General features: G+C 38.5%; 1 protein-coding gene across 2 annotated transcripts; it reads left to right on the top strand.

The window, feature by feature from the left end:
- The first annotated feature begins 14,753 nt into the window (after positions 1-14,753).
- Positions 14,754-98,235, top strand: CDC42SE2 (CDC42 small effector 2). 2 transcript variants are annotated; one of them, XM_083884356.1, is made up of 7 exons: positions 14,754-14,836; positions 15,735-15,799; positions 29,610-29,674; positions 64,876-65,199; positions 90,080-90,181; positions 94,590-94,707; positions 95,130-98,235. In XM_083884356.1, exons 4-6 carry the CDS (start codon positions 65,146-65,148, stop codon positions 94,686-94,688), a joined length of 255 nt encoding a protein of 84 aa, XP_083740482.1. In that variant the 5' UTR covers positions 14,754-14,836; positions 15,735-15,799; positions 29,610-29,674; positions 64,876-65,145; the 3' UTR covers positions 94,689-94,707; positions 95,130-98,235. The 2 variants fall into 2 exon arrangements, with proteins under 2 accessions (XP_083740482.1, XP_083740483.1); XM_083884357.1 differs by lacking the exon at positions 14,754-14,836 and adding an exon at positions 15,589-15,608.
- Positions 98,236-110,259: the final 12,024 nt, after the last annotated feature.

Below are 110,259 nucleotides of genomic sequence, written 5' to 3'. Positions count from 1 at the left end.
CTGCTGGGCTACCTGCCTTCCCTTCAGCACAGGCACATTGAATGCAGGCAGAACAAACCCAGAGCACGGTGACAGGCAGCGTCGGACACGAGTGGCTTAGCACTCTCAGACTTGTTAAATGAATGAGACACCTTGTCTGTATGAAGTTTGACATGGATGTGTGAAGGGCCATGGCCTTAGCAATGTAATTCTTATTGCAATTACATTTTCAGGGAAAAATTAAAAGGGAAAGCTTAATTCCTACAAAAAATCTCCTGAGACCCAAATATAAGCAACATGCTACACCATCTTTCTGAGTTTGTTTGCAGGCCTGAATCACAGAGGATTGCTTGCATTGCATTTTGTCTGTTCACCACAACATATTGTTTCAAGGAAGTTAGGGAATTTGTTTTTTATTCTTGTTCTCTGGTTAACAGATATGAGGACCCTTTGCATCATCAAAGAATGGATGTTCATTCAGTCTAACCCAGTCAAAATCACAAGCCAAGGAGATTATTCTCTTGCTGAAGAGGATACTGAGGGAAGGGCCTTTCTTCCATGGGTACTTTCATTCCTCCCTTCCAGTAGCTTTTTCTTTCATTTCTGCATTGCTGCAAGAGGTTTATAACTGTTGGCAATTGCAAACCCACTTCACCAAAGACAGCATAGTGAAGTGACAACTAGGAAAGATATGTAGGAGAAGGAGCAGCTAAGAACGCAGCTTTCTATAGCACTTGCTGCCAGCCTGAGGAGACATTACAGAGCTATTCTCAACATTTTCTGCAGTAGTTATTTTATCTGGGATAATAGAAGCACAAAATGAGAAAAAGTCATCTTACAGAATTGGCAGCCTTGCAGTATTGGCATATTGTGACTATATAAAGACAGCAATCACTGAAGTTGCTTCAGTTGTTTCTCTCCAGATAGCAGCATTGGCAATGACTCAAAAATACAATATGACCTGCAGCAGAACCACTGATACAAAAGGGAATAAACAACAACAATGGGGATGTTTTTAATCAACCACCTGGTCTGTTTCAGACAGTTTTAAAAGGTTATTTTTATGATTACTTTGTATTTATACACTGTTATTTGCAAATGTGCTCCTGCTAGTACATACTACTCACTCAGTTTGAAAGGCATTTCTCCATTTTTTTATATCCTCACAGGAGTATGGAGCTGTTGAAGCCTCATGGAAATGGCTCTTTCTCTCTGTCACCATACATGTATGCACGTGGATTTGATCTAAATATTTATTAATTCTCTGTAGGGAATATAAATACAACAATTAAGCAGTCCTTTTATGGCCAGGGTCTGGCAGTCTGACATTTCTGAGCAATAGTGAAGTGAAATATTCTATGCATAGCTGTTCAATTTACATCTTTTATTGTACATCAGTGAATTCAGGTGGCCTAAGTCAGTTTTTAGGGCACTCTACTGTCTTTTGAGATCTCTGTGTCATAATAGGTTTGTCTGAAACTTGAACAAGTATATATAAAGAAGTTTTCTTTTTGTACTGACAAATGAGGATCCAGCACTAGATGTTTTTTTAAAACATTTTCTGGAATTGAATCTGTCCTGTTCCTGGGTTATAAATTTCCATGTTTGATGCAGAGGTAGTTTTGGAAAGGAGGGAGGAATTTTATAGCTTCAAGAGGAGGGTTTAGGGTTTTGTGTTTGTGTGTGTTTGTATTCTTATTAAGTCTCATTTGAGACAAGTGGTATTAGGAAAGTTGTAAAGGAAGACCAGAGAACATTTAGTTATTCTGTTCCTGTGCCAGATTGTCCAGGCATAATAAACAGAATACAACCCCATGTCTTGAACTTGATACTTTAAAAGTCCCTCATTCTCTTTTTCGCCCAAGGTAGAGAACTTAAAGTTCCTTTAAAGTTCCTTTAAAGTAGCTTTAAAGTTCCTTAAAAGCTACCAAAGCCTAACCCAGTTCCCACTGAAGTAAATGGGAATTGTTAAATTGATTTCACTGGGAACAGAAATAGGCCTTTACGATACATCCTTCCATTACTATTTATTTCCTTTTATTTCATCATATTATGTCATTATAAGTACATCTGCATTCTTGAGGAAGTGGCATAGGAGATAAAGAATTTCATTTCCCAGGAAAGCTCACATTACTTTCCAAATTTAAAATGAGTTGGGGGAAAAAAACTTGGAGGAGCCCTCCAAATCTGTCCTGTAACCCAAATTAGTTAGTACGTTGTTTTTGTTTAAACACCCATTAACGTATGTCTAGATATTAAACTTGATTTGCCCCTACAAATATCTTATCTTGCAGTACCAGTCTGTAAACTTTTGCTAGAGGTTAGAAATTTTTTTTTGTCAAAAAATCCCAGCCTTTTCTGAGTGGTGTGAATCTGCTGGTGTAACATTACACAGAAAGCTCTGGCAACTACGTGGAACAGGTTTGAGCAGCATTGGTTGCCAGCAACATATTTTTGCTGTTGTTGCCACTTGTTTTCTGCATTACGGAAGTTGCTCTAGCACTGGCAGCAGGTTAAAAAATACCTTTAAACAAAATCTAAGTGCCTGAGAGGATTTAAATAGTTTTTAGGCATGATCCCACTTTGCATGAGTGAATTGAGCTATTTTTCAACAAGACTGTGGTTTAAACAGAGATCTGGCTATTAGTACTTGAAGTGCCATGGGGACAGGGCCCCAAAATCGAACCATAATACATAACCACATGCTGACAAAACTGTGAACACTGAGGGCAAGAGTTATGAAGCAGAACATCATTCCCAGCTTTACTCTCACAACTCCCTTGCTTTTGGTATTCTACACATCCTCTTCCACCCAATAAAGCCCATAACAGCCTGTGTGATACTATTTGATGTTTTGAATTCCTCATTCCTGGACAAGGCAATGTAGTGTTTTAACAACGAGGATGGTTGAACAGCTGGTTCTCGTTTTTCCCCACAGGTAGGCTGCAATACCCTGGCTGAAGCAAGTGGTGGTTAACCTGTTTCCAAGTTTGTATTTGGACCTGCAGGGCTAGAGAAACAGAAACCAAAAGGGAAGGAATCAGGTGATGAAGACAAAGCACCAGAATACACACTGACTTTCCAGAATTACACATCCTTATATCCTCCAGGACACAGTCCTATTTAGATATCATTGCCATGTACGGCTCAGCTGTGGGCTGTTTGAGGAAAAGACCTTTTACAGTTTCAGTCAGGTATTCAGCACAGAAATCCTTGGAATGTTTTCCTGCATATATAAATGAGTGGGATATTTTATATAGTTGTTCCCTGCTGCCGTCCTTCACATTTTCACTATAATTCTTCTTTATTTTGTCTAGTTTTGGTTTTGGTTTCTTATGTGCACTGTAATCAGTCTCTTTGTCTGAGGTTTAAACTGGAAACACAATTCCTGAAGAATTTGCTTGGACTGTTTTTGGGAGGTTAAAAAAAGTATCATTTGTACTATTTAGCAAAGGGTAGACTGTTAAACTGCTGAACCTGGTCTGGCAGAATACCTAACTGGTATTCATATACACTAGTGCTATGTTTAAAAAATGAACCATACAGGATTGAATATCTGAAATCTACTCAGACACAATGAAAATTCTATTGCTTTTTAATACAAGATGTTCCTGAAGTTGTTGTAAATTTCAGTGGGAGTTCAATATCTGGAGCACCACCCAGATCAAATTTGGAACATGAATTACATTTACTATCCATTTAAAGTATAAATTATTTTTAAGTTTGTTCACCCAGTCTTATCATGCAATGCCTGTTTTTCCTTTGCAGTTACTCAGAGTCCACCAAGCTCCACTCAAATTGCTAATTAACAGGAGCTGAATGCTTCTATTTAAAGGGGAAAATCAGGTGCGCATTCCTTCACTTTTTTTTTTCCACAGAAACTGAATTGCATGAGGTAGTGTGGTTGTTTCATTACTTTCACCTCAAATATTTTCTTTAAACAGTTCCAGAACAAGATGGAGGTAAGAATTCTGTGAGACAAGTTGTGAAGTCTGAATGTTGCAAGATTTCTCTGAGTGAATGGAAGGGCAGATGTTTCTCAGCACTGCAATCACCTCCGCTGTGCTACTGTTGATGTGCCACAGAAAAAGGGAGATTCCAGGAATACTTGCAATACAACAGAGAGCAGTACATGTCAGTTAAAACAACTTTTGTGCCATTCAAAGTGTTTGTTATCATAATAAAACACATTTAAAGTATTGTCTCACTGCATGAATACCTGATACAAATACCAGTGCAGTAGGAAGGAAGCTTTGGTCATCTCCCTCTCATTACACCAGTACCAATCTACTGCACTGCACCTGTTGTTGGCTGCCAGGTAGAACTTTGAAGGCACAGCAGCAAACTGCTTTCACTGAATGCTCATACTTCTGAAACCCATTTCTTCCGACACTTCTCAGGAAAGCATAATTGATTATCTTCTAGTTTGCAATGAACCAATTAATTCAAACAACAGAACTTCCATAAGGCATTAAATCCTCTTAGTTTAGATATATTTTTGTATTTTCTTTAGTTTTTCAAAATAGTAAGATTGTACTTAATTCAGGTTAAATATGATGCTGTGATATGTTAGACAGAAATGATGCTACTGAGAGCTCAGCAGTTACATCTGAGAAAAGCTTCCCACCTTTTGCATGGTTTTCTGACAAAAGGAAATAAATTAACTATCTAGTAAAGGGAAAGAAAACCATTGATTAAATGATGTCTTCTCAACTTTGTACCATAGGGGAGAAAAGGCAGTCACTCAAAACACAGACGAAATAGAATTTAACAGAATATTTGGATTCCAGTGTGATTAGATAGCAGATTCTATTGCCACTATATATTGTTAAAGGCATAAAGCTGGAAAAAATGTATTCTGGCTGCCTGTGGTAGGTGTGATTTTCATCATGTCATTTGAGTGATTTGGTACACCCACTTTCTAGGCCAATTCTCCCAAATGCATAAATGTGAAAATAAGAGGTTTCTCTACAGCTATTTTTCTCTTACTCTATTTGCTCTTTTTCTCAGTTTTATGGTAGAGTTTTTCTTCTTCCTTTTTTTTTTTTTTTTTGTGTCTGCTTAAGTTAGGCTCCTCTTACCTTACTTCAAATTGTACATGCTGTGACTATCTGGGCGTTTATCATAAAAAGATAAAGTCACAGATTTGTAGACTCTGCAAGCTTGAGCAAAAGAGGTAGCCCAAAAGATAACAGAAATACTGTCCAGGAGACAGAAACCAACAGAATCTTGTTTTCCTTTACTAGACTGTGGAGAAATTACACAGTAGGGACTTTTTGAGTGTCTCCTCCACACTAAATACTTTAGTCATCTGACTTTTTACCACACACCGGGGAATCAATCACAGGATAGAAAGTCTAAGAAACTAGAATATATGGATTACAGAATTCATGGAACTTCATACTGTTCTCTTACTGATAGTCCATCTTAGTCGTGTTTCAACCTATATGCATACTTTTGTCTTCTTTTGTAGTTTGCACAGGCTGAGATATCTCTTGGCACAGACTGAGATATCTCTTCCCTTGGCAAATCTGAGACTAGCATTCAGAATGGATACTAATGTCCATTTCAACTTCAGGAAAATGTTCTCCTACACCATTGTGGCAGGGGAGAAATGAGCCACTGAATAAATGAATCAATATGATTCCAACAGAAGCCCATTTATTGTTTATATTAAACCATAGTTATAGATTCTAGCACTACTGTCCACATGTGCAGGTGTCTCTCGACTAACTAAGCCACTTGTCCATCAGGCAGGCACACATCCCTCAGGACACCTAATTGGTTAAGTAGCCATCCTCACGTTGTGTGTCCTCTCTCTAACTTTTGCATTTTCTGTAGACAGTTTCTCAGGCTCTTTGTCCTTGTTTTAGACCTGTTGTTGTTCCAGTAGCCTTGATGAATTCCTGAGAACTCTGAAAAACAAGACTGCACAGGTGTCTTCTTATCTACAAACAGTTTGGCTGGTACAGGGAATGGCCTAAGTTACTCAGACATATTGTCACACATTGTCAATGTTATTTGCTATCAGTGGGCTTGTTTGGTTCAGGAATGAAAAGGCAGGTGTTTGGGTGCAGGCCTATGCAGACATCCATGCCCTGTTGTGGCAAATTCTGTCTGTCTGGCAGTGCAGCTGGACGTGCAAAACTGCACCTTGCCCAAGAATGAATCAGTGAGGCTGATGGCAAGATGATAAAAAACCTCTGTAACCTCACACACACATTTTCTGGGGTGTGAATAATAGCTGAATTCAATTTCTGAGTTGACTTCTTATATATTCTGGCTTGACCTGAGAGTTTTGCAGAAGACTTCCAACTCTGCTAGCAGTTAGTGGGATTCTTTTATAGGAAAAGCTCAGTATTGTTTTCCAAGCACATCAGCTAGATCTGCTATGAGCCCCACATCTTCAGGCCAGTACTGTGGACATGAAATAAACACCTGTACTCATCACTGTCTGAAATCCCAGATGCAAGTTCAAAGTATATGCTCCAGGCTTACAGTCACTATTCAGATGCTGAGGACGGTTGTTTTCTTCTCATGAATACGAATATCCTTTTAAAAATAAATATTGGCAATCTGTGGTGGCCTGGGACTGAAAACAACTCCAAATTAATCTAGCAGGTTGTCAAGAGATCAAAAATACCAAGAGTATGAGCTGATGCAACTTACTGCCAGTTACATAAACCAGGAAGGCATCCTAATGGAGTGATTGATTGGACAGCAAACACTACTACAAGAGGCTTTTAGAGTTAACCCATCATTTTGGTTACCTTTCCATTAGCTGAGTAAGATTCTATTCACTTGCCTAACATCAAATAATTAAATTTAACTAGCTACAGTAAATACTGTAGGAGAAGAAAAACAAAATCAAAGGAAAAAAATACACTGTATTTCATAAGGTAGAACTGAACATGAAAGACCTGGTATAAAGAAAAAGTACCTAAGCTCACACAGCCCTCTGTTAAGACTTGAAGTTTTTTACAAGGTGAAAAAACTGGCCTCACTGAAGACAGTGGTATGTCTTCCACTAAGTCATTCAAGTTTTAAGGTCGGGATCAGACTGAGCTACTTCCCTGTGTTTAAGAACCAGGGAATATTTAATGGATTTGACAGAATGCACCTTACAAGCACAAAATACCCCTGACACTGGATACACCATCCTATTTTATTTTTTACAAGTCAGAAATAGAATTATTCTGAATGTACAGGGATTGCTGGTTTTCTTTTGATGTTCCCTTTGTTTTGGTGTTGGGGAAAAATGAGTTTAAACAGCCTGAAGTAAGAAAAAACGGTGGAGGTCTACATTGTTATTATACAAAGGCTTACCAACTTGCCATTAATCCTCAGTTACACTGGGTTGGTTTATTGCAGAGACAGGTAGTTTAATAGCAGTTAGAAGATGAGTACACCTGGTCTGCAGTTCAGTACAGGGTTGATGCAGTTGCATTGAAAAAAACCAAATGAATATAAACCTTTACTGGAAAAGGCAATTTAAAAGGAAAAAAAAATGTAGCAGGAAAGAACTAAATCCATGTCAGCTTTCAAAAAGTGCTGGCTGGATGCTAAAACGTCAGAGGACCTTTCCCCAGACAAATAAAAGTTTCCCTGGAAAATACTTGAACCTAGCTAGCAGCACTAATGAGATAAGTCTGTAAAGCTTGTAAAGCTCTCTGTGCCATTAGGAAGGCCCTAGGAATATTAACAGCAACAGGAAGAAAAATAGATGTCACAAAGGATACCAGAGTGTTTCCTCCCATTCCCAGACCATCCTACCTGTTTTCATAGTAGCATGTTGCAAAGCTATAAAATGTAAAGCCTGCTTTTTACTGTGCCTAATGGAATGCCCCTGATCTCTGCTTAACCCAGCAAAACTGCAATTTTCATAAAACAGGAAATTAAAGTTAATCCCTAGAGCTTCAGAAATAATAATGATTTTTAAAAGTGTGGAGTTATTTATCATTTGTATCATAATTGCAAGTAGAGAAGCCAAATTTCAAGTTGCAATGTGCAAACATAGCACAAACATCACAGAAATATGCAACCTAAACAAACCAGACAGCCAGAGGCTGCGAGAGGAAACAAAGATGTATGCTAAGTAATTAAAAACTTCCAAAGCCAGAATAAAAACCAAAGAAGTTACAGAAAATACAATAGAAACCTAATTACCATGAGGGTTCTTGCAAGTGTAGAAAATGCTATTGTTTGTGGAGTTTCATTTCTGTCAGAAAAAAAAAAAATGAATTGAAGGTTTGGAGATACTCAATTCCAGGCTCACAATGAAGCAACTATATCACTGCAGCTACTTAGCAAAGTTCCCTTCTGATAGAAAAAGTACTATTATCTGAGAAAATCCCATTGGATTTCCATTTGGTGAGTTTCTTTTGTTTAAGGATCTTCGTTTTATTATGCAGAAAACTCAGAGCCACTTTGCCAAGTTCAGGTCTTTACATGCCGAATGAGAAGTTACTGAGTCAAGAGGACATACATTCTTTTCCATTCTCCTCACAATATTTTGGTGAGTGGTAAATCTGCCTGACACCACTTGGTGAAAGAGCACCTCATCTTGTGTTTCAGGTCTCTGGATCTAATTCAGAAGAAGACATACAGTACCTATGAAGCCTTAAGGGAGCATCCATGGCATATCAGTTTCCACATGAGTAGTTATCAAGCCACATACAGATTAAGAGTTTGTTGGGACTTCACAGCTCATTTAAACAGAGGTTGAACAAAAGTCTGCCAGAATTCTTAACATAAACCAACTGCATACCTAATATTTGATGTATATTGCCACATATAGAGCAGAATTTTTAATTTTAGTATCACCATGACTACTGATCACTCACTGCAACTATTTATAAATTTTTAAATTGCTTGAAACTAGTTTATGTGCTTTTTGTAGTTTTCCTTAAGTATGACTGAGTCTCCTTTCTCATTCCGTACTGTAAAAATTAGCTATCATCCAGTTTTGCCAGTTCTTCTCATACAGCATCTTATCAGCTAGGCTTTTCTCTGAGTTCAACAGCTCCCTGGTGCTAAATGTGCAGTGAAGGTGTGAAGGTGCAAGTAAGGTGTCCCTCATCAACTGCACATTGCTTGCAAGATCTACAGTGGACTGCTAAATACTCAAAGCCTTCCTTAACACCCTTCTTCAAATATAATTGTTGTGTATTTGATGAATCCCCCTCATTGGTCTTTTTTCCTATGCCTTTGCCAAACTGCAGAAACTTAGATGACTTTTTTATACGAGCAGGGCAAGTGGGTTTGAACTCTGTGTTACTGGAAAGAAGCTAACATCTACAACAGCCAAGGCTGTCCTAAGAAAGAGAGAACACCTAAGAGATAACTGGCTTACTGCCTTTGCAGTGCTCAAAGACTTAATCCAACCCCTCATCTCAGAAGAGATGAAGAAATGGAGTGAGTATGCCTTGAACCAAATTGTACCCTGGTTTGGGAGCAGGAAGTCTGTAAATACTTTGTTTTAATACATGAAAGTCAATTAACTGCACTCAAGTCCTATGTCCAGCTAAAGAGATTCAGATTTTATCAGCTGCCAGAAACCTGAGAGAGACCTAGAATTTCCCATTTTCTGTCTCAGACACAAGCCACTCACTGAGGCCAGTGTAAAGAGTTAATTACAAAAATATCAAAATGGAATGCAAACGACAAGTTAAAACAATCTAGATGTACAATCATTCAAGGATCAGATTTTTAAAAACTTAGATACAGCAAGCTGTTTGTCATAGATGACCGCTTTGCAGCAAGTGCAACAAAAGAAAATTTCTTCATTTATAAATTAAGCCCATTCACTGGGCAGAGCTCCCCTTAAAACTGGCAGCTGTGATTGGAGTCTCCTTCTGCATTGGCCAAAAACAGACCCATGCAACCAACTGAGCAATCAGGGCATAACACAGTGCCTCTTGTTAGCTGAGCCACATTAACAGACCCTATTTCTGTTTCCTTGCCTCTGGCAGCTGCAAAAGAATCTAGGTTTGCCTAGGCTGCTATCATGAATCAGAATCACCAATCACTTGGCTTGGAAAAGACCTCCAACATCATGGAGTCCAACCTTTGATTGATCAACACCTTGTCAACTAGACCATGGCACTGAGTGCCATTCCCAGTGTTTTCCTGAACATCTTCAGGGATGGTGACTCTACTACCTCACTGAATACATTTCAATGTTTAACAACTCTTTCCATGAAAAAATGCATTATGAAGGTGTGAGGGTAGACAGTTGCCACAGGTGAGAAATACAGGCAAGGTCAGCTAATGCTACTCAGTGAGTAGCTGTCCTCACCAGTTTTAACTGCTGGTACACACCTTGACTGACATGTATATAGCTACACCAGAAATGAATCCTGCTGTGTTCATGAGTGTTATACCCACACACTATTATTTAGTCACAGCTAGTGTGCATTTTATTGCTCATTCGAAAAAAACAGACAACACATTTTTAAAGTTATATGTGGGGATTCACGAGAGTAAGACAGACTTAATTAGCATATCTAGTCTGGTGACTAGGATGCCCTGGAAAGAACAAACAGAACTTTGAGCTCATGAGAAGATGGGGTTAGAAATCTGCTCAAGAGAAGAAGATTCAATCAACCCCCTACATGGATATGTTGAAAAATGTATGAGTTGTTTGTATGATCTTTTAACCTAATTATTGTAGTAGAAATTATTAACCTCACTGAAACGGTATATAAGTTCTTGGAAAACCTGAGTAAAATCGGATTCTAATCATGGTCGGTCTCCCCGTCTCTCCTTCAATGGCCGATAGTTATAAGCTGATTTTTCCTTTTAAAACCAATCTCTTCTTTTTTCACAGACATCATCAATCCCAGTAATGTTAGATTTTTGTATCTGTTTTGTTTGGTATATTAACTAGCAAACATTCTGGACCACAGAGTGGGAAGAATGTAATTTACCATGAAAAGTTCATATAAATGTTGAGTTATTTCTGCCTGACCATTTCTTTCAGGTTTTGGCATGAGGCCCTGAGGACAGCAGGAGAGGAAGACATTTCTGAAAGATTAAGTTCTTGCCTATCTTTGGATATAGGAGAAGTAATTAGTAAAAGTAGTCAGTAATATGGGCAAGACTGTCACTGAAGAAAGAAATCAGGAGAATTGTCAGTATTTAATCAGAAGGACATGAGAGAGATACTTGGAAAGTGGTAAAGGCACCACAACTGCACTTTTGATGAACTAACTATAATAAAGCAGAATAAAAACTGTTGGTCAGAGCATGTTTGTCCAACACAGTTCAATCTTCTGAAGGCTTGACCTCATTTGCAAGCACGGCTGGCTCTATACGCAGTTTGTTCTCACACGCAACATGATTAGTATTTTGTTAGTAACGATGGCAGCTGAAAACGTACCATTGCTGCCAGAAGAAGTCTGGCACATGACTGTCCTTTGACAAGCATTTGGCATATGCTTTCACAATGCAGAATCTTCTGGCTCTGCTGCTAGACCTGGTTTGAAAGGGTTGGCTTCTTACAAGTTCATGCTGTTGGCTACACAATGTCACTTTGGGCACACCAGTGTCTGTTGAGACACATGACAGCGGAGAGGCCTGAAACTCTGAAGTGGTACCAGAAGCATTTAGCACAGATGACTGTGGATGTGCTTGACATATCTTTGTTCCTTGAGAGGAATTGCTTGGGGAACAGTTGAAACTGTTATCACAGTGCTTGATGAAAATCACAACTCTTTAGAATATAATAGTAGTACTAATGTGGACAGCCCGTCAAGATACCATTACTGTGCTAGCAGTTTTGGCCAAAGATTTTTATGTTTCTGCAGTTCACTTGCTCCTGCATGAAATATAACTGGAAGTTCTTACATCACATACCTTAAATGTACAATATTGAAACAACACATTGTATAGTGCTCCCCTTATTGGTTCATATGCTTATGAAACCAGACATTTTTTGCTGATGTTTTATGTGCAAATATGCTTACTCTCAACATTTCCATGTAAGTACTAATTGTTTTCTGCGCAAATTCAACAAAATTTATTTTAGCGTGTCTTCTTCAATATCGCTTTGCTACTTCTCACAATAGTTTTTCATGAGTGGAGTCCTGAGAAAGAGAACTTGAGAAAGAAAATGAACTTGTGGTTTTAAACTAACTGGATCCATACCAAAATTCTGGATTAGGTTTCTGGTTTTACCATATACTATATATACATGACCTGAGGCAAGGTATACTGTCTCTTTATGCTTCAATTTCTCATTTTGAAAGCAGGGATAATAACAGTTTCTTTACGTAACAGGATTCTTATAAAGTAAAGTCCATGAAGAGTAATGATAATCTTCAGCAGAATGGAAGTAACAGTTGCAGCTGTTCTTTGCAGGTATAAAATAAGGCCAAGTGCCATGTCCTGCACTTGAGTCTCAGCAAACCCATCCAACACTACAGGCTGGGAGAGAGAGGTGCTCAGCAAAAAGGGACTTGGGGGTGCTTGTTGAGACCCACCTCAGTGTGAGCCACTGTGTGCCCAGGTGGCCAAGAAGGCCAATGGCATCTGGGCCTGAACCAAGAACAGTGAGGCCAGCAGGACAAGGGGAGTGATCATCCTCCTGTACTTTGCATTGCTGAGGCTGCACCTCAAGTCAGGTTCCAGACCACTCACTTTAAAAAGGACAATAAAGTGCTGGAAGAAAGTCCAAAAAAGCTCGTAAAAGGACTAGAAAACATGTCTTATTGCTGAGGTAGCTGCGTTTGTTTAGCCATAAGAAGAGGAGGGGAGAACTCTTTGCTCTCTACAACTCCCTGAAAGGAGGTTGCAGTGAGGTGGGGGTTGGTCTCTGTTGCTCTGATTAGGAAAGGCAGTAGAAAAGGACACACAGACTCTCAGGCTTGTTAGCAAGTGACAGCAATCTTTACTCTTTGAAATCTTCTTTTATAGACAATTCCAATGGAATAAAACTTCATTGAACAGCAAACTAACACATCACTATCATTGGACAGTTCGGAACAACAGCCCTCAATCATTCTTGCAAGTAAACAACAGGGAAACAAACAACACCTGCAAAGGTTGTTTTACTTTCTCCAAGGACTGTTTGAATTCCTCATTACAATTTCTCAAGCCACAGTATCTCAGGCCAGTATGAGAAATCAGTGTGACTTAGTTTCCCACAGACACTGTTCTGCTGCCTGATTTCTCGCATTCAGCATCCAGAGCTCTCTTCCACTGTGCCTGCAGTGAAAGGACCTGAGGAAACGACCTTCAGCTGAGACAGAAGAATCAGGTTAGATATTAGAATTATTTTTTTTTCCTATTAGAGCATGTTAGGCATTGGGATAGATTGCCCTGGGAGGTAGTGGAGTTACCATCTCTGAAGGTGATTAAGAGGAATCTGGATTTGGTGCTGGGTGATGTGGGTTAGTGGTTTAAGGGTTACAGTGGTAGTGCTGGTTGATGGTTGGACTTGGCAATCTTAAGAGGTGTCTCCCAACCCTGATGATTCTAGGGTTCTAAATAAGGGTGTTCATAATCTAAACACACACAGCAGAAACACCATCTGCAGGGCACTGAGCTGAAATTCGTTTTCAGTGACTGGAAGATCAGTGTCAGGGCATGGCTGATGGAGGCGCTCCTCACACTATGTTCTTCTGAAGGCAATTTAGACACAAGTATATTGCTGGGCACAAAACCCTTTCAGAAAAATATCCAAAATTGTAACAACACAGTCTGGAGAAATAATAAACCATAAACATGTTGGCAGTCAAAAAAAAAAAATTATATTGCCACATTCTTTACTTTAACTCATGCCACTGAATCAAGGATGACGTGCAAAACCAGAAAAAGTGCAGGGGAGAGATGGCAACCTAAGACCGCCTTGTGAAGAACCATGGCTTGACAGCAATACGATGTCACTGGGTATGGCTTCCAGCCACAGTTCTACACCCAGCAAGGAGTACCTGATCTTGCATGCTCATCGTGTTTCATATTTGAGTCATGCTTGCCACCTTCAGCATTTTTTCCTTATTTTTTACTTTCAAAAGGCATCTGTTGGAATGGAGCAGAGATAGCTTTCCGAGGGTCGCAGTGGTACCACACCTATTTTGAATCAGTAAACCAGCTACAGGTGTGGAGCGCCCACCATGACTCACCACCTCTCAGTCAGCAACTGAAGTGACTGCCGGAGGAACGAGTGATGTGGGACGCTGAAATTTTACCGACACGCACAGAGCGGGCTTGCTGCTGTCAGGAGCTGGGGGTCAGGAGAAAAATCCCCTTCTCATTTTCTTGTCTGACCAAAGCACAAGAGCTTTCGTGACCTGCTTTCCGCTGCTCCTCACGGCGGTGGCGATGGCAGCACACTCTGTCCGGGGAGCGGCGGGAGCGGGGCGGTCACCGGGGCGGGCAGGGAGCGGCGGGAGCGGGGCGGGGCGGGCAGGAAGCGCGGCGGCGCGGGCGGAGGTTGGACGGGCGGGGGCGGCGCAGGAGGAGCGGGCGGCACGGCGATAGCGCTGACGGGCAGCGGCAGCCGCTCTTTGTCCCCTCCCCTCCCCGGCGCGCCCAGCCCAGCCCAGCCCAGCCCAGCCGGCAGCGCGGAGCGGAGCGGGCCGGCCTGGGGATTCCCTCCCCGCGCCGCCCAGGTCGCCATCTTCACCCCGAGCTCGCCTCCGCCGCTGCCGGCCGGGCGCCCGGGGAGCCGCCGGGAGCCTGTGCCCGCCGCCTGTGCCCGCTGCCTGTGACCGGCCGGCGGCAGCGGCCTCCTCCGCGGATCTCGGCTGCGTCCTCCTCCGCCCCCGGCGCGGCGGGGAGGGGGCGCGGGGCAGGGGGAGACGGAGGTGCCGGGGGGCGGCGGGCACACAAAGGAGCGGGCGCCGCCGTGGGCACGGTGAGTGGCGGGGCAGAGCTGAGCGGATCGCCGCTCCCGGCACCCTCCCGGTACCTGCCGGCGGGCTGGGCTGGGCTGCGGCCGCTGCCTTCCCCGGGGGCTCCTCCCGGCAGCGATTGGGGGGTTATGGTTATGGGGGGGGTTCTGCAGCACCGCCGGTGTTCCCCGCACCGCCAGCCCCACCAGCGGGCAGCCAGGGCCGGGCCGAGCGCGGTGCCGGGGCGGCGGGGCCGGGGCGGGGCGGGGCGATGCGATGCGGTGCGGGGGAGACTCCGGCCTCGGGAGCGGCAGTGCCGCGGGGGATGCTCGGCCGGAATCGCGCCTGACGCTCGGACAAAGAGGAGCGAGCAACAAATTTCGTGGTGGGCTATTAAAAAAAAAAAAAATAATGAAGAGGGGTTTGGGTTTCCTAGGTTTTGGGGTTTTTTTGATCTTTTGGAGGTTTATGAGGCTTTTAGAGGGTGGGTTGGGGGTTTTTTTGGGTTCTTCTCTAACGCCGTGCACCCCCGCCCCATGGCCCGGGCGGGCAGGTGCGGCGGGGCCGGGCTCGGCACAGGGAGGGCGTGGTGCCGCGGCGGGAGGGAATGCCGAGCCGGGAATGCCGAGCCGGGAATGCCGCGACGCCTCCGGGCCGCCCTCCCACCGTGTCCCCGAGCGCCGTGCGGAGGGAGCCCCGCGGGAAGGGTGTACGGCCCTCCCGGCAGGGGAAGGGGGAGAAGGAAGGCGCTGGGGTGCAGCAGCAGTGACTGTCGTGCTCGTCCAGCTCAGAGAGGTAAATCAGAGCTGAACAGCGGCTGTGTGAGATGCGGCGCTGGTGTGCGGGGTGAGCGCGTGGTGTTCGGGCAGGCGCTCCGTGTGCTGACCCTGAATTGTGACCAGAATTGTCACTCTTCCCCAGGAGAACGTTCCAGGAGAACGTGAGGCCCTGTGACGTTTAACTGTGAAGCTGATATGCATTAAACTGTAAGTTATCCGGTTTTGCTTCTAAACTTGGCTTGATGAACGGAGTGATTATTTCGTGTCTGTGAGACAAAAACTTGAAGAGTAATTTTTGTGAGACCCTAGCCAGACTTTTCCCATGCCCGTCGCATATATATGTCTCTCCTAGACTGCAATAACTGGTAAAAAAATAGAAAAGTAAAGAAAATCTGGGAGAAAGTGATGCCTTAAGTGCTTGTTTTAGGTATGGTTATGGTGCTGGGTCTTACTTAATCCTCCAGGGCTGACAGTCAGCCTTTTAGACTTAAATCAGTGTATAGGAAATACCTGTAAGTGTAATACTAGTGTGTTTCCCTGTATTTGACAAAAATAGCTGAGATTAGATGTTGCTTTTTCCTCACTCATAAGGCATGTTTAGTCAAGTATTCTACTTAGGTGATCTGATTAATAACAGCTCCTTGAAGGCGTAGATAAATTTCTGGGTTGTTTTTTATGGTGTTAAAATATAGATGCATTTTTGAAAGATGTAATCAAATACTAAATTTCTACTGTAATAATGGGATTTTTTTTGAAGGGTGAAGGGGGTTGTTGTAGATGAAACTGCATAAAGTGGTCAAGCAAATAACTACAACCATTAATGAAATAAGTAGCAGATAAGCAATGGGATAGTTCACTGTACAAATTTAATATAAACATAAACTTCATTGTATGTTAATAGCTACATCACTGCTCTTTTAAATTTGGGTTCTCCTGTTAGCTTGAGTAAGAAGCTGGAACCTGGATGTAGCTGTCCGGGCATCTAAAGTGATTTTGCTAACAAGTATGAGTTATTCAATGATCAAGACACTTCTTGGTGAAGTTTCCCTGTATATAGGCCAGAGTTGTGTAGCCTACAAATTACGTCACTCAGTCCATATAATGTTATGTGGCATTTGTGCAACAGAGAAACAAAGAACTCTGAAACTGTCGTTACATATAGCTTGCCCAGAAATATTACAGTTAAATTATCTTTTATTCAAAGGCTGTTTTTGCCAAAAGGTAATTGTCAATTTATTTGTGGTGTTGTATAACTGCACAAAATAAATTTCTTTTGAAACCTGCTAGTAATTCTGACTCTGTGAGTGTTTTGGAAGTTCTGTGGTGGCTTACTGTGCAGTGTGCTGGTCTGTAGGAATTCTTAAGGACATGGTGACTGATCTCAGTTGGGAAAAGACACTTAGAAATATTTCAAATATCCCATCATATAAAAAAAAAGAAGAGTTGATTTAGAAACAGGAAAAGGAGATGAGAAATTGAGTGTATATTCCAGATTTCTTTCCGTATATTTTACTGTCCTTTTTTAACCTGTGTATCAGAGCTTTCATTGCAGTGATAAAATATTAACTCTAAAATGGTTTCAAAGAATCAGATTGTATGCCATGGAGTTGTTACAGTAAACAAGAAGGATTAAATATCACATTTCATCTCTTTCCCCAGCAGTAAGTTGCTTTTCTAGGAGTAATGGTTGTTGGTGGTGAAACAGCACTAATTAACTGTTGTTGCTGTAATTGATCGTCCACTACGTAAGGAGTCCATGTAACACCCATTAACTGAAGAAGCTTGCACAAACCCTTAAGATACTTGTACCAGACCTTTTGACCCTGAGGTGGGATGTGAAGGGGCTTCTTTTTTTGCCTCTTGAGTTTCTCCTCGCTAGAATCACAGTGCACTATTAACAAAATACTTTATCCTTTACACTGCTGACAAGGAGAACATATTCTGTGATATATCTTTGAGGTGGCAGTTTCTTGAAATTCAGGATTTTTTTTTCAAACTAATAGGGATAGCACTGAGATACTTGCTTTGCTTAATGTGATTTATAGACCTACCTTTTAGGCATAAAGCATAACGTGAAATTAAATGACTCAATAATGGAAAAAAAGAAACCTGGTGTTGAAGTACTCTCTGGAGATACTGCTCTTGTGGAATTTTTGTTGTTGTTGTTGTTGTTGTTGTTGTTGTTGTTGTTGTTGTTGTTGTTGTTGTTACTTTCATTTTCAGTGAACTTAGCTTGACAAATTAAATGTAAACTTAGCATACCATACTACTAAGGAAAATCTTGTGCCAGTTGATTTTGCATACTCTGACATGTTTAGTTTTAGCTCTGGACAGGAACCCACTGGGCTCTGGTCAGTGTCAGTGAGTGCTTGGATAGAATTCAAATATGACTAATTTTCACTTTTGAGTGATATATTTCTCCTAGTCACATTAGTTCTCATCAACTCAGTTGCAGCTCTTGATTACACTTGACAGCCTGAGTCCAGGTAGTGAGTAGAAGTTTATCATATAATTAATTATTGCAATATATGTTTTTCCTGGGTACGATTCTAGCAAACATTATGGACTGTTACCTTACGTAAACATATGTAAACACTTATCTTTGGTCGCCTTACCCCTGGGTGTGTGTTTCACATTTTGTGTCTCTGTGTACGTGTAGATAGAGAAGTGGATGAAGGCTAGTGTGGCCCTTGTTCCTCATGCCATATTCATTATAATGTGTTTGTCACTACTATATCTGTGTAATACTAGTTATCTTGAGTCTCTGAGTTTTAATGCTGGCTTTGTATTGTATAGTGAATGTAAGAGTTTTAAAGGAACTTAGGGTGTTGTGAAAGTGTTAGTCACTGTTTTCGTACTTTTAAAGTGAGAGAATTGCTTTCTTATATATTCTGAAGTGCTGTAGACAATTGACTGCTGAAACATGAATGCATGTTTCAAACCAATTTTATCAATGCTCAAAGTGTACTTAACAGGGTTAGCATGAAGGAATTATTTTAATATTATAGCTGCTGTATTACTTTTGTGTAAAAAAAAGTGTTTATATGTATATATGTGTATATGATGACTGCACAAATAAATTATTTTCTTTTTTTGAATAGGCTAGGTGTAGATGTGCTAGAAAAGCAGGCAAATGTATTCCTTTCTGTAACAAAGCCACAGAGGAAAATAAAGGAGAGAGGGGGAGGAGGAAGAGGGCTGCTCTAAAGGATGCTGGTCTTGAGATGGGTGTATTGGATTAATTTTTCTTTAAAGAACATCGGTTGATGTGAAGTTGATTTTGTGTATTCACAGTAACCTAAGGTTTCGTGTTATTTTGATGAAGCAAGGCTGTCTTGCATGATGAGTGTCTCATTTTATTGTATGACTAGCAATGAGAAGAAATGATAACAAATTCAAGGAGGAAGCAACCTGAAGCAATTGAATGTGGGTAAGAGAGCAATCAAACAGCTGCACTGAGTATGTTTAAGTGGGGGTTTCGCATAACGGACAGATTGGAAGGGAAGTTTAGCAGCGAGAAAGCTGCCTATTAGTAGCAAAGAGAATGTAGAAAATTAGGCTGGTGAGTGTTCTAGGAGAGGTCTTGGCTCAATGCCCATTGCATAGATGGGTAACTCTGCCTGAGGACTCCTTTGGTCTTTCTCATACTGAATGTTTCGTGTGTGCTTAAAAGTGAATGTGTGAGATGAAACTGCCAGACCTAGGGTAGTTGTAAGAGAAACAATAGTTTGTTGACTGCTTCACCTCAACTCCAAGGGGAAGAGGAGCTCTCTTATCCATGTAGAAGGCAAAGTTAAGGGAGTGCAGACCTACTTCAAACCAGTCGTACATATTCTTTGTCAGTATCACATTAACAGAAAGGCTTAGGGAGGAGGTGTAAGGAGGAAGACGTCAAGTGTCAAATGCAATTGTCAGCAGGTTTTGCAGGCATCTTTCCAGATGCCATAACTGAGCTATATTAACTCCTCTTTTAATTTATTTAGTTTTCTGTCCAGTCAGATTTCCAATATTTGTTGCGAGGTGTCAGGAGAGCTGCTTGTGTGACTTAGGGCTGTCCTGCTCAGAGCTAGGAGCTGGGCTTCATTATCCTTGGGGGTCCCTTCCAACTCAGCATATTCTGTGATACCTTCCATCTGCATGTGCAGTAGTGCACAAGTGGGGCACGGGAGAAGGCAGTCTGCTGATCATTGCACTCCCTGAAGGGCTAGGAACTGCTATACAGCTGGCTTCTGTGTTACTGCTAAACTATATTCAACAAACAACTAAGATGGGTCTATGTAATTTGTGTTCAATGGTTTACTTATTTGGCTCATGTTCAAAGTAGAGATCGTATTATAGGCTCACATCTAGTAATGTCGAAGGTCTACTGAGTTGCAGTTACCTGAGCCCTTGATCTGATACCATAGTTACTAGAAAACAGTTACCTCAGTTCTTCACTGGACAGAGTTGAATCCTTTCCCCACCATACATAAGTTGTAACAGAAGTGTGCTGGCCTGTGATGAGGTTTGATTGCACTAGTGCCTCTGTGTTGGAAAGAGGTGCTGGAGGAGAAATAGCAGTTGATCTTTATAGAAAAGGAGAAACTTTGAACTAAGCAGTAAGGGGCTTGTAGTGCTGGGAGAGCATTGCACATGGAGATGACATCTCTAATCTAATAATTTTTCACAGCTAAACAGTTGGAGTGCTTTGAGTTGTGCTTCAGGCAAGCAGGGTTAAAATATTGTAAGTATCTCTATCCATTTAGGCTGAAAGACAGAGCTATTTGTTTTATCGAAGTATAAATAGTACAAGGGCAAAACTGTGCATGAACCAAGTAACTGATTACAGACTGCATCATGGTTCACTGGGTATTTTACTATCTTGTACTTTTTTACTAATCGCTGTACAACTCAACCTGTTTCCTTCTCACTGTACGTGCCTTGAACTTTATCAGTTATTACAAAGAATTCAAAAATGTTTCCTTAGGAAAACTTTGTTTTCACAGAATAGAAAGCATGTTGCCATCAAAGCCTCCCCAGTTAAAATCCCAGCTGTCCCCGCAGAATGAGCTTTGTGAATTCTGTCTCAAATTTAGTACTTTTTCTGTCTTAAAGTTTTGGCTTGTCTTTGTATGGACTTGCTGTACTTTCTCCATGCTTCATTTTTGGAGTGGGACCTTTAATCATCTGTTTTGTACTCACTCACTGAATTTGGAGACCAACTGTTAAATCTCATGCAAAAATAGGACTTTTCTAATTTGCAGCTGGCTTCCTTGTCACAACAGTCACACTGCTTAGTACTGAAATATTACATGCAAGAAGTGTCTTGTTACATTTATTGGTTGCTTTTATCTTACAGCTGATATTCAATAAATCCTCTGCTGTCTGATAACATCTCTTTTAATTGGCCCCATATGATGAAGCTATTAGCATCAAACACCAATTGCTAGAGGAATTCCACCTACTCCTTTAAAGCTTCCTGAGAACAATTTTTCACTTGAGCTCAACTACCTATTTCTTCTCTTAACCCTTCAAGTGAATGGTGTCTTGCCCTCATATATTTGCACTCAAATTCTTTTCTAGTAAGCTGAGTTTTATAAAGTTTGTTCTGGCTTGATATAGTTAAAAACCCCCTAAAATTGATGTAAGAATGTAGTTTCAAGTTAAATAGTCCTGTTCACTTGAACTGTATAAACAGGTTTTGAGATACAGTAGAAGCTGTTTCCTCCAGCCAGAATTACAGGTAAGTATTTCAGAAATGGGAATTTACCCATTTTGTTTGATGTAGACATATTCAAGAGGTCAGTGTATGGTGGACTGGAAGAAAGGCTTAAAATGTGTATTTTAAGTAACATCTAATTTTTAAGGGGAGGAAGAAGGGAGCAGGGAACAGTCTTCATCAATTGTGTTATTTTTAGTATTTCATGCACTGCTTGGTCATCTGATTTTTTTTTGTTTTGTTTTGTTTTATCCTCAAGCATATAGGAGGAATAATTTGCAGAGGCAATAGAGAGCTAAGAACTAATTCCGTTATTTTACTTCTTTTTGGTTGGTTGGTTTTGTCCTATCAAAAATTCACCTTGCACGAATGTTTAGCTGATGTGCTCACAGTGGGAGCATGTCACTGGTGCAGCCAGGGTTTGCTATGTAATCAAGTCTTTATCTCAGTGTTGAAATAGGGACTTTTTTAAAAACATACATCTAGGTGTGTTCAGCTCTGCTATTTCTTATAATTGTACCTTGTTTTCTTCTAAGCTTTCTTGAAATGGCAAAGCCTTGTGATACTCTTCAAAAATCTTAGCTCAACTTGAAACTGTATTGAGGTGAATTTGAAGGGGCAGTATGTAAGTACAGCCAGTTTCACTCTGTAGTAAAATGTGTGGACCATCCTCTAGGGACTACTGAATTCAAGCTTCCTTTTTCTGTAGGAGAACGTCTAAATTCCTGCACTAGTGCCTTTACTTTCCGTGAATGATTGCTAAGTGGCACTTTCACTTAGCACAGGCCTTTCCTGGGAAGTCAGCAGGAATAGTGACCTCTTTTCAGCTCTAAGCATTGCAGGTCAAACCCTGTCTGTGGTTAAATTAGTGGTAAAGCTTTCATGGATCGTGTAAATTCATTTCAATTTAAACTCTGCAAAGCAAGTTAGCTGCATCTCTGCAAGAATGCATTTGCAAGGGTGATACTGGCCATCAACCAGCTGTTACCAGTTATGGTGGAGTCTTATTCCTTATATTTCTTCAGTAGAATTGCAGATAGCTGTATTCAAAAGTATTTACAAACCAAAGCATTGTCAGTTTAATTATAGAAAAATACAGATACTAGAGGTTGTGGTGGATTTTGTTTTTAACATTTTTATTATTTGGTTGGGCCACAGTTGTCACCTTCACTTCCAGTCCTTTGACCTCTGTGTTGTCAGAATATGTATGTATTCACAGTAAGATGACCTTTATTTCTTAAGATTTTTTAAATTATTATTTAGTTTACTTGAAAATTGTAATAGATAAAAGGAAACTGCATCAAGAGTGATCCTGCTTGGGAGAATCTCACAGCAGGCTCAGACCTGTGATAGTGCAAACAAGTGGGCATTTTACTGAAATAGTATGTAAATTAAGAATTCCATTAAAGAAAATATGTTGTTTTGAAAGTGACACTTCCACAGCTCAGATAGGGACTCCAATATTGACAGAGGTAATGGATGGTTCTAGATTATGCTTTTTATACTGTATATATGCTATCTCTTTTTTCAAATTCTTAAACTTTGTTCTTTTTCTTTCAAGGACAGAAAGTGTGATCTGAAAGCTTTGTTGCTTTGTTTCTACTGGTTGAGATCATATTCAGATATATTTGTCAGTGTTCTTCTCTTACAGACATTTTTATCATACTATTTGTGACTTAGTGTCTTTTAAAATGTAACTTGTGTTTGCATGTATTCAAAGATGCTGAGGGCATTTCAAATGCTGTACTTTTCTGAAGTCCCAGGCAGGAAATTTTGCAAATCACCATGGTAATGTGCATGTGGGAGGAAGGCTAGTTGGAATCTGCATTAACAGAATATGTTAATATTACATATGCTCTGTGGCACTAGCACTGCTTGTTCTTTGACATGCGTGTTCTTTGCTTAATTAAAAACAAAGTAATATGACGAATTAAAGCCCCTATTGTCTGATTTTTAATCTTTTGTGTGTGTGTGTTTCTGAAACAAACCTACTGAAATAATCAGATGTGGGTAATTGTGGAATCATCTTTCTGTTCAGAAAATGGCATATGATAATCTTGTAAGCTAAGAAAAAATCTCCACAATTTGTTTGTTCCCTCTCTGAGAACTTACAGATAGACTTAAAAGTCATTGTGTTACAGCTAGAGATATCTACCAATAGCAGTTACTACTAATAGTGCATGTCCTGGTGATTTCTGCCAAAATGTGCATGTTTAAGGTGCTTAATGTTTTAGGTAAGCATATTTGGATTCTTTTGTACTTGCAATTGTTTTCTCAGACACAGAATTACGTCTGAAGTATCATCGATGCTAGTTTAGTTTTGTGTGTTTGTGGGTTTTTGGTTTTTTTTGATAAAGAAGAACTATGTTCTGTTCAGAAACTGTTTCTTAATTGCCCTTAGTGCTGACGATGGATAAACTTATAAATGCCTGTGAGTTTGTAGGAAGAGTTGATGAGAGAAAAATTAAAGCTGACTTTTCTTGTCTCTTTATTACTGCAGTCTAAATAAACTTGGAATATTGGAGACTTGGACAAAGAATGATTTCTTTCTCCACTACTGTATTGATTGTCTAAAATCTCAAAGTAGGGCAACAGTGAAGACTGCGAAGGATGTAGAGGAGAAGTCATACGAGGAGTGGCTGAGGTCACTCAGTTTGCTGAGCCTGGAGGAAACTGAGGAGAGACAGAGACCTCATTGCAGGCTACAACTTCCTTGTGTGGGGAAGAGGAGCAGCAGGCATTGATCTCTCTGATGACCAGTGACAGGACCCAAGGGAATGGTACAAAGCTGCTGTGCTAGGAGAGGCTTAAGTTGGATATTAGGAAAAGTTTTTTACCCAGAATGTGATTGGTTCCTGGAAAAGGCTCCCTTAGGAAGTGGGCACAACACCAAGCCTGATGGAATCCAGAAGTGTTTGGATAGTGCTCTTGGGCACATGGTGTGACTCTTGGGGCTGTCCTGTGCAGGCCCACGAGTGGGATGATGATCCTTGTGGTTCCCTTTCAGTGCGGCGTATTTTATGATTCTGTAAAATTTTAATTACTTGCAGTAACTTACTAGCTTAAGAATACTGACCCACTGCTATTGAGAATTATAGGCATTGATACGGGTTCAAAATGCTGACTAAGTCATTATGACTTTTGTTAGATGGCCTGAGAGAGTGGGCTTCTTAACCTTTTCATTGCGTAAATAAACCTTATAGCAAAACAACCAAGAAGGATGGGAAGTTGAAATGCTCTTGCTGCATCAGAGTTCACATGAGTCAGGATGTTCACCAGAGCTGCCTTTGCCACCAGCAGAGCAGAGTTATTAGCCTGGCGTGATGTGAACATTCAGACTGTCCAGAACTTGGGAGGTCATCTGGAGATCTCAGCCATCTGTGCCTGTATTCACATTACTTGGTGCATTTTGTTTTTACAATGCTATCCACTTGTTGTATGCAATCTGTCACAGTAATAACGCTTATTACTGTGATATTTTCCTTTCAAAATGCCAGGCCTCCTTTTGAGAGTGCAAGTGTGGGAAGTGATGACTTTGACAGTATTTGCCTTAGGAAAACAAGATGTTTTTTCAAGGCTATTTTTGCGAGGGCTGAACATCACTGTGCACGCAGTGTAGTCATTTGTATATCTAGTGATTTGCTAGGTCCTCTTTTTGCTTTTTTGAGGAGGAAGATACTTACCATCCGCTCGGCTATCTCTAGTTCTTTAAAAGACAAAACTTCAGCATCAGTAGGGCTTCAGATGGTGAACTGTTGTAGTTTTGGGTGGGAATTTTTTCATTCCATCATTCTCTTGACCTGTGTACTTCTGTTACATAAAGGATCTGTAGTAGCACACAGGTTGATTGTCACCTGGGTGATTTAAAACAGACAGCTAAGGGATTCTTCATATTAGATTTTGAACAAAAATTTTAAGTAAACTACATCCTTTATCTGATGAATCAGTGGAGTTATTCATGTCAGGTTTTTAAAGTCTGTATTGGCAAGTGTGAAAACAGTACCTCATCTGAAAAGCATGCTACTAAATGCACCTTCCTTGTACTCCTTAGAAAAAACGAAAAGCCTTTATGGTAGTAAAATAATCTGAGAAAGAAATATTGGTACACAGATACTTTTTCTTTCACTTTAGAAAAGTTTAGCCTCTCAAACTTCGTAACACGCACTGAGTTTCGCCACGCTCAAAATTCAGTGTGTCTAAGTTAAATACAAGGTTTCACCCTTTAAGTAGCTGTATTTCTGCACTTTCTGCTTCTGATCCCAAGGTATGTTTCAGTCTTCTCCTTAGAGTATTCATACAGTGTTATGTGTTCATCTTCTGAAGCAGACATGTGTGTCTCTGGTGAGCCAAGGAATTTCATTAGAAAGAGAAGAAATAGGAAAGCCTGAAGCCAGCACAGATAAACATGACCTTGACACCAGTGTTCTGGGTGGCTGACTCCTAGTAGTTTCTGGGAGAATTATTTGCCTTTTTTTTCTGCCTTGGAGGGATTTCTGGAGTCAAGATAAATGCAAACATTATAAAGCATTGAGATGTCTTGGTGTTGCTATCTTCTAAGGATCTCTTGAGAATAGTGTTTGAAATGAGGAAAAGGCATTCAGAGGTAAGTTGAAGTAGGCTACTGTCCCAAGTCCTTCTGTAGGCTAAGTTGGTGAATAGAAGTATCTTTCTCCTAAAGAAACTGTGTCTTTCTCCTAAAGACATATCTTAAGTGTAAGTTCCATCTCTAGTTCATCCTCTAGGGAACTCTTAATTTTGAAATTTATATCCCTCTGATAGGAGTGAGAGAACCTAAAACAAACCTTCACAATTTTTTCAACTTATCTTTAAAGGTATATAACTTAGAGCTCTTTTGGTGCCAAATACGAGCACCTCTGAGCTCACTGGCATTTCACTGACTCCATTCATTATGGTTCTGTGTAATTATTGCAGTGTCAGTTACAAGCTTCATAGTGAAATAATAAAATATAGTCTATGGGGTGTCTAATTTTCTGTATGTATGTGACTTTGCCTTTGGCTAGAATAGAAGGAGATTTGTAAATCTGTGTGTATATAAGGTATATGTCTACGGAGATAAAAGTGACTTAGGTGCAAGATTAATCATTGGTACTTTTTCCATTTTGGTTTTTAAGAGCTTCAAAAGGATGATGAAGTTCTAATGAAGACAGTGAAATCCAATGCGAACTTTAGATTTTTATATTCTAATGGATAAAACAGTGAAATTGCTGAGGTTCACTGGTTTTATTTCTTCCAATGGACAGAACTGAATGTTTGCAGGCTATTTAACTGTTCATGTATTGTAAATTCCTGGGCTTTTTGCTTAGAAAAATTTTTCTTTATGGTATGAATACATTTTTAAAGTTTACACTGTACATGTGTAGTGTTTTCAAGTTCTGTATCCAATTTCAACCTGTTTTGTGTAATTAGAAAACATCCTAGAAAATGTTACGGAGCTGCACTCATGATTTTACTCTCTGAATTTGATACTTAGGAATAATAGTATTATTTTTCTCAATTCTTTGGTGCTTTTATAGCTGTTTCGCTAAAATAAACTTCTTTGGCATTGAGATTCTCTAAGATAATGTGTCTCTTTTTAATAGGAGTACTGTACTAATAGAAATGTTTCACTTTTCTAAGGGAACCCGTGTCTCATTTACCCTATGGATTTGGTTTTTGTCATCTTTGTTTTCACACACAGGTTTTATAGTGAACTCCTCATAGAAGGCTAATGTGACTTGCAAGCTGGGATGGGCTAAGTAAAATAAGAAATCATCTGAGCAGATAATATCAGGATGACAATGAAATCACCTGTTAATGTGGCAACATTAGTGATTTCTTGTAACTGGTTAAATCAGTAATGTAATTATTATTTAGAAACGTAGGCTTGAAAACAAAGCTTCAGACAAGCATACAGCTTCAAATTCTCACACAAATGATACCACTTAGGTAAATGCTTGTTATAGCTGGCTTTTTAAATGAATGTGATGTGGACAAGTCTGCAGTAAGCTGTTCAGAGTTCATAGAAAGTTGGCACAGCTTGATTAGTAGTGTGCCTTGGCAGTACCTGCAAACAACTACTTTTTCCGCTCCGCTGTCATTTAATAGCCTTGCAAGCCAAAAGTCTACCATTTATAGAAATTATTTTTTAAATTAAATTGTCCATTAGGTTTAGTCCACAGGCTTCATACATCTGGGTTTCTAAATATCTGTGGCACGATGACTTTAAACCACTGGTCCAGATCATCTCATTTATGACTGCCTTTTTAAGATGTTATTGTACAAGGATGGCTTTCCTTATTCTGTCCTGCTGGTCATTCAGCATCACCATAGATTTGTAATGCTGAAGTTTAGGAAAGTCATGAAGTCTATTTTTCTTTAAGGAGAGGGATGGAGGAAGACATTTGGCTTAGAGATTGTAAATATACATATAATCCAATATATTCTTATGTTTACTGTTACCTCATTTGTATAAATGTTATTACATATTTAAATTGTTTATACAGAATTGGTCTCTACATGCTTGGAATGTTATGTGTGCTAATGCATTCTTTTTGCTAATTTCTCATAATGCAGTTTTCTCTCAGTGAAAATAAGACTCTTTCTCCACTTTGCTTTGTTGCGTTGCGTTCCAGTGAAGAGGTCTATGTTTAACTGCAGCTAAATTAGTTGTTTCTCCTATCTATGTATCAGATATTGTCCACAAAGTTTTTAACTAAAAGATCGTTAACTTTCAGTGACAGTTCTGTTATAAAATTGACATCTGCTCTAAAAAAACATGCTTGCCTTTCTGACTTTAAGGATTTTATTTGCTTTCATACCTCTTTGCATTAAATATTATGCAGACAGGTGTACCCCTTTTCCTTCACAACATTTTTCTTTTCATTTACCATTTTTCTGCATTTATAGTCTGTTTTACCTGCTCTCGTCTGCCTTAGCCCTTTTTTCTAGTTCATATTTTTTCTGACAGTCTTTTCTTAAAACCATGTAAAGATAAAAACCCATTTATTTTACTTTTAAAATCTGTCTTATGTCAGTCTGAGGAGAAAGAGAAGACTTGGTTGCCTAGTTTGTGAGCAAGGAAGGGCTCAGATATGAGAAAAAAGCCCCCAGTAAAAGTCAGCAAGCAAATGCCTCGCCATATAACGTGAAGGTTAAAACATTGGAGATCTCAAGTGTACTAAGGAGGTGGAACTTTTTGTCTGGGTTTTTTTTTTTTTTTTTTTTTTTTACTCTTTTTTGGTTTATTTTGGTTATTTTAATAAATCTGCAAAATATTGCCCTGACATAGGTCATGTACAAAATTTCATTTGCTACCACATTTACCTTATTTTTATATGCACATTTGAAGTGTGAACTAGATTGATTGGTATTTTCGGCTTTCCTCAAGTCTTATGTCTGTTTTGAAACCCAGTTCTGATATATCAATGCTGTCATGTCATGACTGTCATTGCAGGTGGAGGCTCTATGAATACCAGGGTGTTCTGGTTTGTTGAATTTTTTTGAATAGAAGTTTAACAACACTAAATATTCTGCTGCTACTTCGTGTAGCAGTGATTCTTCTTGTCAGTCAGAGCCAGCTCTTATGAATGTGTTTCTGTTATTGCCTGCAGTACTTGTAATCCATCCTTCCTTTTACTGAGAACTGCTGCACTCTGTAACAGGTGTCAGGGACGTGATTCAATAACAAACTTGTTCGCTAAACCTCACACACTTAATAGTATTTAACTGCCAAGTTACACATTTTTATTGGGAGCTAGTACAAAACATTATTCCCTGAACTTTAAATCTGATCACTAAGAAAGATTACTCAGCTAATCTTGCAAAAATAGTGTTGGAATATACATACAATTCCCACACACCACAGCTAATATAAAAGTCTGACCCTAGCAAAGGAAGTAGCCAAAACCAACTAGGTACTGCTTTTGTACCCATCTTCCTTATTTAGTTCATTTAACTCATGTCAAATGCATGTAGATATATATAAATTATTTGTATATTTTAAACAGTGTGTAAACATTCTGGGATATAAGAATTAAGAGGGCCTGAGAGTGAACACGTGAGTGAGAGTTCCTTTCAGCGCTGCTGTAAACAAGGTAGTCTGTAATCCCTGAAGTCATTTGGAAGTGGAAGTAGCTCAATCACTCTGACATTTGTGGTGCTTCCTAAAGGAGAAGCCTTGGAGGAACACCTGACTCTCCCTCTTGGTAATTTTTTTTTTTCCCCTGGAACCATGAAGTTACATTGCTCTTTACTGTGAATAGTTTGGATTAGGTAACAGATAGTAATTTAATGCTATTTCTGTTTCTCCTTACTCTCTAGTTTTGGGGATATCTTCACTGAATAACTTGCTGCTTAAAGAAAGTAACAGAAGTTGGGAAATTCAGGTAAGCAATACTTTCAGTTTCTTTTTCACTTTAAATGTTGATGCAAATATGAATGACAGATCTATAAATATTCATTGTGGTACCAAAACCATCGAAGTATGATAGAGATTTTAACCTTACTAAGATTGAATGTGGTTTCAGGGCACCTTTTGTAAACTTTAAGCATCTCCTGATAAGCCCCTGATAAGAAGTTCAACAGACTTACGATATTCAAGTGTTCTTTGTACTCATAATAAAAATACATTAATGTTCATATCTAATATAATAGGAGGTCCAGGTATTTTTTATTGCTCAATAAATTTAACAAACTATTTTTGACAGCGTTGTCTTGTTGCCCCAATAGACTCTGATATTCATGGTATGTGCAGTCACATACACTTCAATTTCTTTTCTCAATTTTCTTATCAATGAAAATTTTTGATGGATTTGCTAATTACATCTGTTTCACATTTCACTTCCTTTGTTTCAACTAAGGCCTCTAAATAGATCTCCAACACCTAATTCTTATATAAGATGACAAAATTCTTTTGCTGTTCTTTGTGTAATAACTTCCATGGCTTTAGTAATTTATTTTGCAACTGCATATAATACCGTGTTGTTTGTCTTGGTTTGGTCTAATTTTAAGGATCCATCCAACTTTAATTCACTACTTTCTAGTTTTTCCTTCAAGTACATGTGTTTTCGTGCAGTGTTAAGTAATGTGTAGGAATGCCCAGTGGTTTTAATTACCTAAATTTACCTCCACCAAAATTCCCAGATAGATCTATTCCTATTTGACTTCAGTCATTGATTGTAGCACATTTATGTAGGGTTAGTTGCTGTGGATGACATGAATATTACATGAATACCAGTGGAACAGTTAAACTCTGAAACTATTGCTGATTTCTTATGAGCTCAGTTCTACACAGCAGTTTTAATTTTAGAAGCTTGTAGTTCTCCTTTAGTATTTTTATTTACTGTTTTCATATTTTACTTTCTAAAGATCCAAATAAACTTTGTGGAAAAGGATTCTGTTGGATATCAGTACCTTAGGAAATGTACATAAAAATCTCTTACACACTTTCCTCAGAAGGAGATGTAACTTGTGGAACACATTGCAAAAATTCTTCATATAGTGTTTTGCAGGCTTCCTTGTCAATTTCTTTTTCAGGAACTAAGTATCTTTCTATTTTACCTAACTCTCTGCTTCCGATCACCATTCAGGTGCTATGTAAATTCAAGCAGCAGTAAAAAATGATGCTTTACCCCAAAAATACTCAAAGTACGTTGAATCTTGTTTAAATACTGGCAAAATTATATTTTACATTTTAAAATATTGGTTAGTGTTACACTTTCTGTTTTATTCTTTCTATCTCCTTTCCCCCATGCGCCTTTGACAACTCTGGAGTGTTTTCGATATGACTCATGATATCAGACATGTTTGGGCTTATCCTTCATGTTGTGCACTTCCTCTCCATTATCACCTGATCTTTTGAGCTCTCATTTCACTATTATTTGTAAAATGTGTCTGCCAGAGAGTCTGGGGAAGAAAGTTTGCACAAGAATTTACCTTGGAGAAGCATGTGATAGAAAGGCGATTGTATTATTAGCATGAGAAACTGAAATGTAGATGGCATCCCATGCTGGGAGCAGGAGCTGCACTCTGTTGCTGACCCTGCAGCTCCTCCCCTAGCTTGCTGCTTCCTGCTGGAACTCCAGGGTTTTCCCAGGTGTTTCATATGCCCACCATGTGAAAAAATGTTTTATTGCAGAATGAGAATGGGCTGTGCAGATGGGGAATCTCCTTCCTTCCGACTCTGTCAGGAAAGGGAGGAGAGAGAGAAATAGTAGCCCAGTCATAGTAAGTAGCCTTAACCCTAAGGTAATTTTTAGTTTTAAGAACTGCCAACCCCATAAAAATTCACAACCAGAAAAATCATGTCCAGTGAGTGTGGATGGAAAGGGGAAGAAGGAAGGCAGGGGTTGGGTAGCATGTGTAGGTGTGATGAAAGCAGGTAAAAGGTGATGATGATGTCTATTTGAGGAGAGAGTCTCAAATAGACATCATCTTAGCCTCTGAGTCTTAAGACTCGGAGGAAAAGAAGAGCAGTATTTAAAACCAGAGGGAAGTAAAGGATGTACTGCGAGCAAGGGCTGTACTGTCAGCTGCAGCAGAAGGGCACAGGGATGGATGACAATCGGTGCAGGAAGGCAAGAGGGGAAGAAACAACTTCTGGAGCAGTGGTTCAGTGAGTGGTGATCCCCACTGGAGCAGGAGCAGACAGGAAGCAAAGAGAACTCCACAGTTGAAAAATGTGTATTTCATTCTTGTGCCAGAAACAAGTGAAGTGTGATGGATGTTTCCAACCTGTTGGCAGGCCTTTCTCTACGAGCTCCAGGAGTGCCTGCAGGAATCTTCAATCATAGATCAGGAAGTACAGCCTTCCTGACTTGCCTTACTGGCAGCTATGAAGTTGGTGACAGTAAAATCTCCATAAACACCTTATGATGTGGACTACTCCAGATTAAAAAAAAAAAAGGCCTTAGATCCTAGTATTTTTCTTCATTTATCTTAAGTTTTTGTGGTTCAGGAATTGAAAGACTATAAGATAGTGATGGACGGTGCTCTAGTGCCATTTCCTGCTGCCTCTTTTCCTAGAACCCTGCAACTTTTCCTTTCACTTCCTCACTGCAGTTGTGTGGGTGGACTTGCATCTTTGTTCACATGCCAGGGTTTTTTGTCGCATGACTCTGACCATGTGCTTTGTGGATGTACTTCCAGTCATATAAAGTAGAAGCATTTAGGCTTGTGGCTCTTCTTCATAGTTAGTATATTCCTCATCTGGCCTCGTGGTACTCTTAAATATCCACTTGCCAACTGTTTAGAGAAAACTTTTTAAAAACAAAAAAAAAAACCCCAAAAAATCAAAACAAAAAAAGACAAACCCAAAAATATGTTTTTCTCAATTTTTCCATTCTCATATTGGTAATTCACCAAAATTCTAAAATACTGGGGTGAGGGAAAAGATGGAAAAAAAACTTCTCTCTTGTAAGGATAGTGTCAAAACTGTAAATTATTTAAGTTTGGCAAGGAAGCCTTCATGTCTGGCACTAAAAGCTGGTGCAATGTTCCTGCATTACTCTTTGCATCCAGAAGTCATACCCTAAAAATGTTGGTGGACTGTTCATATGTTGTGTGCACATCTTAGTGCCACCATAGAAAAACCACACATCTTCAAGGTCTCAATTATTTCTTTTATGTTTCCTTGCTTTTCTAGCATTTATTTTCAAATTTGATTCATGGGCTGGCTTTTCTCTGCAAGATTTTAGTTTCTTGCACAAGGAAATGTTTAGACTTCATCCACCACACTTTCATTAATTCTCTATGATTCTAATTTTCAGTTAAATAATTGGTTCATTAATTTGAAGCAATGCCATAAAGAGAAATTTTAGTTTGTTTATGTAATTGAAATTTAATTCAGTGGTTTTTACTTTAAGGGCAAAGGAAAAAAACTCGCCTAAGACATAAGATATTGTATTTCAGCATTTTGTTTCATGAAGGACTTTTGTTTTTCAGTGCAGCTTAACTACTTTTAACTTCTGAGCTTGTATCATCATATTAATCCTGTAGAATAACTAAAGTAACACAGGTAGAAAACTTTCCTTCTATTACTCCGTTTCAGATGCCCATTTGTGCAACACATTTCATTACTGCTGACTCTTGTACCATCTGTATTTCTATCTGACTGTCCTCCACTTCCTTCATTGTTAAAATTGGGTCAAATCACTGGGGTGCACTATGAATTATGTGGCTGATCCAGCGTCTCACGTAAGTGTTCAGAAATAGTTTAGTTTATTTCCCTGAAACATTTTATTTGCATTTCAAGGCAGAACAACACAGCTGATCCAGCTGAACTATATTAATGTGAATGTCCACAGTCCTTTTGTTCTCATTTTTCACATTATGTGGAACATGAAGCACAAATTCTCCGAAGCTTTGTGGCATTGGAAGCCATAAAACAGATCAAAGCTAGGAATTAAAGTCTGTTAATAAGAGAATTGCAGTCATGGAAGCCAAATGTCATTATACCTGTCCGTATGAAGAGAATAGTAAACAAAAAGTAGGACAGAAAAGAGTGTTTGGAATACTGGCTGATGTCTAAATTATACGCTTAAACTGGCTTATCTCCCTCTGTGCTGTAATGGGGAAGTAAAGGAAAGCACAAGATGCACAAAGGAATTATGCTGGGAAATATGCCTGCATGATGTCCAGTTTCTGTAATTTGAAATTCTGAATATACACTTGAGAGGTCTTTCATTTTTGGAGTTTTATAATTAGACTTCTAATTTGCTAAAGACTCTACTTTATATTACAGATTGAGTATTTCTCTTGTATAAGACTTTTTTTTTTTCCTTTCTGGAAGTCATATGTTATAATCTTTTTCTTAAATTGGCTAATCTTATGTGGGAAATAAGACTTTCTGAAAAACCTGTTTCCTGCCCTCTTACACTGTACTTTGCAACCATTTTTTTTTAAATATGTGATTTTATACTGGAAAAAAATCTGCCATTTTGTAGTTATGACACAAAGCCAAGAAGCATAAGAGTATAATTCTGGCTTTTTCCACCTTGAATAGCGACATCTCCACAGAAAATGCCCTAAAGTCCATTCAATACTTAATGTTTGAGATAATGTCCTCTCTGCAGAGAGAATGCCAAGGACAAAAGTCATGGGTGTGTACTTGAACATCGACATCCTGTTTCCTGGGAGAGCCTGGGCTGAGTGTTAATAGTCCTTGCTATGCTTAGTGCTTACTGTTTTTCTTCTGTACATCAGATTTGTATGTGCTATGCTGTCCATTCTCTAGAGCTGTCAGACAATGCATTGGATGTTAACACAGTCAGATTAGACTGCTGTAGGAATGAAATAATTAAGGACTCCTGCAGCACGAAGTTACTTGAAATACTGAAAACCTAGTAAGTTAGGTAGCTCAGAGGCAGAGAAAAGCTCCTGTGAAATCTAAGAGCTGGCTGAAAGTGAACACAAGCGGGAAGATGTATTTGTTCTGTTAACATATCTAAATGTTCTTGAATTGTGGGTGGAGCTTCTAATCATGCAGCTGTCCATTTTCGTGAAAGGGAAGAAAAAGATCCTATTCTGTCCCATATGAATGATCTAGTACAAAGAAGGAAAGAACAAGACTGTTCAAGTCTTGTACTAATGGCAGAATTTAATTTTTAAATCTATCTTTGCCACACAGAATAGTCTTGGAGGTTGTCTTTCGAGAGAGCAGTTGGTACAGCACACTGAAGGGTGTTGAATGGATTATAGTCTAGCTTTGTTAGCATTATGTGCAGGTTACTGCATACTCATTTATTAGGAAAAGCACTTTAAAGTGCTTTTTTTAAAGTGCCTGTGTCCCTTGAAGGAGTGATGTGTTCCAATATGCACTTGTTCAGAGTTTTGGCACATAGATTCAGAATACTGTCTTGAAAAATGTTTTGCTTTGGATGTGCAGATTTTACAGACTTCTTGCTTCCTTTTTGTTATTTCACAGAGACCTAGTTTGCATGTCTGCTTATATCTAGAATTGTTTGACTGGGCTGTTTGGGTACTGCCTTATGTCCAGGAGACACTGATCCAGTTTCTTGGAATATGCTTAATTCAAGTCATATTATGCTTATCACGAGACACCACTTAGTTATGTAATTAAAAAAAAAAGTAGTGAAGCCGTATCTTGCTGCTCCTGCCCCCTTTAGCATGAATTAGTAGCTATAGATTCTTCAAGAATCCAATTTCTTCTTTTGACCAAGGCAATTCAAAAGAAATGTGTCTTGTCTCTCAGTCTTTCTCTTCATTGAAATGTATATCAGTCTTTAATCCTTCTAGTCTTTCTTCATTCCCAGTTATTAATCCTACCAGGAATGTTTTCTGTTACTGAGCAAATTGGGGAGGAAGGGTAAGTAGGCCAGTATTTCCATTATTCCTGTTGCATAATAGATCTGCCTCTCTCTGACTGTATTATGCATGACTGACCTTCCGTTTGGGGCTGGTTTATTAGACTTCATTTCAAGTATTTGTCAACAGTTACACTGTCAGTCATGTTGGACCTTAAGTATGAGTCGCTTTCAGAGGCTGAACTGCATTTGAACATCCTGGGCACATTCACTTGTTGGTGCACAGTTGGAAGACCTGTAAGAGTGGATGGCCTCAAGCTGTAACTTCTTTAAATCCCTTTGACAGGCAGAAGGGGAATGCTGCTTTTGAATTTTCTCAGGCAGGAAAGTAGTGGGGAGTTTCAGCAGTAGCTTCAGTGGGTTTTTGTTTGCTTTTTTAGTTAATATGAGTGAAGTAAAAAATGAGAATAGTAAGGCTACCCTAGCTCCCTTTTTAAGAGTAGTGTATTCAAGTTAGTGCTAGAATTGTGGGAAAGATGCTTTTACTATGGTAAGGAGGAAGCGTGAAATGTCTCCTCTTAAAGAAGACTACACAGGTGATAGTTACTTGCTATAGCATATACGTATATGTATAAAAAACCTTAGGCAGAAGAGGGGTGGGAGGCACAGAGAAGCATTGTAATTAATTAATTAATTCCTGGGAGGCAGGAGCGCCAGAGGAATAATTTGATTTGTAAAGCAGCAAGCTAAATCTGTAATTGAGTAGCACCTGCATCTCAAAAAATCTCTCAGGCGTTGAGTGGAAACTGCTGGATACTTGGCACTTCTGACAGTCTAGCAACCTGACTTTCTGAGTTTTGAGATGTTTCTAATATAAGGGCTCTAACTTGAGAAACCACAAGAGATTGCTGTATTGAATGTTTTCTGCCTTGTAACGGACTGTGATTTAACAAGTAAATGAAAAGCCACACAGTGACATGAATCTCTGGTCCCCACTGATTTTAAAGTGCAGATCCCCAGACTAGTTTGTATATAGGTGTTAGTACTTGATTTGCTATAATGAAAACAAATCCTTGGAAGTCTGCTGAAATTTCTCATTGTTAACCAAATTGCTGTGAAAGAGAAACACTACTCATTGTAAAAAAATTATTTACCTTCAGATAACCCTGTCTAAAGAATGATTTTGCCTACAGATGCTCTCTCATAAATACAATGGTTCCTTTGTTTCTGTACCCTGTTTTTTTGCTCTCCATCTAGCTCCTCCCTATCTCCTGCGACTATCTTTGCCTGTGAATAGATACATTTCAGCAAAGCTTTTTAATGTAATAGATTATCTGTTGTGCTTTTACTTCCCATTCTTAGATTTTTTGTTTAAAACCAAACAAATCTTCCACCCAGTTATTTTATATCATATGCAAACTTCAGACCTGATTCATAAGTGTAGTTTCTCTGCTATGCTCTGCCTTACTTCTCCTCTTCATCTCTTTCCCCCATTAGAACACCAGCCTTTCCTGTTACCTCCACTATAGCACTAACCCTTCTTGTTACCTTTCTGCTTCTTCCTTTCTGCTGCTTGTATCTCAGAACAGCTGTAGTGGTTGGTTCCACTGTGGTGATTCTGTTAGTTTGATCCAGAATTTGAAGGCTGATGGGGATGGTGTTACAGAGAGTGGTGGTGAATGGTGCTGCATCCAGCTGGGGGCCAGTCACCAGTGGCGTTCCTCAGGGCTCTGTGCTGGGACCAGCTCTGTTCAATATTTTCGTTGATGACATGGATGAGGGTATTGACTCTTTCATTAGTAAATTTGCAGATGACACAAAGCTGGGAGCATGTGTTGACCACCTGGAAGATAGGAGGGCTCTGCAGAGAGATCTGGAACAGTTGGGTTGATGGGCAGAGTCCAACAAAATGAAGTTTAATGAATCCACGTGTCGAGTCCTGCACTTTGGCCACAATAACCCCCTGCAGCGTTATAAGCTGGGGACTGTGTGGCTGCCCAGGAGGAAAGGGATGTGGGGGTTCTGGTCAGCAGCTGAACATGAGCCAGCAGTGTGCCCAGGTGGCCAGGAGGGCCAATGGCATCCTGGCCTGTATCAGGAATGGTGTGGCCAGCAGGAGCAGGGAGGTCATTCTTCCCCTGTACTCGGCACTGGTGAGGCCACACCTCAAGTGCTGAGTCCAGTCTGGGCCCTCAGTTTAGGAAGGACCTTGAGATGCTTGAACGTGTCCAGAGAAGGGCAACAAAGCTGGTGAAGGGATTGGAAAACAAGCCATATGAAGAATGACTGAGGGAGCTGGGGTTGTTTAGCCTGGAGAAAAGGAGACTCAGAGGTGACCTTATCATTCTGCAACTTCCTGAAGGGTAGTTGTAGACAACTGGGGGTTGGTCTCTTTCTCCAGGCAGCAACTGACAGAAGGAGAGGACACAATCTTAAGCTGCGTCAAGGGAAATACAGGTTGGATATTAGGAAGAAGTTTTTCACAGAAAGAGTGATTAAATACTGGAATAGTTTGCCCAGGGAGGTGGTGGAGCCACCATCCCTGGATGTGTTTAAAAGGAAACTGGATGTGGCACTTGATACCATGACCTAGTTGAGGTGTTAAGACTCGATGATCTTGAAGGTCTCTTCCAACCTACATATTCTGTGATTCTGAAGTCCTTTTTGGTGGGTGCTACAGGAGAAAGACTGTAACTATTTGTTTTTAAAGCCCAGGAAAGAGTTGATAGCTCTTCAAATACTAACTGTAGAGCCATTTATGGGAAGGGGAGTTGGTATGTGTTGTAAAAGACAGAATGGTTTGAGCTAGAAGGGGTCTTTAAGTTAGTATTGGAGACTCACGGATATTCTTTGTTAACCTGTATATTTGTCCTGTATATTGGTTTGCTGTGACTAGTAACCCCTTGTAAATAGACATCTAATTCCCCAGTGTAAAGTTTTGTAGCAGAATCTCTGTTGTATGTCCCAAAACAAACTGTTACAGAAGCATGTGCTTTTTCCAGTGTCTAGAGGTTGATATACTTTCATTTCCCTATGTGTTTAGAGAAGTCACGTAGCATTTACTCACCGGAAGCTTTACAGTAGAGTAGCACTGCAGCTATTGCTAATTTGGTAGTTCAAGTTGAGCTCCAGTGTGGAAGTGGTTTTTTTGTTTGTTTCACTGCCTTTTTTTTTTTTTTTTTCAAATAGCTGAGAATTCTCTAGAAGCAAAATTCACATATATCCAGAAATAATAGCTTGTTTTGCAGAAGCTTTTGATGTTCTGAGGGTGTGTTTAATAACACAGTTAAGTCCATCACTTGACAAATTAAGAGCAATAACTTCTCAGAAAAGCTTCTAAAAGACTGTGCTCTTAGTATTGGTACACTTAAAGAATATTTAATTTTTCATAAACTGCATTTTCAATAATACAGTAAAATAGGATATTAATCAAAAAGTGAAAAAATGTATTTTAGACTATTGTTTTCAGAGTTTTTGCAAAAATCCTAAGCACTGTGCCTTTTTCCTTTAAAATAACAGTACTGTATTAGTCAAAGTTGATGACCACTATGCACTGACTGTTACTACTGGTGTTACCAGCCCTGTCTAAAGTTTGCAGCTCTCTGGGATATCAGTATATTACGAAATGAGTTAAATTAGCTTTCTTTTTTGAGAGTGATAGGTTTGTGCACATCTCACTAGAGCAGTTGAAATGCTTGAGATATCTGTCTAGCTATATAAAAATATACACACCTGCTGGTTATTTTCAGACTCAATAATGTATTAGTGACATAAAAAGAAGATTCACTCTCTTTTGACAGGTGTCAGCATTATTCACTACATTGCATGTTCAAGAAGTGCACTTATTTCAGTATCACTGTGTGTTATTCTACTGTTCCTCTCTTATCCCTTTTTATTTTTCTAGCTGCTTCTGCCTTGTGGGCTGCCTAATGTAAAATACATGTGTTGTTTTTGGTGGTTTTGTTGGTTTTTTTTCTTGGACTCGAGCTGAGGTATGTCTTTAACATAGAAATTGAAGTTCTTTCTACAGTTGTTCTGTCATCCCAGTTACAGAGCTATGCAACAGGAGGGGGAGAAAGAGATATGAGATAGGCTAGGTGAAATAACAGATGGAAGTAAATACTGAAAAATACATAGTATTACAAGTAAACAGTGGTACCTGTACCCTGTTTCTTGATCTTAATTTGGTCCCGCTTTAAATATTTATGATATATTCACATGATGGAAAAAAGCCCACAATTGTAGGTTAAGGAAAAAAGAAACCTTTTGTTGTACTAGAAGTATTTCACTCAGAGTCCTTGAATATCATCAGTTGTATTCTTTGGGATTAGGTGCTTTACATGGAACTGAGACAGTTAATTGTAAATATGCTGGGTTTTTTTAAATGTGAACTTTTATTTCATTAAAGGAAGTTAGGTTTGCTCAACTCTGCTTTCTTTGTGCCCTTCAGAAATAATCATGAGGCTCTAAGACGTCGGTAAAACTACCAAGGGGAAACACGAGAGGGAAGATCTAGCCTGTTTCTCAGAAAGTTACCATGGACTAGACTGGGCAGTCCTTTGTTAACGCAGAGTTAAAACAGCATGCTTCTGCCTATGGCCCTTTCAGTCCCAAGTCACTATTGTCAGATCATGGCACAAGTACTACTAGCCTTTTGGTTTTGGAGTGTATCTGGAAGGCATCATCCCCTGGCTGTTCAGGAGTGCGCAGCCTTGCCAGCGTGGTCTGGTAATCTCACAGGCAGGAAACAATGTAATTCATATTGCCTTCTATGGAGACTTGGTTTCTTCAGAGCTGGCACAGATCCTAGATGCTTCCTCCACTGTCCACTGTTGTAAGCAAACAGACCTTCAGGTACAGGACTACTGATTTGATGACATTAAGGGAAAAGCTAGTCTGGCCTTTAGTAAAGGCATAGATAAACTGTGATTTCCTTTCCACCTTCTGCTGTGTGATTGTCTGAGACTCTGTGTGGGAATGCTGTTGTACTCTATTTAAGCCCTGCTGTTAATGTAGAACTGATAATCACTTAATTAAAGTGTATGTGTGAGATGTACATGAAATAAATATTCTTTTTCCATTGTAAACTTCTTACCGGTACATAGCCACAAAAACTTGTTTTATGAATTACTGTGTGTTGATACTCAGGGTTCTCATGAAGCGTTAATGTCTTTCTCTTCTCTAACAATTTTCTACTTTTCAGCAGTGAATTTTTGCCCTGAGAATGAGAAATCCAAAATGAAAGCAATTAATTTTAATTGTTTTCTTTCTTCTGACACCAGAAATGCTAAATAACTTCTTTATTTATTCTGGCATTTACAAGCAAGAAGATTCCAAAACCTGTCCAAGAAATAATTAATTCTTAAATATTTCTGATTTTATTTATTTAGCTACATTTTCTGAATGGAAACACTGTCTATAGCCCTCTCCTTCACAAGTGTACAGAATGAATCTAGCTCTTAATGCCAATAAAGATTTAAATTAAACCATGGGAAGGTTCTTCAGTGTGAATGCAGTGAACAGTGCTTTAGACTACAGCACAGTATGCTGATTTGGTCATTGAGTCCTTTTCTATTTTCTGTCTTCAGTCTGTATGCCCCAGAGAAGGCCACATCTCATAAACAGAGCTCTTTCTGGAAGACTGGGTTTATTAGACTGTTGTCGCTAATTTTAAAAAGAGAGGTCTCGTTTCAGTAGTTCTTAAGTTGAACTGCAGTGTGAGCTCCCCATCGAGTCATGAGTGAAGACTGGATCATAAATAAGCAGCTTCTGCAGTGCATCCCTGGAGGGGAGCAGGCTGGTGATGACAGGTCGCTGAGCCAGGGCACTTGCCTTCTGCTGCTCCTCATGCCCGTGGTCACGTCTGGCGAGGGCTGGCCTGCCTGCTTTCTGCCGGGGAGAGAGGGGGGCGTGCTCTTATCTGGCGGCTGGGAGGAGCAGATAATGAAACCCTTTGTGCCCCTCTCTAGAGACATGTGCTTCAACAGCAGTGAGCTGTGCAGCTGCAACCCTAGCAACACAGGCTTAGGGAAAAGAATGAGGGCAGCTTCCCAGCACAGGATGGCTGGGGGGTTAAGGATGAGCAAATTGAATGGGTAACATAGTATTTAGGTGAACCTGTGTGCCTGTTATTCTTCCTAGGGATATATATATTTTTTTGTTTTGATTTTGATCCTTAGGCTGAAATATATCCATGTATCTTTTAGTACATGGATAAATCAATGACTTAAGACTTGCCAGTGTCTTTGTTCCTTTTGAGAGTGTTGATAGTGCATTTTCTGAAGAATTCATAGTGTTGCTTGGTACGGTGCTGGCAGTTCATTGTCACTGGTTAAAGAGCACGAAAGAAGTCAGTTTGAGCTGATTTTTGTAATGTAAGTGCAGAAAATCCTTTAAGATGCAATGGTTTAGGAAAGGAATTTATTTTTTAAAGTGTACTAATTTAAAAGGTTCTTTGCATTGATGCTTCTAAAGTGGTTATGCTTATTGTGACAGATGTTTTCTAGAGAAACCGATGTTAAATATTTTATTTTTAAGGTGCAGCAGTCTGATCTCTTTCCATGGGAAGTTCCGTGAATGAGTGGATGATAACTCCACTGATGAGAATACGATAGGCTTCAATAATTACTTAGCTGTGGATAGGGATTCACAAGCCACAGTTTGGGCTGCATGTCTGGGAGAGAGAGGGGGCGTTTGTTCAAGGGAGAGACTGAATAATGAATACCTTAAACCAAATGATCTGTGTCTGAGTGGCAGACAAAGAGGGCTTTGGGGCAGTGACTGATTATTCCGTGTGAAAGGACCACAACCATATCTGGCCTGCGTGCTGGATCTTGCATGTGAGCCATCACTCCTTTCTTCAGAGAAAAAGGGGAAATCAAATCCAGTTAGGAAGCAAGTGCATCTTGCCAGTGAAAGTGCTGTCACTGACTGCACGATGCTCATCTAGTTACTGTAACGAGGAAATTTTGGCTATTTTAGTTCTCCAGTCTTCTGTTCTCCAGTTTTAGTTTTCCAGTCTTTTGACAAATGCAATAGACATTTGATAACAACTTATGTACGGATCTATCTTTGTTCTCCCTTACACTTGCATACACCCTCGATGCAGTCTGTAATATTTGTTCTACAAGCTTATGGTAAGTCACAGCCCAGAGCAAATGGAGCAGCCGATGTGGTTATTCCTGGATGTTTTCTGCTGACCTGAGGCAGCTGCAAGTCCAGGACCACATTCACTGTCACTGGCTGTGCTACACAGGCACTATTGTCCTGCACAGGAGCTGGGTGAAAAGCTATCATCATGTTAAACTGTTCAAGCAAGATTTAATGAAGCTTGATGGTAGAATGAATGAGCTTCTAATTTCTTCGGCTTCCCTTTTTTCTGCTTCTCAACCTGAGCACTGAAGGTGAAAGCTAAGGAGAACATGTTCCTTATATTTAGGTATTTTTATTTACTTGCTGTGAAGTGCAAAGGGAAAGGTCAAGTGTTAAAATATTTGGAGACATCTTGATACTCAAATTGTAGAATTCTCTGTATTTTTTTTTTTTTGTGAGGGGTAAGAAAAATGAGGGAAATATTTTGGGTTGGGAGAGAATTTGAGACTGTACTTAAAAACTTAATTTAGTAATTACATCTTATGCTCTTTTCAGAAGTTGCCAAGGAAATCAAAGCTACAGATTTAAAGTTTGACACCATCTTTAACAGTCCTTTTCCTTTATTTGAGAAGGAAAAACATGTTCAAGGGCAATTTTTATCGACATGCATACTCCTTACACCTTACGCTTTCAGATAAAAACTGTTATCCCACCCAACAAAGGAATTGGTGTGTGGTTTGTGGGTTTTTGTTTCCAAATATACAGAGCAAATCTTTGTCAGCAGATACAAGTGAAATGTCTCCCACCCCACCCACATACAGAGAAGAAAAAATGAACAGTTGTGTGACATTGAGGGAGATAGGACCTTGTTCAAAACAGAGAAACTTTTTATGGTAAATTGAATTGTCACCATGCAGCTTTTAGTCAAAGTAGTTGCTTCTTTGATTTGAGTTTATTTACTGAAAATTACACATGCAGATTTGATTGCACCTTCCAGCAAAACTAATAACTTAGCAACAGATCTTTCACTGGGAAGGATTATACAAATGAAATACTGTTATGTTAGTAAGTAACTCCAAACAAACAAAACCAGACAGAATTAAGACAAGTGTGAAGGCAGGAAACAGCTTTCTTTTTTTCTGTCATGGAGAGGCTTCCACTGAATTTTACAGCTTAACTTATCGTGATAATGGAGTTTCACAGCAGTTCTGTAGTGTACAGACAGAGTTCTAAAGCAAATTGCAGTTTGTGAATGTCAATATGAGGATATTTACCAGTTGTAAACATCAATCGTATATTTCAAAGATATTACAATGTCTTTTTCAAAAGTGTCTGCAAAGCTTCTTAGGAGTTCAAGGCAACTGGAGATAGGGGAAAGTGTCTCCATAGAACTAAAGAAAATAGTGCATCTTCTCTCAAAGTCAAAAAATCTCTCATTGTACCTCTTTTATAAAAGGCAGTATTCTAGTTTGGGCTTTTTTTTGTCTTTTCAAAACTTGTCTAATGCCTGTTTTGTGGTCATTTGCCACAGTAGTTATTGAGAAAAAATGAAGCTGTTGTACTAGGCAGTGGTTTCTATCTCTACATTGCTGCGGTGAGGGCATAGGACAAGTTCTCCTGTGTTAAATGAGACCACGTCTGTGTTTTGAAGGGGAAGTGTGTGCTGACCATGGCAGTAACAGTACAAGTAATGGATTTGTATATTAGGAAATTCTTATGGTATGACTTGTTTATCCATAACACTTGGAGCCAGGATGGTGCTTCCGAATATTTACCTTGTGGTTCTAAGGAACTAGGTAAGCGCCAAGAGAAATAACTGATTAATTAAGTTTACCTGTCAGAAGAGTAGAATAAGATACCAGATGGTGAAAGTAGTGTATAAGGTTCTGGAAAAATGTTTATTCTCTAGGCATAAACTTTAAAGCATCAGATTTTGAAGTCCATCAGGAGCTAAGCCTTGTAATTTACTGTGCTGTCTGTGGCTGGTTTGGGTCTTGAAGAAACCTGGCAGTCCTTCCTGGTACAAAGAGCTGCAATAGTCATCCCTGCCATTTTCCTTATGACTTTGTCATGTATGTTACAAAAAACTGTGTGTTGTGTTGGCTATCTGAAAAATCTGTAATTTATCTTTGGTGAAGGAACTTGTACTTCCCTGTTTCAAGTGGGTAGATGGTTTTGAATTATGTGAGAAACACTTGAGTCTTCATGCTTATATTTATTGAGATTCTTACTCTGTGTGGAAGCAGCATTCTTTTCATAGTGAGGCAGCACAAGTATTATACTTCACACTTGTTATTCAGGACTTTTCAAGTTATCAGCAGAAGTACTCCATGCCTTGTGATTGTTTTGGCATGAGAAATACTGTGGCAAAGTGTTGTTTATTTTTTAGGCTTCACTTCGGGTTTCTGCCTAGGTCAGAAGGTTGGGAACTAGAGGGAGGTATGTTATGTGTGCATTTCATTTGCCTTCCTTACCTGTTGGCAAGCAGGTAGCTAACTAAAATAATGCAAGAGAGATTGCTTAGATACAGTGTGCCTGTATGTATCACAGTTGCTGATACTGTTTTCAAGTATGTTTTCTTACAAATAATCTCATTCCTTCCCTTTCCTCCCTACCAAACAAATTCTCCAGATCTAGGTCTTTGTACTTGGAAGTGTTCATTCAGCGTGGATAAGCAAATATTGACAGGTAACATGATGGCCAAATTGAAATCCCCACAATGGGGAAAAGAATGTAACTTAATTGATTTGCCATCTTACAGCAATAAGATTTCATTTCATGCTGATAACATCTGCTGTAAGTAGATACTATTTTGACCAGTACAGAATTTAATATTTAGTGGATCATTTCTCCTTGTCATGTGTGTTCAGTGGAGGAGAGAAGTACAGATACTCTTGAGAAGGAAGAGAAAGCAAGAAGTAAGTAAGAGAAATGTCTGAAGACTGTGCTGGGCTAGTGTAGAGACCTCGACAACACAGAGCAGAAGCAGAAAGCAAAAGCACAGGTTCCTCTATTAACAGAAGCTGTAGGAACATAAAAGGACTCTGTAGCAAGAAGAACCTAGTTCTCTTTCAAAGGCCGTTTTTCACCGTCACTGCATAAAGAAGTGAACACAGCATGAAGAGGCTACTTGGCTTGTTCTTTCTATTTTGTTTTCCAACTTATTGCTCCTACCCCTACTGTCCCCAGGATTTAACATGCCTGCTTCATAGTGCAGAACAGGAAGAACAGAGACAGCACAAAAGGAAAAGCACCAGAGACTGAGAATTGTGTAGCTTGACACACCTTGAGAGTGATTGTTTTTTTGTTTGAAATAGCAGCAGAAAGATAAAAGTTGTGCAGAATTCTAACATCAGTTTCAGCCTTAACAGCAGCATACTAGTTTAAGTATCTTGAGGAATATGCCTAGTAGTTTGGACTTCACTTTTCCCAAGTTCTGTGTCCTCTGTCACTCTAGTATCTTAATTTCTTTGAGATTTGAGCTGTACCAGTTCAATCATCCTACAGAAGCCAGATACATAGACAAGAACAACAGAATAGTTACTAATTTTTTTAAAACTCAAAACATATGGAATGCATCCATGGCAAAAATGTCAAGGTAAATTGTGAAATAGGGCAAATTACTACAAATCTTTAGTTTATTTGTTTTAAAAGAAAACCATGTGTTGTATGTCTTTGCTTGGAATGTCATTCATAATGAAAATAATAGTAAAAGGCTAGTGATGCACTAGTTCCCCAACATGCATACTTTCCAGACTTTCCAGTTGCTTATTTGTACTTCTTCCTGTATCTTGCCTTTTTACAAGTGAGCAGGTAGAGAAAATGTTCTTTGAGAAAGATGGGGGAAACATTAAGGGAACACGGGGCAGGATGAGAAAGTGCTCGTGAACTGTAAGGAAATGAAGGGGCATATTTTTCAGACTTAGATGGCTTAATAATCAGAATAACTTTCTAAGGGCACTAATGGATGCTGCATCATTTGTTTTCTTCAAATGGCATTTAAAAAATAAATTATACAATGGACTAGAGGTTCAAGATCTTAAATGATTACTTTAATACCTCTTTGTATAAAGTGTTTGTTAATGGTGTTCTGGAGGCCTTTTCAGATGGGAAGCACACCTGTCCATTTATCACTGTTTCTGTTTGTAACTAGAAATTCCAAAGGAGGCTACCTTTAATTAATCTAGCATTTATCTACACAGTGAAGTTGCAAACTTCAGGGAGGGTTTTTCTGCTTCTTAGTTTACAAAATAAAAGAAAAGCCCCAAACAAACAAAAGAAGACTGAAAGTTCAGTCAGGATAAATACAAAGCAGTACAAACATATTAATGGCCACTAATCAACCAATGACTTAACTATGCATTTATTTGTTGTTTTAAAATATACTTTCAACTTAATAATACTTGGGAAAGAGCAATTATGCAAAGAAATGCAGTTCTAGCAAATATATCCATCAGAAAACAGGATGTTACTAGTTTTTTTGTACTAACTTCAGTAGGTCAGCATTAGCAACTGAGGTTTCTTTCCAAACTGTGTTTTGTTTTTTTAACCTGTTTTTCTTCTGCAAGTTGTCTCACTTACAAGGTTTTTGACTCTTATTTGTTATCTCAAGCTATAAGTATAAAGTCTGTATCTTGAGAAAAAAAATGAGGCATTTAAAAATCTTTTTATGTCATATGAGAATTCTTTCAAAATAGAATACAAAATTCTAGTGACTTGCACAAACCCTTGTGTTAATAGAGAGAAATGAAATGTTATCTGTTGCCATTATAGCCCTTTAGTATAGCCCTTATAGTATTGTTGCCTATTAGTGGCAAAGACAACAAATCTGCTTTCACGTTTTGCTTGGTGTGTACCTGGCAAATGAATGTTGATAACTCCTAACAACTGTGTGTGTGTTTTATTAGTGTTACCTAAAGACCAGACTCGCTGTATCCATTAGGGGTTTGTTACGTGGTACAGTGAGTTTTGTCAGAGACCTGCTGAGGATACTGCAGAGTTTTTATAAATACACAAGATTGCCATAAGCAGAATGACACTCCTAAGAGTACATAAAACTTGGCAAGTATATACTCTTCACTCACCGTGTGGATACTGTAATTTTGCCTTTCTGGTAGAGAAGTTGTTTACTTGCACACTGCAGTCACTGCAGTATATTCACATTATATATCCTGACTTCAGTCAGTCTTTCCACTTAAAGAAGGATTAAACCTGGTCTTCTCTTAAAATTATGTTGAGGAGCAACATGTGTTGCTACCAGACATGCAGAGGACCACTTGTTATGTTTGTTCTGAGCAGTAAAACTGTGTAGCTGAAACAATCACCTTTAAAAATAATACGGTTTTGTCATGAAATTATCTGCATATGTCTTTATAATTGTATTGCTAGAATGCAATGAAAACAGATACCAAGGCAGATGTGTAGAGTTCCTTTTAAATCCATCACAGATTAAAGTAATCAGCACGGCATATTCAGTGTGGTTTTTTCAAGGCATACTATCCAATGAACTGCAGAGTTCTGTGAGCAGAGTACAGAAAAACTTTTGCTGAGGCTTCTGTTGCTTTCTAAGAAAAGATAACATGTTTTACTTTTGTTATGTCTGTTCATAAAATTGTAAAAGATTAACATACAGAATTTCAAAAACTAGTAGATATTTACTAGTGTGTTGAAAGGGTCTCTGTCTTTAGCATCTGTGAGCAGTTTCAATGCCCCACCTCTGTGAGAAGATGCACACTGCAATCCTTAAAATGGTGGAAATGTGTGTACTTAGAACAAAGTTGACTGTGAATGTCCTTGACTGTCTTAAAATACAGTTGTTGCATGCCTTAGTTTCCCACAGGTATAAAGAGGAAGAGGTGAGGAGACTTCATGAAAGCCTATACCTGCCATGAGCCTCCTGTTTATTTGTTTGGTTGGTTTTAGCAGTTAAACTAATTCCTGTTAAATACTAGAAATTATGGGGCTTTTTTTACAGTAACTACCAGCCTTTGCTGTGACAATCCGATCTCAAAATTGACATCACAAATGTCAATGCTTCAAAGATCAAAGAAGTCACTAGATCTAAGATGATGAATCATGCCTGTGTTAGAATGCTGGGAATATATACAGTTCAGGGAAAAAAAAAAACTATAGGCTGCTTACCTGCTTGGTACTATTTCTCAAAGTTGGGTGTGGTTTTTTTTTTGTTTTGTTTTGTTTGTTGTTGTTGTTGTCGTTTTTTGGGGTTGTTTTTGTTTTGTTTGTTGGTTGGTTGGTTGGTTGGTAATAGCATATATCAATGAATAATGTGCTGAAACTTCCACTACTTGCCTACTGAGACTGTTGCACAATTTAGAAAAAAGCCCCTTTTTTAATTTTTTTTTTTTTTTGGTAATAGCTTTCTGTTTTGTCCTCTGTACTACTTAACTTGATTTAATGGATAAATTGGTTAAGTCTGTATTAGAGTAGTAAGGGGGGCCTGAAGTCTGGGTATCAAGAGTATGAAAGTGCTGTTTTGCAAACCTGCTGTAGAAAGTAATAACCCACTTATATCAACAATATCCTTTGTGTTTTGGACATAATAATTATTTTTCCAATTAAAGTTGTGTTTTATACTTCCATCTTTCATATGAAAGCATGACCATGCAAATACGAACCTTCTATGTTTGGTAAATAAGCTAGATAACGTGATCTCATGTTTATCCTTTGTAATGTAACTTTGATTTTTTATTTATTGGTGAAAACACTGTACTGGTCTTTTCATTGTTCACAGTGATTAAAAATACTCTTTTAGGAGAGGACTTTCTAGCTCTCAGCAACTAAATGAGAAGTATGCATCTATGCTCAGCTTAGGCACCTCTGTTTCCCTTCAGAGCAACAGTGTCTTTCTGTGAAATTGACAGACAGGTGTCATACAAGGTATTTGACTTGGCAATATGTTCTGAGCTTGTTTGTGCTGCGTTGTAGCTATTGATAAGTAACTCAATATTTTAGAATAGAAGCCATTTATGAGCACAGTGCTATTGTAAAGCATTTACTTAGGCCAAACACAAAATCTCTTATGTCCCTGGTTTTTTGGTTGTTGTTACATTTTATGGAAATAGTTTTTTTAGTTTTGACATGATGCAGCTCTGATTTCTTTGTGCTGGATAGCAATACTCTGCATTTTTTCAGGAGAAAAAAACACTTGTTTGACTGATTTTTAGCTAGGCTGTGTGCCATGACTATGCTTTGCTGTTAGCACATCTTAAAAACAATTAGATTTAGCTCTGGATGTCAACCTTACAGAGATGGCCATGGAGGGGTTGAGGTACAAGAATGTGTGAGGGCCAGGGAGGCATTTTGGGAGGGGTCATGCTCTTAGATTTGGCCAGTATGGATCATGTCTGTCCATGGGAGCTGTAGCAGCTGGTCCAGACTTACTTTCTGTAGTGTGCTCCAGAATTCTGCCTGGTGTGGCTAACACTGCTCTTCTTGTGCAAGTCAGCTCCCTCACATGCAGACACACTTGTCTGAGGTGCCATTGTGGGATGTGGATGAAGTGTAGCACAGTGATTATCATGAAATCGTGTCTCAGACAGTAAGCACCTACCTCTTCTGTAGGCATAGTGTATTTAACCACAGGCAGATCTAGTCTCATTGCCTTCTTAATCTTCTTCTTTTTTCCACCTTTCCAGAATATGGTTTTTGATTTCTTAGTTGATAAATTGGTCTTTAATCTGTGAATTATGATAAGAACACATTCGAAGGCAGAAGTTGTTGTGTAGGAACATGACTAACTGCAAGCTAAAAGGAGTTAAGCAGCAAAAGCTGTCTGGCCTTGAACTAAATAATTACATACCCTTATTTGGGGGCAGGGAGGATTGTGATGTGGTTCTTTGTGTGCTTTTTTATGTGATTAAGATTTTTTGGGAACATCTTATGTTGTTGCGATAGCTACTTACTAGTTCAGAATAGAACTCTCTGATCAGTTCAAGAGAATGAACCTGATAATAAGCACCTTGTTAATTTTTGTTCAATGGAATTGGGGTCTAATTAAGACCCTAGATAGCACAAGCACTGTGTTTGACTCTGCACTCACAATATCTGTTTGAGAACACTGGGTAGCAGGATATAGAGTTTTTCTAATTGCTCTTCATTGAGAAGCAGGTAACTTTGTTATGAGTTGAGTTTTAGCGTACAGAAAACATCTACCAACAATAAGATTAACAGTTTACCTTCGCAGTCCCTGGATTAATTGAGAAAAAAAAAATTGTAATTTAAATCCTCTTTAAAAGAGGTTGTATTTAGTGGCTAGCTCAGTTTTGCAAATGTCATGGTCTGCCTCCAGTGAATATAATTTTTATTGTGTGACATGAGCTTAATCTGGAACATCTTGAGAAAAGAATAATAGTAAGGGTGTTTCTGGTGCAAAATATGCTTAACAGCAAACAAAAATAATTTTTAAGAGAAGGAACTAAACAGCAGGTGCATGAGTACATCAAAGACAGCTGAAGTACTTCTGCAGTCAGAATGAATGACTAAATGTAATTCAGGTGAATCAGATTTTGTTTGTGGGGAGAAAAAAAAAACCTGAATAATCTACATATCCATCTGTTTTTTCCTTCAGCTTTTAAAAATGTCAGCTACCTGCACTGAGGGTGCTTGCAGAGGTACATAACATCTATGAGGCTGTACATGGAGGCTGGAAAGCTGTGTGAGGTCCCTGACCCCAGGCTTGCCTCCTGGGGTGAAGTCTGGAGCCAGGTAGATACCCAGTGGCTGCATCCTTGGCCAAGAACCTGCTCCAGATCTTGCAGTGTATCTGTTGATCTGGTTATTGTCCCCTGCTGTCACACAGCCCGGATCTTAAACAAACCAAATGCTTCTATTTCACAGAGAACTTTTGAGCTGATGGTGAAATAGGCACCACCGAGAAAGTTGTTATCTTGAGGGCAGGCAAGAGACCACATGCTGAATCCAGATGTATCCTGGAAAGTTCCTCTGGCTGTGTTCTGAGAACAAAACAGGAAATGTTCAGGTGTAATGTCTCAGTCCTCTCATGCTCATTAAAGTAACTTACAAAAAATACTTTGCGTCACAGAGAACAGAGGGTTCTTTAGCTGATAAATTATATTTTTTACTATTTATTTCACAGGAAAGTGGTTTTGACAGTTTAAGAAATTGAGATTTGGTTTGTTTGTTTGTTTGTTTGTTTATTTTTACTATTAAATTCCAAAACTCAGAAAAGAGCATTTTTTATGCTCTTTCATGAAGCATGTTTTAAACATATTTAAACAAATTCAGTTAATAGGCTCTTGGATAAGATAGGACAGTTTGTGACATGGGATAATCTGCAATTTATTAGTGTATTGTTGGCACACTGAATTTACATCTATCAGATTATACCCTGTCTATGAATAGGCCTGTTTTTTAAGAGGATGTTACTTGTATTTTCTGTCTACTGTATGACAGTACAATTTTGATGTTGTTAATATAACTAGGAGTTCACTGTGGAGTTCAAATAGTGTTGTCCTGTGGTTATTTGATATGAGTACTCTTTTTGTATTATTTAGTTACTTCCCCATAGTGAGAAGCTAAGAATGGAGATACATAAGGTTTCTTCCATATTTAGTGAAAAAGTACTGCAAGTTGTTTATGGCTTTGTCAGCAGCTTTCAGTTTCGGGGGCTGAAATGAATCTGTTCAAGATTTACTGGTATGAACAAGCTAATTTAAAGCTCATAGGAAAAATTACTTGTGGTCTTGACATGTTTATTCTAGGTTTTCCTTTCCCTGGATACCTGTCAAAGCAGGTAAACCATACACCACTGTGTATGTGGATGCTTCCAAGGGTTGCACTGGTTTTACTACAGTGGCTGTAGAGCTCCAGGTGAGTTTTGCCCAGCCACTGAGATATTACCCACGGATATTTCCCAAATGGACATTTTAAACAATAATGGCCTTTTTATGGGTACACAGGGAGCGGAAGTCAGTGTTCCTTGGCAAGATAGGCAGCTGATTTCTGAGGAGACCATCTAGTTTTCTTTGGGTTCAGATTGCAGAACAGTACTAACTGTTCTGCTGAGAATCGTGCTTTGTTAAAATATTTCTGGAACATTTTGAAACTCCCTTTTTTGTATAGCACTTTGTTTCTTAACTAGGTCAATAATTTTGATATCTTCAATGAAATTGAATTGAACTGTTGAAAGTTTGTGCACCATGTGTTTTTATTTTAAGCTGACTATTTGAACTTAGTTATTTTTCTGCATATGTAGGAAAGATAGCATAGTGTCTTTTGGGCTTAAAACTAGACATCATCTCTACCTGGTTTCCTATTTTATTTTTTTAAATTTTAATAACTTATAATTGAACTTAATTTGGCAAAGTTGTTCATATTGTCCAGTGTATAAAATACCATATGTAGCAGGGGAACTATGAGAAGTCATGGTTATGATATTAATGAAATGGCTTTTATTAGTGATTACGTGGTGATCAAATGACTATTAATCAATGATTGAATGGAAATTAAATGGTAATCAATTAGGCAGTAACAGAATGCAAACTAAGCAGTGATTTAACCCGATTTTCAAGGTGAGAAAGACTGGTAACTACAGGCCTGTCAGTCTCACTTCAGTACTTGGTATGGGAATTATTGAAAAACATCTTAAGGACAACACAGTCATTGGTCGCAACCAGCATGAGTTCATGAGGGGAAAGATCTGTTTGCCAAACTTAATTTTCTTTTACAGTGTAATTTACCCAGTTGACCAAGCAAAGCCAGTTGATGCAATCTTTTTGGATTTCTGTAAAGCTTTTGACACTGTCTCACATTATCCTTCTGGACAAAATGTCCAGCCCACAGCTGGATAAACACATCATGTGATGGGTGAGCAGCTGGCTCATGTGTTGGGCGCAAAGGGCTACAGTGAATGGAGGGTGACATCAGACTGGTTATCTGTCACTTCTGGGGCTCCATGGGGCTCTGTGGGGAAGGGCTCCATCTTAGGGACAGTGCTTTTTAATGTTTAAAAATGGTCTGAATGCAGATATTGAGTAAGTTGCATTACATGAAGTAACTTTACCAATTATACTAAATTAAAAGGAGCTGTGGACTCCCTTGAGGGTGGAGAGGCCCTGCAGAGAAGTCAGGATAAACTAGAGAGCTGGGCTATCACCACCCATATGAAATGTAAAATGTGCAAATGCCAGATTCTGCATCTGATCCAAAGTAATGCTGCTTGAATATACAAACTGGGGAGGAAGAGTCTGAACAGCAGCCATCCAGAAAGAGAATTGGAAAGAGGTTTTATGGCAAGTTGAAAATGAACATGAGTCAGCTGTGCCCTGTAAGTCAGGAGGGCCAACTGTGTCTGGGGGTGCATCAAGCACAGCATCACCAGCCAGGCAAGGGAGGAGATTGTCCTGCTCTGCTCTGAGCTGGGGCGGCCTCACCTCGAGTGCTGGGGGATGGTTTGGATGCCACAATTTAAGGGCATAAAGCTATTAGAAAAGGAAGGGTGACCAGAATGGTGGTAGGTCTCAAGGGCAAGACTTCTGAAGAGTGCTTAAGGTGACTTGGTTTGTTCAGCTTGGAGAAGATAAAGCTTGAGGGAATGACTGGTTCTGCTAGCTTGTGGTAGACACGGCCTAGATTCCTGACTTGAAGTTGTAAGCATCTATCTATCTATCCATCACAAAATGAATGCCAGTGAGTATTTTCAAGATTTTGTTTGTGGTTACATATTTTCATACTCTGTGGAGGTAGACATTTTTATCAGTGTAAGCAGCAAGAACTCTCTGTGGTCAAGTACTTATTTTAAAGAGTAAAGTAAATACACAAATTCAATTCCATATTAAGGATCATTTCCAGTGAATTTCAGTTTGGGAAAAGGAGAAGCAAAGAGTAGTAATTTCTTTTAATTAATGTACATTATTAATGTGTATTATCTGAATCAAGCTGAAATTTGAAGATAGTCACAAAAGAAGATATTTTGAGAATGACAGTATTTCTTCTAAGATAAAAAATCCTGTATAGATATTAGTGTTACTGCTAGTAATGAGGTATAACTCTATGCATGTGTAATGTCTGAGTGTGAGTAACTGTGTGTATAAAAAATCTGAAGAGTTTCTGATTTTTATCTCTTTTCTAAATTGCATTCTGGTTTGAAAAAGGAGTGGTCCTTCCAGCAAAAACCAAAATATGCTGTTGACCTGAAAAATGTTATTTCATAGTGATGGCAATACTAATATATGATTATTTTTTTTACCAGGTGTCTCTAGAAACTTTTTTCAATTTGTAGCTGTTCTTCTTAGTACAGGCTGACTGTCTGAAGTTTGTAGAGGTAAAAGGTTGTTAGCTTTCCGGTTGGTGATTTTTCATACTTGCTGGATATAGCATGAGAGTCTTAGCCATAGAAATGAAATAATTTGGTTGTTGAAGTCACTAATCATAGATTGTGTGTGTGGCTTTATATGGACATGTGCACACACATGCAGGTTTCTTATGTGTAGAACTGGCTGAAGGGGGTTTTCTGTGCTGTGGAAGCATACAGAGTCTTTGTGCACGCTTTTCAGGAGCTGGATTTCAGTTCATCGTTTTCTTTGCACTTCTTTAAGTGTTACAGAATTAGGACACTCTTACATGCATTAAGGCATACTTAAATTACAGTACTTGGACCGGATTTCTTTGTTGCTATGGGTATGTCTGGATTTTCCTTTCCCTTTAGTGACTTAAGAAATGTCTGGAGGCAGGGGGAAAAAAAATCTATTGCTGTAAACTGCTAGAAAAAAGATGAAACCTGACCCTCCTATCTAGGCATCACTTTGTGCTGTGTGTTACACATTAATGTGCTAGCTAATCTCTGGCTATTGATGGAGAAGAGGAAAAAGCCAAGCATTTTACCCATTTTCTTCTTTTCCACATGATCTGGTCTGAAACCACACATAATGCTTCTATGGTAAGGATTTTTACATGAATGCAGGTTTCTGACTAGAGCATTCATTATGAGACTTGCTTTGTGAGTCTACTGCTGCTGCTCCCCATGCTTATCTTTAGAGCAAAATCTAAACAGGCCCAGTTAGCACTTGCCACCACTCACAAGTTCAAAATTTCTTTGCTTTCTGGCTCTGCCATATGCCACAATTACATCCGTCTTTTACTGCCAAATTTGGGTCGTATTTCTGCACCATTTTCTGTCTGAAGATGGACTGCACATAAAATAAACTGAGTGTTTAATACACTGTTCTCAAGTGCCTAGTTGGGAAAAATTGATACCACTTCAGACCAGTCAATACCTAATTTAGACTTGTGTATGTGTGGTTCTTGTGTGAGTGCTCTACAAATGAGCAAACAGTAACGGTGGTAGAAGTTGAAACCAAGAGATGTCACCTCTATTAAGATGCAGAATGGTCATTTAAGTGAGTTCTGAAAGTACAATACATTGGGCAGTAACAAGAAACTGCTTCTTGGGAATTGGTACACTTGAAAAAAATTGACTGCATGAACTCACAGGCCTCTGCCTACAACTTCTTAGTACCTACTCCAGAAGTCCTGAATTGCACTTCTACTCTAGAGTGACCCAAAGTATCTATGAAAATGGGATTTGTCTTAACTTTTAAGTTTCTTTAAGCCATCTCCTGTATGCCTACATGTGGATGTATACACAGAGTTAAAGTCATCTAAATGAACTAATAATAGAGAAGTTATAAAAGGGCTACAGAACAAATATTAATAACTGGTGAGACCTTAAATTACAGCAGATTAAAAATACACAGTTCTGTTGCACTTTGAACAAAGACCTGCTTCTGTTTCGCTGTTTGCAGACTGTGAAACTGAAAGTTAGAGCAGAGACATCCTGCTGATGCACTCTTCCCATTTAAGCATGCACTGTCACATGCCAAGGAGGACTTGAAGAGAGGTGATTCATCTGGCTTTTCAGATGGCCACGTGTGAATCTTGGGCAGTTCCATAGGGTAACAGAGTGAAATTGTCTTAGCCAGTCCCACAAAGTATGAGGCTGCTTTTGCTTACTGCATTTGGTCTCGTAGTTGTTTTTTACTTGAATGGGAGGTTGAGAAGTGATGTCCAGGTGTTAGATAAATTACTTGTAGGTAGAATTGCCTTGCTAAGATTTAGGCTTTGACCTTCTTCTGTGATCTCAGACCCAGGGGGAGGTTGACAAAGCTTGGGAAGAAGAACGTGTTGTTGATAGTGAAGAAAAACAAAGCAGAATTTATGTGCCACAAGGACTTTAGGCACAGCTCCTATGATAAGGAAGAAACTAATAAAGCAAATACAGCAACTGTGCTGAGACCAGCTCCAACTGGGTAAAAACTAATTCTAGCAGAGGGAGATAAGGACCACTGGCTCACAGCCCACCAACTAAAGAAACCTACCAACTCAGGAGAAGGTGTGAGCATGTGAAGTACTTAGCATGAGAATCATTTAATCAGTAGAAGGCATAATGCTAATTAAAGAGAACTGTGAAACTTGTAGTCAGTGAGCTGTGATTTGTTTGTGTGCTAAAATGTATAAATGGTGTAAAGTTTTGATGATGGGGGAGTCAGCTTTTTGTGGGTTGCCGCCTAGCTTATACTTTGCACAAACTAGAATAAAAAAAATAGAGATCCCTTGTCTCAGTGTGTAGATTGGCACTGTGCACCGGGCATTTGGGACCACAGAAGTGGCAGCAATAATTTACTGAAGTCAGGTACAACATCAGACTTGAGTTGCAGTGCTGTTTTACAATAGCTGGTTAAAATCTGCGATAGTGGTGTCCCATAGTGACATTTTTTTTTTTTTTACATGAAACACTTACTGTACTGTTAAGCGTTTGCTTCTGTGAACCCTTCCACTTTGAATGACCCTTTCCTTCTCTTGTTCGCTCTTACTCCTTGTCCCAAACTTTCCTTGGAAATTCCTTTGTGCTTGCTTCCTGTGGAAAAAATACCATTATAAATGCTGTAAGTAATGCTTTTTAACTATTGTCATATTAAAAGCAGATGAGGGTCCCTTCGGTGTCTTGCATGGTCTGCTATGTAGTATGTCATGAACATAGACTGTTCCATTGTCTCTAATGCTGCATAATTTTTAAAATTATGGTCTCCCTGGATGCCAATCTTAAGGATTCCCCATCATTACTGTAGAAGTAGTAACTAGGCTTTCTTCAGGAAGGTTGGATGTTTCTTTTTTTCCATTCTTTACAGAAATGATACATTTTTGATGGTTTGCCTTGAACCATTACTTTACTGTTTATTTTTTTTTTCCTCCCTGAGTGGTATTACCTATCAGAAGTAACAAAGAGAAAAGCATTTTTTCCAGCTGAGAAAAGCTTTTTTTTTCCAACTATAGGACTTGCTGCTTAAGAAGAAAATGTTATTGATCAATTAAAACTTTGTCTAACAGCATTTTTTTTTGATGCAAATAGAAAGTCAGTATGAAATCAGATTTTCTAAACCACAGGAGTGAATTCTCAAAGGTTTCTCACTTGTTCTTAGCTGCCTGTTTTTGGAAGTAGGGCAAAATATGCCTAGACTATGTCTTAGGTAGGATGGAACATATTTATTAAGTCTTTGGTTTGCCTTCCTATTATTTAGCAAAAAATTTTGGATTATTAATTTTCTATTAGTCTTTCTGTATTTTCATAGTGCAGAACTATTAGATATTCAGTGCTGTGGTTTCAAGAGAAGTAGGCTGCTGTGGGCATGTAAGTTTGGGGAATAATATGAGCTATGAATTGGCTGTTTCAGAAAGATGCATTGAACCCATATATATCAAAGGTAGTTATTAATTAAAGACAAGAGGAAGCTTTGATATGGAACTGGACGTGAAGAATTTTAATGTGACTAGGTGGTACTGCCTCAATTGTTGGTTCTGTGCATAAAATAGTAAGGACCTTTTAAGGGCTGGATCTCTCGGGTGAATTAAATATGTGTAACTGAACAGCTACAAAATAAAACTCGGGCAGTTGCCAATGGGAGTGTAAAATAAAATAAAAAGTAAAAATGTTTAAAGGCTTTCTGCTTTAAGGTCACAGGTGGCACTTGCACATGTTTACTGTTGCACTTGGAGTGCTGTGCTGTCCTTGATCGAATTGTGTGCTTTCCTGCTGTCCCCTTTTTTTCAGCTCTCTCTCATGCCATCAGCAACCTGATAAGGAAAACCTAGTATTTCTCCTTAGAAATTTGCTGTGGTTTCCTTCATGTATCTTTTGCTGCCCTCCCATGTATTATTCCAGGCGAGTACATTTATTGCAGGGGAGCTTGTGATGGCTTCCTCCAGATTGAAAGCACAAAAACTGGAGGTGTTCCAAGTGAAAGATGTGGTTGTTCCTAAAGCTAGACTCTGTACTATTAGCAACGACAACAATTTTAAATAATTACCTCATCTGTCTCCTTTAAGTAAGTTGTAAATAGTACCTTCATCCTATTCTCTTGTTTTCATCAGTCTTTCAAACCTTTAACTCAGAAGCAAATTTCTCTTATAGTAGTAATTGTTTATGGCTATTAGTTTTGTTTAGTTTGATTTGAAGTATTACCTATTTCTAAGTTGTTTAAGGAAATATACTAATGAAAACCGTTTCAGTATTAATAGGGGCAGAAAGTAAGAACTGATTCCAAATGAACCAATAATCTCAAAATAAAGCCCTATAGTCCTACCACTTTAGTATTTATGTGCAAAACTGCATCACAAAGACATGAATAAAATAACCTTTTTATCGAGTCAGGACATATGCATTCAGGGTTTAAAAATATACAGGAAAGTCCAACTCAGACTTTGAAGAAGATTTTTAAATGTCTTGAAACTAAACCCTAAGGCACTTGGGAGGCACTAAGGCAGAATCAATAGGGAAGATTATGAGGAAATGAAAAGAGGATTTCAGCCTTAATCAGGCTATGTTGATGGTGAGTGTCTTTTGTGTGGCAAGAGTTACTTGCACCTCAAGTTTCTCAGGATTTGAAACTGCAAAGCATAATTGCTGCATTAAAATCAGTGTCAAAGTGTCCAGAAATGTCTATTCTTATAGTGGGGAACAGAGAAACAGTGCTTCTGTAAGTTCAGTGCCCTGATGAGGTAAAGTTTTGATACAAAATTCATGAATGGAATTTGTCTTTGTTTAAAATGTCTTGCTTCTTGTAGATTGTTTAATTTCAAAAACTGAGGCTGGCAAATGAATTAACACCTCTCACTTCCTTTGAGAGCTAGAGCGGGTCTTCCAGTTCCTACAGCTGTAAGTGTATATAAGTGTGCACAATGCCAACCTCTCTCTCTTGGTTTGGACACACCTTAGTCCCCTCCTCCCCTCATTTCTGGTTGCCACATGACTTTATTTAGTCATCATCAAGAGGAAATAGTATGGCTACAGTAGAAATTTAAAATGCAAAACGTGAAAGGAGTCTTAAAAATACACTCGGAAAGATACACAGTAGATCTACACTCAGTAGATAATTTTCTACTTCCAGCTTGCAGGATTGAAAGAAATGATAGCTTCTCAAAGCCTTTAAGGCAAAAAACCCAAAATACCCATGTATTTCATGGGATGAATCTCCCATAGTAAGTATAACTGTAAAGTATTTTTTTAGGAAGTACTTGAGACTAAAATACTAGTAGTGGGCTTGGTCATGACTTTGTGCCTGCATGTGCTTATTATGGTACATCATGTTTTGTTGTGACATACCATGGCATGCCATGATTTTTGTTCATGTTTTGTTGTTTTCCTTTTTTTCTTGCCCTTTTTTCTCCATTCTCCTTAAATTGTAGTCTGAGCTTTGGAGCAAATTCAGATGCTAACACCTGTAATTTTTTTTTCTCTTCCTGTGGTTTTATTTGCTTCAAGTGATTGTCAAAAAGCGTTGTTACCATATTTCCTGTGTTTAAAGCCACAGTGAACGGTATGCAGTCAAAGGATATAGAAAGTTCACCCTTTAAAGGAACTACATAGATGCCTTTTTAAAAAGAGCAGGCTGTTCTCAAGCTGTATAATTAATAAGCAGTTTTATTCTAACTGACTCTCCACAGCATAGTGCATATTCCTGTTTGGATCAGATAAGGTAAATGCTGTCTAACCTGCTCTATATCAATAAATGTGAAAAGCTCAGAGGGAAAACTGTCTTAGTTTACCTTTCCTCCCTTCCTACTCTGTATATACCTCACAGAAAAGCTAATACTGCTTTAGTTAGAAAAATGGATGATACTGTAACAAAATGTGCTTTGCCCACTATTCATTAATGCAGTGATTGTATTTACTGCTTTTGTGGCTGGTATTTAACAGTAAGCAGTAGTTTTGGTTTTTGCATTAGATCAGCCACTGTGGAATAAATCTTAGAGTAACAAAAATTACTTTATTGGTGTTTCACTTTAAATTTTAAACAATGTATTATTTTTTAAATCTTAATTTCTTCATACTTAGAATTTCTATAAATGTTATGAAATTGATATTGTAACTAAGGTATAAGAGCCTTAAAATGTAACGAAGTTGTTTAGCATGATAATCCTGTGCATTTTTGTAATGTGAATCATCCACTCTAAAACAAATTGCTTTCAGAGTTCAGAAAGTTTACATGGGAAAAGCAAATCAATGTTTCACCACTCATCACTCTGATAAGTTTCTAGTTCAGGCAGAGTAATTGTCTTGTCTTCTCAATGTGAACTCTATGGTATGCTGCCACTTGGAGCACCATAAACAGGGCAAAGAGCAAAACCAAAGGGTGGCAGAGCTGTTACTGTGAGGTGTGTTCTTCAGCCTCTGTTGTGCTCTTTATCTGGCAGGTCTGCGCAGACAAACGCAGCAATGCTGCAAATGAGGCCATGTGAGGTTGCCTAGACAAGTTGTGAATGCCCCATCCCTGACAGTGTTCAAGGCCAGGTTGGATGGGGCCCTGAGAAACCTGGGTTGGTGGAAGGTGTTCTTGTGGAAGGGAGGCTGAAGCAAGCTGATCTCTAAAGTCCATTTCAACCCAGACTATTCTATGTGTGATTCAAATCTTAATCCTATGAAAAAGCAGAGAACTAGATGTGAAATATTGCATATATTTTGAGGCCTCGTTAGTTGCAGCTAGGCTTGGGGTGCAGTTCATGCTTTGCAAGAACAGTGTCCCATGAGATTGCTAGTGTGCTGATATTAAATAAATACCTGACTAGAAGTTGTAGGCTACTATGATATTTGCTTTCCTTCTTTCTTTATAACCAATTTTTTGGAAAAGAGCAGCAGAATTTTCCTGTTTCAACTTGTTCTTTAAACAGGCAATTGACAGTGTAAGAGAAGTTCTAGTGTGTTGACATTATCATCACAGCACCAATGCACCTTTGTGCTTTCAGCTTAATTGCTTTTTCTTTCCATGTTGGTGCAATATATTTATATCTGATATTTGTATTAACTTGATTCCTGTAAAAATCATTTGTTTAGCACACTGGGAAGGCATATGAAATTCCAGAGCTCTAACAAGTACTACTAAGCATTTGTTTCCCTTTTAAGAGGTGGCAGTTAATGTCAGTTTTCTCCAGACATGCTGATATGCCACTTGTGTGTTTTAATTAAAAGTCAACAGATTGAGAAAGTGCTAGTGATGGCAGAACTACCAAACTGAAGGCAAATGTAACACTTCACAGGCTGTAGAACTAAAAAATATCTTTTTAAGAATAAACACGTGATCAGAGATCATTATTTACAATCTTTAGCTTGACTTTGTCATTCAAAAGCTTTAGATCTTAGGCAGAGAGTTCTGGAGGTCAGAAGTCCTGCACAGGGATTGGCTGTGTAGAGCAAGACTTCTGCACCCTTATGTATTCTATAAACAGGAAGAGCTTTCCAGGCTCACAGGTGCCCACACAAACCCTTCAGGTTTGATCCCAGGGCTTCTGCGTGCAGTGAGCTGGAGGAGTGTGCCAGCTACCAGTGAACAAACACAGAGACAGATCAACTAGCAATCTCCCTGCCCTTCAGTGTATGTCTTCCATATTTGGGTGTAACAGGCAGATCAAAGTTAACCCTCCGAGAGAAGACGAATTTGATATGTCAGTTCTGGACTTTGTCAAAAAGAGAATGTAAGAAAACAACAAGTATCAATTTTAGGAGTCACAAATGAGAATGTTGGGGCATTACAGAGCAAGAAAAGCCCACTGCATGATACTCATTTCTTGCTCTAGCAGCTTACAATATATCAAACTTCAAAATGCTGACTTTGAGTATTTGATTTCTCAGTTTCTCATAATCTGAACAGCTGACATTGAGGATGCATTGCTATGTTTCAGAATAACTTTATGCTTATCTTAGAAGTAAATCAGCCAGGTCTTAAGGAGGCATAAGCTGTATAGACACTGGACTAGAATTGTCAAATGTTAACGTGCTTAACAGGAGTGTTTTACTTCTGATTTTGTAACATACTGAATTAAATTTAGAAAATAATTGTGTAGCATTCTGAGCCTGCAGAGAACAGCAGAGTATTTTTCTGTCAAGGTTTTCTTTGTTGCTCTTGATATTTAAAGTTAATGAAATTTCAGTCACCAGAATAATTGAGAAAAGGCATGTGAAGCCACCTAATTATGGAGTGAGAACTTCTTTAGAGACTTCTATTTTCATTCTTGGATTTCAAATTACTGGTTTTTGAGTCCTGAGTTTTATTGCAGTTTCTTGCTTAATTTGTGGGATTTAGATGGTGATCTTTAAAGCAAGAAAAATGTCTTTAAAGTAGTGGAAATATGTCATGTTAGCACTGTCCTAAGACCCTTTTTTAAAGTGCCTGACAAGCAAAAGTTTGTATTTTGAGGAAGTATTTTTTTCAGAGTGGGGATTGTTTGCTTGTTTAGTTTTCTTGCCCTCAAGGTATTCTGTTAAATAAAATTGCTTTGTTTTATATGGTGTTAGCAATAGGATTACCTAGCAAATCATATTCCCCCCCTCTTCCTATCCTGATCTTTAAGCAAGGAATGCCAGAAACAGGGAAATGAAACTAATTTTGACGCTATCAGTTGATTTTTCAAAGCTAGGAGGTGCAAGTACTTTGGCTGGGGTTTTGCTATTTAGATGTCATTACTGCAGCATGCCTTTATTTCTCTGAGAGCTTCAGTTAGTGTCTTAAAAGCTAAGAAGTGTGAAAGCTTCCCAAAGGCTTTTAGTATAGTATGGGAAAGCTTCTGCTGTATGCTTTTCGTGTGCGTTGTAGACAGCAGTCCTGGAAAGTACCTGCCTAGTCATGGCCACACAGTGTAGTGGCTTGGCACATATCAAGTAGATGAGGGATGTCCTTGCTCGTGTGCTTGGCTAGAGAACTAATGAAGGTGGTAGCAAAGTGGAGCTGCTCTGCCAGAGAACGTGTGTACATATATATGTGTAGTTTCATGGATTGCATGAAGCCTCCAAGCCACTTCATTCTGTGAGGAATTGCATAGAAGTAATAGTTGTGCAAACACCTGTGTGAGTGAAGATGCAGTCATATAAAGCATTATTAAGGAGTATGCCTGTAAAAACTTCTGAATACTCATTATCTCGCTTTCTCTGCAAGTAAAGTTTATGATATGCAAGATACGTGAAGTCTCACAGGAATTTTTATTGCACTCCTACTGAAAGAAACCGGAATGGAGGTTTACCAACAAACATTATTTGAGCAAAGGAATGGTTGGAATCTAGAGCCTCATTTGTTCCACTTGAGGAGTTTTAAAGGTTTAAGGAAACAGTTTCAAGGTCTACAACTAATACCCTATTTTTAAGTCAACTGTAAATGAAGCACAGGGTAGAAGGTGGAAGGAAAATGCATTATGTTGACCAGGTCCAGCCATTTTGCAGATTTTCCATGTACAGAAATATATTTGTTTCCTCAACATTTAGGAGAGCATAACTTAGATTGACAATTGTGTTACAGGGTTGAGGTTAAATACCATTTAAATCTCACACTGTGAATGGACTGGGTAGCTCTCCCATTGAGAAATACGATGTATCAACAGGCGTGATTCCTTGAGAAGCATAAAGGGAGGTATGAGCAATTACCATTTTTTGTCAATGACATTTGAAAGTGAAAAAAAACCTGAGATGTCTGCCAAAAGATTGGACACCTGTTCTTGATACCAGTTTGTCTAACCAAAGCTGTAATATAAATCTTATGTGGATTTATGGTATATGCCATTTTCGGTAGTCAATGTAGAAAAAAAGCACATGTTTACTAATGTCTCTTCAGTCTGTGATTCAGGCTATTACCAAGAAATCAGTGGTGTGGGTGGCTGGTTTGGATCCTGAGATTCTTTATATTCTCTCTTTTTGATTTAAATACTTCTGTTTTCAGGTTCACATAACGCTAGGGACCAAAGAAGCGTACGTAATATTTCTCTGGTGCTGGGATCAACCTTCTGGAAGAAGACTCTAAAATATCTTTTTGCCTTCAAGTTCTTCATCCTGGGACTGACTTGTCTTTGGAGAAGAGCTCAAAAGAAAAGAAGATTTTCACATTGGAGCCATTAAAAACAAACCTGTTCAAAAAACTTAATACCTGCAGATAGACTTACAGAGGTTGAGTCCTGCTTTTCATCCGTGTTCCCACTTCAGACTGTAAACAATGAGTGAGTTCTGGTTGTGTTTCAACTGCTGTATTGCAGAACAGCCTCAGCCTGTAAGTATGAATATTGGCACTGCTTTGTTTTAGATAATTAACTATTTTTTTCATAATTTTTGGGTTTTTATGGGGTTTTTGGTTGTGTGGGGTTTTGTTTGTTTGGTTGTTTGTTTGTTTTTTTAATTAGGGCTGTGTGACCAAGCTTGGAAAGAATTAAGCAATTTACTTATGTCCTGCCTTGGTGGGGATCAAAAAAAGTCTGTTCTAAACTGCTGTTTCTTTCCTGTCCTTGAGATCAAATCTATCCAAAGTATTTGGAAAGAGCCTATATTTGTTGGAATTGAAAAGGAGGGGATGGGGAAAGGGTGATGAGGATGTAGACTGTCATTCTAGAGTAAATAATTTTTTAGTGGAGATGTGTATATGTCCTCACTTCTAAATGACTTAAGGCCTGCCTTTGGGTATGGCTAGACAATGACGGTAGAAGAAAATAATTACGTAAAAAGTCCAAGGTGAAATCCATTCCTCCACCACCTTAATTAAAAAAGAGTTTCCTCTTTAACTGTTCACTCTTAGAAGAGTGAAGGAGTGCACTCATATTATAAATACCTTTTTCTTAATAGAATTTAAAATGGCTGTTGTGTGAAAAAGTACATAGTGAACGGTTAGATAAAAGAAAATTTCAAAGCATGTGTTAGGAAAACAGAAAATACAGAAAAATTCTTTGTGTTCATATATTTTTAAGTACCTTTAGAGTATGTTTCTGAGTCTGGTGCTGTTGGAAGAAATTCTGCCTGCATGAACATGAAATTAACCAGGAATATGGTTAGAATTGTGAAAAAGATCATTCATTGTATGGTGTGACATCCAGATCAAATTAATATGTGGAAATGACAGTGGTCATACAGTAGTTTTACAAATATGTTAGAAAAAAACAAACCGGTTACTACTGGTAGTATTACTGTAACCAAGAGAAACTCAGAGTGAATAAAGAAACCTCACATTAATATCCTCAGCTGCTAATATTTGGCTTTAGGGAAACCAAAGAATTGGAAAAAAGTGCCTCACATTAGGCACTGTTGTTGTACAAAGCCTGAATGCCAGACTGTTGGCATGCAAATATTAAAGTGTGACCATTTACATTTTGAACTAATGAGTGCAGCTTTATCTCAATCTTAGTCAAGCAGAGCTGTGGGAGATGAACTCTGAGATACCAGCATGGGAAGCTGTGGTCCTCTCTCTTCCATACCATGTAATCCTTTAAAATGCTAGCTCTACCTATATAGAGCCAAAGTTATTTGTCTCAGGTTTTGAACATATATTTGAATAAGATGTGACAGTTGAAAATATTTCAGATAGAAAAATGGCATATTCTGTTTGTTCTTGAGAATCTCAAGGCTCAGTCCTTACAAAATCTTGACTCAAGTTCTATAACCTGTTTAAGCTACTGCCCAGGAAATCCACATGTGTTAATACAGCAGTCTGTGGGCTCATGAGGCAGGTGGAAATTGTACATGGAAAGTGGAGGAAAGGGAAGCAACCCACTATGTTTCTTCTGATAGGGTGGTATGCATTGGATTGATAGTTAAAACCATCCTTAGGATACTAGTAACATGGAGTTGAGCACTAACCTGGTTTCTGAAATGTGTCTTTCAAATGTTGTAGGAGACTTGCTTGCTACAATATGCCAAAATTCTTCAGGATATGTCTCAGGAAAAAGAGATGCATGCCCTTCTTGGCACACTTGATGAAAGGCACTTAGTTGTCCTTTCCCTGCAATCTCTCCCTTTTCTCTACTCATCTGATTTTGCTGTGTTGTATTGTACAGCCATTGTTCTGCCATGCTTGGTTGCACTAAGTGGAGTGTTTAATCAGATACTTATACCTCTGAGTAAGTGCAGGAATGTTTTCCATTTCTGACAAATAGCAAAGCATGTACTGTAGGTCTGAGGCAAACTCATCTGATAAATGAGACAAGTGATAAGGAAGCAGTTTTCCCTGTCTCTGCAGGTGTTGTATGATTGCATGTTTGAGAGACTTACGTACTGAAAAACATGCTAGTTTTTGTCCCAAAATGCTGTTACATATTTCCCCATTGTATCATAAACTTAAGTGAAACACGCAAACTTGGATAAAAATTGTGTCTGTCCCCTGCTGTGCGTTCAGCTTGTCAGTTGAGTCCAGTTTCTAAGGAGAAATGCCTAATCTACCCAGTCTCACGTGCTTTCTTTCATTTTAACTTGTGCATCTCAACTTTTTCATTGCTTGCCTAACAATGTCCCAGCCATTTCATGTTCAGCCATTACATGTCGAGTGGCTTTCTTCTTTGGAAGGACTAATATGGTCTTGTAGCATCACCAAGAACCACCAGTCTCTCGAAATGGACCTTGAAAGCAGGAAGTTAATTTGCTACTTGTTCCGATCAATGTTTAAAATGTTCCTTCTGTTTTTAAACATTTACATTTATTATGGAATATCCTGAGTCAGAAATGACCCAAAACAACCATGAAGTCCAACACCTGGCCCTGTGTAGGACAGCACCAAAATTTGCTCTCTGTGCTCAGGAGCATTATCCAAATGCTTCTTGAGCTCTTTCAGGCTGGTGCTGTGACCACTTCTCTGGGGAGCCTGTTCCAGTGCCCAGCCACCTTCTAGTGAAGAATCTTTTTCTTTTCCTACATTCAGCCCATGCTTTCCCTGGCACATCTTCATGTGTTCAGTCAAGTCCGGTCACTGTTCAGCAGAGAAAGGAGGATCAGCACAGCAGGAGAACCTTGTCCACATCATCACTTGTCTGCCCATCCTCTTCCAGGGCCTCATGCCTGTTGTGTAAAGGCACTTGGGAAGGTGAGACAGCTTGGGAGGGAACTGGCCTGTCACCACAAGCAGTAGTAGCCTGCTTCCATTCTCCCCTGCATCTCCTAGGTGCCCTCCTTCTGCCAGGGGGGCATTCTCTGAAATGATTTTTTTCTCATTATCTTTGGCAGATGCTGATATATGAGGTACCTTTAATGTCATGGATAGGGACATAAATGTTAACCATCTTTGCTAGAGGGGGAAATAAAAAGAAAGTCGCATGTTTCTATGCTATTTTTAGCATCCATTGAGCTAAGGAGTTTCCTTCTCTCTTGAAATCCAGGATGCCAGAATTGTCTCTGCTTTCTGCTGGCAAAATTCTAGCATACTATATTTGAAATTATCAAATACAGCATCTCTATTCTTTTCAGCTATAGTGCACTTAACATGAGAACTGCAGATGCACGAGTCCTTTCAGTCAGTTTTATGGAAGAACAATAAGAACACATTACTTTGTGAATTTCACTGCCATTACTTCTCTAATAGCATACCCCAGAGCAGAACAGTAACAACGTTGCAGTTATATACTTGTGTTCTTTGAGGTTCCTTAAATCAAAGACAGTGTACAAGTATTACCATCATATTTTAGTGAAATGTATCTTGGCACAGCTTTTAGTCTTTTGTCAGTGCTAACTGAATGCACCCTGCTGCTGTGAAATAAAACAGTTGTCTTAGAAAGCAGTGTTGTTCCCTTTCTCCTAAATGTTACTTTGGTTGCTAAATATTTCACTTGGTGTATTCAAAACGGCAGTACTTCTGAGGCACATGTTGGAAGCTGGGTCTCTAAAGTTTCCTGAAATAGAGTGATAAAATGAAGAAAGCAAGTATTCAAATCAACAAAACTAATTAGGGATGCAGCTGAAGAAAGCATGTTCCTGATGGTGGCTTCCTAATACCCTGAGGTTCTTACCACAATAGAATCTGAACAAAAGCCAAGGGAGAGTGTTCTTGTATCACTCTTCAAGTTGTTGTTTTTGTTTTTATTCATAATGTATTTTACCACAATGAAGATTTCAGACAACTGGTTGCTTTTATATCTCTTTTTGTGATACCAAGGAGGAGATACTAATCTATTAATAAAGATGTCCAGATTTTCTAGGTGGTTTAAGTAGCCTGAACTCAGTTTCCTATGATCTGACCTTTGTTTTGGGAAAAGCAGCACTTCCTGTGATTGCACCAGTTTTCTTACACCTCCCACTGATATCCTTTATTGGTTCTGTAAGCTGATTTTGCATTTCCCAGTGCAAGATCAGTCATTTTTATCATGCTTCCACTGTGCTATCATCTCATCCACTGCTGTTTCATTAAATTCTGCCAAATTCCCACTACTAGATGCGTTGCTTGATAACAGAAGTTTAGAAATCTTGCAGATTTTCAGAGAAAGTGTCTGTGGTTTCTTTCTTAGGCTAAGCATGTCGCCTACACTAGGAATCTGTTATTTTCTTATACTGCTTTCTTCCTGGTCTGTCCATTTTTAACCTGCAAAGTTAATTTTTGCTCTGAGAAGCCTTTGGTCATGATCTGATGCCCTCCCACCTGATTTGGGCCAAAGATCAGTACAGCAGAGCTTTTCAGTTTGCTTTGAACTTGCAGTAAAATTACTGCCCTGCTACAAAAGAATAAGCTATGCTCTCTTACTTCTGGCTTCAGGCTTCCTTCCCTAGTTAATTTGTTGATGTTTTGTTGCTTGTCTCTTGTTAAGATGATTTCCATTTTGTGTTTTGTCGAGGGGCTATTGAAGTTTTGTTGCATGCAACACCATAAATGTTTAAAGTGGTTTGGAAAGTGGTTTGTTTAGTGTCTCTTTTGGTGTATGAAAGAGGATCAACAGATAGGTATTTAAAGTGGGGAGGCAAATCTTCAAAGAGAGAAAGGAAAAACCCTGCACCTACTGCTGTGTAACTGAATGCTGGATGCTTCAGAAGATGTAAATGATCTTAACCCCGGTTACTTAAGGAAATTATCCACGGGATGGATATTGTCAGCCCTAGCTTCCTTTCTGGAGAAAGGGTCATAGATACAGCTAAGGTTACATCTAACACTGCAATTTGTGCAACTCTGAAAAAGAGGAATTAAATACTCGCTGTGCCTTACAGGTGCATAATTGATCCCCCCCCCCAGCAGGCATATGTACCACCTTGCTTCTTGAAGAGGTACTGGTTCGGGCTCCATGTTCAGTACAGCAGTTCTGCACAAGTGCAGCTTCCTGCTTAAAATATCTAAAACTCAGGCTCTCTTTTTCATTAAGTTTAATCAATCTGCTCCATTCAGTAAAGCCTATGAAAGACTCATGTAAAAGATGACAACCTTAGAGAGCCCTCAGATTTCAGTTACCCTACTGAGTTACATTTTGAGCTACCAGTTTAGATACTTGAAATTCTTTTTTTCCTATTCAGTGCTGTTGTTAGAAGCAGCTTGAGGGAGCACCTTATCAAAGGGAGGAGAATCAAATAAGCAGCAAAATGCTTGGCTTTTATGATCTGCTTGTATGGCTTTCAGCCTGATAGAGCTGTTCTAGGTTTTTCTTTTACCTTTAAATTAGTCACTATATATCTTAACATATTTTTTGTGGTGTTCAAATATTAAAGTGTTTACAAAGAAAAAAAAGCACTTTACGTATAAATACCCGGATGAAAATTACCTGAATATTTTATGGCTGTGAAATTTTTAGCCCTTCATTTAGCTGCATTGATGCTATTTACTTAATATAATATTAGTTCATGACATGGAAAATAGCTCTTTGGAAGAGGTTGGAAACAAGAATTATGCCAGCTTTCTGTTGATGAAAGTATGTCTTGCCATTATCAACATACTTGAAGAAGGACGTAGTACGCTTTTAATATCTGCAGGCTCCACAGAGCTTATTTCCACTTAAACATGGGCAGGAAGTAAATTGTGCTATTTGTTGATCTGGACACCAGTGCTAGAGCCCTTGAATTTCTTGTATCTTGTTTCTCTAAAATTTCCAGATTTTTCAGTGAAAAGACATTTTCAAGAGCAAAACCCTGGTATGAGTCACATGAGCTTCCACAAGAACTAGTTGATAATCCCTAGCACAAGTTGGTAGTTTTGCAAACATCTGTGGAGACTGCATTTCTAATGCATTTTTTTTGTAATTTTTCTGTAATTTTTCTAATGGAACTTGAAGCTATAAAGCCCTGGTATTTTTGGTGTACCTTAGTTCTAATTTTAGCAGTTCAGCTAAAATTCAGGTTTATCCTGTCCTGCTTTTCTTGTCAGAGCTGGAAAGATGGGGAAGCATGAAGATTTAGGGGCATTTCTACTTGCCAACAGCTAGAGGCAGAAGTGGTCTGGACATAGCCTGAGAGATGTGCACTTTCGCCAACACTATTTGGAAATATGCTTTGTGTTAGTGAATAGAGAAGTCAGTTATTGCCCTGAAGCTAAGTGTTCAGCCTTTTGGCTTTAACTGCTTTTGATATGAAAGGGAGTACTGAGACTAGAAACTTCCTCTGCTGATATCTTACTGTATTTTTATTGTAACTTTTCTGGAATGGATCTCAGATATTCTGGTGGTGATAATTCTTAAGACCAATATGTAACTCAAAAAATATGTATTTTTAAATCGCTGTTTTAAAGATCTTTGCCTGCATTTATATTTTTGATTCGCAACATTGGCGTTTTGCAATGCTGAAAATTTTCTCTTTTCAGACTGTTCCTCAAACCTCTGATTCTGCAGTTCCTGTCATGACACTTACTAACGCGTGAGATATGCATGATACCAAAATTCCCATTTACTTACAGTAATACTGTTCTTCACTGTTCTCAAAGATCCTGAATTTATAAGGTATCCATTAGGCCACAGACTTTAATAGGTAATCGCTTGCAGTTATTTTCTTGCCTTTGTCTTCAAAGTGGCTTAGCTGATCAGTCCAAAATGCTGAGTTCTGTAATTCTGGGTTAATATCCTGCCACAGAAGGATATTCTCTAGAGTGAAGAGAATAGAAGAGTGGAGGCAGGGCAGAAAAGCTGAAGCTGTCAACTGCACTTGGATGCAGATTCGGGGAAGTGATGACTCTCTGAACCCGTCGGGTATTTTTTGTTTCTCAGATAATCTTAGTTGCTTGGATGTATCCTCAAGAGAGCTGTAGTTAACTGTAGCCAAGGAAAGATACCATCTCTCTTCATGTTTACTCTCTCAAACAAATGTGTAACACTGTTAATATGTCATGCTCTGAAAGTGATTTGACATCAAAAGGGATGAGGCTCACATGGAATTTTTTAAAACAGTTTAAACTATGTTATCTGTCTTATTGCAATTGTAAATTCAGCTCGTTCAGACTTAGAAAATAGTCTGGGTTTATAATATGTTGTCTTTAGCATGGAGAGGGTCTTAATAATTGCTTTTTTCTGGCTTGTTGTATAATTTTCAGGGTGAACATAACCACCCTTGATGTTCTGCTTGATAGTGTATCATAAAGAACTACCTACTTCATAGTTAATAAGTTTAGATATTGGGGTGCTCTCAAATAAGGCTTTTAATTTTGCCTTATCTTTGGCAGGACTGCATTACAATTTATGTGTTTCTAATCTACATGAAATGGTTGCAAGTTAGTATGTGGCTGCCTTATCTCCAGAGACTGAGAAATTAATTGAGACCAAATTGAGATTTGTCTTTTTAAGTTTGCCTGGACCAGCCTTTCTTTGCTGACACAGGGTGATATTTTATGCTCTACTGTTCAGCCAGCTTGAGTTTTCCATCTCTGGAGCAGACATACAGAGCTCGTCTCATCTTGGTGCATAGGAGGAAATAGTTATTGCTTGTTGCTTATCAGCATCTGCATTCCCTCTGGTTTATGTCCACCTCTCTGAGCGGGATATGGTTTAACACAGAGGTTTGTACTTCAAGTTTGTTGAAAGAAATTGTGACATTTGAAAGTATTGTACTTAGTTAAAAAGTAAAAATATTTCCCATGAGCAGTGTGTCATGACAGCTGAGTGTAAGTAAATGCTCTGGAAATTTAGCATTATTTTATTCTGTCCGCAGCTCCAAGTAGGTTTAAGTCTTGCCTTTGCTAAAACTCTCCAGTTCTGTCACTGATGCTGAGTTCCGTTTTCTTGCAGTTCAAACTTGACTCATCTGGAGGTTCGTCATTGCAATTCTTGTTTTACAGCTGTAAGATGTCAGGCAGGTTATTTGGAGAGCTGCATGGCGGTCTGTCAGTGGCTTCAGAACCTGTGATCTTAAATTTGGAAAGAACAGAAAAATTGAGTTGTACAGGGTGACATAGTGAAAAATGTATCTAATTTGAATAAAATGGAGGAAAATAATTCCAACAGGATTTATGAATAGATATTAATTGGAGATGACACCAAAATGATAGAATTTTAGAGGTGATACCACAATCAGTTTTAAGAAAGACAGTTGCATAAAATGTAGTTATTATCTTTGCCTCATTATGTGTATTTGCATAAACTTATATTTTGGGGTGGTTTTTTTTATTTTGCAAACTGAAAAGCTGATGCTTTTGGGGATTAAATTGCCTAAAGAAAGCATGTATGCCTATGTTTGGGAATTGGAGCTCTGTATCAACAGAGTGCATTACTTACGGAACAAAATTGCTCTTACGATATATATTCTAAATGTAGATGGCACACAAGCTAAAATCCAATTCAAGTAGATTGATTTCTTGAAAGACTAGAGTAAAACCTATATGGGATATGTTCTATTTAGAACAAATACTACTTTAAATATAGCTTGTTGTACTGCAGTTTCTAAAACCCCATTTAATTCCGAGGCTCTTGGATGGTGGACAAATAATGGATTACTGTTAAAATGGGAGAATAAATCCTGTCAGGCACAATTCCAAAGAATCTGCTTGGATATGTAAAGGCACATACACATACGTGCACGTGCACGTATGCAGTGTACTAGGTTGGTTGTGTTTGTGGCAGCAGCTTGGCATTGTTGAACTTGTGAAGAGTGGAAAAATGCCAACACAAGAATAGGCATGCTGATCCACACAGTAGCAGGCAAAAGAGCTTACAGGCCTTTCACTCTCTATGGAAGAATATCAAATGCATGTTTTCTCTTTTTAACATCAGAACTAAACTTTGAAAATAAAATTACTTGGGTTCATAATGCAAAGAAAGGAAAACTTGGGAGAGAAAGGAAGAAAGTTGCAATGTGGGTACTTCAGGGAATAAAGAAACAAGATTCGTGTGTAGCTATTTAATTATTGCTTTTAAAAACTATTTAAAAACCTTTAAAAGATGTGGTTGTGATGAAAGTATGGATTAAACTGAGTGCTGGAAAACTAGAAATGATGTAATTGAGGCCTCTTTGCATGGTCCTACCCCTAAAGAAACAAAATATGCTATGCATCTCACATCACTGAGATTCGGCTGCTCTTTTAAGTTCAGGAGTAAAATGCCAACACTTCCATTATTAAAGGAGATTAATATTCCTACACAGAGAAGACAATAAAGAGGATGTTTATACCTTTTCATACATACACACCTAGATTAAAACATGAGAAAAAAACTGACTGAGGCATGAAGATAGGTGTGTGTTAGCTGATTTAGTGATTAAAGAGCTGAACACTGTGGGGATTTCTGCAGGCTGTAAACTTCAGGTTCTTTTACATAGCAAAGAGAGTTTTTCTTATTTGTGAAAATATTTGTTGCATCGTGGGTTGGATTTTGGTGTTTAGTCAAGGGTTTTTTTTTAATCTGTTTTAGTTGTTTGGGGGTTTTGTTGGTTTTGGGGGGTTTTTGGCTGGCGTTTTGGTGGTGGTGAGTTTTTTGGTTTTTTCTGTTGTTGGGATTTTCTTCTTGTTGTTGGTTAGTTGGTGAGGGGTTTTGTTTGCTTTGGGTCCTTTTTTGTGTGTTTTGGGATAATCTGCTGAATTACAGCAAAACCCAACTGCCAGAGTATTTTCGTTGCTGCTTCTGGTATCCTGCTGACTGCCAAGATAGTCTTGGATGCTTGTTAATAGTTTCTATGGGGCATGTATAAGCATCATGATTTTCTTTGAAGGCAGCTCATCTTGAGTGTTAAGGCAAAAATTTATTCTAGCTAGATTTTAAAATGGATAGTGCTAATTCTGGATTACGTAATTTTGGTTGTTGGGTTTGTTTTGTTTGTTTGTTTGGGGTTTTTTGGGGGGGGGAGTGGGGAGGAAGTTGGGTTTTTTTGTTGTTGGTTTTTTTTTTCCTACTAGATGTTCATTGTAAACAGCATTTTCGTATCTAAAGATATTATAAAACAAGAAGGGTTTCTGAAGGGACAAATATTCACATGACATAACTGCTGCAAAACATATGCTGTAACACCTTACAAATGTGATGGTGTCTTAATCATCCCCCAAGACAGTGAAATTATTCTCCTGGTATAGTAGTAGCATGTTTCGTATCACCAAAATCATGTTTTGCAATATCTTTGTCTGTTTCTCAGTGCCTCTAAACTAGACACCAGTGTAAATAATATTCACACTGTTTAGTCAGAGAAAACAGAAGAGCTTACGCCAGTCTGATCTATCTTTATGGTAGGAAAAGTGACCAGGTTCTCTACAGTACCTTACATCACATAACAATTTACATAATTTAATGTTGCAGAATTAGTCAGCTCACATTATTCCTCAGTGAAAAGGAAAGAAAAATGATAAAGGGAGTGACATTTTAGTTGGTATTGGTGTGTTTGTAACTTTTGCCTAAAAAGACCCGCAAAACTTTCTCTTTGAAGGATGCTCTGAGCTCAAAAACCTATTTTACCCTAGAGTTGTTTGTTGATCACTAAAATGTATGTAAGTGGTTGACTCTTAAAAGAAATCACTTTTGAACTTCAGTTGCCGGCTCTGTATTCAGAGTCAAGCTAAATCTTTTCCCACACTGGTACAGTAAGCTTTCCCTGAACAATCCCTCTGCTTCAGCTCACTGGAATTTAGTAAATAATGTGGTCATGCCCAAGAAGGAATAGAATTCAGCTTAGATTCTTGGCAGTGTTGGCTCTGCAGGCATTAGGGGTGAGCATTACTGACAAATTATTTTTTATGACCAAACATAGGAGACACTTATTTTTATAATGCATAAGACAGGAAATGCTGTAGAATGCACTGACTGTGGTATGGTGTGTGCTTTTACTATTATCCCAGATAAAAAGCCACGTCTAAGTTTTGTATTGTGGTTTTATGCAAGTTAATGTGGTTTAGTTTCTTAAAAATAAAACTAAGTATAACTGTACAATTTCTGAACACAGAAGAGTGGTCTGAAAGTAAACCTTGCTGGGAAACAATTGGGAAGGGCAGAAAGGTTTGAATTTCTCAATATTTTTATGTAGTAGTCCCTAAGAAGGTGTGTTGAGTGCCATGATAATGCTGAATCCTGAGTTTTTGTTTTTAGCTCTGAAACTGGAAAGTAAACACTTTTGAGGTGTTCTTAGTGGAGAATGTTTTCCCTTGAGTTTTGACAAATATTGGATTCATAAGTTGTACTCAAAATGTATTTGCATTTTTGGTACGCATTAAAATGAACTTCAAAGCTTAAAAAATTGTTTAAAATTGTCTGTAATGATGTTAAAGAGAAAATCAGAATCACTTCTTGTCTTAAATTATTGTGATGTAGTACACATCTCTCCATAATCTAAATTCATATGTCAATGTCTATACATGACAGCAGTTGTAGGTGGCTAGTCTAATGCCTCTGTTCAAGGATATTAACAGACCTTCGAGAAAACCTGGAGAGATAGTGAAGCAAGGTTAAGGCATAGAAACTGTGCAGGAAATCTGGGAATAAAATTAAATTCTTGAAAATTCTGTGCCTTGATCATGGTAGTGTGTGTCTAGGTGGTACAGCCTGATGACAGTTTGGCATAGGGTACTCTTAAAATAATTGGATATGATCGAGGGTTGGCAGTTGCCATGCTGCCAAGCCAATGGTTGAAGACTTTTTTTTTTTTTTTTTAATTGGCATAGATGCCATAATCCACTGAAAACTTGTGTGTTGCTACCTGAGCTGTTTTAGGTTATGAAACACAGAGTGGTGGTGGTAATATTTTAGCTTAGTTTTTGGTGTTTTTCTTTAATTTAGGAACAATGTGTATCTCACTACCAAAAATTGCTATTCACTTCTGTATTCATAGCTCTAGATTTTAGGAAGATGGAGTTATGTCCAGTATTTTAGAAATCAGATGGTTCCATTTGCTGAAGAGTAAAATGAAAAATATTTACTATAAATAATCTACACTTATTATTATGTGGCCAGTTTAGAAATTCCCAACCTGCAGCTCTTCAGAAGACATGATTTTGCTCTGTATGATTATTGTTCTTTCTACTCTTTATTCTGACTCTAACCCCCAGTCACTGTAAATCTGTAGCCAAAAGCTAATGTTATATCTTGGTTTTGGTAGAGGCTGACTACACTTGTGGAACTGGGAAGCAGTTGCCCTGAAGTTGCCAGTAATACATTAACCTGGAGGGATCTTAAATATCTTCACAGTGGTCAGTGTTGCAATGCCAAAGCTTCATGTTCAGCTGTCAAAGAACATGCTTTCCTATTCTTTCTGTCATAAGAAGCTCCAATATTTGGTTTTATTCTGGCAAGACCACTAGATCTGACACACTGAGAAAACCACACTGTATATTTCCTCGATTTCTATAGTGAATCCAGCTTCAGAATTGCCAGTACTAGGTTGAAGGAATTATATGTAATGGTATCAAAAAATATGCAAGTAGGTGATATAGACAATAATAGAAAAACCTGCTTTTGCAGGAATAAATTTATCATGGATAACTTGGTGCAGAATATCTGGAAGATAAGGAAGGATAGGCTTGCCGCAGAAATGAATTAGTAAGTAAGAAGGTTCTCCTGAATAGTATGAACAGCCAACACTACCTCTAGAAATGATGATGTGATGTTCTTGATACTACTTGTGAGTCTAGCAGTAAATTATGACTAGTGAGTGTACCTAACTTTCCAAAATTTCTGTAGTCCAGCTGCTGGAAGAGTAAGAAGCTATATTTGTTACTGCTTCTGAATACATCTTTTCAACAACACTGAATTTAGAGGAGTAGAATGAGACAAATAAGTTAGCAATATGGGATACTTCCCTACTTGATGAAATTGAAATAGCAATGATTGTTTACACTCAAGACATGTGAAATTGTGGCATGCCTCAGCAAGACTATATAAAAGGGTCTGTACATGTTTGGAACTGGTATTTTCCTTTTGATGGGACATGGGACAAGGCAGTAGAGATTCCTTTGTGTCTCCAAGGAAAGCAAGACACTTCTTGAAACGGCTTATTTTTTATGTTCCTTGTTGTAACAAAATATGTAGGCTTACAGTGCTTGACTAGTTTTCCTGCACAATGGCCTTTTGTCTTTATTGTCTGTCTTTTGAACCTACAGATTTTCTATGGCACACCATGTTGCTCCTCCTTTGCTGCCATGCTTCTGTTGGAACTTGTTAATTAGTTCCTGAACAGCTTCCATTCTCTCGTTTGGGATATTTGCCACACGTCAGGCATAGGCTTTTGTGTTGCTGCTCTGTGTCAGTTACTATTCTGAATATGTCAAAAGCTGAGTAGAAAGCTAACTTAAGTCTAAGCACAGCTGCTGATTTGAGCATTACTTAAGACTTATTGGTAGACTCCTTTTCCAGAGATGCTTCTAGCCATGCTGTGTGGGCTTGATGTGTAAAATACCTACTGGGCTATCCCTTGCTAAATTGTCTTGGCTGCTTGTATTGGCTTTTTATAATTTTGTATATAGTGTCACCATTTCTACGTCCACTAATGAGATCACCTTTCAAATGTGTAACTATTTTTCATAGTATAGGAAGAACATAGGAGGCTGTTCCTGCTTTCCTTGTGTAGGTTATAACTCCTTTTTTCTTTGAAGCCTCAAGCACAATCAAAGACAGACTGTCACATTAAATGTATTATGGGATGCGTTTTTTACAAAATTATTTGCCTAAAATAAAGTGGATGAACAGACTGACAGTCGAATTCGGGACCTTTGCAGAAGTCTTCACTGGAGCAAAAAATGAGATGGCCAGTGAAGGAAATTTGTGATTCCATGCTTAGGAATTCTTCTCCCCTACTGCAGATCAGGGTATCCAGGGCCATGTGTCAGCACTCATGCTGAGGATCTAACTGATCAGTATGCCTTTGGAGCAGCAGGGACAATCCCAAGACTACGCTGAGGTCACTCAGGTGACAAATAACTTAGCAAGGAGGTGGGAAGATCTCCAGAAAGATCAGCTGCCAGAAATGTGTCTCATAGACTGAGACACGCAAAGCTGTAGAGGGGTTACTTCCCTTAAAAAGAGATTTGTACCAAGAAAAAAGTATCTACATTTAGAGCAAGTTCATTTTGATAAAACTTCACTGAGTAGTAGTACAATACATCATTAAAAAAACAGGGAAATATTTAGGGGGTTTGTTGCATATATATGTATACCAACAAAAGTAATGCCAAGTTTCTAAGATGATACTCACAGAGGTGTTTAAAAACTCATTAATTCACTATGTGTGTGTTTGTTGATTCCTGAGGATATTGCTATTAAATACTGTGGCTTTGTTTTTGCCTTCAGCAAAAGTACTAGATCTTCCACTCATTAATTCTACTGCTGAAAAATAAACAGTGCCATAACTCATGGAAATCCATTGCCTCCCAGTAAGGGAATTACAATGAGTTGCATAACAAGATTTTCTGAAAATACCACATGGGCACTGATTTATTGTCATAGTTAAAGGTGAATCACAATGTGCAGGCTTATGAGAACATATAGCAATGCCTTTAGGGGTATTACCTTCAGTGCAGTGCTTTAGCTGGATGCTTTAGCTGGTCCAGAGAAAATGTTAGGCTTACTAAGGGATTGGTTTTGTATGGTGACTGTGAGGATCCTGTGTCTGACGGTGGCTATTACCTGTTTGGAAGTAATATTTCAGGTAATTTTTTGTTCTTTTACTTTTCTGTGCTGGAATTTGGTATGTGTATATCATTCTGATGTACAAGATCATGCAGAGTACAGGAGTACAGAGTAGAGTACAAAGGAGTACAGGAGATTTGCATATAATGTACCTTATGCAACATGTGTACCTCCATCAAGATGCAAATGTGTTCAGACACCTGCACACACAGGACATAACAAACCTCTTTATATTAGTCTGCTAGCTCTTGGAAGTTTTATTACAGCATGGAAAATAATTCTTTAACAAACTGTTTCAATAGTCAGTGTTTTTAAGCACATCTAAAGCTTTTGTTTATGTTGTATCTGTGGGTAAAGAGACATTGATTTGGCTGAGCAGGAGAGGCTACATGTTGTAATCCTGGCAATGTCCTCTAGAGAACTACATCTCTCATTGTGCCAGATCATCCTTCAGGTGTTTCCTGTGTTCTTGTTGGGGAAGGTCAGCAAGTGAATGGAAAGAAAGCTCAACATGATACTGTTCATAGCATGTTCTTACCGAAACTTTGGGATTTGATTTTTATAAGAAGTTATTAGAAGTTTCCTTATAATGTGATGAGTCCTTATATCATTTGTTTAACCTCTGTTTTAAGTTATTATCATTTTTAGTTACTGAGGAGAATTTACAGGAAATAAGGATGCTCTTTATCACCATCTGAAGCTAGAGGCTTTTAAAGTAGTCTAGATGACAGGACACCTCTGGATGCAGTCTGATTGGTGCAAGGCAGCTGCTCAAAATACAAGCAGCTACACTTGACCTCTGCACAGTCAGGACCAGTTGTATTCTGGGGATCTCAAAGGATGGGCATTCAAATTCACTGGGTTTTTGGTCCAGTGTTTGACCACCTACGTAACTGTTATATTTGTATGTTGGTCAGTGTTTCCTATATTGTAACTTTGGGCTGTGGCTTCTCAACCTGCCACTGTGCAGCTTCAGTCTTCTGTTCCCTCCTGTATAGGTAGTGGAAGACCATTAACACCACAAGGAGATGTCTCTTTTCTTATGGGGGAATGAACCTGCTATGTTCTATGTTACAGCAGAGTTTTGTCCCTTATCCATGTCCTAGATCTAGACTGATTCTGAAGTTTCAGTGATTAACTTAATTTTCATCTGTACGGGCTGGTAATAAGCACTTGATCCAAGCAACAGCTAAACTATTGGAAGTTACTCAGCTGGGCAGTCGCAAGGATAGACTTAATATGATAATGTTCTGATTTTTGCTGAGAAACTAAAGCTGGTATCACAAACAAGGCTGCCTACAAAGGCTGGAAAGGGACTTTTTGCAAAGGCCAGTAACGGTAGGACAAGGGGGAAATGGTTTTTAACTGAAAGAAAGTAGAATTATATTGGACATTAGGAAGAAATTATTTACTGTGAGGATAGTGAGGCACTGGAACAAGTTGCACAGGGAAGTTAATTGCTGCCACATCCTTGGCAGGGGCTTGGAGCACTTGGACATTTTGTCTGGTGGAAGGTGTTGGGAGGGGGGTTGGAACTTTGAGGGGCAGAGGGTGGTCTTTAAGGTCTCTTGCAATCCAGACTATTCTCTGAGTCTATGATCTGTTGCTTTCATCATGCTCTACTGTCCTTTAATTGATTACTTGTTAATCTACAGTCCGACTTCACAGTCTGAAAACATTAAAGCAGTATATTTACTGTAGTAGAAAACCAGTGTGATTCTTTTAGATTACTGGGGGTTTTAAATACCTTTTTTATAAATTATGTTTAAGAGACCTTAAACCGCCCAAAGTAATAAAAATAGAATTACTAGAAGAAAAATAGATAAGTAAATTTGTGGATAAAATGATAGCCAAGTTAAAAATTGTAGAAGTAATCTGAAAATTTTACTAATGTGTATTTTGAAAAGGACAGTACTTTCTAGCTAATGCCAAGGAATAGATTTGGATTTACTATTTAACTTAAAGGTGGTTTAAGCATCTGGCATGGAACAAGTTCCCTTTCATGTGTGAGCTAAACACATTTCTTGAAAGACCTGTTGTCTTTCAGAATCATTTGACCTCATCTGGCAATTTTTTCCTGTTTATTTAGAAAACGTAGGCTACAATTGCCAGTTTTGTCATGTGATGACTAACATCACTGTAATATAATGGAATGTTGTGTAAACAAATAAAAAAGCTTATACTTCAAAACATGGAAGAAGGGGGTGAATTTGTTAAAGAAAAAGGAGCTTTTTGAGAGAATATACAATCAGGTTTGATGTATAAAGTTATGAAATAGATTAATTTGATGAGATGCTGAAACTTAAAATCAGTCTAGAAGATTTCATGGTGTTTGCTCTGCTGACATTTTAGATTCTTTTATTTTTCCCTCAATTTTACTTTCTTCTATATATGAATAGAACTGCTAGTTGTTTTGCTGAGGAGCTTGGACAATTGGATTTCATAGGTTTTTTTCTGCTTGAGTCCGTGAGTGCATGCCAAGTGATTTTGCTGTAAAAGCTAAATCCAGTGTACACTTGATAATTGGCTTATTAGATGCTAGTTGTAACAGGTCACGTTATTAAAAAACTTTGCTCTTTTCAGTCCTTTGTCTCAATTTCTAACTCCTTTAACTAGAGAAATCATGAGGCATCATGAACTTTTGGAAACTTAATGAAAGGTGTGTGTGCTGGAGACCTCCTACTTACCTCTGTTGCTTAAGAGCTAGCATGAAAGCCTTTGCCAGTTTCCTTCTGCTTCTGTTCTGATGAAGCCATAGTTTGCAAGACCCTTAATCATTCAGTAATCTTTAAACAATTTGATAAAAACTGCCCAAGTAGTAGACTTGGGAAAAATATGTTTTAGTGAGGGCAGAAACTTTGGTATCTTATAGTTGATGAAGATCATAGCATTGGTTAGAACATCATTATGCTGGGTTTAGATATCAGATGTTACTGCTTTAGAATAAATCTGTTACTGAAATTCAGGGGTTTGGAGGCAGTGTCTAGCATTTCAATTTATCTTGCACATTACCTTAGTTGTGCATCGCTGTGTTTCTTCTGTGTGGAAGATGTTTCGGCCTGAGGCATTTGAAACTCATAGGTCTACTCTTGCTTATTCAGAGAGTATCTCCTACACTTCAAATGGTCATTGTCTCACTTTATGGTTCAAAAATTGACTAAACCACTGAAATGTTAAATATACGCTAGTGCTGACTGGAATTTTAATATTACGCTGTATGGTGTCTCTTTCATCAACTTACATAGTGCATGGAGATTGTATAAGTGATGGTCTCTGCAGTGCAACCTCACAGATATAAAACATGAAAAAAATGAGAATACCACAATATTCAGGGAAATGTATAGGGGTTTTGCAACCTTTCTTCTTCAAAAATATCACACTGACTTTATCATGATCCTATATGTATATTGGTTTGACCAATATATCCTATATATATATTGGTTTGGCAGTTTGCTGTTAGCTTGCTACTGAATGATCTAGTTGGTAGAGATGGGTGTTAGCTTTCCAGCTTTACATGCATACATGCTTTTTCTTTTTTTTACATGAATCTATTAGTTCCTAATTAGAGTGGAAAGTGTGAAGAAATGTATCTTAAACACACAGTGCACAAAAACGCATGCCTTTGCCCATACAACCCTCTTATGCAGAATTTGATGCAAGACACTACAACCTTTTTAGGCAATTTTGATGGGTCAGTATTGGGAACACAGCTTGTCTTAAGACACTTTCAGACATTCTGTGCACGAGACTATTTTAGAAGTAGAACAGCATGTGTGTGGGAGGACAGAAAACTACCTCTACAGGGTGATCTGATACTTCCTATTCTGAGTAAGTACCGAGCCTTTCCTGTGTGTTAGCATCTGGGGGGTCGGTTGGGTGCCACAGCAGAGAGAGTCTTGCTGCTGCTATTTTTTCAGAACAGATGCAAAAAGTATGAAAGGTCAAAGAATGAAAATAAAGTGAAGGATTTCAGTTTCTCTTCTAGCCATCCAAATCCTCCATTCTGAAACAGTTCACTATCTTGACTTTGAATAAATCCTTCCCTTAGATTTCTGTCTTGGGAATTTTTCTTTCCTTTGGCTTGCACCGCTTTTGAAGTTTCAGCTGAAATTTTGAATACAAAGCTAGCAAATGGCTGTGTTTCAACAGTTCTTTCTATGAAATGTCACTTTGCTTTGTCCTCAGGGAAGAGATAGGAAACACATATCTTGATTGATAGAAAGAACCCGAAGTGAATTTGCAGATTAAGAGTTTGCTTTTTGCATTGGGTAATCCTGAAATTAGCACTAGAATAAGTGGTAACAGAAGTTCTCCAAAAGAGGCTTCTTGATTGAGGGTTGTTTCTGAAACATCAAATGCAACAGATGTGAGACCTGGTAGTCTGATAGTTCCTATTTAATTTTTAAAAAAAAGTCCATGTCATATCCGTATTATCGGTATCTAAACAGTGCATCCATAGAGAGTGAAAATAAAATACAGTGAGAACAAATATAGCGGGTAGGTACAGAGGAAAACCAGGAGCATATTCCTTCTTTGCATTTGCCCAGTCTATCATAAGAATGGCAGTTGTGGTGACTCTACTGGAATTTATTTTGCTTTATGAGAGCTTGGGATTTGGATTAGTTTAGTATGGAAAGATGTATTAGCACTAGATTTCCTAGTGTTAAAAAGGGTTAGATGATGTGGTTAAAAGTTATTATATTTCATTACATTCTAAATACCATACTTAAAAGTTAAGCTTGTGAAGAAGTATCAGAGAGTGAATTGTTTCTTACTGTATTTGATGCCATTGTAATGATTGAGCTAGCAGTCAAAATTGACTCTGATGTTGTGGAGACAAGTATTTTAAGCTGTGTAACTTTCTAGTGTTTATGAATGCACAGTCATCATTTTGCTTTTAAAAAAGAAAACTTTTTGGAGGCAGTAAATATTAAGTGATTATTCTCTGACCACAAAAAACCATTCTGCAAAGCAACTCTCTAACATGAAGATGTCCATGCGTACAGTAGTTACTCTGTTTCCTAGTTTCTTACAGTTTACTTTACTGAGATCCTAAGACATAAAAAGCTGGGACATCATACAGCTGAATAAAGAAGATTTCTGTGTGGAAAAAGACAGTTGTCACTTTTTCTTATTTTGTAAATAAATAAAATTATTGGGATAAATTAAATAGATATGTAATACAAGAAAGTTGCCATATGTATGAATTTTAATAAAGAAGCATTGTTTTCAGAGATTTTGAATTCACAATATGGCAATAATATATCATCCCCTGAAATGATTTTTTTTCGGTTTCCACCATGTATTGTTTTATGCTTTAGTGTACATTCCTCATCTACACCTGCAATGCTACTTTCATTTGAGGGCAGCCTGCTGCAGGTAAAATACATGCAGACTTCTGTGTTGTAAGGTCCTTTGCAATGCTGTGTGTCACATTTCACATAGACTTGGATTTCTGATATGTCAGCCATCTCAAAATATCTGGTGTAGAATTAGCAGAACATGCTCTTCTGGAGGTTAACAGATTCTTTAGCTTTTGATACCCAGGAAATGTAGGCTGGCACTTGACTTTGGAATATCTTTGTATGAGACTTCATACAAAGGTTGACTTCGCTTGCAACTTTAACTTTTAGCAGAAAAGTAATTGTCAGCCTCCCATGATTTAAGTGATATCACTTACTATTTTTTTTTTCATGTTTGAGACCTTGGTGTTACTCTGCATGTCTTAACCTTTTCTTTTTTTTTTGGAGAGGAACTCTCATGAAGAGCAGAGAGGGTACTGCAGAAAGCAGAAAAAATTCTAAAGCTTGCCTAATTCACAAGTGTTGCTATTGCTTATGAAAAGGGCTCGAGCTAAAGAAACGCAGCCTGACCTCTGGACAAAATCTGTAGATAATGAAAAAAGATCACTTCTTCCCTGAAAGCAAAAAATACAGGGGAGTAGAAAGCAAATTTTACATATTTCTGGACCCATCAGTGGCATTTGTGTGTTTAAAAAAAATAAATTACAGTTTTGACTTTCTTGCAACAAGTAGTCTTTGGAACATTGAAAAACAGCATTTCAATGAAGTATTTGTCGCTTTGCTGGAGGGCAGGTTAAATACATGGTATAATTAGTTTAACTTTTTGGGCAAAGGTTTAAAATGGTTTAAAGTTTCAAGAAACTTGCAGAGTTAAAATATTTTGTGTGATGCAACTATTGGAGGCTTTCTGATTTCTGATCTGGTATTTCAAAGGAAATGCATGTGGGTGCAAAGCGTCACTCGCAGGTTAAGAATAGAAAAGATGAATTTTTACTTCATTTCTATGGTAACTGAAATGTGATCCAGTTTTACTGCATCTAGTGCACATTCAAAGCAAGGCTTCTTAGGTGCGTCTTCAGACTAGTTCTATTCCCCTCAAGACATTTAACGTAAGCCTTCTTCTGCTTCAGTTTCAAGATCAGTTTTTCTTTTCTTGATGTAAAGATTGTCTGTTGTGTAGTTTACAGTCCAAATTCTTCAACTTTTTGTCAAGGGAACAAACTGAGAAAAGCCATTAAACGATGGCACTTCATATTCCATTTTCAGGATCCTTTTACAGGTCTTTTCCTCTCATCTCATCGTTGTTGTGCTCCTTGTCACTCCTTGCCCTCCTAGTAAAAGGGGAAGTGCTTTGGCACAAGGCAGAGGGGAAAAATACTTTAATAGATCTTAAACTTTTTTTTAAGCAGTAAAAACTTTTTTTTCAGTCCATTGATACCAAGAGTTTTAGTAACTTGACCTAAACTGCCAAGAAAAATAAGTCAAGTTAGCTAATAATAATATCAACCTACTTCTGTTCCCCTCCTGCTCGGAAAAAAATCCACAAGGAACTCAAATAGAGTAGACAGGACTCACTGTATTTAGGCTGACATGGTTGGGGCATTTGTTTTGTCAGAAGCATCTTGAAGACAAAAGTTTAGATGGTACTCAGAGGTGTGTATGTGTGTGTTGAAGTTCTTTGCACTAGCATCATAAACATTTATTTGTTTTATAGATGACCTTTAGTCACTACTTATTACTAGATTAGTGGTGTGTAAATGTATTCTAAGGGTAATTATTTATGGTATGATATCAAGTGGTTTGAAGCATGCGTGAAGCCTAGTGGGATTAAATTTTGCTGAGCCCTGTCAGCATTTTTTATCTCCTTTTAACACAATGTATATTAATGTCTTCCCTTCCTGAAAGTCATGATTAACTCAGCTGATCAGCCACGGCTTCTCTGGCCCTGGAGAAGACAGGGGCCACTTCCCAAGCACAGTACTTTTAACTCCAGAACATAGAGTCACTCCTTCACCACAAGTCAGTCACACAAGAAGGCTTGTGAGCTGCACAAGGATGGAGCATGGAAAGCCACAGATGCTAGATGGAAATGAGCATAATAACTACGTTTAATTTCTTCCTAAGTAGGAGGTGAATGTACTGCTTCTCAGCTTCTTTCAAATTCAACTTACTGAAAAAATCGGTCTTGTGTTAATTCTTACTGTGTATAAAACATTGTTATGCATGTATTCTTACAGATAAAAGATCTCAAAAAATACAACTTCAAAACGAAATCCTGGCAAAGCTGATATTTATGGTGTTCTATGTAAAAGCTTTGTAACCTTTCCAGGCATGTTCCCCTACTGCTTTCTCTTCTGTTACGTTCCTCATAAAGTGGTGATTTTTTTACAGTGCTCCCTATGTCCTTCTACACATTTTAATTGGTCATTTTGGTTCTGGCTGAGGCCATGTCTATACAGGAACAGCACATTCTAGTAGGTTCAGCTGTGTAGGATGGCAGAATAGTTGCTGTTGGGGAGTCATGATGTGCATTAGATGTCTTGTGATCTACTCCAGCCTAGCTCATCTGGTTCATTCACCTCAATGTCTTTTAGCAATGGAGGAGAATCAGTTAGTCTTCCATTCAGCTTCATCTAAAAAAACAGAACTTGTGCATTCCAAGGTTAGTCTGAAATTAGAATTGAATCATGATAAGTGAGAATGGGTGAGGTTGCTTCAAAAGCATTCTCAGGATCCAAGGTAAAATGGTAATGGAAATGCAAGCTGGGTACTCCTGCAGGAGAAAAAAAAAAAGTAAATAAATTTTATATTTGCTTTCACAGTGAACTGTATTGTGGCACTGCATTTAAATACTGTTCGATAGCTTCATGGAGCTCACATCAGTGGGCACATGTCAGGGGATAACAGTCTGATCGCCTCTGATAAGGAACTCACTTAAGATAAGAGACATGGTTTGCTGGCAGTGCAATTTAACTAATGGTTACTGGTTGACTAGCTGATGATTAGTGGAGAATCATTTACAGTCATTCACAAGATCCAGCACTTTGTTTCTTGCATGCCAGTGATCTTAGCAACAAGTTAAGGAGTAAAATAAGTTACTTAGCACAAAAAAAGAAGTTAAATTGTCATAAAAGCTCATAAACAAGATAAGAAAAATCTAAAATGTTTGGGTGTGTCTACATCTTCTCTGCATGAAAACTCTATTAAAAAGAAGAAATTATGGATGTATGGTTTGGATACATAAATTTGGCTGCTATTTTTTTAAAAGAGGGAGAGGGGCAACTGCTGCAGACATGAAACAATTTTAAGTGTTTAATTAGGGCAGTTTATTTTCATACAGCTGTCTAGATCATCTTTCTATGTCAACATCACAGCCTATTAGAGTATGGGATGTGTAAATACAACTTTTTTATGGATAGAATACTTTATTTGATTGATTGATTGATTTTTAAAAATTCTTTGGAATTAGAGAATTCACTAGTAGTTTTAGCATAGGTCAGATCATTGTATTTAGCTGTTTTTACAGAATTTTATATGTTCCTTGTCATCCCAGCTATTCATAGCATGCAAGAAGGTACTGAAACCTACTGAAATCTGTGAAAGGGAAAAGGTGCAGGACAGGATTAAATATGTTTTGTACTTGCTGACTAAACCCTATGATGTATCTCATAGCTGTGGGCTCTGATTCATGAAGATTTCATCTGTAGCTACTGAAATAGTAGCTAGCCCAGTCGAGGCATATACCTTTGTGCCTTGAGTCTGTGTGGTCTTAAAATCTCATAGCCAATTAGAAATTGAGATCATTAAAAACAAGACTGAGTGAACTTTAAGGTTGAGCTCAAGTGAAACCTTCTTAACACTTTAGCTGTTATGTTAAACTCTAGTTTGTACAATATGCCTTCAACTGATATATTGGATCTGTTTCTAGTGGGTTTTTTTTTCCTTTTTTTCCAGATGCAGGCATTTTTCAGAGTATGGGCATATAATGACTGCACACTGCATGAATTGCTCTGTGTAAGCTCCTGGCTCTGGCCTAAGAAGTGCGGATAGGGTTTTCTTATTTTTCTCCTTCAGATGTAATGCTTAGCTGGAGGCAGGCAACCAAAGCAGCTTTAATTAGGGAAATTCTTTACTGCCTCTAATTTTTTTTTTATTTATGTGTTATTAGATGAAAATTAAAAAATGAAGCTGTGACTCTAAAAATTGGGAAGCAGAGGTTAAGCAGTTCTTGTCTTCTGTCACACAGTATAGGAATCAGAAGAGTCCCTGACTTGGCATTTTGACTTAGTACTGCGCTGTACCCCTTCAGCTCACAGTCAAGAATCATGCAGACTAGAAGTTATCTTGAGTGTATGAGTTCAGAGTTCAGTAAAGATATGTCTGTGACTAACCCTGATCACAGTCAAGGCACTGTTCTGGACATTGCCATGAAGTATATTACAAATAGTGACATTAGGGCATGCAACTAATTTAGTGGCTTCACAGACTATTCTGACACACTTTGATCCTTAAGTCTTGTTTTGAATGACTCAAATTTGATCTGATGATTTGAATACAAATATAGGCAGAAGTTACTGTATGAAACATTGCAAATACCATTTAATAAATGTGGAATTTAGTAAGGTTGTTTACAAATGCTTTGTTGGCCTAAATTTTAGGAGTGGTATCTGTGCTTGTCTGGTACACATCCTGCAAGTAAAAAGACAGTAATACTAGTGTTTTGGTTAACCTCAGAATTTGGTCTCTGTTTTTTGACTCTGCTGAAATATCTTACAGTGTATGCAATATCCTTTCTACAGATGGTTAACTTCTGCATTTATGACACATACTAGTTTTGCCTTTTCAGTGAAAAACATCTCAGATGTTTTCTTTACCTTCTTTTCAGAAAAGACGACGGCGGATTGATCGAAGCATGATTGGGGAGCCGACAAACTTCGTTCACACAGCTCATGTAGGATCTGGAGACCTGTTCAGTGGAATGAATTCAGTAAGCATGAATGGATGAACATAATTTCATATTAGACAGAATACAGGAACACTGTATTTGTACATTGTAGCTTAAGCAATGAGTCTTTCAACTATAAGAAAAAATCTGTATGAAACTGAAGTATGATCTGATAGCATTTTAATTTCAAGTCCTGAAAGCTTGCATTCAAGAAAATTGAATTTGATTTTTTAATTCCTATAGTTATTGATAATGTATTTTAGATGGTGTATAAATGATATAGAATACTTTCTAAAGGAAATTTTCACTCTGATTATATGTATGAACCAAAATAGATATATACTTGAAAATATACTCAGGTATTATATAGAAAAATCCAAGTTGACTAGGTTTCTTACCTTAAATGCCTCAAGTTGTTTTAAATATAGTTTATGTAAAACCTAACTTAAAGCTCAGTTTAAGGTGCACACAAATTTATGTTCGGGTGTTCTTGCCGAGCTTTTTCTATATTCTGTAGCCCTGTTTGCAGTGTGAATTATTTCCAGAGCAAGCAGAGTCACAAGTAAGATTTTGTGGCTTCCTGTAGGAGATAGGCACAATAAATATTTTTAGCTCTTTGTAAGTGAAAAAACAGAAGGTAAGGTAGATAATGAAAACGAGCTTATGGAAATAGATGTATCTTGTACCGCTTCAAATTTCTGTGAAATGTCAATCTGTTTCTGAAGTCAATAATATAAAATATAGAAAATGGTTGTATGTAGATGAAAAATACTTTTTGTCTCTATTAGTCATCATTAAAGGAAAACATTGGGAGATGACAAACACTTAGTGACATAGAGGAAAAATCTCTGTCAGAGGTATCAGATTAGAAAGCAGAGCTAAAAAAGACAGTTATAATGTAGGCAAGAGAGGGCAGTTGTAGTTTCAACTAGTGTAAGTTGGTCTTATTGAGATCAGACAAAAATTTTTGTAATTCAGCATGTGATGAGGAAGGGCAAAGCTAGAAAATTCAACATCAAAAAATGCATTATATTTTCCTGGAAACCACATAGTGGACGGGAAATGATTTCTAGTAAAACCTCTATAAGCAAGTTAAATGGCCAAACACAGATTCCATTTGATAAAATTTAGTTGAAGCCAGTTCCTTATTTAATGCAATATATTAACATTAATATTTAAAGCCAGGATAAATTGAAATAATAAACTGATAATAATGTGAGCAGCTTGTTTGATTACTTTTTTAAGCATGGCTTTTGCTTTTTCAATATTTGTTGTTTCTCCTGAGGGAACCTTCCTCATTCTTACAGCTGAGATGCCTTATTTGAGGTTTGTGTAGATGGCCTGAAGCTTTATTTTTTTCACTTTCTGCCTGTTTGCCCTCACTTTTGTCTTGCATAATACAGAGTTTATTTCTAGATACTAGATAATCATTATTGTCTTTCTATGTAAATTTTTTCATTTTGAATGCTTCTAAGTAGCTCTTTCTCACTTTTTTTCTTTTTTTTTTCATTTGGATAATATGCTGCATCAGTGACCAGAGAGACGTTTCTGATCCTAGATGGAAAGTATCTGAATGTAAAAAAGAATCATTCCCATACCCCCTGCTTCAGAAGCTCAAATCTCTGCTTTCTCACACTGCGTATTTTCTGCCTCTTCTGTAGTGGTCTCCGCATTCATTCTTTGCAGTGTAAATTCCAAGATTACAGCATTAACTTTTGGATGTTCTTCTGCTGCATAGTTTCCTTTATAGTATGGACATTATATTCCTTCAGGAACCTCTTTGTGCCTTCTTTTTTTTAATAGCTTAGGTGAATACCTGCAATTAATTACTGCTTTCACATTTAAATTTTATTCTTTATTCACTTTCTGTCTGCCCTGTGCCTTTTTTCATCAGCATTATTCTTTGTTATACATATTTGCGATTCTGACTGAATAGTTATTTTTGGTTTTTGTTTGCCTTCATTGTAGAGTGCCTTGCTCCTTTTTCAGAGGTGTACTTAAACAGCAGGAGCCCTCTGTGCACTGTTTCTTGTTCATTCCATTTTCTCCCTATTTTGCTTTCACAGTCCATGGTGAAATCTCTTTCTTCTGCTGCCTCATATTCTTCAGTCTTTGATTTAGTGTATTTCATGTAGTGTTCCTTTATTTTCTTTCTCAAGGTCTGTCTGTGCTGTTTCCTAGTTCTGAAAGGGAGGGGAAGAAAAGGAAAGAAGAAAATCTAATAAGCTACATAAGCAGTATAATAGTTTGCATGATCCTTAATGGTTACAATCCTCTTTCCAAAAACTTTAAAATCCTTAAGTCCCATCTAAATTAGACATAAGAGAGGAGAGCCTTGCTGTTACATATCATCAAAGAAAGGCAATGACGTCTTTGGGAAAGAAAAATACAAAAATTGCATTTCACTGTGCTTATTCTTGTTGCTCAAACTGCCTCAAAAGGAGGGTGCTTCAGAAAGAATGCCACCTTATAAACCTACAAATGCGACCTTTTTTGCTCAGCAATTTAAACATTGTATGTCTCCTACAAAAATTTTCACATACCAAATAGCTACTGAACTGTTAATGCAGATTAGTTTCATTTGTTGCATTCTCTGTTTTAGGGGCAGCAGTCTGCATTTAAGACTCATACTGCCTTATCCAGTAACTGGTGTGACTCATGAACCAGAGAAATAAGTCTAACTTTTAGAAATACTCATAAAAGTTTATACTTTAGCTTTGCAATTTGTGTTGATTTGCTGCTCTCCAAAATTTTCAAGTCTTTTAAGCAAGTTGTTAGGGTTAAAGGTGATGTGGCTTGGAGATTTTTGTAGTTCTTTTTTGCTGGAGTCAGAGTTCATTCAGATAAAATTAACAACATCCTATATTCACTCTTGTGAATACGTTTATGTGTATATTAATTATTTTCTGAGGAAAAAAACTAAATTCAAACTTTGTTTTTTTCCTTGGGCAGCAAAAGATGCTTGGTGAGGAAGATGAGCAGCTTGGTAAAATGCGAAAGTTCTTAAATACATCCCCATGCACTTTGGGACACTCTTTTATTGAGTTTGTAGTCTTTGATGTCAGATGGACTAGAAAATTGGTTCTGAGCCCTTTTCCCTGAAGAAGAATAAGATGGTAATATTGCTTTGCTGCAGCTGTATCACTTATTTTAGCAAAAGGCTGAAGTATAAAATGGTTTTACATTGCACTGCTTAAATATATAAAAACACAATCTTTTGCATAGCCTTGCAATATGCCGTATTGTTGAAGATAAAGATAAAAAAAAAACAAGCTCTTTTGTCACATAGGTTTGAAAAACTGCGTGGAAGAATGAGTTTGCTGATGTATTCTGTACATGTGCATGTGTTTTGCTTGCTGTGGAAAAAAGAAATTATTACCTTTGTCTTTGTAGACAGGGAATATTGTGCAAGCTGCTTGGAAATATTTCTCCTGTGCTGTTTTAATACAGCTTTTCAGGAGTATTTTTAGATCTCTGTAAAGGAGGAGCATAGATGAAATAATTTCAAGTGGTGCCCTGCAGACATAGCCTGAGTGAATGTTAATTTCCACTCTTTATGTAGTTGTTATGTGTGCTCTGGGATGCAGAGAAAAAAGGGCCAAACCTTTAAGATTCAAGTTGTCTTCCTGCAGGTACTTGGACATGATTATTTTGACTCATTCAACACAAACAGGAAAGAACTATGGATTCCTGTTTTGCTTGGTGATAGAGGCAGTGAAAATCATAGCAGGATGTGCATGTCTTGAAACATGGGGCACAGAGCGTGTCCCTAGGTATTTATATGCATCAAGCTAAAAATACCTTCAAATCTGTGATATTCAGGGAAGTTCAGATTGACTGTGGTTTAAAAAATAAATGCCCTCCATTTGAAGGAGCAGTATCAATTCAGGGAAGCATTGTATGTCATCACGTAAGTAGATAAATCAAAAATGTTCCACAAACCAAAAGGTACTTTTTGATTTAGAATATCCTAGTTTAGCCCTGTTTTAATAATCTGAATTATCCATACAGAGATTTGCAAGTTGGCTATTAAACTTTTAGTATAATGATGTTAACGTATTGATGAACTTACGGTTCATCACACTTGCTGGAGAACATTTTCCATATAACAAGATAAATTTTAGTTTGTCAGGTGGAGTCGATACCAGTAAGAGATATTTTTATTTTTTGATTAATCAAGTGAAACCATGAATCAGCAAATTTTCTTTAGGAGGGAGGAAGAACTTGCCTCATCACCACTTCTTTCATCTCTTCTGGTGAGCTACAGGCTGAAGTTAAAATTTCAGCAAGCCTTGGATGTACGTGTCTTTGTGCAAGAATAATGTAGCTTTACTGGTAATAAAGGAGCACTTGGAAACTAAATCTAGAAGAAAAAATTAGAAAGCAAGAAGATGCTACAACTCACTGTCTTTCTTCTTTCCTCTACTCTGGTTTTCCCTTCCATCCCCAGGTCAGCTCCATTCAGAATCAGATGCAATCCAAGGGCGGCTATGGAGGTGGCATATCTGCAAATGTTCAAATGCAGCTCGTAGATACAAAGGCAGGATAACCTTGGGGATATTTTTCCTGTAAGTATTTTGTTCTATTTTTTAGGCACTGTTAGAGCAGTATGAAAAACAATCATACTGCTTCATAATTGTCTCCTTATAAAAAACTTATGTGTGTTTATGATGACCAGTAGTAAAATCCATTTCTGAGTAAAAATGTAGATATCTTGTAAGAATGTAATTTCTCACAGAATGGACAGCAGATTGTTCTGACTCTATCAGTCTGACCTTAAGCATGTTTTAACCAAAGGTGATACTGTAGGTCAATCTTTGCAGGTGAAGTTGTAAAGCAAATCTCATAAGAAATTTGTAATGGGATTATTGTACACTTTTTGCCGTGGTTCCTAAGATGTATAGCGTTAAGTCAATATATAGCATTACAATTGGAAAAGATCACTCAGAATGCTCAAAGCTTGGTTTAATGTGTGTTTTCTGTCTTTTAGGTTTATGTGACTTCCTGAATCTTCTTTCCTGTGTCCTCCCTTTTGCCTTGGTGACTGCTTTCTGTGCTCATGACAAGAGAAGTGATGGCTCATTGTTCACCCTTTGCGATTAGTCCAGTGAAAAGTTGCTGTTCTGCTCTGATGATGACATTTATCAGATTGGTCCAACTGTGCCTTTCAGTGGCATGCACGCATTGGCCTCTATCAGTATCATGGCTGTAGAGTTTAGGATTAGTTGTTCCTTTTTGGTTGTTTTAAGGCAAATTAAAGCACCGACCTTAGCTTTCCTCATTCCTCAGAAATACTAATGCACAACATTCTGTTGCTTTTTAGTCTTTTAATCTTTTCTCAAGTAGTTTAGAAATGAATGAATTTCCACTAATGTCGTTAATTGCCTAATGTTCACCCAATTTTTGAAAGGTCTGAGACCTGCAAGCACAAATAATTATTTCATACAAAATCAACAGAGTAGATGACCGCATGCTTTGTGAGGTTGCTTTTTATGGTGGCCTGCTTGGTGCTAAAAGAAAAAAAAAATTGCTTACTGCAGATGTGAAAATTTTTGCTGTGGCACCAAGTCATGCCTGTTTCTGAAAAAGAACTTGTAACTTAGCTGCTTCAGAGTTATGTCTTTATTTTAGTTTTTATCCAATTGGTCTTGAAATAATAAAGAGAGAGCTTGCATTCATGAGGCATTTGTTGTAAATGTTCAGTATATTTATTTTGAAAGAGCTGACCTTGAGACTGAAACCAGTGTAGTAACGTATCTAAGTGTTGTGGAATTGCTTTAGTCTATTTAAACAGAAGAGCAACATGTTTGGCTGCTGCTTTTTCTTAATTTACACCTGTACAGTCATTTCCAGTAGCGGCATGTCAGACTGCCTGCAATATTGGCTGAAAAGTTTAGTAGACCTTTCTAAGTAGTTGGCAGTTTCTCTGTACTAAATATTTAAGGGTCATGGAAGTTGCTAAGAGCAACATACTAATCTGGCAGAACAGGTGCCAATGAAAACAACATACAGGGTGACTTTTTACTAAGTCAGTAAAATGCCTTTTGCTCAGGTTCCAAAGCATGTTCCTTTCACATGTGGTGAAACTGCATTTTAATATTGCACTGTTTTCAGATTATCTCTATAAATGGTCCCTTTTTTCTTGCTGGTGGTTTTAGAGGAGTCAATTATTTGAGGCCTGGTTACATTAAATGTTTATATGGGAAAAAACCCCAAGCCATCCAAACAAATATGGTGTAACTGAGCCTAATCAAATCCATTTTTATATGCAAACATGCATGTAGACTGTTGTTGTAAATGATTCTTTATTCTATTTCTTTTCTTTCCCTGGTTTCACATTGCAACAGCTGTCTGGTTGATTTAAGTATGTATGAACCTAGCTAATCTTCTCTCTCTGTAAACAACACGTAAAATACACAGCCATGGAGGTAGTTTGCCTTCCCTAGGTTATATTTCAGTGGTAGATGTTGCTTATCTGGTTGAATAGTTCAAATTAGGTTGATTAGTATTCAGTGATAAAGATACTGATTCCTGGTGAGATGTTCAATTGTCTGGATGCATAAACACATGGCGGTGCAGTGATACATATTTTTTTAAGGGGTTAGCATTTCCAATGCCACTTTAACAATTACTCTTAAATATATTACAAAACTGTTACAAAATTATTTGATCTTTGTTATTGGGAATGCAGCTTAAATTTGCTTGCCAAACCTATCTTGCACTTGCCAAAATGTTTTCAGCTCAATAGCCAGAAAAAAAATTTACATATTTTTATAACAGACATACTTTTTTTGTACATTGTGTTCATTCTTGAATAAAGTCAGTTCAGTGTTGGCTTGTAGATATTAAAAGGAAAGTATTGACTTTGATTCAATAAATGTTTTCTTTCAGTTTGTGGCCTACACTTTTTCCTTTCAATAAATTGTATTTGCCTTAGAAAAACACTTGCATCTTACAGACAAATTTGTGGTGGAAAGAGTAACCTATTAGTGTCAATAAATAATTTGCAGGCTTGAGTTTTTTTCATGTCACTTGACCCTTTTGTTGCCGAAGAAATTAAACCATAATTTTATCAGTATTATTGTTGCATTGATTTAACGTGTCTGCCAGGGCTTCTGCAAGGAAGGGTGTCTTAAAAACACTTTGGAATCTTTCCTTTTGACTGCAACTCGTATGTTTGTTACTTTCCTGATTGTGCTGCTGGTTACTGTGGTGATGAGAAAAAGGCTTGTCACCATAATATGTTTATCTGCATTAAAAGCACCTGCAAGGCATAATATTGCCTACCTTCTATTTGGGTCAGTTAATTTTTATATTTGACACTCTCAAAGTTTAAACCTTAAGCACTAACTTACTACTTTAAATTTCATGCCAAATTCTTCTAAAGACTGACAATGAATTCTTTAGCTCACGCCAAGTCCATTAAATTGCCAGTTGAGGAAAAAAAGATGGCTAGAGGGAAGTAAGATTCTAAAGGAAAATAAAGATGGAGATAAATCCAGGAGAATACCAATCAACTAAGGGGTTCTTTTTTTAAAATGCTGAGGTCATAGACATTTAAAACTGTCTACAAAGGTGTATCTTGAAGACCAGATGTTCCTCTGTAAGGGCATATTCAGTGACTGACATTAAATCTTACTAAAAATTCCGTGCTGGTTCTGCCAGTGATTAGTAGGATTGCTTAAAAGGCATGTCAGTGAAACTGATTTGGACTGGTCCCATCTACTTACCTGACAGTCCATACTAGCCCTGTTGCTGGTTTGGCACCTAACTGTTGCATACTGACTTACAGTAAAGGTTGAGGTTGTATGGCCAAATTGGTTAGTTTCAACCTGGATCAGTTTCTTAATGCTTATTCAGAGTAAGTATGGGAGTGAGTGTCATGGGATCAGAGATGATCTGTGACGGGGAACATAGATAGCTTAACCTGGCTATGGAAAAACATCAAGCTTTTTCTGAATTAAAAAAAAACAAAACAAAAACAAAAACAAAACAAAAAACAAAAAACAAAAAACAAAAAAAAAAAAAAAAAAAAAAAAAAAAACCAACAAAAACAAAACAAAACAAAAAAAAAAAACCCAAAGCAACAAACACAAAAACCAGCAAACAAACAAGAAACAAAACAAAAAATAGAACCAAAACAAACATCCTGAGCAAAACCACAAACAAACAAAAAACCAAACAAAACCAAAATGAAAACCAACCCAAACCACAGCATTCAGCCTTCACAGCTGTGAATAGATCTACTGGAAAGACTAATTCCAGATTTTGGAAGTTCTTTTTCCATGTACTGTGCTCACCAGCTTTGTCTAGACTGTTCTGTTTGGTTTGGAGGCACAGCACGTTGCCAAAAGAACAACCACATCATCACCAAGAGTCAGCCATCCTCATGCAGTATGATTAATTCATCTTATCAGTGGTAATTCCATCTGTCAGCACTGCGTAAGAAATAACTTTCTACCTTCACACATGCCAAGAGAAATGAGAAGTTCAGAATTCAAGCAAGTTTTCTATTAAGCCTGGAAAACTCAAAGTGCTGGTTGAGTTGGACATAAATTGCTGAATACCAAACTTGCTTCTTTAAATACGAGGCAGAATGAATGGTATAACCCTGTTTATGAATAAGTTGTCATGCAAAAGGCTTTCATTCGTGCCTATTTAGGCATTTGTGTGAGCTTATAGTATTCATTGTCTAGAGACAAATTTATTGTCTGTTGGGAGTGTATTTCAAGAAATTTAATGATGTGTTTTTATATACATGACAGTCACAGAACCTATCAGCATAAAATAAAAGTAGAATGTTATCTTTGGTTTATCAGTTCTTTCAAGTGAAGTGAATATCACTTTTGGACTTGGTTAGCTATCTAAGAGACTTCTGGTATGCTGTGACAGGCATAAAAACAGGGCTGGAGCTCTGATTTTCCAACAGGTCAAGATGTTGATATTTGTAAGAATCATAATAAGCTTTGTTAGTCCAACAAGAGACTGAGGGTAGGAGCATGGTACAGTGACACCTACTATGTATACATGTCACGTTTCCTCCAAGTGCTAAGCAGTAAGAAGGCTTTATATATTGATGTCAGCATTCCAGGACTACTAGTCTTTTACCAGTGCTCTGCATATTAGAGTCCATGGCGTATCTCTGTTGCCCAAGAATATGGTTTGTTTCACCCATACTATGCCTTCAGTTGCAGGAAGGAGTTGTTGGCTTTCAGTTTTTTAAATCTCTCGCTATTACATCAGTTTTTGTAGGTCCTAACTGATTTGAAATAATCTGCCAGGCAAAATCAACATATATCAAATTTGTGCTTTTCCTGGTGGGATGCACCAGGTGAATGACTCTTGTTGATGGGGCAATGGTGTGAGGAGCCCTCATGCACCACAGAGGAGTGTGGGTTTATCTTTTGCACCTGCTGTCACTCATCGTGATCCCTCATCAGGGAGATTGGCTGTCATTGTGCAAGGCCAGTTCTTAAAACATTGCTTCAAGGAGGAAGATGAGTACTGCTTGAAATTGGTTTTGAAGTCCTCAGCCTTCTTGAAATGCGACAACTAGAGAAATAGCTATTCTGAAACAGTTTTCCTTAGGAAATCTTTACACTGTCAATAAAACTTTCAAAGAACCGTACACCTTGGAAAATAGTACTGGTTGATCCTAAAGGACATTTTGGCACTCCACGGATTTTTTTCACTTGTCAAAATTCCACCTTCTGGAACAGTAAAATTAATATGTATGGTATATGCATGAAGCAATAGAGTAATGCAATGGGGCATTGTGCAGCAATGTTTCACATTTTTTGTTTCACATTTTTTATAATAGAAAAAAACATTTCCAAAGGTGGAAATATGGAATAAAAAAATCACATTTCAGTAAGCAGTATTCGGTTTGGAGGAATGGGGGACAGCAGGGATGGCAGATATGAATGATGGGTGAGTGAAAAGAAAGAAGAATAAGTGGGGAGAAGGGTAAACCTTGATAAATTACCAAGCACTGTATGTATTCCCCATGGCATTGCTTTCAAGAAGGAACCATTGGCAACAACCACAAAAACCAGAGCCGTGCAGCAAGGTTGTTAATTTTTTACTGTTTTAGGGAGTAGGTTCCAAGACAACTACTCTTTCTGAAAGTTGCAATGGATGTTTGGTTTCCAGCTGGCATAATCAGGATTCATAGCGGGAATAGGAGCAGGCCAGGGCAACAGGGCATGGTGAACAGAGCTGGGAAATGAGACTCATTTTGACAATATTCATAGTCCATATTAAATGTAAACTATTTTTCCTACTGTGAACATACATAGGATGGTGAATGGATGGCCAAGCAGCTTCACATCTCTTTAAAACTTACTCAGAAGTCTGTTTCCAAACTCATTTACTGAACCTGGACAAAATCAAGATAATACTTGAACCTACTGCTATAGATTAAAGTCCCACTATTTAGTTTTATTTACTAGAACCACCCACTTCTATCTCCTTATATCTAACTGCAATTGCGCAGATGTTTTTTTCCTCAAAGACTGCCAAAATGCACCCAGCCCAGTCCATGGAAGGGAATTAAATTTCCATGCCATGATTTAATTTAAGAGCTTCCTTGCTCATTCTCTGAATCACAACCAGAGCACTGGAAATATATGAGAGAAAGAAATACTGTGGCTAAACCAACAGCTTTGTAAAACCTTGAACTGTGAAGTTATGTGAAGATGACTGCTTACTAAAATGATTTTAAGTAGTATTTTCAGCCTCCTACAGTACACTTGCATAGTGTCGTAGAAGAAAATTAAAATTTTCTGACCTATGTAGATGCAATGGCCCATACTGTCTGCAATGTATATGCCATAAGGAGACATAATTTCTTCTCTAAGAGTTCCTAGCAATTTCTGAGAGCACAGGCACTTCTCAGCTGCTGTGTGAGTCCTCCATTATGGAGCAGCACTTCAAACATCCATCCCACAGCAATGTGGAGGCCAACACAGCACTGATAGGATGGACATGGTATCCCAAGCCAGTGCCAAAGCCATTTTGTGCAAGAGACTTGCAGCTATTTTTGTCAGTGCTTACAGCAGGTAAAGCCTGATGAAAGTGCCATGCCCCCAGCTCAGTGCGCCTGCAGGGTTGGCTAACAATGTGCCACCCCAACAGCTGCCCTACTCAAAGGGCAGCTGAGACAGCCCCAAACTCCCCCAGCCTCCCCATACACTAAGTAAGGCATTTACATCACATTCCTGGACTGCACTGCTGTCTTCCCAAGTGCAAATTTGCACAGTACTGCACTAAGAAAATCCTTTTCAAATCACATTTCCTAAGAAAGGGCACTTGGTTAACTCTGTCTAAAGAAGGTCAGATTCTCCTGCTCCCTGCCCCCATAAAGCAGGATTATGCCAGCACAGTCAGCTAATGGAAGTGCAGCTGGAGCTGGCTATTATCAATACAATAATCAGAGCTGTCACTGCTTGGAAAACTGTGATCAAGTGTGTGCAGCTGCTCATTTGAATAGCTTTCTCACTGAGGAAGGCTATCCACACCCATGATGAAAAGTCCTTTGGCTATCCCCACCCATGATGAAATAGACATGCCTTCTAAATTTAAGGTCTTTAAGTAAGAAATTTCCACAATCCTGTCCAACAAACCATGCCAAAGGGCCCATAACCTTCTTCTGCCCTGCCCCATTATTTGCAACATTGGTATTCACATTACAATATGTTTTAAAAGTTTTAACAAATATTTAGGTAATTAGAAAGTGGGCACTAGCCTCTCTGGATGGGCAATTGCTTTAGGTTCCATACTGTCTCATGGTAAAGCCAGTTTCACAGCACACTGGACTATTTCCTGGTTGAGAAATCTACAGTCCAATCCTCTGACCATGAATGAACCTGCAAATGAGAATGGCTTTTTCTAAGCAGACCAAGAGAATCCGAAATCAGAGAGATGCAAAGAGTGTAGAGGATTTTACAGAACTAGGAATATTTTTCTGTGGTTCAGGATTTCAATTCTTTGCTTTTTCTTCTGCACAACCTCTTGCCCAAATGTCAGGTACACCGCAAGGTCTGCATTTTTATTCCTTCATTGTGTACTACTTAAGGTTTTGGGGCTCCTGAGAACTATTTCTAAAGACTGTGTTTCTTGTTTCACACATGAGGAATGTCTTATTCTCCCACCATTAATGGCATGATAGCCGTATCTCAGTGTATTGTCAGGAGTATGCAGCTGGAGCGAATGAATTTAAGTGAGATTTGAAAATGCAGGGACACTGCCCCTGAATTTCTACAATGCTCTTAAAGCAGTAGCACCAGCAGTGTTTTGAAAGTTGTTTGGTAGTTAAAACCTTCTAAAAGGCAGATTTTGCCACATTCTGCTTTTGTAACAGCATCAAATGACTGGCATCCCATGCCTTATCCTGACTTCATCAGTAAACTTATGGCAAGGCTACTTCAGACCTTCCTAGGGAGATGCACAAGCACACAGGGTACAATAGACCTTGAAAAAGAAAAACCCGTTTATTTTCTTTAGTAATAGTTACATAAAATCAGCCATTTTTTTCCATATACTAATTGTCTTGTCCCTTGCCTGTGTTCTGTAGTCAGAAAGATAAGACTGCTGCAGAAGCAGCAGGGTAACAAGAGAGTTCTCTGCTGCTTCAAGCAATTACCACGATGTAAGAAAAAATAGATCCTCTGAGAAAAGTAAAACGGGTCACAGCATTCTTGTCAAAACGCCTCATTTGTTCTAATAAAAAGATTTATTTGAACAAGGACTGCAGGAACTAAGCCAGGCTATGACAACTTGTCTTACCAGAGGTCACTGAAACTTACTTTTACTTTGTGCATTTACGACAGTAAGAGAACTTTGAATAATCTGATTAAAAAAGAAATAAACTTCTTTTTCTAGTACAGCTTCAGATACAGCTTTCAGTGACATCTATCTCAAGTATTCATTTGTTGGGACACAGGAACAAGATCTGTCCTCTGCCAAGCTCCTGCAGAGACAGTCCTGTTAACTGACATCTTGACACAATGGAAGAAACGCCAAAACACAGGGGGTAAGTCTCAGCAACTTACACAGGTAGATGGGATACTTATTTTTCCTCTGATTCCTATAAATAACACCTCAAGGGAGAAAGGGAAGAAGAGCAGAAGGGTGGCTGTCACAGTCATGACTGCTGCAACTGAGAGCTCTGTCCACAAGGGCTGCTCATCTGGCATTATGCTCAAACAGTGTCACAATATATCACCAGCTCCATGTAAGACTAAGAGCTCTCTGGCTGTGCAACTTTGCATGGTTTTGACAAATATTTCTGACCCTATGCCTACATATGATCATCAGAGAAGTTCTTTACAACACTAAGGCATCCTCTTAGCTCCAATGACACAACATTGTCACTGATGTAATACTATCTTCAGCTCTATCTCTGAGAACAGAGGTGTGAGAAACATACACCTGTTCTCACTACAGAGAGAGTGATTAACTGAGGAATACTTTCGTGTCATGGCACCATGTACTCCTCAGAGCTAAATGCTTCAATATTGATTTTGATTTGTTTGAGATTCTTTAATCAACAAGTGGGTTTGATGTTTGCATTCATGTGTTATGGGAAGCAACAGAAAAATCCCAGCCTGCCTGGAGGTGAAAGTGCACTAAAAGGTGTGTGTTGCAGAATCAGCAGTTCTCTTAAAAGCCAGACCCACAGTGAAGCTGTCCAACTGCTTTGAGGTTGAGCACAGTTCTCAAAAGCCCACAAATACAAGCCAGCCTTGGCAGCAGTTTTTCAGAGTGAGAAAAGGAAAATACAGCAGCTACTGTACTTCAGGTTTCACTGTCTTTTGTCAGGTAAAACTGCCTGGATAGAGGAAAATGGGACAAGTCTTTGAAGTGGTCCCAGACCTAGTCCCTGAAGGAAGGAACATTTTTGGGACAGCAACTCAAGAGAGCATTCAAGGAAGATGGCAGGCTAAGTGACATTAATTTCTTTAGTCTCACAGGAAACTGGAAATTTACCTTGAACTGCACCAGCTGCCTTCAGGAGGAATAGTGGTGGGTTTGATGCAGAAGTGACTAAAGTGAAAGACATAGTGGTATTTCCTATGAATGGGAATATTTTGGCTGTTGTGGGAGTCTTTTTCAACCCTGATTTTCCCATCAAGTTTTCAAGTTTCTACCCTGCCATGTAGTCTGAGGAATCATAACACTGAAGAACAGTTATATTGTCCAGCTCCATTCCCTCTTCTCTTGACTATTGTGTCAGTTTGGCAGCTATGGTGGGTTGACCCTGGCTGGTCACCAGGTGCCCACCAAAGCTGCTCTATCCCTCCCCACCTCAGCTGGGCAGTGGAAAGAAAATATAACATGGATCAAGAGAAGGTCAAGGACCATCAGCAATTACCATCACTGGCAAAACAGGCTCAATTTGGGGAAATCAGTTTAATTTAGCTAAGTCTTTTTCCCAGACTTAGCTTCACCTTCAAATTCTCCATCTCATCCCTTGCAGTGGCATAGGGAGACAGGGAAGGGGGTTAGTTAATCACATGTCTCTGCTGTTCCCTCCTCCTCAATGAGATGAATTCTTGCAGTCTTGTCCTGCTCCAGTGTGTGGTCCCTCCCACAAGAGACAGTCCTCCATGAACTTTTCCAACATGGGTCCTTCTCAAAGGCTGCAGCTTTTCTTCACAAACTGCTCCTGCTTGGATCCCTTCCAGATGGTGCAGTGTTTCAGGAGCAAACTGCTGCAGTGTGGGCCCCCATGGTGCCACAGGTTCTGACAAGACTCTGTTTCTGCATGGGTTTCCACAGAGTTACAGCATTCTTCAGGTTGATCCACCAGCTCCAGCATGGAGTCTCCACAAGCTGCAGTTGGATACCTGCTCTGCTGTGGACATCCTCAGGGGGGCAACCTGCAGGGGGAGAGACTGCCTTATCATAGTCTTTGCCAGGGGCAGTAGGGGCAGCAGAATCTCTGCTCTGGTGTCTGCAGGACCTCATTCCCCTACTTCTTCACTGACCTTGCTGTCTGCAGAGTTCTTTCACTCACATATTTTCATTCCTCTCTCCCAGCAACTGTTGTACAGAGGTGTTTTTCACTCTTTCCTAATTATGCTATCACAGAGTTGCTACCATTGTTCCTGATGGACACAGCTTTGGCCAGCAGTGGGTGCATCTGAGAGCCTGTTGGGAGCAGCTGCTGGCATCACCTCACAGGAGCCATCCCTGAAATCCTCCCTTCTATCAAAACCTTGCTGCATAAACCCAAATACACTCCAGGTATTAAGCTCTCCTTTATACCTGAGAGCTTATTTGAAAAAATATGGTGGACAGACATTATCCTCTTTTGGACAAGGTGAACTGGTGAGTGCTAACCTTCATTTTCTTCAGAACACTGCACAGAATAGGTGGTGTAAGATGTCTGCTACCAAAATTCATATTAACAGGTGACCTACCTCTGTGAATATAATTGTGATTTTAACTGGTGCAGAACCTCAAGGACTCAGAGGTCCTCTGGCCTACTGCAAGTGGTGGTGGGAGTAAATCTCTGTAGTGTGCTGCTGCCCTTGGTCCTCTGCATGTCTGTCTGGATGAAGGCATCACAAACAGATGAGAAGCACATCAATGTGGTTGGTATATAGGTTTCTCATTCCAAGAGAATAATAGAAACATGTGAATTAAGACAGAGTAAAACCCTATATGCTTTTTTCTCCCCCTTGACTTTTCTTTCTTGCCATTTCAGAACATTCTGCAGCTTCACGGAGTCTCACATAGGACAACCCCATTTATCACAGCATTTGGTTGTCTGTCTCAAAACGGTCTAAAGTCCTGAAAAATCATGTAAATTAAGAAAAACCGCAGTGTGACATTCCTTGTCCACTAGATCCCAAACACTTGATACACTTTTGCTACAAATCAGCTTACAGTGGGTGGTTTGGTTGAGCTGAGTGAGACTGGGACTCCTGCCATGTGCCCATCTGCACTACGAGCCCCTCTTCCTCTGGGCTGTGCCTCGCGGCAGCACAGGCAGAGTTTAGTGCCCACTGTCATTAGCTCGGTGATGACCCTCACAGAACCCTCAGCTCAAAGGAGAGGCAAAAAAAGGCAGCAAAGCCCAAGTTCCCTTCTAAAGGGTAAAACAGAGTTGCTTGTTTGACACAGTGCCATATGTACCATATTACTGTCTGCTCTAATCTTTTGCTTCAGCTAAAGCTGAAAATCCTGACTGGCAGTGCCAACGGCTTTCTGCTGGCAGCCCTACCTCCTGCTGCACTGTGTCTCCTCTCTTGTAGCTATGAGCCTTGCTCTCCGGCATTTTAGCACCAGTTCCACCCAGAGACTACCCATTTCCTACCAGACACACTGAAAAAAACCACTTTACTGCCCTAAGATATTTACCACCTCAGAAATACAAAAGCTTCTCTGCATGTCCCTTAAGACTTCCAAATCTCTGAGGACCAAACCAAAGAAATAATAGACATAGTGCTTTTTCCTCCCTCCCACACAGCAAGAGACAAACAAATGCTAATAAATATGTGCATGACCAAGAAAAAGTTACACATTTTTTGCTACATTTGGCTCTCAGAAATGAGCCTCAGTTACCACAAAAATATGGATGAGGCAGAAGAAAATGCATTATTCAAACTATGATACTATAATTTTCCAACGAGTCTGGCTGCATTCTTGATCTTTTGTGTCCTCTTAGACCCAGCAAGCAGTTGACCTGGCAAGCATTGTTGAAACCATTGTTGGTTTTTGACATCTTTCATCTCTATTACTTCCCTATAAATAAATTCAAAGAGCTGTTTGTGCAACCACCTTTATTCTGCCTAGGTGGAATAAAGGCAATTCTGAACTAGATAGGAAATATACTCTTTTTGAAACATGCTGCACAAGAAGAGTGTGCACAGGCCAAAACAGTACATGCATTAAGTGTGCCTGGTTCTTAGGTCATGCAACCTACAGCCTGGTATTGATTTTCAAAACTTCATTGGCTCTAAGCTGCTTCTTAGAATGGTTACATGAGATGTGATTAAGTAGTAAGAGTGCACAACTACCCTTCCAGCCTCATCTCAGGTCTTCCTGCAGTGCTTTGTTATCATATCCCACTCCATCTTTCCTGTCCTAAAGCTGATCCTAGCAGTGTAGGATCTGCAGGACCAAGATGCACAAACAGCTCAAAGCATAAGGACTGAGCCCCACAGAGGGCACATCATATCTGCAATAATCCCAAGGGCCTCATGCTGCTTTGGTACTGCCATTTCCCTTGGGAAGGCTCCAGTCTCTCTTCACTAAGGAATGGCAGAGTGAATGAGTGTTTCCCACTCTGGGCCTCTGCATTTGCTTTGCCTTGAAATGCTGCTCCATGAGGACATGGTTTCTAGCACCACATATAGAAGTTTCCCAGGAAAAGAAAGTTCCCCATCCCTCAGCCCTAGGAATATATGTTTTGTGCAACAGCAAAGCTCATACACATGCTTCTCCAAATCGTCACTTAGGATAAGAAACCAGCTGTGCAGATACATTTTGAGAGCAGACGTGAAAGCTGCCTAGCAAATCTACAGGGCGTTGTTGCAATTCTTGATTAAGCCATTGACATTGAAGATATTATTCTGCTCAGCTACAAAGGGAGTAGCTGTTCTGTGCTTCATGCAGCTCTGCCATCTTGGCTTGAACAAAAGCACCAGAACAGGAGTGTTTTGAAAGCTCTGCTGTAGTCTGAATGGGAACTCTGAGCTTGGGTCAGCATTATCAAAAGGAGCCACTCTCAAATCTCCTCTCTTCTCAGGTCTGACCCTGTGGCCAAAGCTCTGTCTAGTCTGCTACTGCTATCACCTTATGCTCTTTATGCATTGTTGTCTCCATGCTGTGATAGTTCCCTTACTTTTTCGTCCACATGGTGATTTTCTGTTTGCTCTCTTTTGCCCTATTTTATTCTGGTGTTGTTGCAGAACCTTGTGGGATGTGTCCCTTTTTCCAGTTCCTCTCTGCATGACCACAAAAGGACAGTGCAAAGCAAAACTCTATTTTCTCAGCCTTTGACATAGAAAAAATGAGAGGAAAAAAAAAAAAAAAGCAAGGGAAAGAGGAGGAAGATTAATGAATGAGCATATGAATGTCACATCTGGAACTACAATAATAGGAACATTGGTACACTGTCCCATAAGTGTGATAAGCTACCAGCAACTACATTCTTTAGGTTTTTATAATTAGATTCTCTAGAAGAGATATCCCACAACTCTTGCTCATATATTAAGATTCTTCATTATAGCAATGAAGCATTGGGCAAAAGCTGCTCTGCAGAGAAACATTTCAGCTACTAGAACACTTTGGTCTCTGGTGAAATATGTCCTCACCTCACCCAACTCACTAGAGTTATTTCCACAGATCATTATCTCCTTTGAGTAAGCTTCTCTTGGGTCCCATCTACTGTAAGGGAACTTCCTCAGGCTGGCAGGTCTCAGGAAGTGGAGCATATTGAGGTGGAAATTTAAGGGTGCCTTGATTATTTATACTCAATCTATGAGCTTTTCTTAAGTACTTAAGAAGTGGATATACACTTGAAAGATGCAAGGAAGTTTTAATGTTAAGAATTCCCAAATCCATGACATAGGACAGAGACTGACAAAGCAATAGCACTGTAGATAATGCTTTTGCACTTGTACTTCAAGCATACTGTGCAGAATATGGTGATTTCCTTAACCCCCGCTGAGCTCTTCTGCAGGCAGTAGTGAAGGGAATGTGCCTGTTAGAAAACAACCTCCTAAGTATACAGTCAAATTTTCCTGTACTTTCTTTTTATTGTTTCGATTCTTTAGGTAAGAGTTTTACTAGGGATGAGGAAACAGCACTCCAGCAGTGGATCTCATAGGAACAAATAAATGAGGCACAATGTACAGGACAGCTGTGAACTCAGCTGTGAGGCTGAGGGTTATGTGGAACCTGATGCCAGCTAAGAGAAAACAGGGACTCAGTGCAGCCTGCAGCTAGTAACAACAAAAATTTCCAAACTTCATGATAAATATATATATATATATATGAGAGGACTCAAAAGGAAGTAACAATGGGAAAATGCCATCAGGGATAGTCAGGCTTCTCTAATTTCTTTTCTGTCATTCATATATGGGTGAACTGTTTTAAAATAATTTTGTCATTATAAGCCAGGATTGAACAGCTTGGTAAAAAGTATGCACTCACTGGCCAGTAGCTGATGAGACTACAAGGCACCACATGCCTATATTTGGTATTCCTCCATTTGGCTCTCTGTCTTCAAGGAGATATCTTCCCTCTGTTTTTAAGCTGTAGACCAAAATGCTCTGTCTATGTACAATATGCATATGTAAGCAAGCAATTGCTACCAAAAGGAACTTGACTGCTGCAGTTTTTGAAAACATGCTGGAGCACCCATTAATTTCTTTTCCACGACTTGTAGCAGTAAATGCAGCAAAAAAGAAACGTGTGTGATCCACATATCCTCTGAGCTCTCAGTACTCCCATAAACAGTGCATGGTAATTACAGACACTTCTGAAAGTGTTGCACACCTTTTGTGACGTTTTTGCAAGAACATGCTGACAAAAAAGTCTATGTCAAAAGAGCAGCCAAAGGGTCAGAAAAATAAGTTCCTCCCAAGAATGTGAAAAGTGAAGTTTTGCTTTGCTTTGCTTTTTCCTTTCCTTAGTAGCTGTTGGGGTTTTTTACACTTTCAGTACCAGCCTACATTTTTAACAAATATCTATAATCAATCTTGCCAAATTAAGCAAATCATTATCATGTGCAAGCATGAATACTGGAATGTTGGCTTTAAACTAACAGCAGGTTGAGAAGGGATAGTTATTTTGAAGTGAAACTTGGAGACTGTTTCTTGTTGACATTTTTGGGGACTGTAGAGGAAGAAGTGTAGGACAAAGATTGAGAGGAACTGAGTCAGGCCAGGTCATTCTGACCTTTTCTGTGTTTTTCCACTCTTCTTTCCACTTAGAAGCAAACCCAAAATACAAGAGCATAGTGTCCCTAGCTAATGATGGGGTTGGTACATTTCTGAAGTCTCTGCTCAACTATAAATCTTTCTTAACTACTCAAGCCAACTAAACCTTCAAACAATGTCAGAAGAGTAGGCTGCCATCCTGACTTACAAGCATGAATAGTGCAT

The sequence above is a fragment of the Zosterops lateralis genome (genome assembly GCF_965231275.1).
Source record: "Zosterops lateralis genome assembly, chromosome: Z".
In the NCBI taxonomy this organism is placed as follows: Eukaryota; Metazoa; Chordata; class Aves; order Passeriformes; family Zosteropidae; genus Zosterops; species Zosterops lateralis.
This window is presented reverse-complemented; position numbering and strand designations above follow the sequence as displayed.

Coding starts and splice junctions, on each gene's coding strand:
- CDC42SE2 (XM_083884356.1), top strand. CDS start 65,146: ATGAGTGAGTTCTGGTTGTGTTTCAACTGCTGTATTGCAGAACAGCCT. Junction 65,200..90,079: donor TTGCAGAACAGCCTCAGCCT/GTAAGTATGAAT, acceptor CCTTCTTTTCAG/AAAAGACGACGGCGGATTGA. Junction 90,182..94,589: donor TGTTCAGTGGAATGAATTCA/GTAAGCATGAAT, acceptor TTCCATCCCCAG/GTCAGCTCCATTCAGAATCA.